General features: G+C 43.9%; 4 protein-coding genes across 7 annotated transcripts; 1 reads left to right on the top strand and 3 right to left on the bottom strand.

Annotated features, from left to right (window-relative positions):
• Positions 1-23,010: 23,010 nt before the first annotated feature.
• LOC112255329 (serine/threonine-protein kinase WNK2-like) lies at positions 23,011-82,416 on the bottom strand. 2 transcript variants are annotated; one of them, XM_042324681.1, is made up of 27 exons: positions 80,815-82,416; positions 58,383-58,555; positions 57,993-58,213; positions 57,519-57,676; positions 56,527-56,615; positions 55,795-56,014; positions 55,006-55,140; positions 54,778-54,886; positions 53,407-53,600; positions 50,843-51,016; positions 49,736-49,888; positions 46,441-46,758; positions 42,180-42,232; positions 40,180-40,342; positions 39,864-39,980; positions 35,302-35,472; positions 35,020-35,062; positions 34,258-34,719; positions 33,081-34,003; positions 32,723-32,780; positions 32,253-32,326; positions 31,454-32,043; positions 31,105-31,331; positions 30,531-30,749; positions 25,896-25,940; positions 25,324-25,652; positions 23,011-23,522 (listed from the first exon to the last, which is right to left on the bottom strand). In XM_042324681.1, exons 1-27 carry the CDS (start codon positions 81,490-81,492, stop codon positions 23,190-23,192), a joined length of 6,429 nt encoding a protein of 2,142 aa, XP_042180615.1. In that variant the 5' UTR covers positions 81,493-82,416; the 3' UTR covers positions 23,011-23,189. The 2 variants fall into 2 exon arrangements, with proteins under 2 accessions (XP_042180615.1, XP_042180616.1); XM_042324682.1 differs by having other exon boundaries at positions 23,362-23,522; positions 25,304-25,652.
• A 4,617-nt stretch (positions 82,417-87,033) lies between these two features.
• On the top strand, positions 87,034-98,434 carry LOC112254913 (ninjurin-1). The gene is made up of 4 exons (XM_024427874.1): positions 87,034-87,229; positions 92,989-93,232; positions 96,475-96,658; positions 98,065-98,434. The coding sequence occupies exons 1-3, from the start codon at positions 87,173-87,175 to the stop codon at positions 96,615-96,617; spliced, it is 444 nt and encodes a 147-aa protein (XP_024283642.1). The 5' UTR covers positions 87,034-87,172; the 3' UTR covers positions 96,618-96,658; positions 98,065-98,434.
• A 3,458-nt stretch (positions 98,435-101,892) lies between these two features.
• LOC112255328 (caspase recruitment domain-containing protein 19) lies at positions 101,893-107,137 on the bottom strand. 2 transcript variants are annotated; one of them, XM_024428335.2, is made up of 6 exons: positions 106,235-107,137; positions 105,216-105,355; positions 104,852-105,008; positions 104,317-104,382; positions 104,125-104,190; positions 101,893-103,658 (listed from the first exon to the last, which is right to left on the bottom strand). In XM_024428335.2, the coding sequence occupies exons 1-6, from the start codon at positions 106,281-106,283 to the stop codon at positions 103,549-103,551; spliced, it is 588 nt and encodes a 195-aa protein (XP_024284103.2). In that variant the 5' UTR covers positions 106,284-107,137; the 3' UTR covers positions 101,893-103,548. The 2 variants fall into 2 exon arrangements, with proteins under 2 accessions (XP_024284103.2, XP_042180614.1); XM_042324680.1 differs by having other exon boundaries at positions 106,231-107,123.
• Positions 107,138-108,300: 1,163 nt separating this feature from the next.
• On the bottom strand, positions 108,301-139,399 carry LOC112254912 (protein bicaudal D homolog 2). 2 transcript variants are annotated; one of them, XR_006083797.1, is made up of 9 exons: positions 138,883-139,399; positions 120,605-120,817; positions 118,587-118,739; positions 117,802-118,260; positions 116,107-117,129; positions 115,692-115,843; positions 113,923-114,172; positions 109,476-109,888; positions 108,301-109,439 (listed from the first exon to the last, which is right to left on the bottom strand). XR_006083797.1 is itself a non-coding variant. In XM_024427872.2 (8 exons), the coding sequence occupies exons 1-8, from the start codon at positions 139,120-139,122 to the stop codon at positions 109,886-109,888; spliced, it is 2,493 nt and encodes an 830-aa protein (XP_024283640.1). In that variant the 5' UTR covers positions 139,123-139,399; the 3' UTR covers positions 108,301-109,885. The 2 variants fall into 2 exon arrangements, 1 of the variants encoding a protein (XP_024283640.1); XM_024427872.2 differs by having other exon boundaries at positions 108,301-109,888.
• Positions 139,400-144,179: the final 4,780 nt, after the last annotated feature.

Here is a 144,179-nt window from a genome sequence, read left to right as displayed (position 1 = left end):
TCATTATGGGGTATTGTGTGTAGATTGATGAAGGAAAAAAAAGTTGTAATACATTTTAGAATACGGTTGTAATGTAACAACTGTGGAAAAGGTTGAGGGGTCTGAATACTTTCCAAATGCACTGTATCTTTCTAAGAAGTGGGAGGGAAGGGGTAATCAACTACAGTGGTTACTCCTTTAAAAGTTCCAACCTTTTTTTGTACCGTTTTTTTTACCAGGTAAGTTGACTGAGAACACATTCTCATTTACATCAACAACATGGGGAATAGTTACAGGGGAGAGGAGGAGGATGAATGAACCGCTGGACTTTGAGGTGTACAGCGTCACGGCTTCATTGCTCCAGACCACCACAAGGGGGAGTTAGAGCACTCATTATGCATTTGGGTCCCAAGGTTTTAATATGACCAATCATATTGATTGGTTCCAATTATGAATTTTGACGCAAACCACCCTTGCCTTGTGGCGTTCTTCAACAAAGATGGCTGACAAAACATTACGGTGGAACCAGATGTAAGTTTTTATAACGTCATAACGAGTCAAGCTAAAAATTTACAATTGAGAGGAATATGTTAGTCAATGTAGAGACAAACGTTTGTGCATATGTTTTTGTCATAAAGTTAATTTACAATAAGCACTATTTCCCAAGTTAAAACCTGTTATGGCAAGGAGTTCCCCTGAGGGAACTCCCCCCCGTTCAGCTGAAAGGTGGCACAGGGAATTCAAAAATATTCTTTAGAAATATTTAACTTTCACACATTAACAAGTCCAATACCTCAAATGAAAGATAAACATCTTGTTCATCTACCCATCATGTCAGATTTTTAAAATGTTTTACAGCGAAATCACAACATATATTTATGTTAGACCACCACCAAATCAAAGGAAAAACGCAGCCATTTTTTCCAGCCAAAGATAAAATAACAAAAGCAGGATTAGACATAAAATGAATCACTAACCTTTTGAAAATCTTCATCAGATGACAGTCATATGACATGTTACACAGTACATTTATGTTTTGTTCGATAATGTGCATTTTTATATCCACAAATCTTGGTTTACATTGACGCCATGTTCAGAAATTCCTCCAAAATATCCGGAGGAATTATAGAAAGCTATGCCAGATAACAGAAATACTCATCATAACCTTTGACTAAAGATACATGTTCTACGTATAATTAAAGATACACTAGTTCTTATTAATGCAACCGCTGTGTCAGATTTTTTAAAAACGTTACGGAAAAAGCCTAACATTGCAATAATCTGAGACGGCGCTCAGACGTAACAGTATTTCTCCGCCATGTTGGAGTCAACAGAAATACGAAATTACAACATAAATATTCCCTTACCTTTGATGATGATCAGGCTGTCGTCTTGTGAAACAGTGGATGTAAATAATCTAGCTAGCTAAAGCATTTACTGCAAATTGAATGTACAATTGTGTAGGCTTGCCTTGCTTTGCAGCTGAAGTAACATAGCTAACTATTTACTTGCTTATTGTGTAGTGGAGGATAAAAATATCTGTATGCCTATGGATGTGTAGCTAGCTACAGTATTTAGCCAATCTGTGTATGGACCCTAAAACGTTTGGTATGAATATTAGTTCAGAACCTATCTATGAACCTCAGCTATTATAGTTGTTGTATCAACTTCAAGTCTGAATAGCATTAATGAAGCCTATGGATAGAGTAGAATACAATAACTTTATTGTGCCAAGGATGCAAGTCCTATATACGCATGTACTGTAGAGATTCCCACATTGTAGCCTGTACATTGAATATATTCACTGATCATGTACTCTTCCTTGGCAAATAAAGGTGTGGTTCAGGTATGAATCTCTGAGACATTATTTTTCAGTCATATATCAAAGTCCATTATTTGAATGATGCTGTGTCTGCATGTATGTATTACAATTATACACTTCAGTGTTTACCACTCCTGCTCCTGGGACATCAATGATTACACATTGTAAATATGCAATAGACTAGAAACATGATTGATTTGTAATTCATACATACAGAAAAAAACTATGCATATCTATCTCCCTTCATCTGCGTTAATCTGAGGACACAGGATAGTATTACAATGAGATACTTAATTTCAACCAGTGGAGAATGTGAAACGCTTTATTGAAAGAAGTTCATTATCCAGGTGTTATAAATACATAAATGCATTATAATTATGATAATTGTAATATTATAAATACAAGTTCAATCTGTACTTCAATGCACATATGGTGTGCATTATAAAACAGGGAAGAAAGACGAGGTGGGGAGAGAGGTGTAGCAGACAGAAAGAGAAAGAGGTAAGAACAGCGGCAGACAGCATATGATTCAGGAATTACAGTGCTACTCTAATATTCTCTCAGTTCATCACAATTGTGGTGTTTCCTAACCAGCCTTGGGCCCCCAGTTGGCCTGAAGGTTATCTTAAGAGCAGGTGAGGTGGCGATGACGGGACTGGCTTCCTCTCTCACGTCAAATACCTGCAGACGAGAGAGCATGACTAGGCCTTGTTTTTCTATTCTAACACGGTCAGTCATCTTAAATCAGGAGGTGAGATGCAAAACTGACCTTGGATCATTAACTCTGGGACTACTACATCTCTGCCTGTATTTCAATGTAAAGCATCTCTTTAATAATACTTCCTGTTGACCTGACCAAGTGACATCTCACCTATGATCATGCTGTGCCCTCTGTGTCAGCCAGTTCAGATGCAGGAGGGGTTCACCAAAACAGCTTATATAACCTAGAGGATTTGTGGAGAAGGGGGAGAGGGATGAAGTGAAGAAGAGAGACTTATTTTGTGTGTGTGGTGTCCACACTAAGTGGCTACAGCGTACTTTATGCTGAAAAACAAACATGAGGACAAACAATAGAAGATAATGTCAATATAAGATATTGTATGTGACGCAGACACCTATCAGAGTGTACCTGAAACATTTAAAAATAGAGGGCTATGTGTCTCACCACTTGATTATTGCCAGGCTAACCCCCAGGGAAATCATGACTTGGCAGCAACAGATAGTCCAGTGAAAATGGGTGTGTTTATGTAGTGTAAATCTGAAAATTAGCAGCTGACATCTTAAGGGTTTTTAAATTAATGCATGTGAGAGGCTCCATGTACAACAATACAGGCAGAAATGGAGAAAAAGAACACAGAACAGTTTATCTCTGGTTATGGACACTTTTGCCAGCAATAAAGCTTCCACGGCATGTTCCTCAGACAGTGAACATCTGGCAATATCTACATTTTCAAACTTTTGGTCAGCTCGCTCTCTGAAAGTGAAGAAAACAGCTTATTTTTTGTGGATATTAAAACAATAACTGAGATATATGACCATTAAAAATAAAGCAGTAGATGTCATTTTTAGAATATGTCAATAAAGCCCACTGCTGCTCACCTGAGATGCCATCTTTGTAGGTGTCTGCTTTGACTTCCTTTGTGTCAGAAAAAAAGTTGCTTTCAGAACAATTATTTTTGATTGAAAATAAAAAAGGTTTTGCTCGACAAAAAGACACAAATGTACCTTCATAGCATATTAGCATATAACAATTTGCCTTTGAATAAGCACACCTTCATACAAACGTGCTACTCTATTCAGAATTCTTGACGCACAGCCGGAGATGCTGCCATATCCTGCCAGCACGCCCACAAGCGAGCCACTCAGGAGCAGAATGATGACACGTGGAAGAGGGAAAGGAATGAGATGGGAACAGCAATTTGTTGCACGTTGGGGAGGGCTAATAGCTGAACAATAGACTATTCAACCTTCACTAAAGAATAGTCTAATAGCCAAGCTAGGTGTGAAAAACCCTCCTATCACAGACCAGATTTGCCCTAATGACCAAGGGGTAGATTGCTACTCAATGTAATAAAATAATAACTTTTCAAATAAGTTACTTTCCACGTTATGTTGGCTGACAATTTGTTAGCTACACTCTCCTTGCGAACTACATAGCATATCATTACAGCAGTATGTACCGGAATGTTAGCTAGCTACCTAACGTTAGTAGTTATACATCTAACTACCCAACGTTTATGGTCTTGATTATTCTCGTCATTCTTAGCTAAATGGTATAGTCGTTGTGCTTTCTCAATGGACATTTGGGTGCTTTCGTAAATTCGTGGTATTGTAAACACATCGTGGCCGCTGTGTGTGCTTGTTTCTATACTATAATTGTTTTTACAGCTTTGGCAGTGCTACTGACTGACTGTAGTGGTGGCACTTGGCTTGCGGATGCAAATTCACACAACATTCTAGAATATAATTTTGTTATTAAAAAGGTTTTTTGATGCACACATTTTTTTAACCCAAATGGCGTTCCATAGAAAATTGAGGTGAGGAAACAACTGAAAGTAGGATTACTGATCACCAAATCACCAAGTCTTCAGGAACAGGCCCAGGTAGCCTACAAAACGAAGGTTAAAGAAGTGAAGGGAGACATCACAACACCTAAAGTTCTGACCGACCTCATTAAAAACATCTGGTAGAATGACACCATTGCTGATGACTAGTTGAAAGGCCTCAGTGAAAATTTCCCCAAAAAGGAGCTCTCAAGAACTGTGATAACTACCGAGGAATTAACATACTATTCATAGCAAGCATGCTTTTCCTCAATGCACTCAGGCAATAGCCGGAAGGATTCTAGAAAGGAAGAGGATGTATGGACCAGGTACTTGCACTGTGAAACATTATAGAACAATGGTTACAGTGGAACACACCCCTTTTTATCAATTTTGTTGACTTCAAGAAAGGCTTTTAAATGTGTACATAGAAACACCCTATGCAAAAAGGTGAGCTCCTATGGGCTTCCATCGAAGATCATTACGCTCTTAGAAAAAAAGGTTTCAAAAGAGTTATTCGGCTTTCCCTATAGGAGAACCCTCTATAGAAAATGTTCTACATGGAACCAAAAAGATTTCCAACGGGAACCAACAGGGTTCTACCTGGAACCAAAAAGGGTTCTTAAATGGGTTATCCTATGGAAACAGCTGAAGAACTGTCAAGAGAATTTTCAATCTCAATGATAATAACTAACAATCATTAAACTTTGACTAATCCCTGAGGTTTGTAAGACCATGGGTTTAATAATAATTAGGCAAAGACTCAGTTTATGCAAAAGGTTAGTACTGTTTATTCACGAGAACTTTCTAAAGTCAAAAATGCAAACACAGTCTTTATAACACACACAAACAAGTTCAAATCTTAAGCTACGCCTTGCTCAGACAGTCTGTGTTTTTCCACTACACAGATACATTGTTTCTTTAATCTGTTGTTTCATAATCTGTTGTTTCTTTAATCTAATGTTTCATAATCTTCTGCAAGCCTAACAGTTTCTCCCCTCCACGGGTGGAGACAGAATGTCCTGTAAGGAACACAGTAGTACAACTTGTCTGTCGATAGCTCCTCTTACCTGTTTCACACTTGCATCCTGCTTACATACTAAAAAGGAGCGAAAGGTCCTTGTTCTAATTCTGACTAAAACTATACACATCATCAGATTAAAGATTTATGATTCTTATAAATTTCATACAATTATATGGTTTCAGGGTGGAATATTTTAATCATTAACTTTAAGCATATAATTCCCTTATCAAGAACCCTCTTAGGTTCTAGATAGCATATTTCTTTCTAAGAGTTCAATCATAGGACAATTATATGAACACTTTGAATGCGGGGTCTTCATATGTAATACCATCTCTGCATTGAGACAAAAGGTGCATCATCTCTCCTATCCTCTTCCTCCTTACCACTGAATCATAACCCAAACCACATCCCATAAACCCAGAGGCATCCAGTGGGCCCTGTTCACCCAGCTGGAAGACTTGGACTTTGCAGATGACCTCGCTGTTCTCTCCACCAACCACTCCAACCTACAGGGAGAAAAAAACAACAGTCTTAACTTTGCTAGGCAGACTGGTCTTAACTCAGGTGATGTAGATCAACACCACCACCCCAGCACCAGTTGTTCACATTCACATTTAAAAATGTTTAATTTCGAAGACGCTCTTATCCAGAGTGACAGTTAGTACATTCACCTTAAGATAGCTAGGTAGGAAAACCACATGTCACAGGCATAGTAAGTACACTTTTCCTCAATAAAGTAGCTATCAGCAAAGTCCGCACTTCAAAGTGTGTGTGTTGTGGGGAGGGGGGCAGAGGGGTTTCAAGTGCAATTGTGTTTAAGGAAAATGTTGTTACTATTCATTTTTTTTAAGGGGGGTTGAGGTGGGGAGGGGGATTACTTGAGATATTCTCTTTGAAGAGGAAAGGTTTCAGATGCTTTCAGAAGATAGGCAGGGACTCTTACTGTATGTCCTAGCTTCAGGGGAAGTTGGTTCCACCATTGGGGTGCCAGGCCAGAGAAGACTGAGCGGGAGCTGCACTCCCATGGGGGTGATAGGGCCAAGAGACTAGAGGTGGCAGAATTAGTGCTTGGTTTGGGGTGTTGGGTTTGAGCAATTTAACCATGCGCAATACCCTAGATGCAGTTGCACCCCTAAAAACTAAAAAGATTTCTCATAAGAAACTAGCTCCCTGGAACACAGAAAATACCCGAGCTCTGAAGCAAGCTTCCAGAAAATTGGAACGGAAATGGCGCCACACCAAACTGGAAGTCTTCCGACTAGCTTGGAAAGACAGTACCGTGCAGTACCGAAGAGTTCTTACTGCTGCTCGATCATCCTATTTTTCTAACTTAATTGAGGAAAATAAGAACAATCCGAAATTCCTTTTCGATACTGTCGCAAAGCTAACTAAAAAGCAGCATTCCCCAAGAGAGGATGACTTTCACTTTAGCAGTGAAAAATTCATTAACTTCTTTGAGGAAAAGATTATGATTATTAGAAAGCAAATTACGGACTCCTCTTTAAATCTGCGTATTCCTTCAAAGCTCAGTTGTCCTGAGTCTGCACAACTCTGCCAGGACCTAGGATCAAGAGAGAAGCTCAAGTGTTTTAGTACTATATCTCTTGACACAATGATAAAAATAATCATGGCCTCTAAACCTTCAAGCTGCATACTGGACCCTATTCCAACTAAACTACTGAAAGAGCTGCTTCCTGTGCTTGGCCCTCCTATGTTGAACATAATAAACGGCTCTCTATCCACCGGATGTGTACCAAACTCACTAAAAGTGGCAGTAATAAAGCCTCTCTTGAAAAAGCCAAACCTTGACCCAGAAAATATAAAAAACCATCGGCCTATAACGAATCTTCCATTCCTCTCAAAATTTTAGAAAAGGCTGTTGTGCAGCAACTCACTGCCTTCCTGAAGACAAACAATGTAAACGAAATGCTTCAGTCTGGTTTTAGACCCCATCATAGCACTGAGACGGCACTTGTGATGGTGGTAAATGACATTTTAATGGCATCGGACCGAGGCTCTGCATCTGTCCTCGTGCTCCTAGACCTTAGTGCTGCTTTTGATACCATCGATCACCACATTCTTTTGGAGAGATTGGAAACCCAAATTGGTCTACACGGACAAGTTCTGACCTGGTTCAGATCTTATCTGTCGGAAAGATATCAGTTTGTCTCTGTGAATGGTTTGTCCTCTGACAAATCAACTGTAAATTTCGGTGTTCCTCAAGGTTCCGTTTTAGGACCACTATTGTTTTCACTATATATTTTACCTCTTGGGGATGTTATTCGAAAACATAATGTTAACTTTCACTGCTATGTGGATGACACACAGCTGTACATTTCAATGAAACATGGTGCAGCCCCAAAATTGCCCTTGCTAGAAGCATGTGTTTCAGACATAAGGAAGTGGATGGCTGCAAACTTTCTGCTTTTAAACTCGGACAAAACAGAGATGCTTGTTCTAGGTCCCAAGAAACAAAGAGATCTTCTGTTGAATCTGACAATTAATCTTAATGGTTGTACAGTCGTCTCAAATAAAACTGTGAAGGACCTCGGCGTTACTCTGGACCCTGATCTCTCTTTTGAAGAACATATCAAGACCATTTCAAGGACAGCTTTTTTCCATCTACGTAACATTGCAAAAATCAGAAACTTTCTGTCCAAAAATGATGCAGAAAAAATTAATCCATGCTTTTGTCACTTCTAGGTTAGACTACTGCAATGCTCTACTTTCCGGCTACCCGGATAAAGCACTAAATAAACTTCAGTTAGTGCTAAATACGGCTGCTAGAATCCTGACTAGAACCAAAAAATTTGATCATATTACTCCAGTGCTAGCCTATCTACACTGGCTTCCTGTCAAAGCAAGGGCTGATTTCAAGGTTTTACTGCTAACCTACAAAGCATTACATGGGCTTGCTCCTACCTATCTCTCTGATTTGGTCCTGCCGTACATACCTACACGTACGCTACGGTCACAAGACGCAGGCCTCCTAATTGTCCCTAGAATTTCTAAGCAAACAGCTGGAGGCAGGGCTTTCTCCTATAGAGCTCCATTTTTATGGAACGGTCTGCCTACCCATGTCAGAGACGCAAAATCGGTCTCAACCTTTAAGTCTTTACTGAAGACTCATCTCTTCAGTGGGTCATATGATTGAGTGTAGTCTGGCCCAGGAGTGGGAAGGTGAACGGAAATGCTCTGGAGCAACGAACCGCCCTTGCTGTCTCTGCCTGGCCGGTTCCCCTCTTTCCACTGGGATTCTCTGCCTCTAACCCTATTACAGGGGCTGAGTCACTGGCTTACTGGGGCTCTCTCATGCCGTCCCTGGAAGGGGTGCGTCACCTGAGTGGGTTGATTCACTGATGTGGTCATCCTGTCTGGGTTGGCGCCCCCCCTTGGGTTGGGCCATGGCAGAGATCTTTGTGGGCTATACTCAGCCTTGTCTCAGGATGGTAAGTTGGTGGTTGAAGATATCCCTCTAGTGGTGTGGGGGCTGTGCTTTGGCAAAGTGGGTGGGGTTATATCCTTGCTGTTTGGCCCTGTCCGGGAGTGTCCTCGGATGGGGCAACAGTGTCTCCTGACCCTTCCTGTCTCAGCCTCCAGTATTTATGCTGCAGTAGTTTATGTGTCGGGGGGCTGGGGTCAGTTTGTTATATCTGGAGTACTTCTCCTGTCCTATTCGGTGTCCTGTGTAAACCTAAGTATGCGTTCTCTAATTCTCTCCTTCTCCCTTTCTTTCTCTCTCTCAGAGGACCTGAGCCCTAGGACCATGCCCCAGGACTACCTGACATGATGACTCCTTGCTGTCCCCAGTCCACCTGGCCGTGCTGCTGCTCCAGTTTCAACTGTTCTGCCTTATTATTATTCGACCATGCTGGTCATATATGAACATTTGAACATCTTGGCCATGTTCTGTTATAATCTCCACCCGGCACAGCCAGAAGAGGACTGGCCACCCCACATATGCTCTCTCTAATTCTCTCTTTCTCTCTCTCGGAGGACGTGAGCCCTAGAACCATGCCCCAGGACTACCTGACATGATGACTCCTTGCTATCCCCAGTCCACCTGACCGTGCTGCTGCTCCAGTTTCAACTGTTCTGCCTTATTATTATTCGACCATTCTGGTCATTTATGAACATTTGAACATCTTGGCCATATTCTGTTATAATCTCCACCCGGCACAGCCAGGAGAGGACTGGCCACCCCACATAGCCTGGTTCCTTTCTAGGTTTCTTCCTAGGTTTTGGCCTTTCTAGGGAGTTTTTCCTAGCCACCGTGCTTCTACACCTGCATTGCTTGCTGTTTGGGGTTTTAGACTGGGTTTCTGTACAGCACTTTGAGATATCAGCTGATGTACGAAGGGCTATATAAATAAATTTGATTTGAATTGATTTGATTTTGAGCATACCCTGGAGGTAGTGAGGGGCAGTTCCTCTCACTGCTCCGTAGGCAAGCACCATGGTCTTGTAGTGGATGTGAAGTTTGACTGGAAGCCAGTGGAGTGTGCAGAGGAGTGAGGTGACAAAGGAGAACTTGGATAGGTTGAAAACCAGGCGGGATACAGATTTCTGGATAAGTTGCAGGGATTTCAGGGCACAAGCAGGGAACCCAGCCAACAGCGAATTGCAGTAGTCCAGACAGGATAGGACAAGTGCCTGGACTGGATTAGGACCAGCGCCACTTCCTGTGTGAGTTAGGGTCGTACTCTCCGGATGTTGTCGAGCATGAACCTACAGGAGCGAGTTACTGCTTTTGTTTGCAGAGAACAACAGGGTGTTGTCCAGGGTCACGCCAAGGTTCTTTGCACTCTGGGAGGGCGACACAGTGGAGTTGTCAACCTTGATGGAGTTGTCTTTGAGCAGAGAGGAAGAGCAGCTCTGTCTTGTTGAGGTTGAGGTGCTGGGCAGACATCCAAATGGAGATATCTGCTAGGCACGCAGAGATGCGTGTCACCACCTGGGTGACACGCATCTCTGCGACGCCCAGCCCTAAGGAGAGGAGGATCTGATGTCGAAAGCAGCAGATAGGTTTAGGAGGATGATAAAAGAGGGGAGAGAGTCAGCTTTGACAGTGACAGTCTCGGTTGAGTGAATTTAGATCCATTTGATTTTGTGGATGACTTCACATACCTGGGCAGCCTCATCAGCAAGTACAGCAGGGCTCAAAAAGAATCAAAGCAAGATTGGGAAAAGCTCAGAGTGCCTTCTCCCAACTCTGTACCATCTGCAAGTCCAAATAGTACAGCCTGGACAAAAGGTCCACCTTCTCAACAGCAATGTGACGTCCATCCTGTTGTATGGGTCTGAATGCTGGAATGTTGTCAAAGGTTCAGACATTCCATCATGGATGCCTTAGAATAATTTGCTGCATTTTCTGGCTACATAAAATCACCAAACACAAACTCTACAGGAAAGATGAGGTGCAGTATCGCATGCCAAAGATATCCCTAAGGTAGACTCCACCTGGGAAAGAAACCCTGGTAGGTCTAAAACTACCTGGTGCAGTACTGTGACGAATGAGCTGGCCAAGATGAACTTTTTTGGGGTGAGGCACAACACATGGCCTAGGACAAAGAGCAGTGGAAGGAGCTCATTGTAGCCTTATGTCCCATAGGGTATTAATATTAAATAAGTAAGATGGTAACAAGAGTTCAAACTTTTAGAAAACTGAGAAAAGATCAATAGTTTTAACCTGACTTTAGATGAGGGGATGGGTTTCCCGTAACCCTTCTCATTTATGGGGTTAGACAGGGGTAAGCCAGTCCACAGACTAAAGGTTGAGAAACTCCACTGTGAAACCTGCACACAACAGAACAACTCAGCATGTGTTGCTGGTAGAAGTCAATAAACACTGCAGAGATCGGTTACAATGTGTTCAGTGTGCATTGGTGCTGGAGATGTGGGGCCCGTCTCAAATGGCACCCTATTTTCTATATATTGCTTTTGGTAAGGTAATGCACTCCTTTAGGCAATAGGGTGCAAATTTGGGGTGTAAACTTGGATTAGATAAGCAATACAACAGAGGCAGAGAGAACATCCCACTGGTAAATCAATGCTGTTTCAAAATAATTTGGCAAAGTATTGTGACGTGGAATCTACATAGAAAATACATTGGATTTGAAAAAAAGTCTTCAACGTGAACTGTTGTTTTGAGGGTAAAATTTCAACCACCTGATTATCAAATCAAATCAAATGTATTTATATAGCCCTTCGTACATCAGCTGATATCTCAAAGTGCTGTACACAAACCCAGCCTAAAACCCCAAACAGCAAGCAATGCAGGTGTAGAAGCACGGTGGCTAGGAAAATCTCCCTAGAAAGACCAGAACCTAGGAAGAAACCTAGAGAGGAACCAGGCTATGAGGGGTGGCCAATCCTCTTCTGACTGCGCCGGGAAGAGGACTGGCCAACCAGGTGAGAGGATTTCGACACTAATTACTGACCTTAATTCGTCTATCAAGTACGAGGGTGGAGCGAAAACCCGCAGACTCAGCCCTTTGTGGAATGAGTTTGACACGTGATTTAAAGAATTGAAGAAAAACAATGTATCTGGTTGAAAACGGACTATGTGGCTTCGAGTCAGAAACATTGATTCTCGTGTCAAAACTGACTACAAAGTGTCAGTAGGATAATTGTGCTTATAAAGTCAGTCTTGTTTAAAACTGAGATTTGTGAGATGATTAGGAAAATAAATTACGTCACAAAATTAAGGGTATACCACAGTTTTCCTTTTCCTACCCACTTGCCCACACCTGGCATCACCCAAGTAATAATCAATTCCTGATTTTAATGCCAGTGGTACGTTTGATTTGACTTTGGATATCCCTATGGGGCTAGTTAGGGACCATCAGTAATTTACACAATGTTACATGGGATAATATTTTAAAATATCAATAGCTACAAATTTGAATTACTTGAAAACCTCAAACCAACTATAAATTGTAGAAATTCATATACAGTTTTTACAGCTGTTTGAAGCTGGTGGACAAAAACCGAGAGTAAAAGGCTCAAGCGCGAGTCTCTGCCATGTTACGAGGTAATGGTAAACGGGGGAGGTGGGAGATTTGTTTCAATGCAGCCTAATGCTGTTGCAATTCACCTAGCTTCCACATAGAGGAGAAATTCTATGTGTATCACCTTGAATTATTTGTCTTTGTTATTTCAATATCAAAATTAAATGCTTTATTGTTTTTAAAGGCATGAATGGCTCGTATGTTGTTGGATGACATTAATTAATGAGATGCATTGAACTAGGTCTGAGTGACTGCTATAACAGGACGTGCTCTCACAGCTCAATGGTGGATATATTATACAAGGCTACTAGCCTACTAAGTCTAATAATGATAATAGCAATACTTCTTATTATAATGAGAATAATAATAAGTGAAATAATAATAAGAATAACCACAACATAGTTGTTTTCATTACCAATAATAACTTTGGAAATGTGTGCATTTCTATCAAAGTAAGTGCCTTATTACGTTGTAATAGTTTCTGCATGTCGTGTTATGCCGTTTCTACTGTAGCATAATATTTTTGTGTATATTCCTTATAACCGCGGACACACGAGGCTACGTTACTCATTTCATAACCTTTATGGTGTTATGTTCAATGCTTAGGTAGCTAGCTATATTATTCTATTAGCTCTGTAAAACAATGCTAATTGCGTCAGAGAAGTATTGGCTTGTTGTATTTTGAAGCTACCCTGGAATTTAAAAATATACATTTTCTTATACCACTTGGATGTTTTCTGAGTACATTCCACAAAGTTGTTCATCATGTCCGCCTTATCCACTGCCCCCATTTTGAGGCTACAGTCAAGCACGCAGTCTGGCTTGCTTTTTCTCTCTCCCGTCCGGTGGTCCACCTTCCCTGTGGCCGAGATGGTTGATGTATGGACAGTGGAGAGGACATGGATGTCTCGTTTGTCATGTCAGTTTAACGGGTCATGTAGGATGGCAGTAGCATTGTTGATGAAATGCAGTCACAGCAGCAGAACTAGGAAGCGGTCTTGGGAAAAGAGGTTGGCAAAGAAGGGAGTTGCAAACATAGGATCTGTGCTCCAGTATTCTATTAGGGAGTTCTTTACTATCCCCATGAGAAGGACTGGCACCAGGAAGGTATACATTTCAATAATTGTGGTTGTCCCCCCCACTCCTGGCTCTCTCTTCTCCTGTAGCTCCAAAGCATAGCGATTGGTCTCTGCTATGTCTCCCTGCCTCAGATGAAATGGCAAGGGGTGTTGCACTCCAGACTGGGACTCATCAAAGCAAACAGCAGGGCCAGGAGGGGTGAAATGGCTGGCAACCTTCAAGCTACCACAGAACTCCTCCTGTTCATCCACTGTCAGTCTGCCTCCATCACCACCAGCATCTTCAAAGGGAACTGGGACTTTGTCAGTGGACAAAGGGGTCTTCAGATTCAGGGTTCTCAATGACTGGGGGGCAGCTCCTCACTGTCACTCAGAATCTGATTCCTGACTTTCAGACTCATTGTCAGAACTATTTTAAATCTCCAGAATTTCTGCATTTGTGAGTTGTCTCCTTTTGAAAGACATTGCTAATGCTACAGATTAGCTCACTAGCTACATACATAAACAACAACACTGAATGGCTCAGTGGGAGTGAGAGGTTACGTGAATGACTGCCTGCACGCGCCATTTGTATTAATAAATCACTATCAGAAATTTTTTGTGTGGTAATTATTTATATATTTACTGTTTTCTTCAAGTATCGGTGATAAATCATGCATTCCGATTCTTGCATAGATTGTAATGGGCACATAGTATGTGTGTAAAATACTTTTTTGAAGGTTGTACTGATTATGATGAGCTAAGCTTATTCCAGCTATGTGTGGAGCCATATTTGTTGACATATAATGCATTCTGGGTTTCACGTAATCGTCTGTCGGACCAAAGATGCTATAACAAAATTAGGTAAGTAAGGGTTCACTCATTTTTTGAGAACTTCAGGAAGTGAATGGCAGGATGTGAACGATGATAGACGACACACCCCTTCAACATGGAAACTACAAACAGACCAAATTCATCTTGTCTTCTCTTATTATCTTTGGTTTCTGTGAGGAGAAAAGCATGGCTGAGCACTGAAACTTATCATCTGTCGGATTACTTTCGATTTCTAGAAAGTGTTTTACTCAATTATTTCCATCAATGGTGAGCTCACCCATGATGTGATGAATTATAAAAATGTAATTGCTATTAGCTAATTCATATTGTTGTTTATGTCAGCAGAGAATTAGAAAATATGACCGCTTGTGTTGTGTCAATCTTTCCTCAGTTATCCACTGAGGGCTAGGACAAATGTAGCCTACATTTTCCAGTTTGGATGATTGTGTTATGCTTTCGGTACTTCAGTAAATATCTGAACATTGCATCCAAAAATAAACTGCTCACATTCCGGACATCACTTTATAAGGACTGTGTTTGTGTAAATAGTTTCCGAAAAAAGTGTGGCCAGCTCAAATGCTGATTGTTGGGTCATTCGAAACTGGCCATTCCAAACAAGCTTTCTAAATAAGCGTTCTAATCACACAGGTGTGATCATACGCTTCATGGACCACTGTAGAACGAACACACCCGTGTGATGGTAAGTGTTAAGTTAAGTTAAATCTTTACTTTTACTCAAGGATGACAATTGGGTACTTTTTCCACCACTGGTAAGCAGTATATAAGATAACTAACTGTACTGCCTCAGTGGAGCTCCCGACCGACATGTACTATGGTGCATTAAGTTTGTTGGAACCTCTCCAGATTGTCGATAATAAAGAATGACTCATTTAATATTGACTTCAGTCCCTGGTGTTCATTTCCACGTCAATTGTATGACACTTGTCTCAGTCTAACACAGTCTAGCTCAATCTAACCCATAAGATTTGAGGTGATCTTGAATATTTCTATTTTGTGCTCTCTGCGCACCCAAAACTGTGCTCAATAGACACACCTGAACTTATGTAACCACACAAAAACATACAGTCACAATCGCATTTAGACTGATCAACAAAACAAAATATCATCCCTGACGGAGTGCGCTCCCCCTGTGGCCTGTACATGATCCTACCTTACTGGTCAGTGCCGTGGGAACACAGGCCAGCAGCAGTCCAAGGAGGACGACTCGCGCTGCGACTCCCTCCATCATGGCCTCGGCAGAAATGAAGCCCCACAAAATGCACACAGCCTTTTAAAGAAGAACACTAAATGCTATTGGCCAGCACATAAAAAGTACACAACAGTCAATCAATCATCCACCAATTCCTGACTATGACAAGCTTACTGTATGTTTAAAACCAATGGGAGTGGAAATCTAATCCACTAAACATTACACCGCTAAACCAGACTCCATTTTCTTGCATTCTTTCTGGTGATCACATCACATATGGGCAACATTACAAAAAATGTTCTCTCTCCCCAGAATTGTTAGCTGGGACATCACTGAGAAATCGAATCCACTGAAGTATGCTGGCAACAAGAGGCCAAACTTTTAGAGAAGTGAGAATGGACCAATAGTGTTAACGTGACTGCACGTTAAGAGCGGGGTGAGCCAGTCTACGGCCAGAGGTTGAGAAACACCACTGTGAAACCTGCACACAACCGAACAACTCAGCATGTGATGCTGGTAGAAGTCAATAAACACTGTAGAGATTGGTTACAATGTGTTCAGTGTGCATTGGTGCTGGAGATGTGGGGCCCGTTCCAAATGGCACCCTATTCCCTGTAGTTGACTACTTTGGTCAAGGGAAAAGGGTGCCATTTGAGAAGCAATATGACAGAGGCAGAGAGGACATGCTGTCAAGAAAAATTTGTGTATTATTTATTTCAGTCTTCAAAAATGTACCATCTTTGTGAGCGAGAAGAGTGCTACTGACCAGTGATCAGGAAAGTGCAGGGAGAGTATGAGCTAGAGCAGGTAAAAGCAATCATACACAGAGCAGAGCAATCGTACACAGAGCAGAGCTTCTAGTGCCATCAAGGATCAGAGGTCAAAGAGAAAGCCTTGCTGTGAGGAGTGCATTATGAGCCCTATCAATAGCTGCATATGCCAAATGATGTTTACAGAGAACACAAGTCTCTTTCTACATGGGATGAAAGATTCGAGTCTGAGCAGAACATTATGCACCAGAGCCATATATACACAGGACCAGTCAAAAGTTTGAACACACCTACTCACTCATTCAAGGGTTTTCTTTATTGTTACTATTTTTTACATTGTAGAATAATAGTGAAGACAATAGTGTAGACCTTATAGTGAAATGCTTACTTACGAGCCCCTAACCAACAATGCAGCTTAAAAATAAAAATAATATGAGGAAGAACAGGAAATAAAAGTAACAAGTAATTAAAGAGCAGCAGTAAAATAGCAATAGCAAGACTATACACAGGGTGTACCGGTACAGAGTCAATGTGTGGGGGCACCGGTTAGATGAGGTAATATGTACATGTAGGTAGAGTTATTAAAGCGACCATGCATAGATGTTAACAACAGAGAGTAGCACTGGTGTAAAAGGGGGGGGGGGCAATGCAAATAGTCTGGGTATCCATTTGATTAGATGTTCAGGAGTCTTATGGATTGGGGGTAGAAGCTGTTTAGAAGCCTCTTGGACCTAGACTTGGCGCTCCGGTACCGCTTGCCGTGCAGTAGCAGAGAGAACAGTCTATGACTAGGGTGGCTGGAGTCTTTGACAATTTTTAGGGCCTTCCTCTGACACTGCCTGGTGTAGAGTTCCTGAATGGCAGGAAGCTTGGTCCCAGTGATGTACTGGGTCGTACGCACTACCCCCTGTAGTGCCTTGTGGTCGGAGGCCAAGCAGTTGCCATACCAGGTAGTGATGCAACCAGTCCTGGCACCACACGGCCAGGTCTCTGACCTCCTCCCTATAGGCTGTCTCATCGTTGTCTGTGATCAGGCCTACCACTGTTGTGTCATCGGCAAATTTAATGATGGTGTTGGAGTCGTGCCTGGCTGTGCAGTCATGAGTGAACAGGAAGTACAGGAGGGGACTGAGCACACACCCCTGAGGGTGGAATACTACAAGATTCCATATGTGTTATTTTATCGTTTTGAAGTCATCACTATTATTCTACAATGTAGAAAATAGTAAAAATAAAGAAAAACCCTATAATGAGTAGGTGTGTACAAACTTTTGAACGGTACTGTATATACAGTGCATTCGGAAGGTTTTCAGACCCCTTGACTTTTTCCACATTTTGGAATGTTACAACCTTATTCTAAAATGGATTGACATGTTTTTTCCCCTCATCAATCTACACACAGTACTCCATAATGACAAAGCAAAAACAGGTTCTTATACATTTTTATAAGTATTCAGACCCTTTGCTACGAGACTCAAAACTGAGTTCAGGTGCATCCTGTTTCCATTGATCATCCTTGAGATATTTCTACAACTTGATTATATGAATGACAAACATCACGTCTGGAGGAACCTGGCACCATCCCAATGGTGAAGCATGGTGGTGGCAGCATCATGCTATGGCGATGTTTTTCAGCGGGAGCCCAGTCAGGATTGAGGGTAAGTTGAACGGAGCGTTGTACAAAGAGATCCTTGAAGAAAACCAGCTTTAGGGTGCTCAGTACCACAGACTGGGGTGAAGGTTCACCTTCCAACAGGACAACAAACCTAAGCACACAGCCAAGACAACGCAATTGTCATGCCCTGGCCTTAGTTATCTTTGTTTTCTTTATTATTTTGGTTAGGCCAGGGTGTGACATGGGTGATTTATGTGTTTTGTCTTGTCTAGGGTTTTTTGTAGATTTATGGGGTTGTGTTCTTTTGGGTGTCTAGGTAAGTCTATGGTTGCCTGGATTGGTTCTCAATCAGAGGCAGGTGTTTATCGTTGTCTCTGATTGGGAGCCATAGTTAGGCAGCCATATTCTTTGGGTATTTTGTGGGTGATTGTTTCCTGTCTTTGTGTTTTATGCACCAGTTAGGACTGTTTCGGTTTTCACGTTAATTGTTTTGTAGTTTGTTCATGTTAAGTGTCTCTTATTAAAGAACCATGAACTTCAACCACGCTGCGTTTTGGTCCGTCTCTCCTTCCCAGGAAGAAAGCCGTGACCGCAATAGTGGCTTCGGGACAAGTCTCTGAATGTCGTTGTTTGGCCCAACCAGAGCCCAGACTTCAACCCAATCGAACATCTCTGGAGAGACCTGAAAATACCATCCAACCAGTCAGAGCTTGAGGGGATCTGCATAGAAGAATGGGAGAAATTCTTCAATTACAGATGTGCCAAGCTTGTGGCGTCATACCCAAGAAGACTTGAGGCTATAATCACTGCCAAAGGTGCTTCAACAAAGTACTTAGTCTTAATACATTTGCAAAAAAATCGAAAAACATATTTTTGCTTTATCATTACAGGGTATTGTGTATAGATTGATACAGGGGGGGGATTATTTGATCCATTTTAGAACATGGTTGTAACATCACAAAATGTGGAAAAAGAGTCTGAATGCACTGTATATATATATATATATATATATATATATATATATATATATATTTACAAAACGTATGTGGACACCCTTCAAATGGAAGCGTAGCATGTAAAAATCATCATGCAATACTCACTATTGAGTTCCAAACTGCCCCTGGAAGCAACGTCAGCACAATAACTGTAAATTGAGAGCTTCATGAAATGGGTTTCCATGACCGAGCAGCCGCACACAAGTCAAAGATCACCATACGCAATGCCAAGCGTTGGCTGGAGATGTATAAAGCTCGCCGCCTTTGGATTTTGATGTGATAAATTACTCTTCACCATCTGGCAGTCCAACGGACAAATCTGGGTTTGGTGGATGCCAGGAGAATGCTACCTGCCCCAAAGCATAGTGCCAACTGTAAAGTTTGGTGGAAGAGGAATAATGGTCTGAGGCTGTTTTTCATGGTTCGGGCTAGGCCCCTTAGTTCCAGTGAAGGGAAATCTTAATGCTACAGCATACAATGACATTCTAGACGATTCTTTGCTTCTAACTTTGTGGCAACAGTTTGAGGAAGGCCCTTTCCTATTTCAGCATCCCAAATGCCACCATGCATAAAGCGAGGTCTATACAGAAATGGTTTGTCAAGATTGGTGTGGAAGAACTTGACTGTCCTGCACAGAGCCCTGACCTCAACCCCGTCGACCACTTTTGGGATAAACTGGATCGCTGACTGTGAGCCAGGCCTAATCGCCCAACATCAGTGCCCGACCTCACTAATGCTCTTGTGTCTGAATAGAAGTATGTCCCCGCAGCAATGTTCCAACATCTCTTCCCAGAAGAGTGGAGGCTGTTATAGCAGCAAAGGGGGGACCAACTCCATATTAATGCCCATGATTTTGGAATGAGATGTTCGACGAGCAGATATACACACTACATTAAAAAAGTATGTGGATATCTAAATATGGATCTGTTCTGCAGTATTCGACTAAAAAGTTCTATTCAAACTGAATTGACTGAATGACTGTACAGTTACGAAAGAGTTTCAAACCATAACAAGCAAATCAGTAATATCTAAGAATTGCCAACTGGTTGGCAAAGAAAGCTATGAGGTATCGAAAGACACTGTTTATCTCATACACAACCACAGGCTTGACAGCCTTTGCTTGGATTGTTTAGGTAATGTGATTTCTGAACTATTTTGATAGATATGACTGTATTATTGTACAAGATGATGTATGTTGTATAGGATTTAAATTATTGTGTCATCCAACACAAAACCAAACTGAAAGAAGCATTGACTTTTACACACTAGGCTGGTCTTGTTATGAATCTCAGGACTACAGAAGAACAGTAGAAAAACTGTGCATTTAAAAGATGACTTCTCTGTAATCAACCCAGAGCACTACAGGAGTTATTGTGTCCTTACGATCCTTATGATACAGATTATCACTGATTTTATAACAATGAAGAAACTCATAACTCACTAATAATTGAACATTATTACTTTTTATAACCATACACAAACCCAAAAGATACAGTATGACATGTGTATCCCAATAGGTATTGCATTGTCTTTATAGTAGTCTACTTGCTTAGGTCCTGCAATAAATCACATATCATACCTGCCTCTAACATCCATATATGTCATACCTGTGTAAAGGGACCTGTGTACATCTAATGCATTAACCCACCAAAACCATACGGAGCTCTTTAAGGTAAATGACTCAAACCTACAGTGAGGCATACTGTAGGAGAAATCAGCTATAGCCTGCTTCAGTAAAGTATGAAACATCCACTGTTTATTGCACGGTGTTAATCAAATCAAATCAAATTGTCTTTGTCACATGCTTTGTAAACAACAGGCGTGGACTAACAATGAAATTATTACTCAGTTGATGACAGCCAAGTAACACTAGTTATCACCCAGAGAATGCTACGGTCTGACTCTCCACCTTTTATGCTGTGCAAGCTTCAGTGTGTATGTTCATGCAGGTTGTGGTAAGTGTTGACAAAAAAATGGTGTAGCTATTGCTTTGTACAAGCTTCTGGACAAAGGGACCAACATAGCTTCTGGACAAAGGGACCAACATAGCTTCAGGACAAAGGGACCGACATAGCTTCAGGACAAATGGACCAACATAGCTTCTGGACAAAGGGACCAACATAGCTTCTGGACAAAGGGACCAACATAGCTTCTGGACAAAGGGACCAACATAGCTTCTGGACTATGGGACCAACATAGCTTCTGGACACAGGGACCAACATAGCTTCTGGACTAAGGGACCAACATAGCTTCTGGACAAAGGGACCAACATAGCTTCTGGACAAAGGGACCAACATAGCTTCTGGACAAAGGGACCAACATAGCTTCTGGACTAAGGGACCAACATAGCTTCTGGACACAGGGACCAACATAGCTTCTGGACAAAGGGACCAACATAGCTTCTGGACAAAGGGACCAACATAGCTCCTGGACAAAGGGACCAACATAGCTTCTGGACAAAGGGACCAACATAGCTTCAGGACAAAGGGACCAACATAGCTTCAGTGCCCTGTGTGAATATTACAGTGCTAAAGGAGATACTTTACCATCTGTTATTAAAATATTCACAAAACAACCAATAACATGGTCGTGCTCCCAACATTCTGAATTGGCAACCTAAAACTAACCAACCAGTTTCTTTCCCTAAATACAACATTCATAAGTGAACCACAAAAATATATCTAGTACCTCTAAAGGCTAAACCATACACATAACATGACCACATTATCCTATCTTATCTCAAATGACCTCATGCTCGTCTCCAGAATTAATTGAAACTAATGTTCAAGGCACTTTAAGTTCAAGTTCTTCCTAATTTTTTCAGACTATTTCAAGCACTTGTGTTGTACACATTTCAATGAAGTTTGAGGAAGTTGAAATATATTACAACATAGATAGCAGAGTAATAAAGCAGAGGGTCATGGTAACCAGATAATCCAGGCTTGTAACCAGGGGTACAAGGCTTTTAACCAGGGGCTCAGGCTGGTAACCAGGGGTACAAGGCTTTTAACCAGGGGCTCAGGCTGGTAACCAGGGTGACACAGCTGGTAACCAGAGTGACCAGGCTGGTAACCAGGATGACATGGCTGGTTAACAGGGTGACAAGGCTGGTAACCAGGGTGACCAGGCTGGTAACCAGGGTGACACAGCTGGTAACCAGAGTGACAAGGCTGGTAACCAGGATGACACGGCTGGTTAACAGGGTGACAAGGCTGGTAACCAGGGTGACCAGACTGGTAACCAGGGTGACAAGGCTTCACAGTGATGGCAAGATGGTGAATGGCTCTCTGCTGAGTTAGGACAGAGCCCTGCAGCACCTAATGTACACATGCTCACACAAAAACACACAGGGGTTACTGTATATACATACACATACTGTACACACATATGGGTGATTTACACACAAACGTGAACAATTTATGTACAAAGACATACAGTATGAATGAATAATATACAAATAGATCATGTAAATACACAAAAGCTTTATACACAACCAAATGAATGGATGCACAATCACCTTATTTATATACACTACAGCACATTCACACAGGTGATAAGATAGACATATGTCCTTTATGTACATAAATATGAGGTATGTCAATTGAGGATGATAATGTCACACACATTGATAACAGCATACGCTGAGTGGACAATACATTAAGAACGTTCCATGTTCTTTCCATGACATAGACAGACTGACCAGGTGAATCCAGGTCAAAGTTATGATCCCTTATTGATGTCACTTGTTAAATCCACTTCAATCAGTGTAGATGAAGAGGAAGAGGTTAAAAAATATTGTTAAGCCTTGACACAATTGAGACAGGAATTGTGTATGTGTGCCATTCAGCGGGTGAATGGGCAAGACAAAATATTTAAGTGCCTTTGAATGGGATATGGTAGTATGTGCCAGGTGCACCGGTCTATGTCAAGAACTGCAACGCTACTGGGTTTTTCACGCTCAACAGTTTTCCGTGTTTATCAAGAATGGTCCACCACCCAAAGGACATCCAGCCAACTTGACACAACTGTGTCAACATGGGCCAGCATCCCTGTCAACATGGGTCAGCATCCCTGTGGAACACTTTTGACACTTTGTAGAGTCCATGCCCCAACGATTTGAGGCTGTTCTAAGGGCAAAAGGTGGGGGGCAATTCAATAGTAGGAAGGTGTTCTTAATGTTTTGTACACTCAGTGTGTATTCAAATACTTATTATATACATATATGCTGGTTAAATAGAAATAGTTTACATTGTGGTAAGGGAAGACTAGAGCTCTAACTACATATAACTCATTTTGGAAACATAGTTGGAAGACATGGTGCTGCAGGGGTTAGAGGTTCCTGGGTTTGGGGTCGGGTGGTTCGTAGGGTGGACCAGGGGTGGTGGTGCCACAGGTTGGGGGCACGGCAGGTAAAGCAAACACCCCTGAACCCAAGGGGGACAGCAGCTCAGGCCAAAGGCTTACACAGAGGGGCGAGAGAGGCGAGAGCAGCAGCCCCCCAAACAGGTCTGGGCCTGAATGGGCCAGCATGTAGCCAGGATGGAACTCTGCCTGTCTCGGAGAGCTGGTCTTCATCACTGAGCACAGGGCCTGATTGTCAATCATCGGCCATGACAGGGGTATCTGGGGGCCTTCAGAGCCAGGGGCTGTCCTGGCAGGTGCCTGAAGAGAAAGATATGGAGGTGAGCTTTCAGTCACCACAGACTTTCACCTTGACTGTACCAGACCTGACTTCAAATAGTATTTGTTTTCTTTTAAATACATTAAACATTTGATTAAGTCTGCCTGCCGTGCCAGCTGGCAGGATCTGCACTTTTAGGACTATTCCATCAGTTCTATTGTGCCAAACATGCTCGATCAAATGCAGTTAACTTCTTGGTGACAGGGGGGCAGTATTGAGTAGCTTGGATGAATAAGGTGCCCAGAGTAAACTGCCTGCTACTCTGTCCCGATGCTAATATATGCATATTAGTAGTAGTATTGGATAGAAAACACTCTGAAGTTTCTAAAACTGTTTGAATGATGTCTGTGAGTATAACAGAACTCGTATGGCAGGCGAAAACCTGAGAAAAATCCAACCCAGAAGTTTTTTAACTCAGCCCCTATTGTAGATACAGTGGGATATTGGTTATGTTGCACTTCCTAAGGCTTCCACTCGATGTCAACAGTCTTTAGAACTTTGTTTGAGGATTCTACTGTGAAGTGGGACCGAATGAGAGAGGAATGAGCCAGGTGTCTGGCAGATTGCCACAGGCTCTGAGGCGCGGTCACGAGAGAGTTAGCTCTCGTTCCATTGCTTTTCTACAGACATAGGAATTCTCCGGTTGGAACATTATTGAAGATTTATGAAAAAAACATCCTAAAGATTGATTCTATACTTAGTTTGACAAGTTTCTACCGGCTGTAATGGAACTTTTTGAATTTTTTGTCCAATGTTCGGCTGGACCTGAACGCGCATTTGGATTTGTTTTTCCAAATGCCCTAACAAAAGAAGCTATTTGGACATAAATGATGGACATTATCGAACAAAACAAACATTTATTGTGGAACTGTGATTCCTGGGAGTGCATTTTGATGAAAATCAAAGGTAAGTGAATATCTCTAATGCTATTTCTGACTAATGTCGACCACCCAATATGGCGGATATCTTTTTGGCTGCTTTGTTGTCTGAATGCTGTACTCAGATTATTGCATGGTACGTTTTTTCCGTAAAGTTTTTTTGAACTCTGACACAGCGGTTGCATTAAGGAGAAGTATATCTCTAATTCCATGTATAACACTTGTATTTTCATCAACATTTATAATGAGTATTTCTGTAAATAGATGTGGCTCTCTGCACAATCACTGCATGTTTTAGAACTACTGAACGTAACGCGCCAATGTAAAATGAGATTTCTTTATAGAAATATGCACTTTATCGAACAAAACATACATGCATTGTGTAACATGAAGTCCTATGAGTGTCATCCGATGAAGATCATCAAAGGTTAGTGATTAATTTTACCTCTATTTGTGCTTTTTGTGACTCCTCTCTTTGGCTGGAAAAATGGCTGTGTTTTTCAGTGAGTTGGTGGTGACCTAACATAATCGTTTGTGGTGCTTTCGCTGTAAAGCATTTTTGAAATCAGACACTGTGGCTGGATTAACAAGAATTTTATCTTTAAAATGGTTTAAAATACTTGTATGCTTGAGGAATTTTAATGATGACATTTTTGTTGTTTTGAATTTGGCGCCCTGCACTTTCACTGGCTGTTGGAGAGGTGGGACGCTACCGTCCCAAATATCCCAGAGAGGTTAAATCATTTCATAATTTGATAGAAAACAAACACAATTTGAACCCAGGCCTAAACTATACACACGCTACCCCCACAAACACAAAACATACATTACATTTAGCTACACCACCACTAAATAATGGATAATACATAAACTCACATACATACCGTATCGAACAACTACTCACATCTGGAGCACTGAACAGTCTGTCTCTTGTTCTGGGCCCCCCGGGGTCCTCGTTCCAAAGTGGTTGCCCTCTGAGGCTGAGGGAGCTGGTCCGTGGGCGCCGGGCGACACCCAGGGCCTCCATGGTCCAATCATCCACTATCCTGTGAAGGGAGTCTGTGAAGGACTCTGTGTAGGAGCCCATGTAGGTGCCGGTGTAGGTGCCTGTCTTGTTGTTGCTGTTGTTGGCCTGGGCTTGGGCCAGCCCTGCTACTGTCTGGTGGGGAGAAGTAGAGCTGGCTGTCTGTTGTTGGGGTGGCTGGGTGGATGCACCTGGGCCTGCTCCAGTCCCTGGGAGATGAACATACTGTTCACACCCGCCTCAAGTTCAAACTAGCTCTGTTGCTAAAGCATGTTATTTTAACTAAAGGTAGCTACCATTAACACTAGATGGCCAATCCTGTTTATAAAATGCATTATGAGAGCAACTTTGGGGAAGGAAAACAAGGTATAGGAGTAGCTACAATAAATACATAATACACATAGATTGGGGTTTTCTAAATGGCTAATGTCTTTGCTGCAAGTTACACTTACCCCTTCCACGCTCTTTTCCAAGGCAGAGTCGTTTCAGAGTTGACCCTAGGGGACAAACAGAGTTAGGAATCCATGCAGCATGAAGACAAAAACACGCAGTGTAAGTCTACAAACATACAGACACGCTGCTGCACAGAGCTGCTCAATGGCCATATGCAACATTATCACATATACAGTACATAACACTGTGGGAAAGCATGGTTCAGTCAACTATCTGAATACTGATGGACAAGGCCAATCATGCAGTCACTCCAGAAGTGAGCTACAGAACTGTAAGAGGTCTGAGAGAGAAAACGAGAGCGAAAGAGAGAGAGAGATCCTAACCAACGGGGCACAACATAACAGTGGCTGTGTGTAGCCATGCAGACGGGGTCCACTACGTAGGACTGCAGGGGCAGAGACTGGGATACATTGAGAGGATCTGTGCTGAGCAGACAGGCAGGAGAGGAGGGTAAGAGTGAGCTGAGCACACAGTGCTGCTGCAGTGCATCACTATACTGTACATGCACCACTCATCAGCCAAGCACAACAGACAGAGAGAAACATTTAACTAGACTAAATAACTTTTTTGCCCGCTTTGAGGACAATACAGTGCCACTGACACGGCCCGCAACCAAAACCTGCGGACTCTCCTTCACTGCAGCCGACGTGAGTAAAACATTTAAACGTGTTAACCCTCGCAAGGCTGCAGGCCCAGACAGCATCCCCAGCCGCGTCCTCAGAGCATGCGCAGGCCAGCTGGCTGGTGTGTTTACGGACATTTTCAATCAATCCTTATCCCAGTCTGCTGTTCCCACATGCTTCAAGAGGGCCACCATTGTCCCTGTTCCCAAGAAATCTAAGGTAACTGACCTAAACAACTACCGCCCAGTAGCACTTACTTCCGTCATCAAGAAGTGCTTTGAGAGACTAGTCAAGGACCACATCACCTCCACTCTACCTGACACTCCAATTTGCTTACCGCTCCAATAGGTCCACAGACGATGCAATCTCAACCACACTGCACACTGCCCTAACCCATCTGGACAAGAGGAATACCTATGTGAGAATGCTGTTCATCGACTACAGCTCAGCATTTAACACCATAGTACCCTCCAAGCTCATCACCCTGGGTCTCGACCCCGCCCTGTGCAACTGGGTACTGGACTTCCTGACGGGCCGACCCCAGGAGGTGAGGGTAGGTAACAACATCTCCACCCCGCTGATCCTCAACACTGGGGCCCCACAAGGGTGCGTTCTGAGCACTCTCCTGTACTCCCTGTTCACCCACGACTGCGTGGCCATGCACGCCTCCAACTCAATCATCAAGTTTGCGGACGACACTACAGTGGTAGGCTTGATTACCAGCAATGACGAGACGGCCTACAGGGAGGAGGTGAGGGCCCTCGGAGTGTGGTGTCAGGAAAATAACCTCACACTCAAAGTCAACAAAACAAAGGAGATGATTGTGGACTTCAGGATACAACAGAGGGATCACCCCCATATCCACATCGATGGGACAGTAGTGGAGAGGGTAGTAAGTTTTAAGTTCCTCGGCGTACACATCACGGACAAGCTGAATTGGTCCACCCACACAGACAGCGTCGTGAAGAAGGCGCAGCAGCGCCTCTTCAACCTCAGGAGGCTGAAGAAATTTGGCTTGTCACCAAAAGCCCTCACAAACTTCTACAGATGCACAATCGAGCGCATCCTGTCGGGCTGTGAGGTCTGCACAATGCATCACCGGGGGCAAATTACCTGCCCTCCAGGACACCTACAACACCCGATGTCACAGGAAGGCCATAAAGATCATCAAGGACAACAACCACCCGAGCCACTGCCTGTTCACCCCTCTATCATCCAGAAGGCGAGGTCAGTACAGGTGCATCAAAGCAGGGACCGAGAGACTGAAAAACAGCTTCTATCTCAAGGCCATCAGACTGTTAAACAGCCACCACTAACATTGAGTGGCTGTGGCCAACACACTGACTCAACTCCAGCCACTTTAGTAATGGGAATTGATGGAAATTGATGTAAAATATATCACTAGCCACTTTAAACAATGCTACTTAATATAATGTTTACATACCCTACATTACTCATCTCATATGTATATGTATATACTGTACTCTATATCATCTACTGCATCTTTATGTAATACATGTATCACTAGCCACTTTAAACTATGCCACTTTGTTTACATACCCTACATTACTCATCTCATATGTATATACTGTACTCGATACCATCTACTGCATCTTGCCTATGCCGTTCTGTACCATCACTCATTCATATATCTTTATGTACATATTCTTTATCCCTTTACACTTGTGTGTATAAGGTAGTAGTTTAGGAATTGTTAGGTTAGATTACTCATTGGTTATTACTGCATTGTCGGAACTAGAAGCACAAGCATTTCGCTACACTCGCATTAACATCTGCTAACCATGTGTATGTGACAAATAAATTTGATTTGATTTGATTTGAACTAGCTCAGAGAGACACAGAGGAGAAGGTGGGATGGGGGGAGAAGAGAAAAGCTAGAGGAAAAGAGATAAGCTAGAGGATGAGGAGATGAAGAGATGAGGGATAGGAGTGAGACAGTAAATAAAAGGAGATGAAGAGATGAGGGATAGGAGTGAGACAGTGAAGAGGAGGACATGAACAGATGATGGATAGGAGTGAGACAGTGAAGAGGAGGAGATGAAGAGATGAGGGATAGGAGTGAGACAGTGAAGAGGAGGACATGAACAGATGATGGATAGGAGTGAGACAGTGAAGAGGAGGAGATGAAGAGATGAGGGATAGGAGTGAGACAGTAAAGAGGAGGAGAACCAATGAAGATAAAAGAAGAGGACATGAGAAGAGGAGAAAAGAGGAGGAGAGGAAGGAGAGCATTGCAAGAGGAAAAGGAGCAGAGTGAGTGGTGGAGCGAGGGAGGAGAGGAGGAGGAGAGGAAGGAGAGAAGTGCAGGAAGACGAGGAGCAGAGTGAGTGGTGGAGCGAGGGAGGAGAGGAGGAGGAGAGGAAGGAGAGCATTGCAAGAGGAAAAGGAGCAGAGTGAGTGGTGGAGCGAGGGAGGAGAGGAGGAGGAGAGGAAGGAGAGAAGTGCAGGAAGACGAGGAGCAGAGTGAGTGGTGGAGCGAGGGAGGAGAGGAGGAGGAGAGGAAGGAGAGAAGTGCAGGAAGACGAGGAGCAGAGTGAGTGGTGGAGCGAGGGAGGAGAGGAGGAGGAGAGGAAGGAGAGAAGTGCAGGAAGACAAGGAGCAGAGTGAGTGGTGGAGCGAGGGAGGAGAGGAGGAGGAGAGGAAGGAGAGAAGTGCAGGAAGACGAGGAGCAGAGTGAGTGGTGGAGCGAGGGAGGAGAGGAGGAGGAGAGGAAGGAGAGAAGTGCAGGAAGACGAGGAGCAGAGTGAGTGGTGGAGCGAGGGAGGAGAGGAGGAGGAGAGGAAGGAGAGAAGTGCAGGAAGACGAGGAGCAGAGTGAGTGGTGGAGCGAGGGAGGAGAGGAGGAGGAGAGGAAGGAGAGAAGTGCAGGAAGACGAGGAGCAGAGTGAGTGGTGGAGCGAGGGAGGAGAGGAGGAGGAGAGGAAGGAGAGAAGTGCAGGAAGACAAGGAGCAGAGTGAGTGGTGGAGCGAGGGAGGAGAGGAGGAGGAGAGGAAGGAGAGAAGTGCAGGAAGACGAGGAGCAGAGTGAGTGGTGGAGCGAGGGAGGAGAGGAGGAGGAGAGGAAGGAGAGAAGTGCAGGAAGACAAGGAGCAGAGTGAGTGGTGGAGCGAGGGAGGAGAGGAGGAGGAGAGGAAGGAGAGAAGTGCAGGAAGACAAGGAGCAGAGTGAGTGGTGGAGCGAGGGAGGAGAGGAGGAGGAGAGGAAGGAGAGAAGTGCAGGAAGACGAGGAGCAGAGTGAGTGGTGGAGCGAGGGAGGAGAGGAGGAGGAGAGGAAGGAGAGAAGTGCAGGAAGACAAGGAGCAGAGTGAGTGGTGGAGCGAGGGAGGAGAGGAGGAGGAGAGGAAGGAGAGAAGTGCATTAAGACGAGGAGCAGAGTGAGTGGTGGAGTGCTTGGGGGAGAGGAGGAGGAGAGGAGAGGAGGAGATACAAACAGATAGACAGAGACACAGGCCCACTGAGGAATCTAGCGCGTGGTTTGCTACTGGATTTATAGGTCACTCTCTCTGGCGGTGGAGGGTAAGACGGCCAGCCTGTGGAGAGGAGGAGAAGAGGAGGAGAGGAGGAAGAGGAGAGGAGGAGGAGAGGAAACACAAGACACTAGGGTAAGAAGAGCACACAGCTCTGGACAGAACACACATTAGAGATGAGTTCAAACAATAACCCATGTCAGAACCATAAAGGTTAAAGGCTGCAGATGCCTGATTAAGGTCGATGTGACCGAAACGTTGCACCATCCTACTTCAGTTTTGATCCTTCTCTGTACCTGTGATAAGACTTTACATGTTCCATCATTTGCACCTTGTCCCAAAATTCCCAGGTTTTCCCGAAATCAAGGTTGGAATATTTACTCAGGACGGAATAAGCAGGAAATCTGGATTCCTCCGACCAGGAGTTTTAGAAAATATGGTAATTTTGAAAGATACCTGAATTTTGTAAACCTAGTGATAATGTTCTCCATTTGCATGGCTGGGGTGTGTAGATTGTAGGTCACCTTGGCCTGGTGAAGCTTGTGGTCCTGTCCTCTCTCCGTGTAGTCCAGCTCCAGCGTAGAAGTTGTCTGAAGAGAGGGAACCCTTGAGGGAGCAGGGCTGCTTGGTATGGACAGGTTCAGAGGTGGAGGTATCCAAGTGACTGGTACCTGAACGGGCTCTTCTGTCCGACTGTACTGGAGCTTTGGCTGGAGACCCGTTCAGACTGACTGTAGTCTCACCTGCACAGACAGACCAACTTAAATATTACACACAATAACCTGCACAGAGAGACATTATGTGCATCACAAATGGCACCCTATTCCCTATTAACTGGATTAATTTTGATCAGGGCTCATATGGGGCTCTGGTCAAAAGTAGTGCACAAAATAGGGAATATGTTGCCATTTGGACATAGACATAGAGACATTATTACAACTTAGCCCTGCTACTCCATTCAAATTATGACAGTTACCTTGCCTGACACAAGAGGACCTGTCTGCCTTAAATCATGCAGACAAGCCTGTTTCAGTCCCTTCCAGAAGGATCTTTCAGATCATCTTTCATAAATTACTGGTTTTGGTGCCTTGTACTCACTGGTTTTGCCAGAGTCGCTGGTTTTGGTGGTGACATGCCTAAGCTGTTGTACCAGAGGACTGAGGAGTTTTTCAGCCTTCAGTTTGTGCTTGTGCTTGCTCCTCCGCTTGGGGGGAACTGAGTGAGAGAGACCCAGGGGGGGTGAGGTGGCTTTACCCAGCCTGCGGTACAGCAGCTCTATCTCCCCTCTGTGGTGTGCCTGCAGCTCCGAGAGCTCCTTTAAATGTCTGGGTGGAGGAGATGGATGGAGGGGAGAGAAAGGTTTTAGATAAAGGGTAAGTTGACTTACTCAGATTATGCTCTTCTAGACTCAGACACACCCACACACACAAACACACAGCTGACTTACTTCTCCCTGAGTCTGGTCAGCTCTCTCTTTATATCCGAGTCCTCTAACTCAGAGTCATTATCACTGCTCACATACGCCGAGCCATGCACGCCCCCCTGCCGGCTCAGCGAATCAGAGCTCTGCACACTACTACTACGGCCTGAACGGCGCAGGAAAGCCACCGCTCTCTTCATGAGGTCACTTCCTCTACGCTCCCCTGAGCGACCGTGGCGAGAGGGCGTGGCCGGGGCCAGCTTGGCCGGACTACTCTCCGCCCCCGAGTCCGAGGACAGGAAGCGCGCGTGAGCGTAGACTGTAACATCAACAGAGGTGGATGTGGAGGCGTGTGTCAACGACCCCCGTTTGGCCATGGTGGGGGGTGTATCAAGGTAGAAGTCTGGCGGGGCGGAGTAGCGGCTGTCATAGCTCCTCAGGGTGACGTCGTCCTCGGTGCTGATCACTGAGAAACGTCCGATAATGGTGGAGGCGGCCTGGGCACTGCTGCGGTAGTCTGAGAGATGGCCAGCAGGGTGCGCCGGGGAGGCAGCGCTGCTCCAACTCCTCTGCTTCCGCTCTCCTTGCGTCACCACATCAGGAAGGCCTGTGATCATCTATAGATAATAAAGTTATTATTTAAAGAGCTCTGACATGTTTATACCTACTTTGCAGAAATGAAACAAACAGGGAATTATAATAGTAATCCACAATATCACAAACTCAAATTATAAGACATTAGTCAGGCATTGTAGGTAGATGGAGTCACTAAGAGGTAGTAGTAAATAGTGGCCTTGGGGAAGAAAAATGTAACACAGTAAAGTACCTTAAACTGGCCTCTGGATCCAGAGCCAGAGCAGGAGGTAGAGTGTGGTACGTTTTGTCTCCTAGACATGGGAGCTTCAGACAGAGAGAGAGAGACTGAATGCCCAGGTTCTCTAATGACTACAATAAGAGCTGTTCAATAGGTTAAAGGAAAATAACTGAAACCTCTGTGGATCTTGAAATTGATCACTGTCATAGACAGCTGTTTGAGGGATCACAATAATGTTGTAACCTTCATACCACACTATAGAATGTGCATACCACACTATAGAATGTACATACCACACTATAGAATGTACATACCACACTATATAATGTACATACCACACTATAGAATGTACATACCACACTATAGAATGTACTTACCACACTATATAATGTACATACCACACTATAGAATGTACATACCACACTATATAATGTACATACCACACTATATAATGTACATACCACACTATATAATGTACATACCACACACCGCAGAATCACTCAACGTGCTCAAACTGTCCATCCTCTCTGGAATCTGAGGCTGAAAGAAGGAGTGGGGAGGGAGGGAGGGAGGGATGAGAAAAGAGAGAAGTGAAACAGAGAAAGACAGTTGACAGGGAGAGAATAAAGAGCAGTGGGATAATGGTCAACATTTAAGGATGAATGGTGGACATAGATTACATGTACTTTACATGTAGTCTGGGGTGTGAATGAAGTTACTTTTAAGGACTAAACAAATCTCAGAACAGAAAGTATGGTTGCATCCCAAATGTATTGCACTATTTAGGGAATAATAGGGTGCCATTCTATGATTTATACGGAATAAAGGTTCTGTGTTTACCAGTTGTTCCCCTGTCCGGTAGTGCCCCTCCCCCATAGGTCGGGGAGTGCTGCTTCCTGAAGCCAAGGTGGAGCTGTCTGGGCCAGGAGGGGATTGGACGTACTCCGTCCCCGAGCCTGGCGTCTCCGCAGCACTGCCTGATGGATACATGGGGGCGTACTCCTGGTACAGCAGGGTCCTCAGCTTCTCGTCCAGAGTCTTGATGGTGCTGTCCACAAAGCCCCCTCGGCCACCCACCCCTCGCCCCTCCCCATCTGACTCACTGTGCCCCCCTGCCGTGTGCTGGTGGGGGGCAGGGCTCTGGGGTAGCGAGGGGGCCTTTGATCCACCCATGGAGAAGGGCTGCTGGAGCACCACAGGCGGCTGGGAGCGGTCAGGGCGGGCAACGGAGGGGTAGGAGAGTTGGAGGGACTCTCTGGCTGAGGAGGTAGAGGGGTCCTGGGAGGGCAGAAGGGTGAGAGGAGCTGATTTCCCCTGGGCTCCACCACTCACATCCAGGAACATTGGCATGGCCAGTGGGCAGCAGGGCACCTCCTCCACCATGGAGGCAGCACATGCCATCTCCGCCATCTTCTGGACGGCATGGATGGGGGAGATGGCACGAAGACGCCCTCCCCCCTGGTGCTCCTCTCCAGGCAGGGAGCTACGGAGACCTCCAGAGGGGGCCACTGGCAGAGCCAAGGCTGACTGGGTGTGATGCAGCCTGGGCAGGATAGAGCTGTGGGCCTGGCCCTCTGGAGGATGGCCTGGTTGGACAGATGGGGGGCCAGAGGGAGCTGAGACATGGGACATAGCCAGGAGGAGAGGGTCTGTGGAGGACAGGATGGGAGGGCTACAGAGGCCATAGCCCTCGTAGTTGAAGCCTCCACTCCACCCAGACACAGAGTTAGCTATGGAGGAGGACGCTGATACTGCAGGAAGAACTGAAAGAAGACACAATATAAGAGTAACATCCTATTTGTCTACAAATGTACAACAGGCCCACATCCAAAGACCTTAAACAGATAATATTTCAAACTAAAGCACATATATTGAGGATGTGGTTCATTCGTTTAGCACTAGAGGACAACATGGTACCGTTACTCCACCAGGATGACATAGTACTCAAATGGTCACATAGAAACAAAGTCACCTCTGTCTGAAGCAGTCCCTGCAGTGCCACAATCGGCAGACTTACCTGGCACAACACTTCCATCAGGCTGAACAGTCCCATCATGTTGAGTAGTTGCAGTCCCATCATGTTGAGTAGTTGCAGTCCCATCATGTTGAGTAGCTGTAGTCCCATCGTGTTGAGTAGTTGTAGTCCCATCATGTTGAGTAGTTGTAGTCCCATCATGTTGAGTAGTTGTAGTCCCATCATGTTGAGTAGTTGTAGGCCCATCGTGTTGAGTAGTTGTAGTCCCATCATGTTGAGTAGTTGTAGTCCCATCATGTTGAGTAGCTGTAGTCCCATCATGTTGAGTAGTTGTAGTCCCATCGTGTTGAGTAGTTGTAGTCCCATCGTGTTGAGTAGTTGTAGTCCCATCATGTTGAGTAGTTGTAGTCCCATCGGCAGACATGTTTGCAGTCCCATCCTGGTTGGAGGTGGGAGTCTCCTCCACTGGGCAGATGATGAACCATCGCTTCCCTGTGACGAGCACTGAGAGAGAAGAGAGATAGAGTGAGAGTGAGAGATAGAGAGAGAGAAAGCAATAGAGAGAAAAGGAGAGAGAGAGAGAGAGAGAGAGAGAGAGAGAGAGAGAGAAAGCAATAGATAGAAAAGTAGAGAGAGAGAGAGGAAAGTCATCAGCTATGGCAGCCAAAACATCACTAAGTCCTCAGTACAAGCTCCTTTCAAAACCTTCCTCCACAGACATCCCAATCACAAACAGAATAGATAGAGGATAAAGGAGAGGGAGACAAAAGAAGAGAGAGAAAGACTGAGAGAATGGAGAATTACCATTCTGCTGATAAACAGGCTGGGGTGCTCCCGGCTGCTGACTCTTTAGAGAGATAGAGAGACAGAAAACAGACATTTGAGTGTGTGTGTGTGTGTGTGTGTGTGTGTGTGTGTGTGTGTGTGTGTGTGTGTGTGTGTGTGTGTGTGTGTGTGAGAGAGAGTACATGTGTGTGCGTAAGTGTGTGAGAGAGTACGTGTGTGTGTGGTTTCTTTTAATGAACGTTCATGTGAGTAGACTAGTCTCTGTGTGTTAGTGGGTTGTGTTTGGGATGTCCCCGTCACCTCTCCCCCCGGCCCCCAAGAGGTGTGTCCCAGTTGGGGACTGCCCCCCAAAGCGGAGTCCGTCTCTCCCTCCATGTCCTCGCTCAGCATGTCCTCAGCCTTGTCCACGATGTCCTTCAACTGGTCAATGAACATCGCCTTCTCTATGGGTAGGATGAAGAAATTCTCTGCCTACACACACACACAAAAACACACACACACAAACGTGCACACACACACACACACACACACAAACATGCACACACACAAAAACACACACACACAAACGTGCACACACACACACGCACACACACACAAACGTGCACACACACAAAAACACACACACACAAACGTGCACACACACACACACACACAAACGTGCACACACACAAAAACACACACACACAAGCGTGCACACACACACACAGAGACATGGACACCACACACACACACACAGAAGATGTAACCACATGTAAATAATTATGAAGATATAACACTTCAGGAACAAATAACACTTCAGGAACAATCGTAACATACAGTAATTATACAATATCAGCCATATACAATATCAGGAAAAGTCAAATGACAAAAGGAAATACTATAGATAGAGAATGACCCAACAGTACAGGCTACATTAATTTCCCACATCTTCTGCTGTAGTGCATTGAGCTTGGTGACAGAGGAGGAACCGAAGGTCCATAGTCCTTTGAGCGATTGCTCTAGCTTGGTGACAGAGGAGGAACCGAAGGTCCATAGTCCTTTGAGCGATTGCTCTAGCTTGGTGACAGAGGAGGAACCGAAGGTCCATAGTCCTTTGAGCGATTGCTCTAGCTTGGTGACAGAGGAGGAACCGAAGGTCCATAGTCCTTTGAGCGTTTGCTCTAGCTTGGTGACAGAGGAGGAACCGAAAGTCCATAGTCCTTTGAGCGTTTGCTCTAGCTTGGTGACAGAGGAGGAACCGAAAGTCCATAGTTCTTTGAGCGTTTGCTCTAGCTTGGTGACAGAGGAGGAACCGAAAGTCCATAGTTCTTTGAGCGTTTGCTCTAGCTTGGTGACAGAGGAGGAACCGAAAGTCCATAGTTCTTTGAGCGTTTGCTCTAGCTTGGTGACAGAGGAGGAACCGAAAGTCCATAGTTCTTTGAGCGTTTGCTCTAGCTTGCCAGGAGTGGCAGACAATCTGCTTTGCAGTTTTGAGCATATTCTAACTGGTCCATTAATCCTTAAGAGTGTATTTATGCACCATTGCATTAAATCCCAATCAAAATCCCAATCAAAATCCATCTGTTTTTACATGTATGAATCTGTTATTCAATGCGTTTCATCAAATATGTTTTTCTACTTTTATACCTACAGGGGTCATAAAATTCCAAATCAAGTAGTAAAATGATCCATGGTACATAAAGGGAAAAAACTTCAAAACCTTATTCCTTGTGATTTATATTTTGACTGTCTTTTTTAGGAATGTGTTATTCAATGCAATACCAGTAAAGGCTAAATTCAATATTTTATTTAAAAAAAATATATACATACAGTTGAAGTCAGAAGTTTACATACACTCAATTTGGAGTCATTAAAACTTGTTTTTCAACCACTCCACAAATGTCTTGCTAACAAACTACAGTTTTGGCAAGTCGGTAAGGACGGTAAGGATGACACAAGTAATTTTTCCAACAATTGTTTACAGACAAATTATTTCACTTATAATTGATTGCATCACAATTCCAATTCAGGTACACTAAGACGACTGTGCCCAAAAGCTTGGAAAATTCCAGAAAATGATGTCATGGCTTTAGAAGCTTCTGAGGAGGCTTGCAACCCGAAGAACACCATCTCAACCGTGAAGCATAGAGGTGGCAGCATCATGTTGTGGGGGTACTTTGCTGCAGGCGGGACTGCTGCACTTCACAAAATAGATGGCCTCATGAGGCAGGAAAATGATGTGGATATATTGAATCAACATCTCAATTCATCGGTCAGGAAGTTAAAGTTTGGTCGCAAATGGGTCTTCCAAATGGACAATGACCCCAAGCATACTTCTAAAGGTGTGGCAAAAATGACAACAAAGTCAAGGTATTGGAGTGGCCATCACAAAGCCCTGACCTCAATCCCATAGAAAATTTGTGGGCAGAACTGAAAAAGAGTGTGCGAACAAGGAGGCCTACGAACCAAGCTCTGTCAGGAGGAATGGGCCAAAATTCACACAACTTATTGTGGAAAGCTTGTGGAAGGCTAACCGAAACATTTGACCCAAGTTAAACAATTTAAAGGCAATGTTACCAAATACTAATTGAGTGTATGTAAACTTCTGACACACTGAGAATGTGATGAAAGAAATCAAATCTGAAATAAATAGTTCTCTCTACTATTATTCCGACATTTTACATTATTAAAATAAAGTGGTGATCCTAACTGACCTAAGACAGCAATTTTTTACTAGGATTAAATGTCAGGAATTGTGAAAAACTGAGTTTAAATGTATGAGAGCATCAGCTGTTCCGGACAACTGTGTGATCACGCTTTCCGTAGCCGACGTGAGTAAGACCAGGTCAACATACACAAGGCTGATTACCAGGACGTGTGCTGACCAACTGGCAGGTGTCTTCACTGACATTTTCAACATGTCCCTGATTGAGTCTGTAGTACCTACATGTTTCAAGCAGACCACCATAGTCCCTGTGCCCAAGAACACAAAGGCAACCAGCCTAAATTACTACAGACCCGTAGCACTCACATCCGTAGCCATGAAGTGCTTTGAAAGGTTGGGAAGGGCTCACATCAACACCATTATCCCAGAAACCCTAGACCCAACATAATTGCATACCGCCCAAACAGATCCACGGATGATGCAATCTCTATTGCACTCCACACTGCCCTTTCCCACCTGGACAAAAGGAACACTCATGTAAGAATGCTATTCATTGACAACAGCTCAGGGTTCAACACCATAGTACCCTCAAAGCTCATAACTAAGCAAAGGATCCTGGGACTAAACACCTCCCTCTGCAACTGGATCCTGGACTTCCTGACAGGCTGGCCCCAGGTGGTGAGAGTAGGTAGCAACACATCTGCCACATTGATCCTCAACACTGGAGCTCTACAGGGGTGCGTGCTCAGTCCCCTCCTGTACTCCCTGTTCACCCACGACTGCATTGCCAGGCACGACTCCAACACCATCATTAAGTTTGCTGACGACACAACAGCGTCAACGATGAGACAACGACGAGACAGCCTATAGGGAGGAGGTCAGAGACCTGGCCGTGTGGTGCCAGAATAACAACCTCTCCCTCAACGTAGTCAAGACTAAGGAGATGATTATGGACTTCAGGAAAAGGAGGGCCGAGCACGACCCCATTCTCATCGACGGGGCTGTAGTGGAGCAGGTTGAGAGCTTCAAGTTCCTCGGTGTTCACATCAACAACAAACTAGAATGGTCCAAACACACCAAGACAGTCGTGAAGAGGGCATGACAAAGCCTATTCCCCCTTTGGAAACTAAAAAGATTTGGCATGGGTCCTGAGATCCTCAAAAGGTTCTACAGCTGCAACATCGAGAGCATCCTGACTGGTTGCATTACTGCCTGGTACGGCAATTGCTTGGCCTCTGACCGCAAGGCACTACAGAGGGTAGTGCGTACGGCCCAGTACATCACTGGGGCTATGCTGCCTGCCATCCAGGACCTCCACACCAGGCGGTGTCAGAGAAAGGCCCTACAAATTGTCAAAGACCCCAGCCACCCCAGTTATAGACTGTTCTCTCTACTACCGCATGACAAGCGGTACCGGAGTGCCAAGTCTAGGACCAAAAGGCTTCTCAACAGTTTTTACCCCCAAGCCATAAGACTCCTGAACAGGTAATCAAATGGCTACCTGGACTATTTGCATTGTGTGCTCCCACCCCAACCCCAACCCCCCCAAACCCTCTTTTTACGCTGCTGCTACTCTCTCTTTATCATATGTGCATAGTCACTTTAAATATACATTCATGTACATACTACCTCAATTGGGCTGACCAACCAGTGCTCCCCCACATTGGCTAAACGGGCTATCTGCATTGTGTCCTGCCACCCACCGCCCGCCAACCCCTCTTTAACGCTACTGCTACTCTCTGTTCATCATATATGCATTGTCACTTTAACCATATCTACATGTACATACTACCTCAATCAGCCTGACTAACCGGTGTCTGTATGTAGCCTCGCTACTTTTATAGCCTCGCTACTGTATATAGCCTGTCTTTTTATGGTTGTTTTGTTTCTTTACTTACCTATTGTTCACCTAACACCTTTTTTGCAATGTTGGTTAGAGCCTGTAAGTAAGCATTAGACTGTAAGGTCTACTACACCTGTTGTATTTGGCGCACGTGACAAATAAACTTTGATTTGATTTGGCTAAGGTGTATGTAAACTTCTGACTTCAACTGTATATGTTTTTTGATACCTAAAGGCCTAAAGGGGTCCTGCAATTCCAAATCAAATAGCTAAATGATTCATGATATGACCATCTTAAAACAATTCCATATGTTAGCGTAGTTGAACCAAACCCCCATTCGGGATGCAAACAGGTCTTCCAAGGTCATGACCTCACCATGTAAATAGCGATTTCTTCTGGAGCATCTCCGTCCAGGTCAAACTTGAAGGTTACCATTTTGTGGTTGTGGGTCTCCAGCTGGCACTCCACCATCTTATCGCCCTTGTTGCTCACCTGAGGGAGAAGGAGAAATCACTTTTAATGTGCAAGTACGGATATGCATATACTTTGAATATAGCAATATATGAATATACAGTATAAATGGTAATTTCTGTTTTAAACTTTATCCTTTGGACTTACTGAATAGCTTATGAATGGCAAAAACCTTGACCACTGGTCAGTTCGGAGAGGTGGGTAGTCAGGACGGACTTACATTGAGCATGCTCAGTTTGGGCTTGTTGGTCTTCTCTTGGCGTGAGCGTGTGCGGGTCGACTTGCGGTGGTGTTTCCGGGACTTCCCGTCTCCCTTCCCGCTGCTGGCCGAGCCATCGTAACCATCACTCATCTCCTTACCCGACGCCACATCTGAGTTGAAGCTAAAGGTAGGGATATGAAGGAGGTAAAGAACACTTTTAACCTCTACAGGATCGGTGTTCCGTCCCCCCACCTCCCCGTGGGACGGTTGAGCTAACATAGGCTAATGTGATTAGCATGAGGTGGTAGGAAACAAAAACAAATCCCAGGACATAGATGGGCAGAAAGCTTACATTCTTGTTTTTCTAACTGAACTGTCCAATTTACAGTAGCTATTATATTTACAGTAGCTATTACAGTAGCTATTATTATTTGAGGAGAGTGCACAATTACACACTTGAAAATGTATGAATAAACCAATTAGGCACATTTGGGCAGTCTAGATACAAAATTTTTAACATATATGCAATGGTTCATTGGATCAGTCTAAAACGTTGCACATACACTGGTGCCATCTAGTGGCCAAAGTCTAAATTGTGCATGGGCTGGGATAATATATCATGGTCTTTCTCTTGCATTTCAAAGATGATGGTACAAAAAAAATACATTTTTTTCTTTGTATTCTCTTTTATCAGATCTAGTGTGTTATATTCTCCTAAATTAATTTCAAATTTCCACAAACTTCAAAGTGTTTCCTTTCAAATGGTATCAAGAATAGGCATATCTTTGCTTCAGGTCCTGAGGTTCAGGAAGTTAGATTTGGGTATGTCATTTTAGGCGATAATTGAAAAAAAAGGGTTGGATTCTCTCTCTCTCTATATATATAATATATAATAATATATAATGAAGCAACATCTCAAGACATCAGTCAGGAAGTTAAAGCTTGGTTGCAAATGGGTCTTCCAAATGGACAATGACCCCAAGCATACTTCCAAAGGTGTGGCAAAATGGCTTAAGTACAACAAAGTCAAGGTATTGGAGTGGTCATTATTGCCACGTTCTGACCTTTTCCTTTGTTTTGTCTTTGCTTTAGTATGGTCAGGGCATGAGTTGGGGTGGGCAGTCTATGTTCTTTTTTCTATGATTGGGGATTTCTGTGTTTGGCCTGGTATGGTTCTCAATCAGAGGCAGCTGTCAATCGTTGTCCCTGATTGAGAACCATACTTAGGTAGCCTGGTTTCACCTTTGAGTTGTGGGTGATTATTTTCTGTTCTGTGTTTTGTGTATTCACCGTATAGGACTGTTTCGTTTCGTTCGTTGTCGCTTTATTGTTTTGTTCTTTAGTGTTCTGAGTCATAATAAATATCATGAACATTTACCACGCTGCGCATTGGTCCTCCGATCCTTCCTACTACTCCTCCTCCTCCTACATACACTAAATTAGTATTTGAGTGTATGTAAGCTTCTGACCAACTGGGAATGTGATGAAATAAATAAAAGCTGAAATAAATAATTCTCTCTACTATTATACTGACATTTCACATTCCATTCTTAAAATAAAGTGGTGATCCTAACTGACCTAAAACGGGGAATTTTTACTAGGATTAAATGTCAGGAATTGTGAAAAACTGAGCTTAAATATATTTGGCTAAGGTGTATGTAAACTTCAACGGTATATATATATATATATATATATATAGGTATGTATGTGTATGGATATATATATTTACCCAAACAATAGATGGGGGATTGGAAATGATGCAGACAATTACATTGATGGAAGCAACAATCTATATGCAATATTAATTCTGATCCACCCCTTAAAAATATATTATAATAATAAAAAATAAAACATTCAGGATTGACAGGGCAAGGTGTCCATTGTCACACAGTGTAGTGTTCTAGGTTTATTATTCACAGATAGTCAGGGTCACTCATTGTATCCACTAAAGCCCCTGTACTGTACATTGGGGAAAAACATCTTAACACTAGTCAAGTTCAGAAGGTATGGCCACACACCTGTCATAGCCTGCATAACTGTGAAACGCCATGGGTTTCTCTTGCACTGGCTCCTGGGGGAAAGACAATGGGGTTGTTGGATTCACAAAACATGTCATATGGGGTTGAGTATGCCTGTATCACAAATGGCACAATATTCCTTCCTATATAGTGCACTACTTTTGACCTGAACGGAACTATAGGGTAGGGAACTGTAGGGTACTGTAGTGTACAGTAGGGAACTGTAGGGTAGGGAACTGTCGGGTACAGTAGGGAACTGTAGGGTACTGTAGGTAACTTTGAGGTACTGTAGAGTACTGTAGGGAACTGTAGGGAACTATAAGGAACTATCGGGTAGGGAACTGTAGGGTACTGTAGGTAACTGTAGGGAACTGTAGGCTAGGGAATTGTAGGGTACTGTATGGAACTGTAGGGTACTATAGGTAACTGTAGGGAACTGTAGGGTAGGGAATTGTAGGGTACTGTATGGAACTGTAGGGTACTATAGGTAACTTTGGAGTACTGTAGAGTATTGTAGGGAACTGTAGGGAACTATAGGGTAGGGAACTGTAGGGTACTGTAGTGTACAGTAGGGAACTGTAGGGTAGGGAACTGTCGGGTACTGTAGGGAACTGTAGGGTACTGTAGGTAACTTTGAGGTACTGTAGAGTACTGTAGGGAACTGTAGGGAACTATAAGGAACTGTAGGGTAGGGAACTGTAGGGTACTATAGGGACCTGTAGGGTACTGTAGAGTACTGTAGGGAACTGTAGGGATCTATAGGGAACTGTAGGGTACTGTAGGGAACTGTAGGGAACTATAGGGAACTGTAGGGTACTGTAGGGAACTGTAGAGTAGGTTACTGTAGGGAACTCTAGGGAACTGTAGGGTACTGTAGGGTTTGGGAACTGTAGGGAACTCTAGGGAACTCTAGGGAACTGTAGGGTAGGGAACTCTAGGGAACTCTAGGGAACTGTAGGGTACTGTAGGGTTTGGGAACTGTAGGGAACTGTAGGGAACTCTAGGGAACTCTAGGGAACTGTAGGGAACTGTAGGGTAGGGAACTCTAGGGAACTGTAGGGAACTGTAGGGAACTGTAGGGTAGGAAACTGTAGGGAACTGTAGGGTAGGGAACTGTAGGGAACTGTAGGGTAGGGAACTCTAGGGAACTCTAGGGAACTCTAGGGTACTGTAGGGAACTGTAGGGTGCTGTAGGTGACTTTAGGGTACTGTAGAGTACTGTAGGGAACTGTAGGGTAGGGAACAGTAGGGTACTGTAGGGAACTCTAGGGAACTGCAGGGTAGAGACCTGTAGGGTACTGGAGGGAACTGGAGGAAACTCTAGGGAACTGTAGGGTAGGGAACTGTAGGGTACAGTAGGGAACTGTAGGGTAGGGACATGTAGGGTACTGTAGGGAACTGTAGTGTACTGTAGGTAACTTTAGAGTACTGTAGGGAACTATAGGGAACTGTATGGTACTGTAGGGAACTGTAGGGTGCTGTAGGTAACTTTATGGAACTGTAGACTAGGGAACTGTAGGGAAGTGTAGGGTAGGGAACTGTAGGGTACTGTAGGGAACTGTAGACTAGGGAACTGTAGGGTACTGTAGGGAACTGTAGACTAGGGAACTGTAGGGTACTGTAGGGAACTCTAGGGAACTGTAGGGTATGGAACTGGAGGGTACTGGAGGGAACTGTAGGGTACTGTAGGGGGCTTTGGGTACTGTAGGGAACTCTAGGGAACTGCAGGGTAGGGAACTGTAGAGAACTGAAGGAACTGTAGGGTACTGTAGGGAACTGTAGGGTAGGGAACTGTAGAGAACTGAAGGAACTGTAGGGTACTGTAGGGAACTGTAGGGAATGTAGGGAACTGTAGGGAACTGTAGGTAACTTTGAGGGTACTGTAGGAACTAGAGTAGAGAACTGAAGGGAACTATAGGGAACTGTAGGGTCAGGAACTGTAGGGTACTGTAGGGAACTGTAGGGTACTGTAGGAAACTTTAGGGTACTGCAGGGTAGAGAACTGTAGAGAAATGTAGGGAACTGTAGGGAACTGTAGGGAACTGTAGGGGACTGTAGGGTAGGGAACTGTAGAAAACTGAAGGGTAAATGAAGGGAACTGTAGGGAACTGTAGGGTAACTGTAGGGAACTGTAGACTAGGGAACTGTAGGGTACTATAGGGAACTGTGGGAACTGTAGACTAGGGAACTGTAGGGTACTGCAGAGAACTAGGGAACTGTAGGGAACTGGAGGGTATGGAACTGGAGGGTACTGGAGGTAACTTTAGGGTACTGTAGGGTACTGTAGGGAACTGTAGGGTACTGTAGGGTACTGTAGGGAACTGTAGGGTAGTGAACTGTAGGGTACTGTAGGGAACTGTAGGGTACTGTAGGTAACTTAGGATACTGTAGGTAACTTTAGGCTACTGTAGGGTACTGTAGGGAACTGTAGTGTAGGGAACTGTAGGGTACTGTAGGGGGCTTTGGGTACTGTAGGGAACTCTAGGGAACTGCAGGGTAGGGAACTGTAGAGAACTGAAGGGAACTGTAGGGTACTGTAGGGAACTGTAGGGTAGGGAACTGTAGAGAACTGAAGGGAACTGTAGGGTACTGTAGGGAACTGTAGGGGAATGTAGGGAACTGTAGGGAACTGTAGGTAACTTTGAGGGTACTGTAGGGAACTGTAGGGTCAGGAACTGTAGGGTACTGTAGGGAACTGTAGGGTACTGTAGGAAACTTTAGGGTACTGCAGGGTAGAGAACTGTAGAGAAATGTAGGGAACTGTAGAGTAGGGAACTGTAGGGGACTGTAGGGTCCTGTAGGGAACTGTAGGGTAGGGAACTGTAGAAAACTGAAGGGAAATGTAGGGTACTGTAGGGAACTGTAGGGTACTGCAGGTAACTGTAGACTAGGGAACTGTAGGGTACTATAGGGTACTGTAGGGAACTGTAGACTAGGGAACTGTAGGGTACTCTAGGGAACTCTAGGGAACTGGAGGGTATGGAACTGGAGGGTACTGGAGGGAACTGTAGGGTAGGACACTGTAGTGTACAGTAGGGAACTGTAGGGAACTGTAGGGTACTGTAGGTAACTTTAGAGTACTGTAGGGTAGAGAACTGAAGGGAACTATAGGGTACTGTAGGGAACTGTAGGGTACTGTAGGTAACTTTACAGTACTGTAGGGTAGAGAACTGTAGGGAACTGTAGGGTACTGTAGGGAACTGTAGGGTACTGTAGGGAACTCTAGGGAACTGTAGGGTAGAGAACTGAAGGGAACTGTAGGGTATTGTAGGGAACTGTAGGGTACTGTAGGGAACTGTAGGGTACTGTAGGGAACTCTATTGAACTGCAGGGTAGAGAACTGAAGGGAACTATAGGGTATTGTAGGGAACTGTAGGGTACTGTAGGGAACTCTAGGGAACTGCAGGGTAGAGAACTGAAGGGAACTGTAGGGTGCTGTAGGGAACTGTAGGGTACTGTAGGGAACTGTAGGGTACTGTAGGGAACTCTAGGGAACTGCAGGGTAGAGAACTGAAGGGAACTATAGGGTACTGTAAGGAACTGTACTGTACTGTAGCGAACTCTGGGGAACTGTAGGGTACTGTAGGGAACTGTAGGGTACTGTAAAGAACTGAAGGGAACTGTAGGGAATTGTAGGGTACAGTAGGGAACTGTAGGGTACTGTAGGTAACTTTAGGGTACTGTAGGGTACTGTAGGGAACTGTAGTGTAGGGAACTGTAGGGTACTGTAGGGAACTGTAGGGTACTGTAGGGGGCTTTAGGGTACTGTAGGGAACTCTAGGGAACTGCAGGGTAGGGAACTGTAGAGAACTGAAGGGAACTGTAGGGTACTGTAGGGAACTGTAGGGTAGGGAACTGTAGAGTACTGTAGGGAACTTTGATGGTACTGTAGGGAACTGTAGGGTCAGGAACTGTAGGGTACTGTAGGGAAATGTAGGGTACTGTAGGAAACTTTAGGGTACTGCAGGGTAGAGAACTGTAGAGAAATGTAGGGAACTGTAGGGGACTGTAGGGTCCTGTAGGGAACTGTAGGGAACTGTAGGGTAGGGAACTGTAGAAAACTGAAGGGAACTGTAGGGTACTGTAGACTAGGGAACTGTAGGGTACTGTAGGGTACTGTAGGGAACTGTAGACTAGGGAACTGTAGGGTACTGTAGGGAACTGTAGGGTAGGGTACTTTAGTGAACTGTAGGGTAGGGTAGGGTACTTTAGTGAACTGTAGGGAGCTGTAGGGTCGGGATCTGTCTGTGTAGCTACCTACCTCTTGGCTAGCCTCAGGTTGGGAAACGGTATATATGGACTCAGTTTCCAGGTTCTGCTGAGTCGTGGGCAGGCTGGTACCTTTCTGGGTGCCAGCCTGCTGCAAGGCTGCAGCCAGAGCCGAGGCCGGAGCCAGGGGTGGGGCCGGGGCTGGACTCTCAGGGAGTGTCTGATCAGACCCGGCTGCAGCAGCAGGGTCGGGGTCAACCATATGCCCCCTCCGGGGAGGGGACAGGATGGCAGGCTGGACGGGGTGGAGCGGGGCCTGTGGTGACACCGGAGCCTCTCCTTGGGAGTCCTGAGGGGCACCAGTCTGGATCTGGAGGGAGGAATAACTTAGTTATTACAGTACCCTTTTTGCCACTGCTGCTAACATTGTACAACCCATAGAAATAAACAGCCAGGTCACCTGTCATATAAGTCTGTTTTCGGAACCGGCCACTAGAGGCAACAGTAAGCGCTAGGGTTTTACTAGGGTGTTGTGGAAAGGGATGGTGGATAGGCGTATGCATCTCCCTCTGATTCCAAAGGTTGCAAGTTCGAATCCAGCGATAGAAAGTAGTTTTAAGACTTTGGTTTTAAGCCTATCCCAAACCCTAAACCTTACCATAACCATTCAGAGTTAATGTCTAACCTTAAGATTTCGGAGTTTATGCCTAAACTTCACCTTAAACACAAATTCTAAATTTGACATTTGAGAAATATTGATGAACGTTTAATTCAGACATGAGACTGTGAGTGCTAGTTGGAAATAGAAGGAATGGAACGGGCGTCCCCATTCAAGTCAATGATGGCATAATAGGTGGACTGGAGGCCACCGGGAGCATACCCATAGGAGGGAAGCAGGAATTAAAAGCAGAAAGTAAAAGCAGGAAGTCTACCCATAAATCTTTGAGATTTCCAGTCAAATTGCCAGGGTTAGATGTTCCAATTCTATTTCTATGGTACAACCTACTAGTTCATCGAAATGTGTGTTCTGAACTGTGCTACTGTCCATGTCTTACTGTCCACATTTCAACTTAAAGTAAAAATGCAAAGCCAACATATTTGGATGGTCTTGTAAATCCAGTATACGTAATGTATTTGGGAGGTTTGCTGTGTTTCAGGCATCATAGTAAGCTACGGTTGTAAATTCCTGTACCTTTCCACAGATTACCAGAAACCCTGGTTAGAGGACTGTGAATGTCCTTACTCCTTCTCACCTAATTTCAGGAATCTTCCAAATGGGATTTCAGGAAAACTAGGTAATTTGGGGGAAATTACTAGAATTTTACAACCCTACAGTGAGCATTAATTAGAATATTCACATGGAGAGGTTGCTCTGCCACGTGTTTCTCAGGGAGGTGGGCAAGGGGGGCGGTAGGGTGTACATCGGAGAGGGGCAGGTGGTAAGAAGGTTGGAGAAGGGGGAGGTCTTGCTGAGGGGTGGCAGGATAGACCGACTGATGCCATGGCTGCTGTCAGGGCATCCTAGGGGGCAAGGTCATGGCAAGCAGGGGGATGGGTACTGCCATGCCTAACGTCTGCTGGGGTTGTTGGGCCAGGGACACTGAGGTCTGGGGGGTGCCAACGGTGGTTAGGGAGGGCACAGTACAGTAACAGGGGCTGGGTGGACCAGGTACAGGGAGGGAAATCCTTGGGGGGTAGACAGGGCACAGAGGAGCCGGGGAGTAGGGGACAACTCGCATCCGCCTGGTGTCCCCACCATGGCAGGGTAAGGCAAGGAGGGAAACTATGGAATAAAAAAAGTGAAGTAAACATAATGAAAACGTAATAAACACAAAGCTTTAATCTCTCTGTTTTCCACAGGCATCAGTTTAGATTAGGGGTGAAACAAGTATTTGGTAGCATTGCCTTTAAATTGTTGAACTTGGGTCAAATGTTTCTGGTAGCCTTCCACAAGCTTCCCACAATAAGTTGGTTGAATTTTGTCCCATTCCTTCTGACAGAGCTGGTGTAACTGAGTAAGGTTTGTAGGCCTCCTTGCTCACACACACTTTTTCAGTTTTGCCCACAAATTGTCTATAGAATTGAGGTCAGGGCTTTGTGATGGCAACTCCAATACCTTTACATTGTTGTCCTTAAGCCATTTTGCCACACCTTTGCAAGTATGCTTGGGGTCATCGTCCATTTGGAAGACCCGTTTGCAACCAAGCTTTAACTTAACTTTTAACTGATGTCTTGAGATGTTGCTTCAAAATATCCACGGAATTTTCCTCCTCATGATGCCATCTATTTTGTGAGGTGCACCAGTCCCTCCTGCAGCAAAACACACCCACAACATAATGCTGCAGCCCCCGTGCTTCACGGTTGGGATGGTGTTCTTCGGCTTGTAAGCCTCCCCCTTTTTCCTCCAAACATAACAATGGTCATTATGGCCAAACAGTTCTAATTTTATTTCATCAGACCAGAGGACATTTCTCAAAAAAGTATGATCTTTGTCCCCATGTGCAGTTGCAAACAGAGTGTGGCTTTTTATGGCAGTTTTGGAGCAGTGCCTTCTTCCTTGCTGAGCGGCCTTTCAGGTTATGTCGATATAGGACTCGTTTTACTGTGAATATAGATACTTTTGTACCTGTTTCCTCCAGCATCTTCACAAGGTCCTTTGCTGTTGTTTTGGGATAGATTTGCACTTTTCGCACCACATTATGTTCATCTCTAGGAGACAGAACGCGTCTCCTTCCTGAGCGGTATGACGGCTACATAGTCCCATGGTGTTCATACTTGCATACTATTGTTTGTACAAATGAACGTGGTACCTTCAGGCGTTTGGAAATTGCTTCCAAGGATGAACCAGACTTGTGGAGGTATACAATTTGTTTATGAGGTCTTGACTGATTTCTTTAGATTTTCCCATGATGTCAAGCAAAGAGGCACTTTGAAGGTAGGCCTTGAAATACATCCACAAGTACACCTCCAATTGACTCAAATGATGTCAATTAGCCTATCAGAAGCTTCTAGAGCCATGATATCATTTTATGGCATTTTTCAAGCTGTTTAAAGGCACAGTCAACTTAGTGTATGTAAACTTCTGACCCACTGGAATTGTGACACAATTCATTATAAGTGACATAATCTGTCTGTAAACAATTGTTGGAAAAATTACTTGTGTCATGCACAAAGTAGATGTCCTAACTGACTTGCCAAAACTGTAGTTTGTTAACAAGAAATTTGTGGAGTGGTTGAAAAACAAATTTTAATGACTCCAACCTAAGTGTATGTAAACTTCCGATTTCAACTCGATCTGTGTTGCTTGAGCGTCATGAGTCTGTCAAGCGAGACTATCTACTTCCCACCTCTGTCTTGATCTGTAGTGGCTCAAAAGGGTGTGTGGCCTGGACAGGCTGCTGTAGAGGGGGAAGAGCACTGCTGGCCAGGAAGGCAGCTGATTGGACAAGACTGGTGGTGATGTCAGAGCACTGCTCAGGTAGAGGCTGACTGGTAGACAACTGTAGTAGGAGAGAGAGATAGAGAGAGAACGAGAGAGAACGAGAGAGAGAAAGAGAGAGGGGGGGGGGATGGGGAGGGGGAGAGATGGGGAGAGAGGATAGAGGCGAGGGGAGAGAGACAGACAGGCAGGGTGAGTAAACGTCATGACAAAGTTAATTGAACATCTATATCTGTCCTGTTCCACAAACATAATCTATTGCCTCAAACACTCTGCCTGTCCTGTCACCAAGTCTGGTTGGCAAACAGCCATATCTGTCTGTTTTTTCTGTCTGACAGGTACACGTACCACACATAAACACATGTCACCGGGTCTGGTTGGCCACAAACACATATGCACACACACACCCAGAAACACACACCCACCCACCCACACACAAACACACACACACTGACCCACACACAAACACACACCCACACCCACACACAAACACACACACACCCATACACAAAGACACACCCACCCACACAAACACACAAACACACACCCACCCACCCACACACAAACACCCACCCACCCAACCACACACAAACAAACACACACCCACCCACCCACACACAAACACCCACCCACACACAACACACACACACACCCACCCACAAACACACAAACACACACACACACACCCACACAAACACACACACACACACCCACAAACAGACACCCACACAGAAACACAAGGCTCCGGGCTTACACATACACACCACAGGGCTTGTCTATGTGTGAATATACTGTACTCACAGCTGAGAACAACAAACATCACAGCCACCTTCATCTCTGCTCATTGAACAGAAGCCTGGGGACAGACAGCATCTGACTGGACAGTCAATATTTTGTTATTGAGAGTCCCACAAACTATCACTTCTCATAGCTACACACTCACAGGTACACACACACATGCACATACACAAACACACATTCACACCCAAGTGTTGGATTCAGAACAGACCCTTACCTCCTGGTTGGGCTGGACAGGAGCAGTAAGCTGTGCCTGTGCCTGTCCAGTGGGGACATGGGCAGCAGCTGGGAAGCTCTGTATTGCAGCTGGTCTGCTCTTATGTACTGTAGGCCCTGGTGTGGCTGTAGCAGAGGTATGCTGAGCCTGGGGCTGGGTCAATCCTGTACTGGGCTGGAACAAACAGGGGAAAGGCAGGCTTTCAGCTCATGGCTAAGAGGATCTATAACACATCATATAGAACAATCATCTGGAGAAGAAAATTAACATTGAGACGAACACAAAAAAAATCATCAGCATCTTCAACTGAGAAATGTTCCTTCACAGGAGCAACACAGGAGTGAATCATTGTGAGCAGGGTTGATATTGCTGCTGGAAACTGCAGGATAAAGGGGAGAGGCTGCAGTAGTAAGGGGATCTACACAGGTGATCCATCATATCATAGAATAAATAGTAATCCAAGACATTCTCTGTCTGCTGAGGAGGGAACAGAAACAGCTAGAACTGAGGCTAGGGGGAAGTGTTGCAACATTTCAGTAACTTTTCCAAATTACCCAGGTTTTTCAGAAATCACAAGAGGAAGATTTCCAGAATCAGGTGGGAATAAACAGGAAATCTACAATCCTCCGATCAGGATTTCTGGAAGACCTGGGAAATTTGGGAAAGTTATCGGAACTTTGTAATCCTATTAGGGGTGGATTTTGGATTGGGAAGTAATGTTGCATCATGGTCATCATGGTCATCATGGGAGGGACAGAGGAAGCTGAGCAAAGCAGGAAGAAGAACCAGCCCCATGCCCCTGCTGCAGCTAGGTCGGGTGTCGCTATGGCAACTGATGGGCATGGTCAAAGTTCAATCAAGCCTGTCGTATCCCTGACCTACCATTGTGCCACCTGGACCACCTGGTCTGCCTTCGCTGTCATGTGGCGATAGAAGCAGAGCCTTTTCCAAACTCAGGCCCAAGCCCAAGCCCTGGTCTTGATTAGAATGCTCAGGCACAGGAGAGGTGGGCTGGCTTTGGCCAGGCCAGTAGGCCCCAGTGTCTGGTGGTATAGGGGAGCTGGTCCTGCGAAGCCCAGCCTTTCCATAGCTTTGGCTGGGCCAGTAGGCCCCAGTGTCTGGTGGTATAGGGGAGCTGGTCCTGCGAAGCCCAGCCTTTCCATAGCTTTGGCTGGGCCAGTACAGGGTGTCTATTGGTGTTGGGGAGCTGCTCCTGCGACTGACGATGTGTCTTAGACAGTGGTTGAGCAGGGACAGACCTCCACTAGAGGAGCGGACCAATAGGTAAGGAGGTGGGGCAAGATGTGAGGGTGTGGTCCAGAAGGGAGATGGAGGAGCAGACAGGGAGGAGGTGATTGGAGGGAGATTGAGCAGTGAGAGGAGGTGGGGGAGATTGATGGGGGGGTGGACTGGTGAGCACTGGGGAGAGGGAGGGAGGGGGGCATTTGGGGGTAGCCTAGAGACTCCCCGGTCTCCATCCTGGTCCTCAGTAGAAGGTCAAAGCTCGCACAGGCTCTGCAGGAGTGGGAGTGGGAGTGGGGCAGGGGCAGGTCAGAGGGGCATTGTATGGGCTTTGTAACCAGGATGGCAGGATGGGGGTGATTGACTGATTGACTGATTGAGTCATGGTAGGAACACTGATGATGCTGGGACAGTGGAGGGGACAGGACAGGATCCTGAGTGGGAGGGGGGAGGGAGGCTGCTGCGCACTCCTCTGAAATTTCGTCCCCTTCTCGGCTCCCACGTAGGGTATTATCTCGTTTGGGACAGAGGTGGCAGTGAGAACGACTCAGTGGCTTAGGGAGAGAGTGGGCCCTGCACATGTCAATCAAGGAGGTGCTTCCACGCCTAGTGCACTGATTGCTCCCACCACAACTCACTGTCCTCTCATTGGTCCCACAACCAGCAAACCAATATTCTGCCCTCTCAGGGGAGAGAAGAGGATTCTGAGATGCAGAGGGCTCACTGAAGTAGTGCTGCTCAGGTTGATCGGACAAAAGAAAACATATTTTAGTTCAGTTTGTCTTTACAAAGACAGAAACTACCCAAAACACAACATAAACAAGGAGCTAGAGACAAAGGGTATGTCTGACACTTGCAGTGAGAATATGTTTTGAAATACAATGAGGGAAAAAGTATTTGATCCCCTGCTGATTTTGTACGTTTGCCCACTGACAAAGAAATGATCAGTCTATAATTTTAATGGTAGGTTTATTTGAACAGTGAGAGACAGAATAACAACAACAAAAATCCGGAAAAACGCATGTCAAAAATGTTATAAATTTATTTGCATTTTAATGAGGGAAATAAGTATTTGACCCCTCTGCAAAACATGACTTAGTACTTGGTGGCAAAACCCTTGTTGGCAACTGACATGCGTTTTTCAGGATTTTTTTTGTTTGTTATTCTGTCTCTCACTGTTCAAATAAACCTACCATTAAAATTATAGACTGATTATTTCTTTGTCAGTGGGCAAACGTACAAAATCAGCAGGGGATCAAATACTTTTTCCCCCTCACTGTATGAGTTTGAGACAATGGGGCATTTTGTGTGAGAGAACTTACAGGTGGAGACTGGTAGGCCCCCTGATGAAACTGTGTGGTACTAGCATGGGAGTAGGCCACCTGCGGAGGCTGTGCAGTGGGCTGCTGGTAGGCCGCCTGGTGCAGCTGGGCCTGGGACTGCACAGGTGGGCTGTAGACCTGGGCTGTAGATATGGGCTCTGGGAGGGACTGGTAGGGGGCACTGTGCTGACTGTCTAGAATAATAGGGAACAGTGTGTGGAGAAAACATTACGCCAACCTCAGACAAGAGAGAGAGGGGGGGGTTGCCACAGAGATGCACTTTCTCCTTTACTGTGAGACAGATTCCTCTACAAGTGATTCATTATTCACAGAAATGACTACATTTATTCCAAATTTTAACTTATTAAACCCAGAGGAAAAACTAAAAAGACTCATGGGCGAAGTAGCAATGGCTCCTCTTGCAGCCAAATATGTATTTGCCTGCCATTGACTGAGGGACACTGAATAATAACATCTGCATAGTGAATAGTAACTTACTTATTATTACTATTATTGTTATTACTATTATTGTTATTTCTATTATTATTGTTGTTTATCATTCCAAATAGTAGTGGTATGGGTAGTAGGGTGATGAGAATGATAGCAGTTTAATGATGGTGGTGGTAGTAGGAGTAGTAGTAATGATGATGGTAGTTGTAGTACTGATGTAATGGTGAAGATGACAGTTATCTGGTTATAAGTTAGTTATAGTTTCATTTTCCATGTTTAGCTTGTAATATTTATTACATTTCTACTATATTGTTGTTATTTTTGTATTTACTTTTGTATTATTATTTACTACCATTTTATATTATTATTTGTTATTGTTACTTACTTTTATTACTTTTATTACAATATATATTGTATACATTGTTGCTTTGGCAATATTGACACAATGTTTTCCATGCCAATAAAGCAGCTTGAATTTGAATTTGAATGAAAGAGATAGCGAAAGAGCTAGATCGTAAGAAAGAAACAGAGGGACAAAGAGATTAAGCGTCATTATAATTCAAAAGCTGGGAGATGACTCAGAGCTGAGTCACTGGTGCTATTCACACCCTGCAGCAGTCTCTTTCTCTCTCGCTCTCGCTCTCTCACATACACACACTGATCTGCCTTTATGTCCCTCTATCTCTACCTGTCCTCTATAAGCCCTGTAGATATTCATCCGGATTACTTTGAACAGATCGGCCCTGCCTCAAGAGAAGGTGACCAGTGTATATATATATGTGTGTGTGTTTCAGTTACTTTAAGTATTGGTCCGTTTTCTTGTATGCACATTAGTCTATGTGTTTGTTTCTTTATTTGTTTGTTGTTTTCCTGTGTCTCTGTCTTTGCTATTAGTTCAGAGGCTGCAGAGCAGGTTCTTACATGGGGCCGGCAGGCTGCAGAGCAGGGTAAGGGGCTGGTCACCCTCTTCCTCCTCAGACTCTGCTGGGGCCAGTGGCGCCCCCTGTGGTGGTAACCCCATGCTGGGCAACTGCAGCAGAGTTGTTTATTGTAAACATTTGGTTAATAATAATATGATAACATTGATTCAGACAGACAAATAAAGGAACAAATTAAAAACCAACATCAACAACGACAAAATGCACAAACCTGTAGCAGGTTCTGGGTCTGGGTGTCGACTGCAGGGACGGTCCGATCCCTCCTCCATTTGATGAGAGCCACTCGGTCCTTGATGGACTTTCCTACTATCTTCACATCGCTGTCCAGGAAGAAGCCCGACTCCACCTACAACAGAGAGGTTATTACTAAACTAAGCACTAAAGGGAGTGCAATGTGACGCAGCATGGCAACGTAAATGTGATTGGTCAAGAATCCCCATGCTCCAAATGTTACACATTTCTCCATTCATCTTCTCTACTGTTTAGGGTCTTTCACTAAATTGTCTTTGCTATCACTAAACCAGGAAGAACCCAGAGTCCACCTACAGAGGACAGAACAGGATACAGAATAGTACAGGACTGGACAGTACACAGAATAGTACAGGACTGGACAGGGCAGGGAAGGATGTGGCAGGGCAATGCAGACAGGACAGGGAAGGATATGGCAGGGCAATGCAGATAGGACAGGACATGACTTGGGAGATATAGTCTGCACAGAACAGACGAAACCAAGATCACCATAGCACAGAGAGTGACAGACACTACACTCTAGAGGACACCCCAAGTGTTGTTTTTTAAACACTTCCCTTATCATAGAACAAAAATATATATTTTGACTCAACAAATAAAGTGTATCTATAGTTCTGTTTTTCAGTCTACATCATATATCCATATCATACTCTGCAACTGGCACTGCAAATACACCAACCGTTTCTGAACCATGATAACGTGAGCCCTACCAGAGTTATATACAATCTCTACACATGGCTCGGCAACTCACCATCTCCTGGGCCACACCCTCTGGGGTCTCTTTCTCCAGGTCAAAGGTGAACTCGATGGCCCCGCTGTCCTTGTACTTCCCCTTCAGCTTCTTAGGGTCCTCCACCCACACCTTGAGGGCAATGGAATTCTTTTTCCCATCATCCTCCTCGGCCAGCTCCACTCTTACGCCTGTGTCCTCCGCAAAGAAGGCATGGTTCAAGAGGTCCTTTATGGTGTACCTGAGAACAACCCACATTCAGTACAGTATACACACACACACGCACGTTCACACACACACATAACACTGCTGCTGTGCAAAGGTTATAGTATCCATCGGATCCAGAGATGTGAAATGTCAGTACACATAAAAACATCAACAGTAGCAGACCCAAATACTGGCACCAACTTCATACCTCAGGACAGAAACAGTGTGTGTGTGTGCGTGTGTGTGTGTGTGTGTGTGTGTGTGTGTGTGTGTGTGTGTGTGTGTGTGTGTGTGTGTGTGTGTGTGTGTGTGTGTGTGTGTTTATTGGTCACGTACACAGCAGGTATAAAAGGTGCAGTGAAATGCTTATGCAAAGTTGGCTAGGAGATAGCGAAAGGGCGACCGTGTCTGTGTGTGTATGTTGTCATTTTGGTATGTGTCTGTGTCGCGTATGTGTGTTGTGCGTATGTGTTGGTTTTTACCATTTAATGCTTTCTATCTGCTCAGTTCTTTACTTTAAAGGTGGACTTGACTCTATCCACTTACCTCTCTTCCCTCCGATGGCAGATACACTCCCCGATGATCTCCTTAATCTCTGGGTCACTGATCTTATCATAACTGGCAGGTTTCACCCCCTGGAGATGCCAGCCACAAATAACAACTATCTTCAGGATGACAAGTACGAAGAATATCATATGATATCTCAAACGTTCTCACACTGACACTCACATTCACATTCAGACGCAAAAACAAGAACAATCTTCATGATCACAAACATGAAGAACATTTGTTTATTTTTTGGATCCCCAGTTGCGACAGTTACTCTTCCTGGAGTCCACAAATATCGGGTGATGTCTCCCAGAGTCCCAAAAACAACAACACACACAGCGTTCAACCTGCATTCTTTGTGACAGGAGTAAGATGGCTGACAAATGTCATACCCCATTAAGAACAGATTCCCCACGGTGCAGTGACATGGTCAGGAAGCTCCCTCTGGAAAAACATATGGGCACATGTTCCAAATATGGGTTCCAAATAGCACCCTATTCCCTATGTACTTCACTGCATAGGGAAAAGTCCATCAAAAGTAGTGCACTATGTAAGGAATAAAATACCATTTGAGACACAGACATGTTCTCCTTAAGTCTCCTTAAGTCATTTCCATGTGTTTGATATCATTCCATTCACTACAATCCAGCCATTATTATGAGCCGTCCTCCCTCACCAGCCTCCTGTGCACTCCATTCATACTGGCATCTCTATAGTAACATTAGTGCTACTTTGATATTTCTGAGTGACTCTGTAGAAGCCTGTATCTGTGATCTTATGTAGGTTTGTTTTGTTAGTACTAACAGCTTGCATCACCATGGTAGACTTTTGAACTATTCACTGTAGATCTGTATGGCTTTGCTGTTGGTGCTAGTAAGTAAACATTGGCAATAGTAATGGGGTGGGTGGGTTGGTGCTAGTAAGAAAACATTGGTGCTAGCAATGGTGTGGGTGATAGATAGGATGGAAGATGGACTCGCTGGACTCACGCCGGTGACTTTGCGGTAGATCTGAGCAGCGTTCTGGCACTCGGAGTAGGGGTATTCTGAGGTGGCCATCTCCAACATACACATCCCGAAGGCATAGACGTCCACCGCCTCATCATAGTGCTCCTCATACATCTCAGGGGCCATGAACTCTGGGGTGCCTGGGACGACAGGGGTCAGAGAAGAGGGCAAACGTCAAAGGTCACAAGAGTTACAGGGCTCCTTCAGAAAGAAACAGAAGGTTTTTCCTTACACACTGGAACACACTCATGCTAAAATGATAAACATGCTAAGCTAATTCACATATACTGTACCTATCCAAAAGAAGCTCATTGAATTCACGAGCAGGTCTCAACAGAATTACTGTCATAATCCATGAAATGCATAGTTACAGTATAGATTCCATACTCTTTTACAGGTGATGTATTTACTACCATTCCAAGCAGAGCATGAAAGAGCATGATTCCTCATCCTCACCAATGACACTCTTGGCGAAGGAGGTCCTCTTCAGCGTAGCTAATCCCAGGTCTCCTATCTTGACGGAACCGGTGGGGCCGGTGATGAAGATGTTGTCACACTTCAGGTCCCTGTGGATGATGGGAGGGGTCCTGGTGTGGAGGAAGTGGAGGCCCTTCAGGATCTGTCGACACCAGCTCCTCAGAACCTTGGGCTTCATCACCTTGAAACGCTTGAGATACCTGGAAGATAAAGGGCAGACCATCATCATCAAGATTTTCATCATCAAGACCACTAACGTTACAATCCATCTGATAATGAACAACTATCATTCAACTATGAATCAAAATGTGGAGGAACTATTTCATTCCATGAGGGGGGGGGGCATGCTGTTGGTTGTGTGTGTCTCACGTTTTTAGTGTCCCTGAGGTCATGAGCTCTGTCACAAGAACGATGCACTTCCTCCCTTTGACCGGTGACTCCCAGAAGTCATAGAAACGCACAATGTTGGGGTGCTGGAGACCCTTCAACATCTCTGCCTCCTCCTTAAACCTCTGACGCTCCGCTTTAGTCAGTTTACGGTCCTGAGAGAAGAAAGAAGAGAGGGGGAGGTAAAGACAGAAAATAACAAGGGACACAGTTCCTTAAATTCTCTGGCATAACATCATCTCTATAATATATCCATGCTTGTGATTTTGAATATAAAGTATCAATAGAAATATTTACAAATATTGTCACTAATGATTTTATGGGGATTTGACCATGCTGCATTCAAGTTGAAAACATCCATTAGTCACTATTCCATTGTCTCAGCAGTTATGTGATTGGACTACAAACCCATGAATGTAGGCTATATTTGGAGTTAACTTCTTTGCGACAGGGGGGCAGTATTGAGTAGCTTGGATGAATAAGGTTCCCAGAGTAAACTGCCTGCTACTCTGTCCCAGATGCTAATATATGCATATTAGTATTGGATAGATAACACTCTGAAGGTTCTAAAATGGTTTGAATGATGTCTGTGAGTATAACAGAACTCATATGGCAGGCAAAAACCTGAGAAAAAATCCAAACAGGAAGTGGGAAATCTGAGGCTTGTAGTTTTTTTATCTCAGCCCCTATTGGAGATACAGTGGGATATTGGTTACGTAGTTCCTAAGGCTTCCACTAGATGTCAACCGTCTTTAGAAACTGGTTTGAGGCTTCTACTGTGAAGTGGGCCTGAACGAGAGCTGAATGAGTCAGGTGTCTGGTAGAGTGCCACAGGCTGGTCACGCGCATTTCACATGAGAGCGACCTGCGTTCCATTGCTTTTCTACAGACAATGGAATTCTCCGGTTGGAACGTTATTGAAGATTGATTAATTCTATACTTAGTTTGAAATGTTTCTACGACCTGTAATATAACTTTTTGAACTTTTCGTCCGACGTTCGGCTGGACCTGAACGCACGTTTGGATTTGTGTAATAAACGCCCTAAAGAAAGAAGCAATTTGGACATAAATGATGGACATTATCAAACAAATCAAACATTTATGGTGGAACTGGGATTCCTGGGAGTGCATTCTGATGAAGATCATCAAAGGTAAGGGAATATTTCTAACGCTATTTCTGACTAATGTTGACTACCCAAAATGGCAGATATCTTTTTGGCTGCTTTGTTGTCTGAACGCTGTACTCAGATTATTGCATGGTTTGCTTTTTCCGTAAAGTTTTTTTGAAATCTGACACAGCGGTTGCATTAAGGAGAAGTATATCTCTAATTCCATGTGTAACACTTGTATTTTCATCAACATTTATGATGAGTATTTCTGTAAATTCATGTGGCTCTATAAAAATCACTGCATGTTTTAGAACTACTGAACGTAACGCGCCAATGTAAAATTCGATTTTTTAATATAAATATGCACTTTAGCGAACAAAACATACATGTATTGTGTAACATGAAGTCCTATGAGTGTCATCTGATGAAGATCATCAAAGGTTAGTGATTAATTTTATCTCTATTTGTGCTTTTTGTGACTCCTCTGTTTGGCTGGGAAAATGGCTGTGTTTTTCTGTGACTTTTGGTGACCTAACATAGTTGTTTGTGGTGCTTCGCTGTAAAGCCTTTTTGAATTCAGACACTGTGGCTGGATTAACGAGAATTTTATCTTTAAAATTATGTAAAATACTTGTATGCTTCAGGAATTGTAATTATGAGATTGTACTTGTTTTGATTTTGGCGCCCTGCACTTTAACTGGCTGTTGGCAAGGTGGGACGCATCTCACATTTCCCAGAGAGGTTAACGCAAGTGTGATATTTTGAGTAAGGGAAGCATAGGGTTGTGAATCTCTCTTCTCGTAACAGCCATGTATACAACACACATCTGTGATCTGGATGTGATGTCAGAATCACATCAGATGTGACATCATTATTTTTAAAGCATAATGTACAGCAAAGATATATATTTGTATGATATGTGGTGATGTCAGAAGTGGGATCAGAGTCTTGCTTTGTTAAACAGGTGTTGTGAATCAGATAAAGACTTCACAAAAAAAAGCAGATATTTAATTTACCTTTGAGCATGGTGAAGTTATTAATTACCCTATGGATGGTGTATCAATACACCCAGACACCACAAAAATACAGGCATCGTCCCTAACTCAGTTGCCCGGAGAGGAAGAAAACCACTCAGGCATTTCACAATGAGGCCAATGGTGACTTTAAAACAGTTACAGAGTGTAATGTCTGTGATAGGAGAAAACTGAGGATGGATGAACAACATTGTAGTTACTCCACAATACTAACCTAAATGACAAAGTGAAAAGAAGGAAGCCTGTACAGAATACAAATATTCTAAAACATAAATCCTGTTGGGAAAAGGTTCTAAAGTAATACTGCAAAAAATGTGGCAAAGCAATGAACTTTTTGTCCTGACTACAAAGTGTTAAGTTTGGGGCAAATCCAATACAACACATTACTGAGTTCCACTCTCCATACTTTCAAGCATAGTGGTGGCTGCATCATGTTATGCAGTCATCTTTAAGGACTGGGGAGTTTTTCAGGATAAAAAATTAATGGAATAGAGCTAAGCACAGACAAAATCCTAGAGGAAAACCTAGTTCAGTCTGCTTTCCACCAGACACTGGGAGATGAATTCACCTTTAGGCAGGACAATAACCTAAAGCACAAATCTACAATTGGAGTTCCTTGCCAAAAAGACAGCGAATGTTCCTGAGTGGCTGAGTTACAGTGTTGACTTAAATCTACTTGAAAATCTATGGCGTTACCTGAAAATGGTTGTCTAGCAATGATCAACAACCAATTTCACAGAGCTTAATGAATTTTGAAAAGAATAATGGAAAATGTTGCACAATCCAGGTGTGGAAAGCTCTTAGAAACTTACCCAGAAAGACTTACAGCTGTAAGTAGTGCGAAAGTTGCTTCTAAAAAGTATTGACTCAGGGGTGTGAATACTTATGTAAATAAGATATTTCTGTAATTCATTTTCATTAAATATGACAGAATTTCTCAAAACATATTTTTACTTAGTCATTATGGGGCATTGTGTGTAGATTGGTGAGAAAAAAATATTGAATCCAGGGTGTAACACAACAAAATGTGGAATAAGTCAAGGGGTATGAATACTTTCTAAAGGCACTATAAACACACAGACACATACAAACAAACACACATACATTTTTTTTCAGGGAACCGTGTGCATAGAGTGTTACAGAGTTCCCGATTGCAGAAATAAATCATGTCCATTCACAAGCATGGATTATTGGAGGAAGGTGCCGCGTCGAATTTCACCTAAAGCCCATAACCATCTAAGCTGTCGTATATCCTAACAACTAACATATTAGTAAGCAGATGCTAGCCTATTACAGATGTAGGATCTTCATTTGATCACTCCTTTGTTGCTGAGAACTTACCAGCACCATAGGAAATGCAGATGAGCTTCATGATTTACATAAATTCACTGAAAACACGCAATAACACACGGTTATATTAACAGCATTGCACTTCTCATGTAGTCTAATTTTGGCCACTTAATAGTCTAACCACCGATCAAGCAAAATTATGGATTAAACGTTCAAATCCTGTTTCTGCAGGATTATTTTGCTGCGACAATACTGGTCAAATTAAGATCGTACATCTGTAAACCTATCCTTAATTGCCAATACTGTATTTCCTATTCGGGATCCTATTCTGGAAGGAGGTGAATGATGGTAAGGGAGTTGCTCAGGGCTATATAAGGATCATGTGACTGTCTATGGATTTTCTCCAAGGCAGGGTGTTGCACTAACAGCATCTGCTTGCCTTACTGAGCTTTGTCAATGTGATAGAAAACAGAGAAGCTAGCAGCACTAGAGTCCTGCTCTAACAGAATGGGTGAGACCCAGAATGAATGCAATTAGCTACGATTAAATACTTATGGGTTTATTGTCTCCGATACACAGCAGCCAGAGCCGATCGCTGTGTATCTTCAAATGACTTGCACAGGTGCACACTCCCCCTTTTTCCCTCTTCTCTCTCTCTGCAGTGGGGAGCGCTTGTGTGTGTGTGTGTGTGTGTGTGTGTGTGTGTGTGTGTGTGTGTGTGTGTGTGTGTATATATATATATATATATATATATATATATATATATATATAGTGGGGAGAACAAGTATTTGGTACACTGTCGATTTTGCAGGTTTTCCTACTTACAAAGCATGTAGAGGTCTGTCATTTTTATCATAGGTACACTTCAACTGTGAGAGACGGAATCTAAAACAAAATCCAGAAAATCACATTGTATGATTTTTAAGTAATTAATTAGCATTTTATTGCATGACATAAGTATTTGATCACCTACCAACCAGTAAGAATTCCGGCTCTCACAGACCTGTAAGTTTTTCTTTAAGAAGCCCTCCTGTTCTCCACTCATTACCTGTATTAACTGCACCTGTTTGAACTCGTTACCTGTATAAAAGACACCTGTCCACACACTCAATCAAACAGACTCCAACCTCTCCACAATGGCCAAGACCAGAGAGCTGTGTAAGGACATCGGGGATAAAATTGTAGACCTGCACAAGGCTGGGATGGGCTACAAGACAATAGGCAAGCAGCTTGGTGAGAAGGCAACAACTGTTGGCGCAATTATTAGAAAATAGAAGAAGTTCAAGATGGCGGTCAATCACCCTCGGTCTGGGGCTCCATGCAAGATTTCACCTCGTGGGGCATCAATGATCATGAGGAAGGTGAGGGATCAGCCCAGAACTACACGGCAGGACCTGGTCAATGACCTGAAGAGAGCTGGGACCACAGTCTCAAAGAAAACCATTAGTAACACACTACGCCATCATTGATTAAAATCCTGCAGCGCACGCAAGGTCCCCCTGCTCAAGCCAGCGCATGTCCAGGCCCGTCTGAAGTTTGCCAATGGCCATCTGGATGATCCAGAGGAGGAATGGGAGAAGGTCATGTGGTCTAATGAGACAAAAATATAGCTTTTTGGTCTAAACTCCACTCGCCGTGTTTGGAGGAAGAAGAAGGATGAGTACAACACCAAGAACATCATCCCAACCATGAAGCATGGAGGTGGAAACATCATTCTTTGGGGATTCTTTTCTGCAAAGGGGATAGGACGACTGAAGGATCTGGAGAAGGTCTGTATGGAGGAGTGGGCCAAAATCCCTGCTGCAGTGTGTTCAAACCTGGTCAAGAACTACAGGAAACGTATGATCTCTGTAATTGCAAACAAAGGTTTCTGTACCAAATATTCAGTTCTGCTTTTCTGATGTATCAAAAACTTATGTCATGCAATAAAATGCTAATTAATTACTTAAAAATCATACAATGTGATTTTCTGGATTTTGTTTTAGATTCCGTCTCTCACAGTTGAAGTGTACCTATGATGAAAAGTACATGCTTTGTAAGGTCGAAAACTTGCAAAATCGTCAGTGTATCAAATACTTGTTCTCCCCACTGTATATATATATATATATATATATATAACTGTATCCTCAGCTGATCAGACACACTGGCAGCTGGCAGTATTTTATTCCCTGAATCATGTTGCATCATCCACTGATCCGAGACAATCAGGACCTGGTAAATCAGTCTGGTCCAGAGATAGGGACCGTGAGAGAGGAAACACATCCATATGATCAGTTGATTTACTAAATAAGTATTAGTACATTTATAAAGTATTTCTGCAGAAGATGTCTTAGACAATCTCGGCTGTATCCCCTTTTTTCTTTTCACTCAATTATCTCTCTCTTTTGCTATCTCTTTCATTTCCCTAATATTTCTTTATATATTTCTCTCTGTCTCTCTCTCACGCACACACACTTTTGATGTCCTGAGGCCCTGTATCACTGTAGCACAGGAGCACTGAAGGGCGAGGTATTATCTCCATGGAGAGTATAATTGCTGAATTATCACTCTGCGTCCCCCCCCCTACACACACACACTCTTTCAGTTTATTAGAGGGAATATCTGCTCTCACAGCCTGCCTAGTTTCTGCCCTACTCCAATCACAGACGTATGCACCTTTAATCTTTCCTCTCTCGTCTCATCTCTCCTCTCTATTTTCTCCTCTCTCATCTCTCCTTTCTCCTCTCCCCTCATCTTTCCTCTCCCCTCTCTCATCTCCTCTCCCCTCTCCTCTCCCATCTCTCCTTTCTCCTCTCCCCTCTCTCATCTCTCCTCTCCCCTCTCTCATCTCCTCTCCCCTCTCCTCTCCCATCTCTCCGCACTCCACTCATCTCTCCTCTCTCATCTTCTCTCCTCTCTCATCTCCTCTCCTCTCTCATCTCTCCTCTCATATCATCTCTCCTCTCTCATCTCCTCTCCTCTCTCATCTCTCCTCTCATATCATCTCTCGTCTCATATCATCCCTCCTCTCTCATTTGCCAGCAGCATACCACCCTGCATCCCACTGCTGGCTTACATCTGAAACTAAGCAGGGTTGGTCCTGGTCAGTCCGTTGTCTTCCGGCTGGGATGTTAAACCCATGGCACTTATCGTAAGAGTAGGGGTGTTAACCCTGGTGTCCTGGTTAAATTCCCAACCTGACCCTCATACCATCATGGTCACCTAATCATCCCCAGCTTGCAGTTAGCTCATTCCTCTCCCCAGGTCATTTCTGTAAATGAGAATGTGTTCTCAGTCAACTTACCTGGTAAAATAAATAAAATCTCTCCTCTCCCAGCATAGAGGACCTGACAGGCTGCAGAGGAGACTAAGGCTGTGTCCCAAATGACACCCTATTCCCTTTATAGTTCACTACTTTTAGTGCGCTGTATAGGGAATAGGGTGGCATTTGAGATGCACTTTGACTCCCCCTGGGGAACCTAAACAACAAGGGGGCTCCAGGCTAAAATTGTTCCTAAAAAAATAACCTCTCCAACCCTGGGTCTAACACTGAAAATGCTGCATCAGCTCCATAGCAAAAACACACTTACTTACTGACTGACTGACTGACTGGCTTGCTTGCTTGCTTACTTACTTACTTACTTACTTTATTGTCCCCATGGTGACATTTTGTTGCAGTGTCATGTACACATTTAAAGTGGCGTCTAAATACAAAACCAAATTGACAATACAACTTTCATAACAGTTACGCACCAATAAAAATAATAATAGTAAGAAATAAGAAGTAAAACATTAAATAAAAAAGAAGAAAAGACTGGCCTGCTGGCCTTACGGAGTCAATGGGAACAGTCGCCTGCTGGCCTTACGGTGTCAATGGGAACAGTCGCCTGCTGGCCTTACGGAGTCAATGGGAACAGTCGCCTGCTGGTCTTACGGAGTCAATGGGAAGAGTCGCCTGCTGGCCTTACGGAGTCAATGGGAACAGTCGCCTGCTGGCCTTACGGAGTCAATGGGAACAGTCGCCTGCTGGCCTTACGGTGTCAATGGGAACAGTCGCCTGGTGGCCTTACGGAGTCAATGGGAACAGTCGCCTGCTGGCCTTACGGAGTCAATGGGAACAGTCGCCTGCTGGCCTTACGGTGTCAATGGGAACAGTCGCCTGCTGGCCTTACGGAGTCAATGGGAACAGTCGCCTGCTGGCCTTACGGAGTCAATGGGAACAGTCAACGGAGTCAATGGGAACAGTCGCCTGCTGGCCTTACGGAGTCAATGGGAACAGTCGCCTGCTGGCCTTACGGAGTCAATGGGAACAGTCGCCTGCTGGCCTTACGGAGTCAATGGGAACAGTCGCCTGCTGGCCTTACGGAGTCAATGGGAACAGTCGCCTGTTGGCCTTACGGAGTCAATGGGAACAGTCGCCTGCTGGCCTTACGGAGTCAATGGGAACAGTCGCCTGCTGGCCTTACGGTGTCAATGGGAACAGTCGCCTGCTGGCCTTACGGAGTCAATGGGAACAGTCGCCTGCTGGCCTTACGGAGTCAATGGGAACAGTCGCCTGCTGGCCTTACGGTGTCAATGGGAACAGTCGCCTGCTGGCCTTACGGAGTCAATGGGAACAGTCGCCTGCTGGCCTTAACGGAGTCAATGGGAACAGTCGCCTGCTGGCCTTACGGAGTCAATGGGAACAGTCGCCTGCTGGCCTTACGGAGTCAATGGGAACAGTCGCCTGCTGGCCTTACGGAGTCAATGGGAACAGTCGCCTGCTGGCCTTACGGAGTCAATGGGAACAGTCGCCTGCTGGCCTTACGGAGTCAATGGGAACAGTCGCCTGCTGGCCTTACGGTGTCAATGGGAACAGTCGCCTGCTGGCCTTACGGAGTCAATGGGAACAGTTGCCTGGGCCTTACGGAGTCAATGGGAACAGTCGCCTGCTGGCCTTACGGAGTCAATGGGAACAGTCGCCTGTTGGCCTTACGGAGTCAATGGGAACAGTCGCCTGCTGGCCTTACGGAGTCAATGGGAACAGTCGCCTGCTGGCCTTACGGAGTCAATGGGAACAGTCCCTGCTGGCCTTACGGAGTCAATGGGAACAGTCGCCTGCTGGCCTTACGGAGTCAATGGGAACAGTCGCCTGCTGGCCTTACGGAGTCAATGGGAACAGTCGCCTGCTGGCCTTACGGTGTCAATGGGAACAGTCGCCTGCTGGCCTTACGGAGTCAATGGGAACAGTCGCCTGCTGGCCTTACGGTGTCAATGGGAACAGTCGCCTGCTGGCCTTACGGAGTCAATGGGAACAGTCGCCTGCTGGCCTTACGGAGTCAATGGGAACAGTCGCCTGCTGGCCTTACGGAGTCAATGGGAACAGTCGCCTGCTGGCCTTACGGTGTCAATGGGAACAGTCGCCTGCTGGCCTTACGGAGTCAATGGGAACAGTCGCCTGCTGGCCTTACGGAGTCAATGGGAACAGTCGCCTGCTGGCCTTACGGAGTCAATGGGAACAGTCGCCTGCTGGCCTTACGGAGTCAATGGGAACAGTCGCCTGCTGGCCTTACGGAGTCAATGGGAACAGTCGCCTGCTGGCCTTACGGTGTCAATGGGAACAGTCGCCTGCTGGCCTTACGGAGTCAATGGGAACAGTCGCCTGCTGGCCTTACGGAGTCAATGGGAACAGTCGCCTGCTGGCCTTACGGAGTCAATGGGAACAGTCGCCTGCTGGCCTTACGGAGTCAATGGGAACAGTCGCCTGCTGGCCTTACGGAGTCAATGGGAACAGTCGCCTGCTGGCCTTACGGAGTCAATGGGAACAGTCGCCTGCTGGCCTTACGGAGTCAATGGGAACAGTCGCCTGCTGGCCTTACGGAGTCAATGGGAACAGTCGCCTGCTGGCCTTACAATGGGAACAGTGCCTCAATGGGAACAGTCGCCTGCTGGCCTTACGGAGTCAATGGGAACAGTCGCCTGCTGGCCTTACGGAGTCAATGGGAACAGTCGCCTGCTGGCCTTACGGAGTCAATGGGAACAGTCGCCTGCTGGCCTTACGGAGTCAATGGGAACAGTCGCCTGCTGGCCTTACGGAGTCAATGGGAACAGTCGCCTGCTGGCCTTACGGAGTCAATGGGAACAGTCGCCTGTTGGCCTTACGGAGTCAATGGGAACAGTCGCCTGCTGGCCTTACGGAGTCAATGGGAACAGTCGCCTGCTGGCCTTACGGTGTCAATGGGAACAGTCGCCTGCTGGCCTTACGGAGTCAATGGGAACAGTCGCCTGCTGGCCTTACGGAGTCAATGGGAACAGTCGCCTGCTGGCCTTACGGTGTCAATGGGAACAGTCGCCTGCTGGCCTTACGGAGTCAATGGGAACAGTCGCCTGCTGGCCTAACGGAGTCAATGGGAACAGTCGCCTGCTGGCCTTACGGAGTCAATGGGAACAGTCGCCTGCTGGCCTTACGGAGTCAATGGGAACAGTCGCCTGCTGGCCTTACGGAGTCAATGGGAACAGTCGCCTGCTGGCCTTACGGAGTCAATGGGAACAGTCGCCTGCTGGCCTTACGGAGTCAATGGGAACAGTCGCCTGCTGGCCTTACGGTGTCAATGGGAACAGTCGCCTGCTGGCCTTACGGAGTCAATGGGAACAGTTGCCTGCTGGCCTTACGGAGTCAATGGGAACAGTCGCCTGCTGGCCTTACGGAGTCAATGGGAACAGTCGCCTGCTGGCCTTACGGAGTCAATGGGAACAGTCGCCTGCTGGCCTTACGGAGTCAATGGGAACAGTCGCCTGCTGGCCTTACGGAGTCAATGGGAACAGTCCCCTGCTGGCCTTACGGAGTCAATGGGAACAGTCGCCTGCTGGCCTTACGGAGTCAATGGGAACAGTCGCCTGCTGGCCTTACGGAGTCAATGGGAACAGTCGCCTGCTGGCCTTACGGTGTCAATGGGAACAGTCGCCTGCTGGCCTTACGGAGTCAATGGGAACAGTCGCCTGCTGGCCTTACGGTGTCAATGGGAACAGTCGCCTGCTGGCCTTACGGAGTCAATGGGAACAGTCGCCTGCTGGCCTTACGGAGTCAATGGGAACAGTCGCCTGCTGGCCTTACGGAGTCAATGAGAACAGTCGCCTGCTGGCCTTACGGTGTCAATGGGAACAGTCGCCTGCTGGCCTTACGGAGTCAATGGGAACAGTCGCCTGCTGGCCTTACGGAGTCAATGGGAACAGTCGCCTGCTGGCCTTCTGAAAGTCAATGGGAACAGTCGCCTGCTGGCCTTACGGAGTCAATGGGAACAGTCGCCTGCTGGCCTTACGGAGTCAATGGGAACAGTCGCCTGCTGGCTGGTGTCAATGGGAACAGTCGCCTGCTGGCCTTACGGAGTCAATGGGAACAGTCGCCTGCTGGCCTTACGGAGTCAATGGGAACAGTCGCCTGCTGGCCTTACGGAGTCAATGGGAACAGTCACCTGCTGGCCTTACGGAGTCAATGGGAACAGTCGCCTGCTGGCCTTACGGAGTCAATGGGAACAGTCGCCTGCTGGCCTTACGGAGTCAATGGGAACAGTCGCCTGCTGGCCTTACGGAGTCAATGGGAACAGTCGCCTGCTGGCCTTACGGAGTCAATGGGAACAGTCGCCTGCTGGCCTTGCGGAGTCAATGGGAACAGTCGCCTGCTGGCCTTACGGTGTCAATGGGAACAGTCGCCTGCTGGCCTTACGGTGTCAATGGGAACATTTGCCCGAGCTATTTAGGAGGGATATCACATCTGGCACAAATGATTGTCTCGTTCTATTTTTCCTGCTGAGGGGTGCCCTATACCTGCGCCCAGAGGGGAGTAATTCAAATTCCAGGTACAGGACCCCTCTGTGTCTGAAACTACTGAATATCTCCCTCTCCCTTGGCTGAGTTCTGGAACCACAACACATATTCTGACTCACCTGCCTGTGCACTGAAACAGTGTATTTACATGCATAGCCGAAGGGTGCATATGGTAGGCTGTGTATACTGCAAGAATTGTTAAATTATGACGTCACATCCAAACACAGATTTGTGAAATGTATCAGATGCTGTTCTAAACAAATGCCAGTGAACTAGTCTCTTCCTCTCTCAGCTGACTCTGCTCTGACACTAAACTCCTCTCTCAGCTGACTCTGCTCCGACACTAAACTCCTCTCTCAGCTGTCTCTGCTCTGACACTAAACTCCTCTCTCACTGGTCTCTGCTCTGACACAAAACTCCTCTCTCAGCTGTCTCTGCTCTGACACTAAACTCCTCTCTCAGCTGTCTCTGCTCTGACACTAAACTCCTCTCTCACTGGTCTCTGCTCTGACACAAAACTCCTCTCTCACCGGTTTCTGCTCTGACACTAAACTCCTCTCTCAGCTGTCTCTGCTCTGACACAAAACTCCTCTCTCACCGGTTTCTGCTCTGACACTAAACTCCTCTCTCAGCTGTCTCTGCTCTGACACTAAACTCCTCTCTCAGCTGTCTCTGCTCTGACACTAAACTCCTCTCTCAGCTGTCTCTGCTCTGACACTAAACTCCTCTCTCAGTTGTCTCTGCTCTGACACTAAACTCCTCTCTCAGTTGTCTCTGCTCTGACACTAAACTCCTCTCTCAGTTGTCTCTGCTCTGACACTAAACTCCTCTCTCAGCTGTCTCTGCTCTGACACTAAACTCCTCTCTCAGCTGTCTCTGCTCTGACACTAAACTCCTCTCTCAGCTGTCTCTGCTCTGACACTAAACTCCTCTCTCAGCTGTCACTGCTCTGACACTAAACTCCTCTCTCAGCTGTCTCTGCTCTGACACTAAACTCCTCTCTCAGTTGTCTCTGCTCTGACACTAATCTCCTCTCTCAGCTGTCTCTGCTCTGACACTAAACTCCTCTCTCAGTTGTCTCTGCTCTGACACTAAACTCCTCTCTCAGCTGTCTCTGCTCTGACACTAAACTCCTCTCTCAGCTGTCTCTGCTCTGACACTAAACTCCTCTCTCAGCTGTCTCTGCTCTGACACTAAACTCCTCTCTCAGTTGTCTCTGCTCTGACACTAAACTCCTCTCTCAGCTGTCTCTGCTCTGACACTAAACTCCTCTCTCAGCTGTCTCTGCTCTGACACTAAACTCCTCTCTCAGCTGTCTCTGCTCTGACACTAAACTCCTCTCTCAGCTGTCTCTGCTCTGACACTAATCTCCTCTCTCAGCTGTCTCTGCTCTGACACTAAACTCCTCTCTCAGCTGTCTCTGCTCTGACACTAAACTCCTCTCTCAGCTGTCTCTGCTCTGACACTAAACTCCTCTCTCAGTTGTCTCTGCTCTGACACTAAACTCCTCTCTCAGTTGTCTCTGCTCTGACACTAAACTCCTCTCTCAGCTGTCTCTGCTCTGACACTAAACTCCTCTCTCAGCTGTCTCTGCTCTTACACTAAACTCCTCTCTCAGTTGTCTCTGCTCTGACACTAAACTCCTCTCTCAGTTGTCTCTGCTCTGACACTAAACTCCTCTCTCAGCTGTCTCTGCTCTGACACTAAACTCCTCTCTCAGCTGTCTCTGCTCTGACACTAAACTCCTCTCTCAGCTGTCTCTGCTCTGACACTAAACTCCTCTCTCAGCTGTCTCTGCTCTGACACTAAACTCCTCTCTCAGCTGTCTCTGCTCTGACACTAAACTCCTCTCTCAGCTGTCTCTGCTCTGACACTAAACTCCTCTCTCAGCTGTCTCTGCTCTGACACTAAACTCCTCTCTCAGTTGTCTCTGCTCTGACACTAAACTCCTCTCTCAGTTGTCTCTGCTCTGACACTAAACTCCTCTCTCAGCTGTCTCTGCTCTGACACTAAACTCCTCTCTCAGCTGTCTCTGCTCTTACACTAAACTCCTCTCTCAGTTGTCTCTGCTCTGACACTAAACTCCTCTCTCAGTTGTCTCTGCTCTGACACTAAACTCCTCTCTCAGCTGTCTCTGCTCTGACACTAAACTCCTCTCTCAGCTGTCTCTGCTCTGACACTAAACTCCTCTCTCAGCTGTCTCTGCTCTGACACTAAACTCCTCTCTCAGCTGTCTCTGCTCTGACACTAAACTCCTCTCTCAGCTGTCTCTGCTCTGACACTAAACTCCTCTCTCAGCTGTCTCTGCTCTGACACTAATCTCCTCTCTCAGCTGTCTCTGCTCTGACACTAAACTCCTCTCTCAGCTGTCTCTGCTCTGACACTAAACTCCTCTCTCAGCTGTCTCTGCTCTGACACTAAACTCCTCTCTCAGCTGTCTCTGCTCTGACACTAAACTCCTCTCTCAGCTGTCTCTGCTCTGACACTAAACTCCTCTCTCAGCTGTCTCTGCTCTGACACTAAACTCCTCTCTCAGCTGTCTCTGCTCTGACACTAAACTCCTCTCTCAGTTGTCTCTGCTCTGACACTAAACTCCTCTCTCAGCTGTCTCTGCTCTGACACTAAACTCCTCTCTCAGTTGTCTCTGCTCTGACACTAAACTCCTCTCTCAGTTGTCTCTGCTCTGACACTAAACTCCTCTCTCAGCTGTCTCTGCTCTGACACTAAACTCCTCTCTCAGCTGTCTCTGCTCTGACACTAAACTCCTCTCACAGCTCCTCTTGTGACACCCTAAAACGTTCTTTGCAGCAGTACAGAAAATTGACCGCAAATGGACCAAACCCAGATCTGACCTACAGAAACGTGGGGGGTCTTTTTTCAGTCCGCTGAAAACGTAGAGAATAGAGTTGTATTAAACACAATGGTGCCAAAGACACATCAATAGGCACAATGTCACTATCATTAATGCATGGCTTTGATTTTAGAGTAATTTGCGTTAAGGGGGCTGAATAGCTGAGAGCTGAGTTTTTGTTAATACACAGCCGGACATGTCAAAGCAACTGTGAAAGTAACTGTAGCTATACCCAACTATACACAGAGTCACCCAGTTACCTGCATGGAGTCTGCATGAAGACTTTGCTTGGACTGTCCAAACGAAACCCATGATGGTAGTGATTATGACTCTACCTTGTTTGGTAAAGTAGGACACACACACAGATAGCCCTGGATAAACAGTCCCTTCCTCCTCTCTTTTATGCAGTCCCTATCCCCCACCCACTCTCCAACTGAAGATAAGACAAACAGTGGTGGCCCAAGACACGCCCTGGCCCCTGGCCATTCAGCAGCACCAGACCAGAGCACAGTGAACTGTAACTCTCCATCCATTCCCTCATCTGTCTCCCCAGTCCTCTCAGTAAAGGGTACGGACATCCCTCAATGTGCCAGTTATTATATACACCATGCATCAGACCACAGCAGCAACAGGCAACAAAGACATCCAGGGGCCTGGATTATATCACTGTTCTGAAGCAGAATTATTCAATAAAAGATTGTGAAGCTCCACAAAAGCATTTTATTATTGTACTTGCTCTGTGCTGTGGGGATTTTGTTTATTCTATGGCAACAGGCTGTCAGGGAAAGAGAGAGGAGGGAAGGAGAGAGAGAGTAGGGAGGGAGAGAGAGTAGAGAGTAGGGAAGGAGAGAGAGAGAGTAGGGAGGGAGAGAGAGAGTAGGGAGGGAGAGAGAGTAGAGAGTAGGGAAGGAGAGAGAGAGAGTAGGGAGGGAGAGAGAGAGAGATAGTAGGGAGGGAGAGAGAGTAGAGAGTAGGGAAGGAGAGAGAGAGAGTAGGGAGGGAGAGAGAGAGAGATAGTAGGGATGGAGGGAGAGAGATTAGAGAGGGAGGGAGAGAGAGTAGGGAGGGAGGGAGAGAGAGAGATAGTAGGGATGGAGGGAGAGAGTAGGGAGGGAGGGAGAGGAAGTAGGGAGGGAGAGAGAGTATGGAGGAAAGGGAGAGATAGTAGGGAGGGAGGTAGAGAGAGTAGGGAGGGAGGGAAATAGAGTAGAGAGGGAGAGATGGGAGAGCAGGGAAGGAGGGAGAATTTGACATACATGTCACCCAAGATACTCTAAAGGAATTGCATCAAAACAATGGATCTGTATTGGTTTGTGACTACATACTCTGCAAGAACAGACCTCAATTAGTCCTGGTAGGCTGGCATACTGACTGTCCAGAGCAAGGTTATTATAGTTTTGTGATTTAATATTATTTTTTATAACTATTCGTTTTTAGATTTTTATTATAAATTCAGTTTGTTTCAGTTTGTTTTCAGACGTGATTTACTCGTTTTTATTTAGCTTCAGTTTGATAAAAAAAAACACATTTATGTTTTGTTTTTTAATTATTTATAGTAGTTTTAGTTTTAGGGACTATGCGTGGGAGGCTAGGAGCCATTTACAGCGCCTTCAGAAAGTATTCACACACCTTGACTTTTCCACATTTGGTTGTTGGTACAGCCTGAATTTAAAATGGATCAAACTGAGATTTTGTGTCACTGCCCTACACACAATACCCCATAATGTCAAAGTGGAATTATGTTTTTAGAAAAATTTGTAATTAAAAATGAAGCTGAAATGTCTTGAGTCAATAATTATTCAGCCCCTTTGTTATGGCAAGCCTAAAAAAGTTCTGGAGTAAAAATGTGATTAACAAGTCACATAATAAGTTGCATGGAGTCACTCTCTGTGCAATAATAGTGTTTAACATGATTTTTGAATGACTTCCTCATCTCTGTACCCCACACATACAATTATCTGTAAAATCCCTCAGTCGAGCAATGAATTTAAACCACAGATTCAACCACAAAAGAAGGAAGCCTGTACACAATACAAATATTCCAAAACATGCATCCTGTTTGCACTAAAGTAAAACCACAACAACAAAAACATTTTTAAATGACCTGAATAATGAGCGTTATGTTTGGGGCAAATCCAACACAACACATCACTGAGTACTACTCTTCATATTTTCAAGCATGTTGGTGGCTGCATCATATTATGGGTATGTTTGTCATTGGCAAGGACAAGGGAGTTTTTTGGGGGGGATAAAAATAAACGTAATTGAGTTAAGCACAGGCAAAATCCGAGAGGAATGTCTGGTTCAGTCTGCTTTCCAACAGACACTCGGAGACAAATGCACTTTTTAGCAGGAAAATAATCTAAAACACAAGGCCAAATATACAGTTGCTTAACAAGACAACATGGAATGTTCCTGAGCTGTCTAGTTACAGTTTTGACTTAAATCGGCTTGAAAATCTATGGCAAGACTTGAACATGGCTTTCTAGCAATGATCAACAACCAACTTGATAAGAGCTTAAAGAATTTTTAAAAAGTATAATGTGCAAACACTGTACACAGCTGTAAACACTGTCAAAGGTATCCATAGACTTGGATAGGCATAACATCTCTGTATCTGTGTCATGATGGTATCAGTGACAGGATGGGCAGCGCCATTGAGGCCATCTCCATCTTGACACAGTCAATTTTCTTCTTCAAAAGTAAAATTCATTTGCTGATCCCTCCTGATGACCCAGCTGTCCTGACTCTAACCTGGGTCATCAGGAGTTGTTGTTGGAAGTCCTGCCCAGCTGACTAAATCAAAATGGCAAAAGTCCTCAATGGCCCTGCTCATGCTAACAAAGGATTATTGCCACTAGAGGACTCCATACAACTCCACAGTCAGGACATAGGTTTGTTTAGGTTACAATTATGAATCAATCCTAATGTGACTTGGATTTAAAGGATAAATCCCTAGACTGGTGCAATAAATATAGTGGAAGGAAACTCCCAGGTTTACACCAATCCAATGCTTTATTTTACTTTAGTAGATGTACCTTTACCTTTATCTGACAGAAAGAGAGGGGGGAAAAGACAAATTAAGTCATGGCACATTGAATATGTTATGTTTATGTCATTGTAAACATGTATGTCTATCCAGAGAGACATCAGGGATTGTAACATACTCTGTTTCACGGAAACATGGCTCTCCCGTTATATACTGTCGGAGTCGGTCCAGCCATCTGGATTCTCAGTCCATCGTGCCGACAGGAATAAACATCTCTCCGGGAAGAAGAAGGGTTAATCATGAATGTTACATGATTAACGACTCATAGTGTAATTGTAATAACATACAGGGCCTCAAGTCCTTTAGTTCACCCGAACTAGAATACCTCACAATTGAATGCCAACCGTATTATCTCCCAAGAGAATTCTCTTCAGTTATTGTCACAGCCGTGTAAATCAAGCCGATACCACGATGGCCCTCAAGGAACTTCACTGGACTTCGTGCAAACTGGAAACCATGAGGCTGCATTTATTAAAGCTGGGGATTTTAACGAAGCAAATTTGAGGAAAAGGCTTCCTAAATTCTGTCAGCATATCGACTGTAGCACTCACACTGGGAAAACACTCGACCATTGCTACTCCAACTTCCGGGATGCATACAAGGCCCTCCCCCGCCATACGTTCGGAAAATCTGACCACAACTCCATTTCGCTCCTCCCTTCCAATAGGCAGAAACTCAAACAGGAACTACCCGTGCTAAGGACTATTCAACGCTGGTCTGACCATTCGGAATCCACGCTTCAAGATTGTTTTGATTATGCGGACTGAGATATGTTCCGAATACCTTCGGGGGAATAATATTGACGTGTACACCGAGACGGTTACTGAGTATATTAATAAGTGTATAGGAGATGTGGTACCCACTGTGACTATTAAAACCTACCCTAATCAGAAACCGTGGATAAATGGCAGCATTCGCACTTAACTGTTAGCGCAAAGCACCGTATTTAACCATGGTAAGGTGACTGGGAATATGGCAGAATAATAACAGAGTGGTCATTCCCTCCGTAAGGCAATCAAACAGAGTCGCAATTCAACAGCTCAGACATAAGATGTATGTGGCAGGGTCTACAGTCAATCACAGACTACAAAAAGAAAACCAGCTATGCCACAGACACTGACGCCTTTCTCCCAGACAAGCTAAACACTTCATCGACCGCTTTGAGGATAACACAGTGCCACTGACGCGGCCAGCTACCAAGAACAGTGGGCTCTCCTTCTCCGTGGTTGACGTGAGTAAGACATTTAAACGTGTTAACCCTCGCAAGGCTGCCGGCCCAGACGGCATCCCTAGCCACGTCCTCAGAGCATGCGCAGACCAGCTGGCTGGTGTATTTCCGGACATATTAAATCATTCCCTATCCCAGACTGCTGTCTCCACATGCCTCAAGATGGCCACCAATGTCCCTGTTACCAAGAATGCAAAAGTAACTGAACTAAATTACTATCGCCGAAGGATCAAATCACCTTCAAGGATCAAATCACCTCTACCTTACCTGCCACCCTAGACCCACTTCAATTTGCTTACCGCCCCAATGGGTCCACAGACGATGCAATCGCCGTCACACTGCACACTGCCCTTCCCATCTGGACAAGAGGAATACCTATGTAAGAATGCTGTTCATTGACTATAGCTCAGCATTCAACATCATAGTACCCTCCAAGGTCAACATTAAGTTCAAGGCCATGGATCTGAACCCTGTCCTGTGCAATTGGGTCCTGGACTTCCTGATGGGCCGCCCCCAGGTGGTGGTAGGAAACAACACCTACACTTCACTGATCCTCAACACTGGGGCCCCACAAGGGTGCGTGCTCAGCCCCCTCCTGTATTCCCTGTTCGCCCATGACTGCATGGCCATGCACGCCTCCAACTCAATCATCAAGTTTGCAGATGACACAACAGTGGCAGGCTTGATTAACAACAACGATGAGACAACCTACAGGGAGGATGTGAGGGCTCTGGGAGTGTGGTGTCAGGAAAATAACCTCTCACTCAACGACCACGAAACAAAGGAGATGATCCTGGACTTCAGGAAACAGCAGAGGGATCACCCCCTGATCCACTTCGACTGGACACCAGTGGAGAAGGTGGAAAGTTATTCGGTGTACACATCACAACAAACTGAAATGATCCACCCACACAGACAGTGTGGTGAAGGAGGCGCAACAGAGTTTGGCTTGTCACCTAAAACCCTCACAAACTTTTATACATGCACAATTGAGAGCATCCTGTTGGGCTGTTGTGGCAACTGCACCGCCCACAACTGCAAAGGCTCTCCAGAGGCTGGTGCGGTCTGCACAACGCATCACTGGGGGCAATCTACCTGCCCTCCAGGATACCTACAGCACCCGATGTCACAGGAAGGCCAAAAAGATCATCAAGTACAACAACCACCCAAGCCACTGCCTGTTCACCCCGCTATCATCCAGAAGGCGAAGTCTGTACAGGTGCATCAAAGCTGGGACCGAGAGACTGAAAAACAGCTTCTATCTCAAGGCCATAAGACTGTTAAATAGTCAACACTAGCACAGAGGCTGCAGCCTACATACACAGACTTCACATCATTGGCCACTTTAATAAATGGAACACTTGTCACTTTAAATAATGTCACTTTAATAATGTTTACATATCTTGCATTGTTCATCTCATATATATATACTGTATTATATACTATACTCAGTCTATGCCGCTCTGACATTTCTGGTCCATATATTTATATATTCCTAATTCCATTCCCTTACTTAGATTTGTGTGTATTAGGTATTTGTTGGGAAATTGTTAGATATTACTTGTTAGATATTGCTGCACTGTCGAAACTAGAAGCACAAGCATTTCGCTACACCCGCAATAACATCTGCTAAACACATGTACTGTATGTATGTGACAAATAACATGTTATTTTATTTGAGTATGTGTGTACACATACCCCCTTTTACCTCTTCCAGGTATTTCCGCAATCCACATGGGGCACTTAGTGCTCTGCCAGGTTGACCCTTCGGCTGGACAGTGACCCCAGACACAATCTTCGAAGCAAATAAGCAATATTTCTGAAGTACTGTGGTCAAGACCCTTGCTGGATTCATCTGTCTGGCATCTTCCTGGTGTCCTGCTGCTCCATGGCTGTACTCTCTGATTTGCTCATGTTAAAAAATACTCTGCTTCCCTCTAGGGCCGGGACGATACCAGCATCGCGGTACTTGTTAGTAAAGTGGCAACCAGATTTAAAAAATATATATAATGTTGTAAACAAACAAAATGATGTTGTCATCCAGTCACATTTATTCATTTTCCAAGCTATAGTACACAATATTTTACTTTAATATTTTGCAAATCAAATCAGTTTTCCACGTTGATTTGTTTTGAGGAAATGAAGTGGAAACAATGTTGATTCAATGTAATTTCAACAACATCTATGTGACAACGTTGAAAACGGATTGGATTTGCAAAAAGTTATCAAGATTGTTTTTTTGCCAACTTTTAACCTAAACCCAATGACATGGTGAAATGTTTTGTTGACTTGAAGTAGAATTCACGTTAGTTGACAACTCAACCAAAAGCAGCAGCTACTCTTCCTGGGGTCCACACAAAACATAAAACATGACATAATACAGAACATCAAAAGACAACAGCTCAAGGACAGAACTACATAATTTTTCAAAATGGCAAAAGGCACACGTAGCCTACATATCAATACATACATACAAACTATGTAGGTCAAATAGGGGAGAGGCGTTGTGAGGTGTTACTTTATCTCATTTTTGAAACCCGGGTTTGCTGTTCACTTGAGCAATATGAGATGGAACAGAGTTCCATGCAATAATGTCTCTATATAATACTGTATGCTTTCTTGAATTTGTTCTGGATTTGATGATTGTGAAAAGACCCCTGGTGGCATGTCAAAAAATTACGTAGAAACAACGTTGATTCAACCAGTGTGTCCAGTTGGTTCCTGTTCTATTGGTTTTCTTTCAACTTTTTTTTATTGTCTTGCAGCAAAGGCATTATCATAGTCATATTAGCAACCCATGATAGTTGTTGCATCTTTAGATCTTCTCTCTTTCTAAATTCATAATTATTTCCATCTTTTGTCCAAGAAACTACTGCTGCGGCATTTTAGAACAAATTTTACCAAATTTTACCGCAAATTGCTTTATGGAACACTGACGCGTAGCCCTAGCGCCTTGTTCACATTGCTGCACCAAATTGTGAAGAAATAATAGTTTATCAACATTTTAAGCAAAACATTTTTATCTGTTCCATCAGCTTAATTAATTGGTACATCATATACCTCCATTACACTACTTTGATATGCATTGTGGAGATTAAGAAGTGAGTATATGCAATGTACACTATAAAATAAGTGGGTATACGGTGTATCCTTGCGTTTACCCTCATATTACCACCAGTCACTCTGTCAGTGACAGTCTGTACACTGACTAAAATCCCCGTACAGGAAGAGAGGAAATTGTAATCCCTGACATGCAGATTAAAAATGCATGCAACTGGAATAGCACTGGTTCAAGTGGTGGCACCGACAATAATGTCAGTGTGTCTGTGCAGTGGTAGGCCTTTCATAGAAGTCTAGGACTTCAATTAAATGCGATATGACCAATAACCAAAGTGTGGCAGGAACTCAACTCATCCTTGTGTGCTGACAACTATTAATAAAGGCCAAATACAGTGCAAAAATGTATGTCAGACATAAAATAAGGTGTTATTACCTCTTTATAAAATAGCTATAGTGTTATACATGTTGCAGTGAGGCTATCATCTGGATATACAGTGGGGTCCAATAATTATTTACAACTTTGATATTGATGAGCAAAAATAAATAATACAAATACTGAGCTATATTATATGTTATAAAAAATGGATGTTATACTAATACAATTTCTCAGAGAAAGATATTCAGTTTAACAAGTAATAAAACAAAATCTAAAAAAGATATGGGTCAAAATTATTGTCACCCGTTTTCAGTACTTGAGGCCAGCACCCACACTTGCGAGGATAACGACAGACACTGAGCCTTTTTCCAAAATGTTTTATGAGATTGGAGAACACACTGGGAGGGATCTTAAACCATTCCTCCATACAGAATATTTCCAGATTATTGATATCTTTGTCTGAGTTTATGTACTGCCCTCATCGATTCAAACCATAGGTTTTCAATAGGGTTCAAGTCCGGAGACTGAGATGGCCATTGCGAAATATTGATTTTGTGGTCAATTAACAATTTCAAACACATGACAATGATAAACTGAATACATTTTATTCAAATTGTAAAACAAGGTTATATTACCTGAAGTTCACACCAAGCGACTTCTACCCAGGTGTCTGTGTCCAGACCTTTGTAAACAGTCTTGAAAGACCCTCTCCCGAGCTCAGTATCGAACTTGAGAAACCGGCCCCCGGGTGAGGTGGACACGGCTTTCATCTCGTTCTCATCCTCGTTTTCATCACTCCCAGCTTTCCCAGTGGTATCAGGCGACGGTTCAGCTGCATCATCTGGTTTGGGCTCGGCCACGCTCCTCTCCTTCTCCTCATCCGCGCTCACGCTTTCAGTTGCTCTGTCCTTCTGCCCCACTTGGCTCTCGGTGCTCGAGCTCTCCTGGACCTGGAAAGCCACGCGTGGTCCAATCGCGAGGGTTCGGGTTCGGTCCACGATGGTGCGCAGGTGGACGCTGAGCACTGGAGTGCTGTTACCGCATTCTGGCGCGTCCAACGCTTGGTCGTCCGCGTCCGAAAACCACAAACTTCTGCGAATGAACCTCTGGCGGACGAGTCCCCGGTAGTCCGATAAGGGAAACGCGCTCTGGTCGCTTGCCCCACGCAGCACTGCCGTTTCTATGTTGACTTTCCGCTGTCCACCGTTCTCATAGATAGGCCTATTGTCATTGATGTCAGAGTCTAAATTGGGCACCGAGGAGAATGTGGATCCAAGTGGCGGGTCCGAGCCCGAATCGTCTCCGGAATCCATCCCCGGGAAATGTTTAGACACTTACCGGTGACATTCAGAGGCGACTACTATTATTGTCCTTCCCCAGCGGTGAGGGAGTGCATACCTTCAACGTTCGCCTGCACTGACGCAGTTAGGAAGCTATACTATCCCTAAAATAATCATCTCACTTGAGATATCTGGCATATTTATAAAATACCAATTGATGACAAACTCTTATAACAGGTGCAATGGTGCCACTGCTTGATTTAATGCGGCTCAGCTTATCACAAATCCAGCCAGCCAGCCAATTGAAATGTTGCATTAATAAATTACAATATAATTAATTCCTATTTTATGCAGTTTATTGCAACATTGCTTTCTTATCTGATCAAATTGGTTACAGTTTAGAAGCAGAACTCGTGGTAGGTAGAACTGCTACAATAAACACTCACGGACAGTTGTCGTGCCAGGATAGTTCCGTCTCTCTCTAATCCCTCAAAAGAACCATGTGTCAGGTGCGCAGCTGTGACCGCTATAATCTTAGGCTAGCCGATCCCGTAGCTGGTTATTGAGTATTCATTACAGTTTTTTCTTGGTTTAAAAGCAGAATGAAGTCAGGGACGGCATCGTCCCCATCGCATCACTCTGTTAACTATTCGCCTCCGCTGGGGAGAAGTTCTGTTCAGCGGTGTCCGGGAGCGGAATAGAAGCGATCAGATTGTTTGCTCACTGCGGCACGGTATTCTCCCAGTGTGGATGACGTGCTCAGAGCATCTCACCGTTCGTTCGGGCTGTATTTGTGCGGTGCCTCTCTCAAATTACACTTTCCATTGCAAGGAGACAATTCAATTTTAAAGACACACATCCACGCCCTTAGCAACAACACATATCCGATAAATGCACACGTTTTTATGCGGTAGCTTTCAGCCTCGGTGACAGGGGTTGTTATGGACCGACCACCACTCTCTGTATCCTCCCATCCTATGCATGATGCTTCCGCAGCGTATAGGGGGTTGACTTCCCCTATTCCCGGCAGAAACCTGCAAATTATAGCCAATATGTGATCATTATAGAATAATTGCCTATTATTTTATATTCTACTGAATTTAACTCAACTAGAATATAATCGAAAGTAATATAATTAAAAATTATGCAAATGACCACCGATTAGAAATAGCTGTCACGCCCTGGCCTTAGTTATCTTTGTTTCTTTATTATTTTGGTTAGGCCAGGGTGTGACATGGGTGATTCATGTGTTTTGTCTTGTCTAGGGGTTTTTGTAGATTTATGGGGTTGTGTTCTTTTAGGTGTCTAGGTAAGTCTATGGTTGCCTGGATTGGTTCTCAATCAGAGGCAGGTGTTTATCGTTGTCTCTGATTGGGAGCCATAGTTAGGCAGCCATATTCTTTGGGTATTTTGTGGGTGATTGTTTCCTGTCTTTGTGTTTTCTGTACCAGTTAGGACTGTTTCGGTTTTCACGTTAATTGTTTTGTAGTTAGTTCATGTTAAGTGTCTCTTATTAAAGAACCATGAACTATAACCACGCTGCGTTTTGGTCCGCCTCTCACTCCCAGGAAGAAAGCCGTGACAGAATCACCCACCACAACAGGACCAAGCGGCGTGGTGACAGGCTGCGGCAGGAGGAGCAGCGATGTCAGGATTATTGGACTTGGGAGCAAAATCTGGACTATACGACTTGGGAAGAGATAGATAGGTGGGCGGTCGACGGAGGGAGAGTGCCGAAGCCCGCCTGGGATTCGCTGGAGCAGTGCGAGGAGGGTTACAGGAGAATGGAGTTGGAGAAACGAGCACGGCGGCGTGGTAGGAAGCCCGAGAGTCAGCCCCTAAAATGTATTGGGGGGTGGCACACAGGAAGTATGGCGAAGCCAGGTAGGAGACCTGCGCCAACTTCCTGTGCTTACCGGAGAGCGAGAGAGACCGGGCAGGCACCGTGTTATGCTGTGGAGCGCACGGTGTCTCCAGTGCGGGTGCATAGCCCGGTGCGGTACATTCCAGCTCCTCGGATCGGCCGGGCTAGAGTGGGCATTGAGCCAAGTGCCATGAAGCCGTCTCTACGCATCTGGTCTCCAGTGCGTCTCCTTGGGCCGGCGTACATGGCACCAGCCTTACGCATGGTGTCCCCGGTTCGCCTGCACAGCCCAGTGCGGGATATTCCACCTCGCCGCACTGGCAGGGTGACCGGGAGCATTCAACCAGGTAAGGTTGGGCAGGCTCGGTGCTCAGTGCGCCTGCATGGTCCGGTCTATCCAGTGCCACCTACATGCACCAGCCCTCCGGTGGCAGCCCCCCGCACCAGGCTTCCTGTGCGTGTCCAGAGCCCAGTACTCCCTGTTCCTCCTCCCCCTACTCGCCCTGAGGTGCGTGTCCTCGGCCCAGTACCACCAGCGCTGGCACCACGCACCAGGCCTACAGTGCGCCTCATCTGTCCAGAGCTGCTAGAGTCTCCCGTCTGTCCAGAGCCGCTAGAGTCTCCCGTCTGTCCAGAGCCGCTAGATTCTCCCATCTGTCCAGAGCCGCCAGAGTCTCCCGTCTGTCATGAGCCGCCAGAGTCTCCCGTCTGTCATGAGCCGCCAGAGTCTCCCGTCTGTCATGAGCCGCCAGAGTCTCCCGTCTGTCATGAGCCGCCAGTCAGCCAGGATCTTCCAGAGCCGCCAGTCAGCCAGGATCTTCCAGAGCCGCCATTCAGCCAGGATCTGCCAGAACCGCCATTCAGCCACCAGCTTCCAGAGCCGTTAACCAGCCTGAGCCTACCTCTCAGTCCTGAGCTACCTCAGTCCGGAGCTGCCCCTCAGTCCAGTGGGGCCATTTAGTAGGGTTGCCAATCCTAGGTCGGCGGCGAGGGTCGCCGTTCCTAGGATGCTACAAAAACGGACTGAGACTATAGTGGGGTCCACGTCCCGCGCCAGAGCCGCAACCGTGGACAGACGCCCACCCAGACCCTCCCCTATGGGTTTAGGTGTGCGGCCGGGAGTCCACACCTTTGGGGGGGGGGGGGATTTATGGGCGTGTGTTCTTTCAGGTGTCTAGGTAAGTCTATGGTTGCCTGGATTGGTTCTCAATCAGAGGCAGGTGTTTATCGTTGTCTCTGATTGGGAGCCATATTTAGGCAGCCATATTCTTTGGGTATTTTGTGGGTGATTGTTTCCTGTCTTTGTGTTTTCTGCACCAGTTAGGACTGTTTCGGTTGTCACGTTTATTGTTTTGTAGTTAGTTCATGTTAAGTGTCTCTTATTAAAGAACCATGAACTATAACCATGCTGCGTTTTGGTCCGCCTCTACTTCCCAGGAAGAAAGCCGTCACAATAGCTTGTTCTTGATGGGCGAACATATATATTGTATTCATTTTAGATAAATTCAACAGAATACAATATAATATAACAACATAGAATAGATTGGATGAAATAGAATAGTCTGCAAATTATAGCCTTAAAGTGTTCAGTGATGAGTAATTCCCAATGGGCAAACACCGGTCATTTCAATGAAATTACATTGAACCAACGTGGAATAGACATTGAAACGACGTCTGTGCCCAGTGGGATGTATGTTCTTGATAGGCTATAATATATATTTCATTCAGTTCAGTACAGTTATTCCGTTATTATTTCTTATTGGCACCAATCTGTTGGATTTAAACATGACGAGTGCTATTTTTGCCCGTGCAGAGTGTTCCACGTGTATGGAGAGTTACAGTGCATTTGGAAAGTGTTCAGACCCCTTCACCTTTTCCTCATTTTGTTACGTTACAACTGTATTCTAAAATTGATTAAATGATTCGTTTTTCTCATGAATCTACACACAATACCTGATAATGACAAAGAAAAACTTCTTTAAAAAAATGGTTGCAAATCTATTAAAATTAAGACAGAAACACTTATTTATTATACTTATTTACACAAGTATTCACACCCTTTGCTATTAGACTCGAAATTGAGCTGGGGTGCATCCTGTTTCCATTGATCATCCTTGAGATGTTTCTACAATTGGAGTCCACCTGTGGTAAATTCAATTGATTTGACATGATTTGGAAAGGCACACACCTGTCTATATAAGGTGCCACAGTTGACAGTGCATGTCAGCAAAAATCAAGGCATGAGGTCAAAGGAATTGTCTGTAGAGCTCCGACAGAGGATTGTGTCGAGGCACAGATCTGGGGAAGGGAATCAAAACATTTCTGCAGCATTGAAGGTCCCCAAGGACACAGTGCCCTCCATCATTCTTAAATGGAAGAAGTTTGGAACCACCAAGACTCTTCCTAGAGCTGGCCGCCCAGCCAAACTGAGCAATAGGGGGAGAAGGGCCTTGGTCAGGGAGGCGACCAAGAACCTGATGGTCACTCTGACAGAGCTCCAGAGTTCCTCTGTGGATATGGGAGAACTTTCCAGAAGGACAACCATCTCTGTAGCATTCCACCGATCAGGCCTTTATGGTAGAGTGGCCAGACGGAAGCCACTTGACAGCCCATTTGGAGTTTGCCAAAAGGCACCTAAATGATTCTCAGAACATGAGAAACAAGATTCTCTTGTCTGATGAAACCTGAATGCCAGCGGAAACCTGGCACCATCGTTACGGTATAGCATGGTGGTTGCAGCGTCATGCTGTTGGGATGTTTTTCAGCGGCAGGGACTGGGAGACTAGTCAGGGTCAAGGGAATGATGAACGGAGCAAAGTATAGAGATATCCTTGATGAAAACCTGCTTCAGCATGCTCAGGACCTCAGACTGGGTCGAAGGTTCACCTTCCCACAGGACAACGACCCTAAGCAAAGACAACACAGAAGTGACTTCAGGACAAGTCTCTGATTTTCCTTGAGTGACCCAGCCAGAGCCCGGACTTGAACCCGATCTAACATCTCTGGAGAGACCAGAAAATACTGTGCAGCAACACTCCCCTTCCAACCTGAGGAAGCTTGAGAGGATCTGCAGAGAAGAATTTGAGAAACTCCCCAAATTGAGGTGTGCCAAGCTTGTAGCCAAAGGTGCTTCAACAAAGTACTGAGTAAAGGGTCTGAATAGATATGTATATTTAATTTTAACGTTTTTATTTTTAATACATTTGCTAAAATGTCTTGCTTTGTCATTATGGGGTATTGTGTGTAGATTGATGAAAGAAAAAACCATTGAACCATTTTTAGAATAAGGCTGTAACATAACAAAATATGTAAAAAGTGAAGCGGTCTGAATACTTTCCAAATGCACTGTATACTGCTGCTAGTAGTGTGCCTAGTGTGGAATATTATTCTGACGCATTCTGCAACTGTTACGTTATTCAAATGATGTTGAAATGGTGTTTGGGAATATTTTTCACCAAAGGCTATACATTCCAGGCTTAACCCAAGGTTTGAATCAGAGACCCTTTAAATGATCAGATCAACGGTATTTACAATATTCATGAAAACCCTATATAGTATTTTAGATTTTGTGAAACTCTGTAGAATCCCTTGTTTCGCCCAAATGAAAGGGGCATTCCTTAATTATCAAAACATGCAAATTCAGAGGCAACTTTCAGTTTCTCTAGACCCCAGTGTAGAAACGCCCCCTAGTGAAGCCCTGTAGTCAGTCCTCCACTTCTTCCCGTTTAGGCGTTTTTCACACAGGGACCGACCCGGCGGCCACTGGCAGAGACACAACGACACGGACTCCCACAACACATTTAGGATTTTAACCCGCTTTAGTTTAAATTCAATATTTAAGAGGCAAATATGGCAACTGAAAACATGGAAATGAACGGAGATGCAGTCGGAGAGAACGGAGGAGAGGTAAGATAGGCTACGATGCAAGAAGCTGTGAGTCCGCAGTCTGCAACAGAGACCAGCCCCAATCTACGTAAAAATGTTTGGTTTTTTTTCTCAGAAAAACGGCCATAACCTATGCCGAGAGCTTACTGCATCTTGGTTACATTGTAACCTAACAGTTATGGCTTACCATATAGGATACAATGTAACTATTTCTCGCTACGCGGATGTTAATCGGTAGTTCATTTATTAACATCTCACATTCTGTGCTGAAACTTTTCTTTGTGGGGCTTCAACAGGACTATACTAAATTAAGCACCAGTCTCGTCTGAATGATTGCAAACCCAATACAATAGACTTACTCGTAGTCTATAAAGGTCATATTAGCATAGTTTTTTAGTATAGTTTGCGCGTAATGATTACGCAGTATGCTCGTGAAAATTAAAATCCGCAGAAATACAACACGTGCCTGTTGTCATGGGGATTATGCTCCGAACAGTGGATATTTTATGAGATTGGGAGCGTAGCCAATGGGCCTGTTGGTGGCCATCAGCATCGACCAAAGGCACATAGATGTATTTTGGAACGTAAAGAAAAGGTCTATACGGATAATTAAATGCCACACATTAAATGTTAAATACAGACTGAACCATATCATTTAGAATTGTGTGTATTTTATGGGAGGGTGCTTTAACCCTTTTGACTATATAGCATACACAACCCTTGATCACGTTTTAGGCCTTTTTCAAAGACCATTGTCACTAACCTTTGAACTAGTTCAGGTTTTCTATTACAGCTAATTAAGTAATCAGTTATAGTCCAAAACCCACCTGTTGAGGATTAAGTGTGAGATCATAGCCATGCTCCTGATTTAGACTACCTACACGAGGAGAATACCTTTATCGACTATCCTTCAAATATTATGTTGATGTGTTTGAAAACCCAAATCATGAAAAGTATCAGATAACTTTATCTACCAAACGATTGATCCAACAATGTTTGGTAGCTAGAAGATGGCAAGAATGTTGTTGTTTATAATCAACCAAACTCTGTTGCATTAAAAATATATTACACAATGAGAAAGTAGGGGGAAGTGGTGAATTCCCACATTCATAGCAGGTTATCCAGGGGCCATGCTTGTGAATAGGTGACATATATTAAGGGGAAAGCCACATAATTTTGTTACTAACCTAGAGTAAACACCTGTTACACCACAACAATAGGTTATAACAATGTCAAAGGCCAAAGGAAAGCAAGTAGAATTCCCCACAAGTCCCCATTGATGTATGTTGAGGTGACAGCTCTGAGTGTTCAGTGCTATGTGGTTGTTAGTATTTGGTGTAATATGGCACAGAAAACAAACATTCCTTTGGGCAAAGGTAAACGTCCTTCCCTACCAAGCAGTTTAAGTTTAGGCCTACTCAATGTCTGCGTCCGAAATGGCCCCCTGGCCTATTCTCTATAGCTACCAGAGACCTGGTCAAAAGTAGTGCACTATATAGGAAATAGGGTGCCATTTCAGACCCATTTAGTGTTTACATAATTATGCAGGACACTTTCAAATCACTCAGTATTGATTTGTCTTGTTGGTGGTCTGCCGAAAACTAAATATTTTACGCAGCCTCAGAGACCATGTATGCTTAGCGGTCCAATTATCTGTTTGGTTGGCAGACCAGAGTTGTCTGCAACTCTGTCATTCTCCTCAGTGGTTTATTCAAGGTTGTCTGTTGTGCGTGTTGTAGAAAACGCTGCAGTTCTTTAATAAAAAATTAAAAAACCTAACCAAAACATATTTTGAAAGTCCAACATCCCAAGTGAATCACAATGCATTGAGCAATATAAAGGAGGTGTCCAGTCTTCACCTGCTCTGCTCTGTGAGCAAAGTGGCATAATGGCCTGGGATTCCGAAAATGATTGACATTTACAGTACCAGTCAAAAGTTTGGACACACCTACTCATTCAAGACTTTTTCTTTATTTTTACTATTTTCTACATTGTAGAATAATAGTGAAGACATCAAAACTATCTTCACTATTATTGTACAATGTAGAAAATAGTAAAAACAAAGAAAAACCCTGGAATTAGTAGGTGTGTCCAAACATTTGACCAGTACTGTAGGTAATGGGCTAGGAAACACTGTTACCACCGATAAATCCACTATAATTGAGAATTTCAATAAGCATTTCTCTACGGCTGGCCATGCTTTCCACCTGGCTACCCCTACCCCGGTCAACTGCCCGGCACCCTCCAGCAACCCGCCAAAGCCCCCAGCATTTCTCCTTCACCAAAATCCAGATAGCTGATGTTCTGAAGGAGCTGCAAAATCTGGACCCCTACAAATCAGCTGGGCTAGACAATCTGGACCCTCTCTTTCTAAAAATTATCTGCCGAAATTGTTGCAACCCCTATTACTAGCCTGTTCAACCTCTCTTTCATATCGTCTGAGATTCCCAAAGATTGGAAAGCTGACGCGGTCATCCCCCTCTTCAAAGGGGGTGACACTCTAGACCCAAACTGCTACAGACCTATATCTATCCTACCCTGTCTTTCTAAGGTCTTCGAAAGCCAAGTTAACAAACAGATTACCGACCATATCGAATCCCACCATACCTTCTCCGCTATGCAATCTGGTTTCAGAGCTGGTCATGGGTGCACCTCAGCCATGCTCAAGGTCCTAAACGACATCATAACCGCCATCAATAAGACACATTACTGTGCAGCCGAATTCATCGACCTGACCAAAGCTTTTGACTCTGTCAATCACCACATTCTTATTGGCAGACTCAACAGCCTTAGTTTCTCAAATGATTGCCTCGACCTGGTTTACCAACTACTTCTCTGATAGAGTTCAGTGTGTAAAATCGGAGGGCCTGTTGTCCGGACATCTGGCAGTCTCTATGGGGGTGCCACAGGGTTCAATTCTCGGGCCGACTCTCTTCTCTGTATACATCAATGATGTTGCTCTTTCTGCTGGTGATTCTCTGATCCACCTCTACATAGACGACACCATTCTGTATACTTCTGGCCTCTCTTTGGACACTGTGTTAACTAACCTCCAGACGAGCTTCAATGCCATACAACTCTCCTTCCGTGGCCTCCAACTGCTCTTAAATGCAAGTAAAACTAAATGCATGCTATTCAATCGATCACTGCCCGCACCTGCCCGCCCGTCCAGCATCACTACTCTGGACGGCTCTGACTTAGAATACGTGGACTACAAATACCTAGGTGTCTGGTTAGACTGTAAACTCTCCTTCCAGACTCACATTAAGCATCTCCAATCCAAAATTAAATCTAGAATTGGTTTCCTATATCGCAACAAAGCATCCTTCACTCATGCTGCCAAACATACCCTCGTAAAACTGACCATCCTACCGATCCATCGACTTCGGCGATGTCATCTATAAAATAGCCTCCAACACTCTACTCAGCAAATTGGATGCAGTCTATTACAGTGCCATCCGTTTTGTCACCAACGCCCCATACACTACAAACCACTGCGACCTATACGCTCTCGTTGGTTGGCCCTCGCTTCATACTCGTCGCCAAACCCACTGGCTACAGGTTATCTACAAGTCTCTGCTAGGTAAAGCCCTGTCTTATCTCAGCTCACTGGTCACCATAGCAGCACCCACTCGTAGCACACAGGTATATCTCACTGGTCACCCCCAAAGCCAATTCCTACTTTGGTCGCCTTTCCTTCCAGTTCTCTGCTGCCAATGACTGGAACGAACTGCAAAAATCACTGAAGCTGGAGACTCATATCTCCCTCACTAGCATTAAGCAACAGCTGACAGAGCAGCGCACAGATCACTGCACCTGATCCCCATACTGTATTTATTTATTTATCTTGCTCCTTTGCACCCCAGTATCTCTACTTGCACATTCATCTCCTGCACATCTACCATTCCAGTGTTTAATTGCTATATTGTAATTACTTCGCCACCATGGCCTATTTATTGCCTTAACTCCCTTATCTTACTTCATTTGCACTCACTTTATATAGACTTTTTTTCCTACTGTATTATTGACTGTATGTTTTGTTTATTCCATGTGTAACTCTGTGTTGTCGTATGTGTTGAATTGCTATGCTTTATCTTGGCCAGGTCGCAGTTGCAAATGAGAACTTGTTCTCAACTAGTCTACCTGGCTAAATAAAGGTGAAATAAAAAAATAAAAAATGATGACTATGTTACTTAGAAAAGTCCTGATCAAACTCAATGGAAAACAACTGTGCAATCATTAAGCTCTGTTAGAGTTTCTTGTTTTTACCCATCAGTGTTGAAGAGCCCACATATGAATCTCACAGTAAAACAACAACAGTTGTTCAGTTGATGTACTACCAGTGTATGAACAAGGAAGGCAGAGGATGGGAAGGAAAAAGGAGAGCTGAGAAGGGCTCCCATCTCTTACATGAGCAACAACATTGACTGGTCAGCAGTGTCTGTTCAGACCCACAATGATCTGTTTGTTACTCAACAATCATGCTTAAGAAAAGTGTCTGGCATCACCAGAATACGTAATACAGTACACGTACTGTATCTCAGCCTGTTATAACACTCTGGACATAAGCAGCAGAGGTAAGTCCCTCCTTGGCCCAAGAGAGGGAGAGGGACAGATAACCAGATACTGAGAACAAGGCCATGAGAAGGTTCCCTCATTAAGTATTTCTAGAACATTGTTACATTTTGAATACAGCAGTGTAGGAATCTAGCCCATTTGAAGGACAGAGAGATGGGCAACAGGATTGAGTGAGAAAATGTCACCCAAAAACTGGGCCAGAGAAAGGGAGTGAAAGTCAGAGAATGGAATGAATGAAATACAAAGAAAGATCAGTGCAGGAATTTGAGGGTTATAAGTCAGTGAAGGAAAGCAGGCTGCTTCTCAGAGAGAAGTAACTGTCCAACCATTGCTAGCCTCGGTCACAAGGACAACTTTTTCCTCTGTGGGCTGTGAGTGTTTTTAGAGGTGGTGAGAGGCATGTGGGCTTCTCTGTTTTACACTGCCAACCTGGGCACAAGGCTCTCCTTGTTTTTTGGATGGTCAGGCTGGGCGGTTCCACCCAAAATAAACACTCTGTCCTCAACCCACAAAGACACCTGGGTAATGTTTGGTTTAGGAATCCCACTTTTTCAATGATGTAACAATTTAACTTCATATTTTCCAACCCGCTCTACTGCAGGGTGGTAAAGTAGGGAAGAGACCTTCCTCCACAGGGTGAACTGCTTTCTCCTGGTTTACAGTTTCAGTATCTACACCCTGGTTGGAAAGAAACTGAAGAGAAGACATAGCACATGATCTCTTGACCTCTCTTCCTTTCTATCAGTTCTCTGTGCACGGTGCGCAGTCACCATGGACCGAGGGCATGGTCACACTTCCTGTTAAAATAGTCCCACAACACTTTCATTTCCCACAAATCCACAGCAGAGTCACTGTAGGAATCCCCAAAATGTCCACATACTTCCATTAAAACTTTATCCTAAATAAGCTGAAGGTCAGTATGACATAGTCAAAAGTTCAGTGAGGACATTAACTCATCATAGTGTTCATATAATGTAGCAATGCACCAGCCTCTTATATAATAATAATAATATAACTAACAGTGTGCTCTCCTACAGGTTCACTTACAACTGTAACCAGACAGTGATGTACCTGAGTTAAGTCCATAGACATATGGATAGATAGACATATGGCTAGATATATGTTATGTTTATACTGAACATAATTTATGTCTTTGTCTAGTCTATGTTGTACTAATGTTAGTCTCTCTGTATTCATGTTAGCTTCCACACCTTAGGGGCAGGAATCACAGGGCGACGAGGGGTGCTCTGAACATGAACCACTACGCCAATAAGAAGAGTGCAGCAGAGAGCATGCTGGACGTGGCATTACTCATGGCCAACGCCTCCCAGCTGAAGGCTGTCCTGGAGCAGGGCCCAGGTTTCACCTTCTACAAACCTCTCATCACCCTCATCTCCATCTCCCTCATCCTGCAGGTCACAGTGGGCATCCTGCTCATCTTCATTGGTGGGTCTCAATTCTATTCTATTCAACTTTATTAATCCCCCCCAGGGGTAAATGAAGAAAGTAATCGACACTCTGTCTGGCTCTGGTGCTAACCAGCAACTGGTTGCTTCCCAATAATATTGCCTTTCTACTGAAGAGTGAAGTCATTCAATACTTCCCAGCATTCAATTGGTGGAGGCATGAGCTAAGAGTTTCCACTATATTTCTTATCCCAGCCATTCCATTTTTTCTTTCAAATCAGTGAAGGGCAGTGCACACTTTGGGAGGGAGGAGAGATATTTGGGACGTAGCCATAGATTGATGAGGCGTGGGGCCAGGAGCGTAGAAATATAATGAATAGAACGGGTTTGGAACCTCTTATCCTGACAATTGTACTGGTAAACTCCTGGGTACACTGGTTGCCTGGTATTGTGATGCAATCATTTCCATGGTAATATAGCATGTTAATTCAAATTATGATGTGGCTCATGCAATGGAATGTATTTTTGTAATGTCAGTTGAGTTGATTCAACAAATCACAGCACTGATTGATGGGTACACTTCCTGCTTTGCTCTTATTGGTACACTCAAAATGGCTGCAGGTCCACCCATTATGCCATCATTGACTTGAATGGGGACACCCATTCTATTCATTTTATTTCTGTGGCCAAGAGTTTATCCTGACCATGTAACCCGACCCCCATATGACATGGTCAGGGAAAACTCCTGACATTAATGATGAGACATGAAAACTTGGATTGTGGTGCTATTGTTCCTCCTCAGCTCCAGGAACAGATCAACTCCCTGACCCTACTTTATGATTGAATCCCAACAAATATTATGGGCTCTATTTTAACAAACCTAATGCAATGGTAGATCTATACGCTGGCAGTAGCGCTGTATGTCCAGGGGTGTGTCAGAAATACTTTAGCTATTATTCCAGACGGAATTATGAGCTCAATAGCTGGTGGTGGCACGAAAGAGCTGAGTTTTGATGAATAAAGAAGTTATAGGTGTGACGAGGGCTTGGCCACTCACTGGCCAATCAACGTGTTCCATGGCTTAATACAGCGTGCGTTTGTCCCAAGTTTTGTAGGTTATTGGCGGTCTTTGTGTTGTCATCAACTCCAGTTCGGCTGTGGGCACGGAATATTCACTTCCTGGTCCAATGTGGATTGATACAACAGTTTATTAATAGCATAGGCTACAATATCGAGTAATACAACAGTAAAAAAAACAAAACAGTGTTAAGAGAGGTGCGGGGGGCTACCTTAATCGACATCATCTGCGCCAGGGTAGGAGTTGTTGCCGGGGGCTAACTGCCTTGCTCAAGGAGCAAACAGCAGATTGTTCCACCTTGCCAGCTCAGGGATTCAAACCAGCAACCTTTCGGTTACTGGCCCAATGCTCTTAACCGCTAGGCTACATGCCTGGATACTTGAACAAGCAAAATTAAGTATGCAAGCAGGCATATGTGCAATGTTTTAGGATGTGCAGTAAATTTTAAATTCAAGGCTCTCTGACTAACAGACCATTTAAACACCTTTTATGGATAGGCTACTGTGAAAGGCCAGGATAAAAAAGGCACAACACTTTGCTGTTGAACCAGTCTTAGTAGCTTAGGCCTAGGGTAAGGGTAGCCTATGGAGAGCTCGGTATGAAACAGAAAACAAAACAGTTTGTTTTTTAAAACAACAACAATATTTCTAAATAGGATGGGGTCAGAAGCATAACATCATAAAATGCTTCTCTAGTTCCATGGCACTGTGTGCACATGTAGGCCTAAATGTCTTTAGGTATAACATTTGCACGTCTATACAAGATACTAGGCTCCTGTCAATTGTTTTGTTGCCTATGTGCGAGGCATTTAATCGGACAAGAGGCGGTCTTTGTAAATAGGGATGGACAGCCTACTTGAACAAGCAAAATGAAGTATGCAGGTATGTGAATTGTGAATAATGAAAAAGCATGAGGGAAAATAACAAAATATTTCAAAGCACTCTCGGTAGACCATTTAAAACCCTGTTATTCATACGCTACTTGGCTAATGACCAGGATAAAAAGACCCATCTATGCGATGCTGCTAAACGAGCCTTGATTAAGGGGAGGGCAGGCTATGCATGGTTTTTAATCAAATTAAATAGGGGAAACCAATCTTTTTTTAAATGTTTCTAAGTATGAGATTCACCTGCACAAAAGGCCCTCTCTCTTCTGTGGGCATTGTGTGTCATGGCTGAGCTTCCACTCCCAAAATCCATGCTATCATCAACTGTGTTACCATTAAGACCTGCGTTTTGTGGGTCTTTAACTTCCCACTAGCGCTGCATGAAATTGTCACTTTTGCACTTGTTTTTAAGGACACAACTCAAATATTGCCACCCCTCGCACTTCAGCGCAAACGGGCTGATGTTAGACAGGTAAGTTGCCGAACCTAGAACCTAGAAAATGCCAGTGTGCCAGTTTTTACATGACGAAATTGCAAACTAACATGCTTTTTGACCTAGTGCCTCAACGCCAGACAAAAATAGAGCCATATGTGTGTCTGTCGGCCTGAGATTGGCTCTCTCAGCAAACACAATATTATCTGTGTACTGAGTGAAGCCTGGTCCCTCACACCCCTGGCCATAATATCCTTATGTTCCCCTGCCAGGGGCTCCCATTGTGTGTGTGGGAGAGTTCAGGAATGAGACCATTGGGTGTTGTGTTTCTCCTCTGAGCTGGTTCAAATTAGGATTACTCAGCTTAATGTCCTGAGGGGGAATTGTTAATGTTACAGGAGTTGTGTGTCTGCACTGAGAGCATTTGAAAAATGCTAAACTAAACTGGGCCCTAACTAACTCTCACCTCAATCTCCACAACATATTAGCCATCTCCAGTGAGGAATATAATGAATGTCCTAGATAATAATTCACCTGAGGGTAGGAAATGTCAGAGGCTGTATCTTCATATCAGATGGTTCAATAATGATTAGTAAGACAATGCTGAATAAGTGATGGTTAAAAAGCCAGGCGGGCCACCATGTGGTAGAGCTGAGTTCACTTGTCCAATCTTGTCTACTTGTCCAATTTTGTCTACGCACTCAGTGATTAATTCAAAGGGAGAGGGGAAGAATGCACTTTTAAGGAATTCAAACAGTGCCCCCAGTCTTAGAAGCAACACTTGAAAGCACTGGCATAGCTCCCTCTGTTGGTTGGATTGAGGACATGCTTGGAGACAGTAAATTAATCCTCAACATATTTTGGTGTCTCTCCCTTGTTCTGTAGTAAAGTGGAACGTGAACGATGAGAGCATGCACTTCAAGCTGAACATTATGGAGAATGTCACCACAGCACTCGTCTTCATCATTGTTGTAGTCAATGTCTTCATCACAGCATTTGGCGTCCAGAAGCCCAACACCAACTCCTAACTGCCTTCACTCCTTACCCATGGTCATCAGCTAGTACACAGGTAAAGGCATTATACTAGTGTTATATATACAATACGCACATACTTTGGTAGTGTTTGGTAATCATACATGTATGAGAGTTGCATGTCAAATTCAGGTTACATGAGCTTTATAAATACACTACATGACCAAAAGTATGTGGACAGCGGCTAGTCGAACATCTCATTGGCATTAAAATGGAGTTGGTCCCCCTTTACTGCTATAACAGCTTCCACTCTTCTGGGAAGGCTTTCCACTAGATGAGGGAACTTTGCAGTGGGACTTGCTTCCATTTAGCCACAAGAGCATTAGTGAGGTTGGGCAGTTAGGCCTGGCATGCAGTCGGCATTCCAATTCATCCCAAATGTGTTCGATGGAGTTGAGGTCAGGGCTCTGTGCAGGGCAGTTAGGTTCTTCCACACAGATCTCAACAAACCATTTCTGTATGGATGTCACTTTGTGCCGTGGGGCATATTGTCATGCTGAAACAGGAAAGAGGCTTCATCAAACTGTTGCCACAAAGTTGGAAGCACAGAATCGTCTAGAATGTCATTTTATGCTGTAGCATTAAGATTTCCCTTCACTGGAACTAAGGAGCCCGAACCATGAAAAACAGCCACAGACCATTATTATTCATCCACCCAACTTTACAGTTGGCACTATGCATTGGGGCAGGAAGCATTCTCCTGGCATCCACTAAACCCAGACTCGTCCGCTGGACTGCCAGATGGTGAAGCGTGATTCATCACTCCAAAGAACGCATTTCCACTGCTCCAGAGTCTAATGGCGACGAGCTTAACACCACTCCAGCCGACGCTTGGCATTACACATGGTGATCTTAGGCTTGTGTGCGGCTGCTCGGCCATAGAAACCCATTTCATGAAGCTCCCGACAAACAGTTATTTTGCTGATGTTGCTAACAGAGGCAATTTGGAACTCAGTAGTGAGTGTTGCAACCGAGGACAGACGATTTTTACACTCAACGCGTAAGTGGCCTACCACTTCGCAACTGAGCCGTTGTTACTCCTAAACGTTTCCACTTCACAATAACAGCACTTACAGTTGACCGGGGCAGCTATAGCAGGGTAGAAATTTTATAAACTGACTTGTTGGAAAGGTGGCATCTTATGAAGGTGCTACATTGAAAATCACTGAGCTCTTCAGTAAGGCCATTCTACTGCCAGTGTTTGTCTATGGAGATTGCATGACTGTGTGCTCGACATTTTACAACTGTCAGCAATGTGTGGCTGAAATAGCCGAATCCACTAATTTGAAGCAGTGTCCACATACTTTTGTAGATATGTAGGTAGGCCTACTGTTACAGTTACAGTACTGTCACACATAGGTGAATCTTATATTAAATGTTTGATATTGGAATTACCTACCATAGCTGCAAAGCTGTACTAACCCAATTACTGCTACTTTACAGGCCAGAGAATTTCAGGGATCCAGTCTTCCATAGGCCTCAAGCCATCAGGTTCTCTGTTACGTCAAAGACAATGGATAGATCAACTCTACAGGACTCACACTGGCCTTTCATATCCACAGCCAGTCAACATTTCAGAGGCAATTACAAACTCAGAGTTGACCATCTTTGTCTTTGGCTTTCCATATTCATTTCTCAGGATCTCAATCAGATTCTCAGTTGCATTATCAAGATCAGAATTTGTCAACTTTGTCTTCCCCTGGTCATTTACCCTACTTCATGATGTTACGTCACACACTTCATCAGTTGCTATTTACATGCTGTGAGAACATTACATTGTTCAAATGCCTTTTCAAATATCAAATCAAATTTATTTATATATCCCTTCGTACATCAGCTGATATCTCAGTGCTGTACAGAAACCCAGCCTAAAACCCCAAACAGCAAGCAATGCAGGTGTTGAAGCACGTTGGCTAGGAAAAACTCCATAGAAAGGCCAAAACCTAGGAAGAAACCTAGAGAGGAACCAGGCTATGAGGGGTGGCCAGTCCTCTTCTGGCTGTGCCGGGTGGACATTATAACAGAACATGGCCAAGATGTTCAAATGTTCATAAATGACCAGCATGGTCAAATAATAGGTCTGGGACAGGTAGCACGTCCGGTGAACAGGTCAGGATTCCACAGCCGCAGGCAGAACAGTTGAAACTGGAGCAGCAGCACGGCCAGGTGGACTGGGGACAGCAAGTAGTCATCATTCCAGGTAGTCCTGAGGCATGGTCCTAGGGCTCAGGTCCTCCGAGAGAGAGAAAGAAAGAATTAGAGAGAGCACACTTAAATTCATACAGGACACCGGATAAGATAGGAGAAGTACTCCAGATATAACAAACTGACCCTAGCCCCCCGACACATAAACTACTGCAGCATAAATACTGGAGGCTGAGACAGGAGGGGTCAGGAGACACCGTGGCCCCATCTGATGATACCCCCGGACAGGGCCAAACAGGAAGGATATAACCCCACCCACTTTGCCAAAGCACAACCCCCACACCACTAGAGGGATATCTTCAACCACCAACTGAGACAAGGCCGAGTATAAGCCACAAAGATCTCCGCAAACGGCACAACCCAAGGGGGGGGGGGCGCCAACCCAGACAGGAAGATCACATCAGTGACTCAACACACTCAAGTGACGCACCCCTCCTAGGGACGGCATGAAAGAGCACCAGTAAGCCAGTGACTCAGCCCCTGTAATAGGGTTAGAGGCAAAGAATCCCAGTGGAAAGAGGGGAACCGGCTAGGCAGAGACAGCAAGGGCGGTTCGTTGCTCCAGAGCCTTTCCTTTCACCCTCACACTCCTGGGCCAGACTACACTCAATGATATGACCCACTGAAGAGATGAGTCTTCAGTAAAGACTTAAAGGTTGAGACCGAGTTTGCTTCTCTCACATGGGTAGGCAGACTATTCCATAAAAATGGAGCTCTATAGGAGAAAGCCCTACCTCCAGCTGTTTGCTTAGAAATTCTCGGGACAATTAGGAGGCTTGTGTCTTTTGACCGTAGCGTACGTGTAGGTATGTACGGCAGGATCAAATCAGAGAGATAGGTATGAGTAAGCCCATGTAATGCTTTGTAGGTTAGCAGTAAAACCTTGAAATCAGCCCTTGCCATGACAGGAAGCCACTGTAGGGAGGCTAGCACTGGAGTAATATGATCAATTTGTTTTGGTTCTAGTCAGGATTCTAGCAGCCGTATATAGCACTAACTGAAGTGTATTTAGTGCTTTATCCGGGTAGCCGGAAAGTAAAGCATTGCAGTAGTCTAACCTAGAAGTAACAAAAGCATGGATTAATTTTTCTGCATCATTTTTGGACAGAAAGTTTCTGATTTTTGCAATGTTATGTAGATGGAAAAAAGCTGTCCTTGAAACAGTCTCGATATGTTCGTCAAAAGAGAGATCAGGGTCCAGAGTAACGCGAGGTCCTTCACAGTTTTATTTGAGACGACTGTACAACCATTAAGATGAATTGTCAGATTTAACAGAAGATCTCTTTGTTTCTTGGGACCTAGAACAAGCATCTCTGTTTTGTCCGAGTTTAAAAGTAGAAAGTTTGCAGCCATCCACTTCCTTATGTCTGAAACACAGGCTTCTAGCGAGGGCAATTTTGGGGCTTAACCATGTTTCATTGAAATGTACAGCTGTGTGTCATCCTGTGTGTCAACAAGTATTTCTATATTTTTACCACCCTAGCTAAAACCCAAAGCACAGCTGTCTTAACTGCTATCGTTAATGCAGTAGAGGTGTTTTTGGACTTCAGCTTATCTGGGTGTGCTGTAAACGCAGTGGTGAAAAGTACTTACTAAAAAAAATACTTTAAAGTAATACTTAAATCGTTTTTTGGGGTATCTGTACATTACTATTTATATTTTTGACAACTTTTACTTCACTACAATCCTAAAGAAAATGATGTACTTTTTACTCCATACATTTTCCCTGAAATCCAAAAGTACTCATTATATTTTGAATGCTTAGTAGGACAGAAAACGATCAAATTCACACACTTATCAAAAGAACAACCCTAATCATCCCTACTGCCTCTGATCTGGCGGAGTCACTAAACACAAATACTTAATTTGTAAAATGATGTCCGAGTGTTGGTGTGCCCCTGGCTATCCGTGAATTAAAAACAGAAAATTGTGCTGTCTGGTTTTCTTAATATAAGGAATTTTAAATTGGACTTTGAATATATTTTAGCAATTACATTTACTGTTGATATATTTAAAACCAAATACTTTTACTCAAGTAGTATTTTGCTGGGTGACTTTCACTTTTACTTCAGTCATTTTCTATCATTTCTTTTACTCAAGTATGACAATTGGGTCCTTTTTCCACCACTGTATGCTTTGACCACAGCCCCATGCTAAACATGTGTACATCATTGTACAGCAGAGAGGAGCGGATATAATCAGAGTCCTGTATGAGCCTGGGCCTACATATCGTATATATATATATATATATATATATATATATATATATATATATTCAGGCAGTACTGTACAGTTTACAGTCATTAAGGGTTAAAAATTTCAAATAACTATCCCAAAATAACCAGGTTTAAGTTACCAGATTTTTGCAACCTAACAGTCAACAATACCTCAACTTGGTATCAGAGGGGACTGTGCATGCTGCCTTATATATGTAATCTCAGATCTGTCAGATACAGTATGTATAGTTAGAATTTAAATGTACATGTCTATACACCACAGGATGCTGCTGAGGGGAGGACAGCTCATAATAATGGCCGGAATGGAGTAAATGAAATCAAACATATTTGACACCATTCCAGTCATTCTGCTCCAGCCATTACCACAAGCCCCTCCTCCCCAATTAAGGTGCCACCAATCTCCTGTCATATACGGTACAAAATATTAAAGGACACCTTCCTAATATTTATGGAGTTATCCCCCCCACTCATTGAATGGTACACATACATGTCTCAATTGTCTCAAGACTTTAAAATTATTCTTTAACCTGTCTCCTCCCTTCATCTACACTGATTGAAGTGACATCAATAGGGGATCATAGCTTTCACCTGGTCAGTCTGTCATAGAAAGAGCAGATGTTCATAATCTTTTGTACACTCAGTGTATATATGTGTTGGAAGTGTGTATGTCATGCCTCGTTTAGCCTTGACAGTATAATAGTTTTTCTATTTTTGTAAATGAAGGACCAAATCATTTAACCCCACTTAATATACGATGTTTTATGCACTATATGCAGTAGAACACTTTACTACTCTGAAATGAAGTTTGTGAATAAAATACAACAATTTGTTCAGATATTGTTTTTTTATTGTCCATGCATGGAAAGGCTAATGAAGGCACTTGAGAGACTAAGACAGCTAGAGTCTGTGGGGAGACTCCTAACTTCCACTTTTAGACATAAAAAGAGTAGATATTACTGGTGTATCACAGCTCTATGTCTACACATGGATTATATCTGGTAGGTTACATGTGTATTTAACATGATGTTCCCTACTATAAAACAGTATAAGCCTTATAATCTACTTCCCCCATTAACAATATTGACCTTAACAAACTAAACATAATTACAGCAAGTTAGTGAACAAAGGCTTCATGCATGTGTAAGACAAAACATAAGACATGTTGTTTAGAGAAGGCTTTGAAAATTCTTAACATTTGAGAAAAGTGAGAGAGAAATAGACTCCGAGGTGAAACAACACAGTTGAGACCTGAAATGTATTAATTTGTATTGTTTTTTTAGTGGGCATAATAAAAAAAGAACACTTTCAAAAACAGTGACTTAGTACTATTTTCACTCAAAAAATATTTAAAGATGGAATCCGCAGTAGGGGAAACAGCGCTACTGTCCGCCACACTGCCATTGTTTTGTTGGCGAACCGGAGGTAAGGAGCCTCACACCAAAATAAAAATGCAGAAGATATTCTGCTGTTCTATTACACGTCCAATGATGTCAGAGAGTAAAAACTGTGTTTGTTGTTTACAGTAACCTCTTTGTTGTGGCAAACTGACATAGCAGTTTCACCATGAAGGATTCCAGCTTTAAACATCGGGAGATAAGTCAATCACTATAACGTGATAGTTCTAGTGAACATATTGCAATCTCTCTGATATCGCTAGGTCACACATTCATTAAACTGTGCCTAGATATACAAACATAGTGGACCTGGATTCATCTAATGTAAAGACATTATGTGGTGGACATTTAGCCCAAGCCAAACACTGGGCACATATTATAACATTGTTATTACATTTGTGTTTCTCATAATCTCCCTGACAACAGAGACATTATCACAAAACAAATAGCAATACATTTAGTGCTTGGTTGTTTTTTTCTTGAACAAATTAAACATATCATCTTATAAATACACCAAATAAATGGATGTTTTCTAATGTCAATCCCCTGAGTATACTGAGCAGTACAACACATACCCTGGAAAAGGTTCCTATTTAAAGTGAGCCTGGTCTCTGGGTATTCTGTACAAACCCCTACATGTCTACTGTGTCCACGACACACAAATTAAGATGAATGCAGACAGAATCTCTGATGCTATTCAGTAACAGAGGCTTACATTTAGTGTTGCTTTCACCAGAGAAGAGGCATGTCTATAACTAACCATTATTAGGACAATGAAAGTCCATAAAAACAGAGCTGTATGAAAAATTGTCAGCGAAAGTAAGACCCTTAAACCCAAAAGATAAGATATATATATATATAGTATTTACAGAGTTGTAAAAAAACAATGACTTTGAGCTTAGAGCTTTAAGGCCCTACTGAGACGAATCGAATAGAGCCCAACCAAGCTGTACTAACCGTAGTTGCTGTAACTAGCAGAGTTTGGTTCAGGCTGGCACGGTAGTGTGAAAAGGGTGTAGTGTAGTGTGGATGTCCGGAAGCACCTCTGGAGTGTGTGTTCTGATGTGCTGGTGGTGTTGGAGACACCCCCACTACTTCCTGATGGGGTCTTCAGTGTACCATATGAGAACCTCTCGGGCTCGTCGACCCAATCCAAGAGCAGCCATGCCAAGAGCCCTGCTGCCCCTTGTTACTTTGGCCTCTGCAGGACAACACATGGACGGTTCAACTTTGCTTTATTTCCCAACAAATAATCATGATAGCATTGACAACTTCAACCTAATGAAAACTGAATAGGTGAAAAAGCCCAAAACCAATGAAAAAGCTTGCCCTGTCAGGTATGAGATGCAAACACTAGAGCGTTTTAAATTACATAAAAAGACACTTTTTTAAAATCGGTGATGTTATTGTTTTAGACATCCTTTGTGTTTTATGTTATTTTTCTCATTCTTTTCACTGCTTCTTCCTTGTTTGTTTCATTGTAAAGTGTCATCCGATTGCACTTTAAATAAAGTTTGATTTGTCATAACATGAAGATGCAATGTTATGCTTGATTTTTCTTTTTTTAAAGTCTACAGGAATACAGACGAGCTGTAAAAATGTATGATTTCTGGTGTTCCTACTGGTCTGTTTTCTTTGGGAAAGAAAAAAAAACTAATTTTACTCACCGCCATAGTAATGTAGTAGAGCCACCCCAACTGCAACACTGAAACAACTCAGGAAGAACATATGGCCTGGAGAGGGAAGAGAGCAGAAGACAGTATGTGAGAATGAGAGGTATGTACCGTAAAGGGCATGTGTGTTTACAGTACATGTGTTGGTAAGTGACAGAGTGTGCACTTTCTGTGAGTATAGCTTACCTCTGTCGTTTAGCACATATCTCTGCTGAGTGGGTGAGGCTGCAGTCGTGAACGGGTCTATAGAATCTGGGAAAGAGATTGCAAAATGTCAGCGATAACATCATCCTCACTCAATCAAATCACATTTTATTCGTCACGTTTTTTAAAATTGTACCTTTATTTAACTAGGCAAGTCAGTTAAGAACAATTTCTTATTTTCAATGACGGCCTAGGAACAGTGGGTTAACTGCCTGTTCAGGGGCAGAACGACAGATTTGTACCTTGTCAGCTCAGGGGTTTGAACTTGCAACCTTCCGGTTACTAGTCCAACGCTCTAACCACTAGGCTACCCTGCCGCCGAATACAACACTTGTAGACTTTACAGTGAAATGCTTACTTACAAGCCTTTAACCAACAATGCACAGTTAATAAAAATAATTGTTAAGAAAGTATTTACTGAAATAAACTGGAGTAAAAAAAAAGGTTTTTTGGTGTGAATAATAATGAGAGCAAATGTCACATCTCCAGTGACTGATTGACAGTCGGAGAGACTAACCTCTGAGGCGGAGACGCGTGGGTAGGCTGAAGTACACCTCTTCCACATGCAGGTGAAGTGCCCGGTAGAACTCCCGGCAGGCCTCTTCACCTTTCCCCTGCAGGTGAGCCAGGAGCTCGGCCAGTCGGACGCAGGTGGGCACATCAAGGTCCCTAAACTGGATCATCAAATCATATTCAGCATTCCAGGAATTCAGAAAAACATTTTCTATGAACGCTAGCCTATTACTCAATTTTAACATTGTGTTACAGTCTGTCTGGCGCTGGTCTGACAATGAAACAAGTAGTCATTCTCGGACTCTTAGTACCAGTGGAAGTTACCACTACCCTGGGTCAAAATAATTTTACTGGGGAGCAAGACTCACTTTGGTGGCCTCCTTGTCTGTGAGGATCTGCGGGTAGATCCTGTTGAGCTGCAGGATGAGCTTATCCACTAGTTCTGTGTCCAGGCGACGGTCTGCCCTAAGGAACCGACTGTCCTCCAGCAGCTGGTCATGGAAGCTGTCTGACAGTCACATTGGAATGAATCACAACATGAAAATTATAATAATAAAATGGGAAGACATGAGGATCACACAGTTCATATTTGGGCAAGGATATGGAATGATTGACTCCCTAAATGAGGATATGGGATATACAGTATAAACAAACTAGGACAGTGAAATCTCAAAATATGCTACTAGAGTCAAAGTTTGAAGAGGCATTTACAGCAGAATTAAATCTAGTTACATTTTTTACATTTGGAACGTTTTGACAGAATAGGTAGGCTATGCCAGGTCGACATTGATTGTCTGGACATGGCTTGTCCTAAAATAGCCAAGTACACGTAGTGACTCTAGGGTGAAATGTAAGTTAAATGCCTTGTGCCTCGCTGGCTGCTCTCGGGCACATGATTTTCTTCGGTAGCCTATACTTGCCTCTTAAGAAAATGTGTGTGTCTAATGCTAGTAATGTACAGTATCCTTTTGTGTTAGAATGTGTCAACGGGTAGGGTAAAGCAACTTGTGATATCATGTTACATTAGTTCAAAGGCAGGCGCGAAGTGTAGCCTACACCAGAAACAATGTTGCTTAGAAATAGACGTATCTGCCGGGAACACTACACGTTGCAAAGGGTTAGGCTACCAAGTGTTAGCACGATAGCAAACATTACATTAGAAGTTGGAAGTGCCATGTCATTGCCATTCAAAACTCTCGAAAAGACAAGGAAGAAGCTGTCCACTTGTTGACAACCATGCTCTCCCGCCCAGACTGGTTACGTTACGTTCAAGCACAATATAATGTGGGTAAGTGTAAATGATACAATTAATTTTAAAAACATATCCATGGCATAAAAACAGAAAATACACTAGTACTATATTATAAGAAGTCTCCACCAAACCTCCCATTGTGGAGTCGCTTCTGTTCTTTGTTAGGACCCTCCCTCGAGATCATCAACCCGGTGTTCACTAGTTACCACAGCCACGAAGCCAAAATTATGGCTAAACCCGCGTATTTCTACAAATGATCTTCTTAAAATCTAGTTTTAAAACTAAACCTTAAACACACTGCTAACATTATATCCAACCCTAAGCTTAAATAAGGGCGAATTTTCCCCCCATACATTTTACGATGACCTTCATTAGCCAACTTTGTGGCTGGGGTAACTATTGACAACCCATCAATCCAACACAACTGCAGGGAGTGGCTATAACTTCCCCGGAAATGCCCAATACCACGTATCCATGACTAAATGTATCAAAGGTACACATTGAATATAAAGTAGCCTAACTTTCGGTTATTTCAGTGAGATTTAACATCCATAATGTGGGATATGTCAAAAAGTTGTAAATGCTATGAAAATGTGTTATGATTTGATCTCGTTTGATTTACAGTAAGGCCCAAGCATTTTAGGATTAAGCTATTACGGCTATATTTGTATTGACTAATGCATGTTGGAAAACTTCCTAAATTAATACACAGGTAATTTTAGAGGGACACATTGAATGACTGAAGCATAAATATGATTAGATAGTGAAGATATGTAGAATAGATCAATAAATACACACACACATTCACATTTGTTGTTGTTGTTTTGGCTCTGTACTCCAACACTTTGGATTTGAAAATATACAATGACTATGAGGTTAAAGTGCTTTCATTTGAGGGAATTTTCACCCATACTTTGAGGGATCAAAAGTATTGGGACAAATTCACTTTTGTGTGTATAAAATTAGTAAAAAGTTAAGTATTTTGTCCCATATTCATAACGCACAATGATTACACCAAGCTTGTGACTGGTGTATGCATTTGCTGTTTGTTTTGGTTGTGTTTCAGATCATTTGGTGCAGAAATGAATGGTAAATAATGTCTTGTAATTTTGGAGTCACTTATATTGTAAATAAGAATATAATATGTTTCTAAACACTCCTACATGAATATGGATGATTCCATAATTACAGATAATCCTGAAAAAATGGTGAATAATGATGAATGAGAAAGTTACAAAGGCATAAATATCATACCCCCTCAAAATTCTAACCTCACACTATTGTAATGGTGAGAGGTTAGCATGTCTTGGGGGTTTGATATTTATGTGCCTGTAACTTTCTCACTCATCATTATTCACAATTCACTCAGGATTATCTGAGCTATGAATATGGGACCAAATACTTAACTTTTTACTATTATACACATACTGTATAAGTGAATTGGTACCCTAAAATGAGAGGACTATGTACAAAAAGTACTCTAATTTCTAAACGGTTCACTCGATATGATTGAAAATACCCTCGAATTAAAGATGACAGTCTGCACTTTAACCTCATAGGATAACCTCATTGTATCCTTTAACATCCAACGTGCTGGAGTACAGAGCCAAAACAACAAAACATTTGTAACTGTCCTAATACTTTTGCAGCTCACACTATATAAAATATAATCCCAACACCACATTAAGACTAAAGTGAAGTTGATTTGGCATACCTTTAGGCAAAATAAAGACTAAAGTGAAGTTTATTTGGCATACCTTTAGGCAGAATAAAGACTAAAGTGAAGTTTATTTGGCATACCTGTAGGCAGAATAAAGGTAACTATGAAACATGCACCTTGCCAGTGCAACATCATCATCATACAGGTAGGCTGTTGACTTCTATTGAGCACACATCTCACCTACCATCTCCATCCAGAGTCTCTTGAAGACAACATGAAAAAAGGCATCGATATGGTATCAATATGGCAATAATCATAATCCACATTATCGACAATGCCAACATACATGACATTGTTTAAAAATAAATACAAACAAGTGAAGTTATTTAGTACAAAGATATACAACTCAATTGGGATCAAGATTGTGAGTATGAAGTAGTAGTAAAATGTAACAATAGCATCAGCAGACAAACAGACAGAGAATGTTTATACTGTGTTTCTATATCGATTGCGTTCAAATTGCACTTGTAAAAAAAGAGAATCCCAAATGTAACTTTTATTGCATCAACAATAAATTAAATGGCACTGCAGATGTGTTCATGACTTAACTTAGTCTGTTTGTTGAAATCACAACAACACTTTTAGAGGATGTAAAAAGGGCTCATAAAATTGCATTAAAACAGACAATACAAAAAGTCTCCACCATAGTCGCCTGAACTTTGCCATACAAAGGTAGAGTATAAATAAGTATTTGCATTAGTAATCTCTCCCTCAGCCATCATCGAAAATGCTCTGAACCACTATTAACTAGGCAGCCAAAGTTAACAGCTGTGGTATCATTACTCTTAAAATAAGGTTTACCGATTAATAATAATCATAATAATAGCCCCTAAATGTGCAACTCTGCATGCTTGCAGGATCGCAGAATCACTTCACACAATTCACGACAGTTCCTATTATTTTCCTCAATCTGTTATTGACTGGGGTCATAACCTCTCACCACAATTCTCAAAGACATAGAAAACATTCAAATCTAAATGTAGCTTCTCTTTTGTGAACAGAACAAACCACTAGTCAAAATTAAATCCAGATTCTCTTTTGTGGACAGAACAAACTACTGGTCTAAACTAAGGCCAGAAAGTACCCACTGGGCACACTGGTTGAATGTCCTGCTGGAACATCCTGCTCTCACTGGTTAACTTTTTTAAGCACATTATCAATATGTGACAAGATTTGAAAAAAAGAGAGAAAAAACAAATTCCAATTTAAGATGTTCATCTATGTGCTTGTAGAGAATGTTAGCTGTTAGCTTGTGAGTCCTATTGAATATTGACCCCAGAGAAAACTGGAGCAAGTTAGTTCCTATGACTTTGCTGGTTTGCTCTCCATGGAAATGTTATCAATCTGACAGTTATATAATGACAAAAGCTCAATATTTAAATGACTAATTAATGCTCCAATGACCAAACATGTAACAATTCTTAAAAGCGTATGAACACCTCACACATTCACTGAGGTGTGAATTACAAGCAAAAAAAGAGAAATAAAAAGACATGAAAAGTGTGCAGTCATCAGGGGAAACATACACAGAATAATACCAGTATAGTGGTGGACAATGTGGGATGAGTGACTGAATCACAATGGGGGGTCAAACTGTTGGTCATACCCACAGAAATAGACCTAGATATCTCTATGGTCATTCCCACAGAAATATACCTAGATATCTCTATGGTCATGCCCACAGAAATAGACCTAGATATCTCTATGGTTATGCCCACAGAAATAGACCTAGATATCTCTATGGTCATTCCCACAGAAATAGACCTAGATATCTCTATGGTCATGCCCATAGAAATAGACCTAGATATCTCTATGGTCATCATACCCATGAGTCTTTGTTGTTTCCTGCAGCCACACCAAGATACCAAACCCCTGGGGATTTCACGCGTCTGTAAAGGTCAAGAGTGTGTGTGTGTTGTGTGTGTGTGTATGTGTGTGTGCACAGAAACAAAGTCCTCACACTACAGCAGTACGTGTCTCTGACATTTGTCTCAGGCCAGGAGGGGACACTGAAGTAATCATCGGCAAGGTGACTGTCAACCTTTGAAGGACACGGCTTGATTAAATTACTGTAAAATAGAGAGATAAGAAAATGATATTAAAATCTGAGGGTTAGATAATCATCTGGCCAGTCTTCATTTGATAAATCTTGTTTGATTAAACGGTTACCTATGTTAGTGGCAGTGGGGAGTCAATGGGGTCAAGAGGATGGTTAGTCATGTACAGTGCAGGCCTGCTGGCTGCAGGAAGCAGAGGACTCAGGTATTGTATTGTATTCACATGCAGGTTAGAGGATTGATAATGATTTAGGAGATGAGTTTTCAGATGACAGGTTAGAGAAGATGATGAGGAGGGTGGGTTGACAATTGGGTGATAGCGTTATAAGAGAACAGCAGGAGGTATATTATACAGTCCTCAGTAGAGTACATAGTCCTCATTAGAGTAGAGTATATAGTCCTCAGTAGAGTAGAGTATATAGTCCTTAGTAGAGTATAGTCCTCATTAGATTAGAGTATTCAGTCCTCATTAGAGTAGAGTATATAGTCCTCAGAGTATTTAGTCCTCAGTAGAGTATATAGTCCTCATTAGAGTAGAGTATATAGTCCTCATTAGAGTATATAGCCCTCAGTAGAGTAGAGTATATAGTCCTTAGTAGAGTGTAGTCCTCATTAGATTTGAGTATATAGTCCTCAGTAGAGTAGAGTATATAGTCCTTAGTAGAGTATAGTCCTCATTAGATTAGAGTATATAGTCCGCAGTAGAGTATATAGTCCTCAGTAGACTATATAGTCCTCAGTAGAGTACAGCATATTTCTCATTAGAGTAGAGTATATAGTCCTCAGTAGAGTAGAGTATATAGTCCTCATTAGAGAAGAGTATATAGTCAGTGGAGTAGAGTATATAGTCCTCATTAGAGTAGAGTATATAGTCCTCAGTAGAGTATATAGTCCTCATTAGAGTAGAGTATATAGTCCTCAGTAGAGTATATAGTCCTCATTAGAGTAGAGTATATAGTCCTCATGAGAGTATATAGTCCTCAGTAGAGTAGAGTATATTGTCCTCAGTAGAGTATATAGTCCTCAGTAGAGTAGAGTATATAGTCCTCAGTAGAGTATATAGTCCTCAGTAGAGTAGAGTATATTGTCCTCAGTAGAGTGTACAGTCCGTAGTAGAGTAGAGTATATAGTTCTCATTAGAGTAGAGTATATAGTCCTCAGTAGAGTATATAGTCCTCAGTAGAGTATAGTCCTCATTAGATTGGAGTATATAGTCCTCAGTAGAGTATATAGTCCTCATTAGAGTATATAGTCTTTCATTAGAGTAGAGTATATAGTTAGTGGAGTAGAGTATATAGTCCTCAGTAAAGTATACAGCCCTCAGTAGAGTAGAGTATATAGTCCTTAGTAGAGTATAGTCCTCATTAGATTAGAGTATATAGTCCTCATTAGAGTAGAGTATATAGGCCTCATTAGAGTATATAGTCCTCAGTAGAGTATATAGTCCTCATTAGAGTAGAGTATACAGTCCTCAGTAGAGTATATAGTTCTCATTAGAGTAGAGTATATAGTCCTCAGTAGAGTATACAGTCCTCAGTAGAGTAGAGTATATAGTTCTCATTAGAGTAGAGTATATAGTCCTCATAAGAGTATATAGTCCTCAGTAGAGTAGAGTATATAGTCCTCATTAGAGTATATAGTCCTCAGTAGAGTATATTGTCCTCAGTAGAGTAGAGTATATATTCCTCAGTAGTGTATATAGTCCTCATTTGAGTAGAGTATATAGTCCTCATTTGAGTAGAGTATATAGTCCTCATTAGAGTAGAGTATATAGTCCTCATTCGAGTAGAGTATATAGTCCTCATTAGAGTAGAGTATATAGTCCTCATTAGAGTATATAGTCCTCAGTAGAGTAGAGTATATTGTCCTCAGTAGAGTATATAGTTTTCATTAGAGTAGAGTATATAGTCCTCATTAGAGTATACAGTTCTCATTAGAGTAGAGTATATAGTCCTCAGTAGAGTATACAGTCCTCAGTAGAGTAGAGTATATAGTTCTCATTAGAGTAGAGTATATAGTCCTCAGTATAGTATACCGTCCTCAGTAGAGTAGAGTACATAGTCCTTAGTAGAGTATAGTCCTCATTAGATTAGAGTATTTAGTCCTCAGTAGAGTATATAGTCCTCATTAGAGTAGAGTATATAGTCCTCAGTAGAATATATAGTCCTCATTAGAGTAGAGTATACAGTCCTCAGTAGAGTATATAGTTATCATTAGAGTAGAGTATATAGTCCTCAGTAGAGTATACAGTCCTCAGTAGAGTAGAGTATATAGTCCTCAGTAGAGTAGAGTATATAGTCCTCAGTATAGTATACCGTCCTCAGTAGAGTAGCGTATATAGTCCTTAGTAGAGTATAGTCCTCATTAGATTAGAGTATTTAGTCCTCATTAGAGTAGAGTATATAGTCCTCATTAGAGTATTTAGTCCTCAGTAGAGTATATAGTCCTCATTAGAGTAGAGTATATAGTCCTCATTAGAGTATATAGTCCTCATTTGAGTAGAGTATATAGTCCTCATTAGAGTATATAGTCCTCAGTAGAGTAGAGTATATAGTCCTCATTAGAGTATATAGTCCTCAGTAGAGTAGAGTATATTGTCCTCAGTAGAGTAGAGTATATATTCATCAGTAGTGTATATAGTCCTCATTTGAGTAGAGTATATAGTCCTCATTAGAGTAGAGTATATAGTCCTCATTCGAGTAGAGTATATAGTCCTCATTAGAGTAGAGTATATAGTCCTCATTAGAGTATATAGTCCTCATTAGAGTAGAGTATATAGTCCTCATTAGAGTATATAGTCCTCATTCGAGTAGAGTATATAGTCCTCATTAGAGTAGAGTATATAGTCCTCATTAGAGTATATAGTCCTCATTAGAGTAGAGTATATAGTCCTCATTAGAGTATATAGTCCTCATTAGAGTAGAGTATATAGTCCTCCGTAGAGTATATAGTCCTCATTAGAGTATATAGTCCTCAGTAGAGTAGAGTATATTGTCCTCAGTAGAGTATACAGTCCTCAGTAGAGTAGAGTATGTAGTTCTCATTAGAGTAGAGTATATTATCCTCAGTAGAGTAGAGTATACAGTCCTCAGTAGAGTAGAGTATATAGTTTTCATTAAGGTAGAGTATATAGTCCTCAGTAGAGTATACAGTCCTCAGTAGAGTAGAGTATATAGTTCTCAGTAGAGTATATAGTCATCAGTAGAGTAGAGTATATGGAGTTTCTAATCCTAGTAATGTTGTCCTGAAAACCCTCAATAAACATTTCACAACCAACCTACGCTGATAACCATTTCTTGGTTTAATTTATACAAAACCGGACCCATGTTTAAATGCTTATTCCTAACTTTGACTAAGCCTAATGTATCAATGCTCTGGTATTTCTCTTCAGAACAAACCTTGTTCGACAATCTCCATTACATAAAGTGCCACGAAAACAAACCACATCACACATTATCACTTTATGATATCAAAGCAAAACACTAAAGTGCCTAAACTCACAGTCCATTTTTATTTAGTAGCTACAGTACATGTAATTGCACTTCTTTAGTCATCCCTGAGTGGTTTTGGACCAGACAGAAGCAGCAGGGTAGAAGCTTCTGGCAGTGAAAGGGCCTTAAGTCTGTCTGCCTGTCTGTCTTTGTCTGCCTGTCTGCAGCCGACACTGCCGCCTGTCTGACTGACGGTTATACTCTCTTACACTTTCCTCAAAACCTCTCGTCATAAGAGCTACATAACACTGTCATAATCATGGCATAACATAGTCATACAGATTATGCCATGTACACTCCTGCTCTAAAGTCATGTAATTACGCACACATGCTACACCGTTAGCCACCATTGTCATGGTTACAGCAACATCCTTGACAGAACCATGCCGGTGAAGCTCAGCAGTGCAAAGCGTGATGAGAGGTTAGAGGTTATGATGGAGGTTATAGAGTTCAAAGGTCACAGTAGATATTGTAGTCCTCTCTGCAGAGGACTATGGGGCCTCCCAGGATGCCGTGGGGCTCGGGGAGGACCCAGCAGGAGCATTTCTGACTTACGTGATGATTGGCCGAGGCCCCTTTGCCCCGTGCCGACGAGGAGGTCTTGCCCCGACTGCTCGTCGTTGCTCCTGTAACCCCGCCACGGCGCGCCTGCTCATGATCAAACTCCAGGTCCTCCAGACGCTGGGTCAGGGCCAGCTTCTGCTGGATGGCCATGCGGAGCAGGGAGTTCAGGGTCTTCTTCTCGTCCTCCGCCGCAACCAGCTGTCTCTGCATCTCGTCCAGCTGAGTTACGTACTCATCACACCTGAGAGACGGAGAGAGAGGGAGGGGGGACAGAGGGAGTGAGAGAGAAAGAAGGGGGAAGAGAGAAAGAGGGGGCAGATGGAGAGAGGGGGGAGAGAGAGAGAAAGAAAGCAAGAGATAAGAGAGAGAGTAGCATGAGTCCAACATTGAGTGCGGTTACATGCACACAATAATGTGATTATTTTGGATAGATAATAGTTAGAGTAAACCGTTTACATGCTTTGCAAGAAAAACGATTTGCCTAATAATCCTGTTCACATGGACACATCTGAAATCAGGCTACTGATGGCACTCTGATAAACACAGAGAATCAGCAATACAAATAAACGTTCTCCCACAGCGAACACTATTTTCGAGAAGCATATTTGATTTTGAGTTTGGAAACTACTTCTAAGATGCATACATTCAGTTGATTCAAACACACTTTCCTCACGCTAAAGAGGGAGGCTTGCTTGGCTGGTGCTAGCACATGCGCATCTTCACATGTCCTAATAATTCAAAATATCAGAAAACCAGGTATTTTAATCGGCGTATGCTTACTTTTATTTTGACCTCACGCCGATTTAAGATAAGCAGAGTAAGGTGTTTACATGACTATTGCATAATCTGCCTACTGCCATAATCAGTTAAATATCGAATTATTAGTGTGCATGTAAATGTACTCAATAACACAAAAGATCAATGTATAACTTTCTCCACCAGGTGGCACAAATCTTCTTTTACTGCTGCTGCCAGTCGGTGCATGTTTTCTCCATTTAGACTCACAGAGCCGCATTTTCCAGATGCTGTCAGGAGGAGCCTGCCAGCGAACTCTGAGTCACTTCAGTATTACATCAGACAGTTCCCACAATGCCCTGTTTCTCCTACACACACATATGCAGACTCTGGCAGAAAAACAGCTCCTCAACTACCTAAAAGCTCACTGGTCTCTCACTTATAGCTAAAAGGGACCAATCTGTTCTGTTCTTATTCCCTTAAGATTTTCTAAATAGTTCAAGAGGGAGGAGATGGATAATATGGGGGAAAAAGCCCACTATAATATATTTAAAAAAATATAATATAGGGTTTAATTTGTGTTTTAATGATTTTAACCTTAGTATAACATGAACAATTCATATTTCAACTATTTATATGTACTGAATTCCAATAAACCTTTGAAGACCTACCCCTTGTTTGGATATGATGGGTGTGGACAACATTTACACTCTTAGATAAATGGGTTCAAAAAGGGTTATTCGGCTGTCCCCATAGGATGACTCTTTTGGGTTCCATGTAGAACCCTCTGTGTAAAGGGTTCTACACAAAACTCAAAAAAGTGCTACCTAGACCCAAAAAGGGTTATTTAAAGTATTCTCTTATGGGGACAGCCGAATAACCCTTTTAGGGTCTAGATGGCACCTTTTTTTCTAAGAGTGTATAGATTAATAATGTGCCAAAGGTGCCTTATTTCTTGGTGTATTAAAAGCAGACTGAGTAGGCCTACTGATAACTGCTCTTAGCGTGTATCGACTAAGCCTTGCCTTGTTGCGAACATGGCCCGTAGTGAGGAGAAGGTGGCAGCGTCTTCTTTCAGAGCCTTCAGCTCGTTGCGGAGCTTCAACATGGTATCCCTCACCATGGTCTTCTCGTTGTCGTATTTACTCTTCAGGTTGGCCAGCGCCACCTCAGCCGTCTACAGAGTAGAATAGAGCAGAGTAGAATATAATAAATACATTATTGTCAAGTTTATTATAATGGAGGGCTGGGGTCACAGGTTACAGGGTTATCTTTACCTTTTGCTAATTTTAACTCTGTCTGAACTCCTACACACAAAGTAAATACTCTCAACTACTGTGAATTTCATACAGTATCACCTTCACTTTTAAACAGTATCAACTGCTCATGCACACACCGACACACACTCAAGCATGCATACAATCACAAACTCCTGCTCACATGTTTGTTGGCTTTGAGCACGGTCCTCAGGGTGGCGATCTGCTCCCTCTTGGTGCTGAGGAGGGACTTGAGTTTGAGGATCTCCCCCATGCAGGCCTCGCTGTCCTTATCAGCCACGGTGCTCAGCTCCATGGTGGCCATCCTCTGGCGGGACAGCTCTGTGGTGCGGTCCACCGCCTGCTGCAGGTGACGGATCTGGTCCCTGATGATGGCCACCAGGTTATAGATGTTCATAGGCTCTGGGCGGGATTCTGGGGCTGAGACTGGGGCTGGGGCGGCTGGGTCATTGGCTTCAGGTTTACTGGGGTCAGTATCAGGGACCAGCCCGTTGGAGAGCAGAACGTGGGACAGACGTCGTCCTTTCCCCTCCCGGCCGCCCCCGCCCCCTACGCTGGCCTTGCCCTCCTTGTAGTAGTCAAGCATGACCCGGTTGGGCGTCTCGTTGTTGCACATGCACACGTGGTTGTAGAGGTTGGCCAGCTCCTCACTGAACACCACCAGTTCGTCCTGTGCCACGTTCAGACTTCCCTGCGACTCGCCTGCCGACTCGCTCACCCGCCGCAGGTCCTTCTCCAGGCGCTCCATCTCCTCGTGCTCCATCCGGCTGCTCTTCTCCAGGGAAGCTAGCTTCTCACTCAGCCCTGCCACGTCGCTCTCCAGGTGGGCTCGTTCCTCCTCGTACTGGCTCCGGCATGACTGGTACTCTGCTTTAAGAGTCTTAAGCTCCTGTCTGAGCTCCCCGGCCTCGGACACAGCCACTGTGTACTTACACTGCAGGATCTCAGGCCCGTTGATGTCCAGCTCGTAGTAGTCCCCGTCACCATCGTCACGGCTGTCACGCTCCTTCTCGCTGTCCAGGGCCGAGTGGCGCTCCTTGCTGGCCTGGAGTTTCCTCATGGCGCTGAGGTTCTCGGTGAGACGTCCTACTATCTCCTGCTGCTCAGACAGAGTCCCGTGGGCCACCTCTAGCTGCTTCTGGGCCTCCTGCAGGGAGGAAAGTAGTGCTACCTTCTCCCGCTCAACCTGGACAACACAGACATTGGACACAGTTACACAACAGCAATGAGAAATGTCTGCATCACAGTCCTATTTCAGCTTGGAGTTCATTAGTATGGATTTAGAAATTATTAGGCAATTACTGTGTATTTACCATTTTACTATACAATTTCTATGTAAATACCAGGTAAATAGCTGGCACTAGAATGAAGTGTAACCCAAAATGCCATACGAATTTAGGTTTTCACACTGTAGTGTGAGACACTGTCACTCAAGAATTTCACACCATATTTATTCACCTTGATAAGAGAAGTATTCTAATCAGTCCATGTAGCCCATCAAGTCCCACATAGGGTTCCATTGATGTGTCTTTGACTCTGCCGCTCAGGTCAGTATAAGTAATCAATGTCCCTAAATGGATGACCACTGTGCTCCTCAAAGCTTAATGGACTTTCCAACCATAAGGCAAAGGACTGTTTACAGCTGGAGGGATGTAAGCCTATCTATTTTCCATGCATCACACACAAAGCTTGATAAGCTCGATAACGCTAAGAATTACTTTATTTCTTTACCAGGGAAGTTGACAACTTGACAGTTGACTGTGAATAAAGCAAACAGGCTAACCATTTTTAAAGTCCTTGCCTGCTGCTACTATGTGGTCATCTGAAATGTGTCATCTGTAAACAGAGTTATCCATACCTGCATGAGCTGCTGCTTAAGTTTCTGGATCTCTGAGATGTTGAGTTCACTCAGCAGGTCATCCACTAGGCTGGGGGCGGGCCGGAGCTTGGCTCTGTTATCCTCGTTGCAGTCTGCAGCCATCTTAGCCAGGCCGTTCTCATAGCCATGGAACGAGTCATCATTGTTGGGTTCGTTGGTGGCAGCAGTGGGATCCTCGCTGAACTTGAAGCCGTCCAGGGAGATGTTCAGGGGGCTGTGGTGGTACGGTAACAGGTTGTCCCCAATGGTCATGTAGTGGGACAGTTCTTTACGCAGGGCGGCCTTCTGCTCGCGCTCAGTCTTAATGGTCTCCAGAGCCTCGGTCAGCTGGTGCTCGGCGATCTCCCGCAGGCGCATGGCCTCCTCCAACTGGCTGTGGAGGCACTGGGAGTCCTCCTCCAGACGACAGATCTCATGCTTCAGACCCTCAAACTCCACCTAAGAGAGTCCACAGCACATCAGAGGAATCACTAAGTAAATACGGAGAATCCCTTCCATTCCTCATTACAAAAGCATTGTTTTGTCTCATCCCCACCAGTTGGTTCTTGTATCAATGGCCTAATTCGTTGGTCCTGTCACTTTACCACCCAAAGTGTATTGGCCACTCTACAACCTTTACCTCTACCCATTACCCATAAAAGCCCTCATCCTGCCCTCATCTCCATACCCAACAGTGCCCATTTATTTTCCTGCCTCAGTGGAAGCCTCCTCCCTCCCCCTTCCCCTTTCCTGCCCCAGTCCTGGTCCCTTGCCCTTCCTCTCACCTGGCTCTGTCGGAGCAGGGACACCTGTTTCTGCAGGGAGATGTTCTCGTCCTCCAGCTCACTATAGTCCTGCAGCAGGCGTGCCTCTCGCACCTTATACTCTCTGATGTCATCACGCAGTTGGCTGCGCTGCAGCTCCACCAGCTCAGAACTCTACACAGCACAACAGAGGAAAAAATATCAGAAAGTAGGCTGCTACTTTAAGGAAGTGTGCATATCATCAAGAAAGTTTGTTCATAAGCAAGTTTGTCTTGAATGGATATGGTACTTTCAACAGACAAGGGAAGAGAGGGGAAGAAAAGGGCGAGAGAAGAAGTAAAAGAGGAAAACATCATGTCAGAGAGTGCAATACAAGGACATGTGGATTTGATCCAGAATGCACCCAATGGTTGTACAGTAATGTCAAAGCAGCATCTTATGTGTTGGGATGAGATCTTGGCACCTTGGCAACTTTAACCAGGGGGGAACAAAATCCAGTTACCAAACCAGGCCATGGAGTGAGAGAGCCTAATAGTGTGTCTCTCACTGACGACTATTACATCATCAATGTGACTGGTGCCAGCTGACCAATCAACCACCCTTACAGACTCCATACCAGTTTAAACCTCTCCCAGTCCCACTTAGCTATGACTCGCTTTCTCTCTGTCCCACTATCCCATTAGCTCTGACTCGCTCTCGCTCTGTCCCACTATCCCATTAGCTCTGACTCGCTCTGTCCCACTATCCCATTAGCTCTAACACGTTCTCTCTGTCCCACTATCCCATTAGCTCTGACTCTCTCTCGCTCTGTCCCACTATCCCATTAGCTCTGACTCGCTCTCGCTCTGTCCCACTATCCCATTAGCTCTGACTCGCTCTCGCTCTATCCCACTATCCCATTAGCTCTGACTCGCTCTGTCCCACTATCCCATTAGCTCTAACACGTTCTCTCTGTCCCACTATCCCATTAGCTCTGACTCTCTCTCGCTCTGTCCCACTATCCCATTAGCTCTGACTCGCTCTCGCTCTGTCCCACTATCCCATTAGCTCTAACACGTTCTCTCTGTCCCACTATCCCATTAGCTCTGACTCGCTCTCGCTCTGTCCCACTATCCCATTATCTCTGACTCGCTCTCGCTCTGTCCCACTATCCCATTCTCTGACTCGCTCTCGCTCTGTCCCACTATCCCATTAGCTCTGACTCGCTCTCGCTCTGTCCCACTATCCCATTAGCTCTAACACGTTCTCTCTGTCCCTCTATCCCATTAGCTCTGACTCGCTCTCGCTCTGTCCCACTATCCCATTAGCTCTGACTCGCTCTCGCTCTGTCCCACTATCCCATTAACTCTAACACGTTCTCTCTGTCCCACTATCCCATTAGCTCTGACTCGCTCTCTGTCCCACTATCCCATTAGCTCTGACATGCTCTCGCTCTGTCCCACTATCCCATTAGCTCTGACACGCTCTCGCTCTGTCCCACTATCCCATTAGCTCTGACTCGCTCTGTCCCACTATCCCATTAGCTCTGACATGCTCTCGCTCTGTCCCACTATCCCATTAGCTCTGACTCGCTCTCGCTCTGTCCCACTATCCCATTAGCTCTGACATGCTCTCGCTCTGTCCCACTATCCCATTAGCTCTGACTCGCTCTCGCTCTGTCCCACTATCCCATTAGCTCTGCTCTGACATGCTCTCGCTCTGTCCCACTATCCCATTAGCTCTGACACGCTCTCGCTCTGTCCCACTATCCCATTAGCTCTGACTCGCTCTGTCCCACTATCCCATTAGCTCTGACATGCTCTCGCTCTGTCCCACTATCCCATTAGCTCTGACTCGCTCTCGCTCTGTCCCACTATCCCATTAGCTCTGACACGCTCTCTCTGTCCCATTGTCCCTGTTTTACTTCATCATTACAGACTGAGCGGTTTAGGTCCTCTTCGTCAGATTGGTGAGATACACAAGTCTTTGCACATTGAGATTTGACCTCTCCACATTGACCATGTTTGTGTTTTGGGCAGGTCCTCCACCCTCCAGCTCACCTCTCTCATCTCCAGGGCAACGGAGGCCAGGCGCTCATTCTCTGATTGGTTGCTGGTGAGGGCAGTCCTGGCCAACCGCAGCTCGTTCTGCAGCTCCAGGACCATCTGCTGGTATTGGGCCTCCTTACTGGCTGACTCCAGCATTAGTGACTCCTCCCTGCTCTCCCCATCTGCAGCCACCTTCCTATGGGTGGAGTAGGCCTGGCCGAATGCCTGGGGAGAGGAAGGGAGACACATACATTAGTACCAGGACTGAACACCTTCCCATGTGGGGAGTAGGCCTGGCTGGACGCCTGGGGAGAAGAGAGGAGAAGCATACCCAGACATGGATTAATACCAGGATTGAACAGTGATATGAGTACATCATTGGAGGAGAAGGACTTGTGAGCATGAACAGTTGTGAGCATCATGACAAGTTGAGAGTCATAATACCATAATAGACAGTATAGTCATAATAATAAATAATACATATGATACATGTAGGATTAAGACAGACATTTAGTATGATAAACCAGATAACATTAACCAGTAAGGGTAAACAAAACAACAGTTTAAATGGCTTGAACAGATCAATGTGAGATTCCCACAGACAGTTGACCCCTAGGCTTATAAAACATTCACTCTGCATCACAGGGTCTTTGTCCCAAATGGCACCCTATTCCCTATAAAACAAACTACTTTTGATCAGGGCCCATAGGGCTCTATATAGGGAAAAGGGTGCCATTTGGGACATAGCCAGGGACACTCTGTGCCAACTGATGATGTAACAGGATTCTAGAGCAGAACAGTCCAAAACCCAGGGTTCTTCTCCTGCCTCGCTTGTGTCCATCTAACCTTTAATTCTCTGCACCCTGTAATAAACCGGCATGTCAGTGTGGCTGACGCAATGACAAAATGTTGCTAGTTGGAGCACTGAGGCATTGTTACATTCTGACAAGGCAAATGTTCCATTACTAATAGAGGCCTGGGTGGGCAGATTGACAGCCATATCCAGCACTGCCTGTCACAAGAGAGCACCCACCAAAATGTTTCTCTCTCTCCTCCCTTGAAGGGAAATATTTTGGTGGGTGCTCTGTTTCGACTGACGCAGCCAGATCTCTCTCTGACACGGTGACATGTATTATTACATTTTTTATACATCACTGCTACATCACCGTTCTGTGTGCATATTCAATTCCCAACAAGAAGGAGCCCACTCAGAACCTGAGAGATCTGGACAGAGTCATAATTACAGAATGATTCACTTAGAGCAGGGCTGTCCAAAAGACTGCTACCTGACAGCTGCTTCATAAGCTGAGCAGAATCTGTAGTGGCCAACTTGTCTGACCTAGAGTACAGTACACAGCAGCAGCAGGGCTGAATGACTGGGTGGTGATTCAAGAGACTAGAGTCCAGTTGCTGCTTTGCTTTTCTGGCAGCTGCCCATCTGGGTCATCTAATTAGCCACTGCACCCATAGTGACCCTGGGTCTAATATAGCACATATCAGTGGCTCTCTTGTCAGCGGCCACACAGTACAGTACAGCACAGCACTACCTTCCCTCTCTGTCTGGCCAGCTGACGATAATGTTCACAGGACTGGAGAACATTACTAAAGCAATCCCTCCTTATCCATCAATTGTACCCAGTGGTGTAAAGTACTTTATTACAAATACTTTTGGGGGTATCTGTACTTTACTATTTATATTTTTGACAACTTTTAATATACTTTCAACTCCATACATTTTCCCTGACACCCAAAAGTACTCGTTACATTTTTAATGCTCAGCAGGAAAGGACAATGGTCCAATTCACACACTTATCAAGAGAACATACCTGGTCATCCCAACTGCCTTGGTCTGGCGGACTTACTAAATACATATGCCTTGTTTGTAAATTATGTCTGTGTTGGGTTGTGCCCCTGGCTATCTGTAAAAAAATTAATTTAAAAAATTGTGCTGTCAGGTTTGGTTAATATAATATAAGGAATATTACATTATTTATACTTCTATTTTTGATACATACCTATGTATAGCTTAGTAATTACATTTACTTTAGATAGTTAAGTATATTTAAAACCAAATACTTTGACTTTTACTCACATTTTATTTTACTGGGGTACTTTCACTTTTACTTGAGTAATTCTCTATTACGGTAAATTATCTTTACTTTTACTCAGGTATGACAATTGGGTACTTTTCCCACCACTGATTGTACCATAATGTGGATGCAGTGCTTGCAATCAATAACAGCTATCTATCGAACTTCTTGATAGATAGCATGTCATTAACACCAAAAGCTCTGCCTTCACAATCTGGAGGTGACAATGCTAGTTAGCTGAAATAGTAATTCTAGCGCAATTGTTTTAGAAAACATCTTCAAAATTGAAACTAATTATGTTAGCAAATGATAGGTTGAAAGGTGAACTGCTTAGCTAGTTGTACGTCTTATTTTTCATCCTTGAACGTATGGCTAGATGCATTTAAATGAATCTATTTAGAGATTCAAATTTGCTTCCTGTTTTTGGCAGTTTTAATATGTTATGACACGGTCATAACTATGTCATAATATGTCATAACAGCTGAGATAACTTGCCATGACACTGTCATGACTAGGGCTGTGACGGTCACGAAATTTGATTGTCAAGCAAATAACTGTCGGTCTCACGGTAATTGACCGTTAATTAACATAACACATTTTGCATCTCCTGGCTTCCTACAAGCCACTGAGGCAGACCTTTGGAACATCTACATTTTAAAAAGTCTAATAATTCCATGTAATATAGCCTCCACCTTCACAATAAATCCATTATTTATTTTAGACAGGTCTAAAGAAGCATGATATGAAGAAAATGTAGTCTATTTCTTAAGAAAATAATAGCATACTCTGATTTGTCCTTATGTTAGGTCCTGATGTGGCTACGTAAAATGGCTACACTAGTTTATTTAGCAGACAGGATTTGCTAAGAATTCTGTGGCATTATTTAATAGTATAAAGTATAAAGAATACAAACGATTTGAGGGAGTGCGCACATGCGGCTCTTCTGTGTTGAGCAGTTAACAAAGAAATAGGTATTCCTATATGCTTAATTTAGAGTTATTAATGTAACTTTAGTTGTTTTACAAACATTGGGCTATATGTTTTGAATTTTAATACACTCTAAGGCAGCATGATGAGACCATAATGATAATTTGAAAAAAGTTGCTTAAAAGGCATGATCTCTGATTGTTTGTTTTTTTGCGCAGGCTATAAACACTTCAATAGTTTCTCCTTCCCAATTTGACAATCACTTGATAATGCCTCGAATTTCACAGCGGCATCCCCTTTGTGGCCGTAATGCACCCTAAAATAATCAATGCCTTTTGCGGCCTGGAGTGCTGCGTTGTGCCCTTCTCCCTGAGTGCTGCGCAATCCGATACGCCTCTCACTCACATGGCTCTTGTTCACGTGATTGGGTCTTTCTCACAGGCTACAAGTGAAGACAGTCACAGAGGACGCAACTGCGCGTAGTCTTAGCCAATTCCGAGGTGCATATTGAAAATATTGGAAGAACTGTCCATAATTACTTTTCGTCAGCCAACAAGGTGTGTAGGCCTAATGAACAGCAAAAGCACTTGCCTATGTCAATTTACTATCCCCCATAGTACAAAAGTTGACCTATTCTGTGCAAGAAATAAATAAAATAAAACATTTTACACAATATGGCTGACGCAACAGATCAGAACATTTAGCTTAAAATGTTGATAAATAATTAGGCCTTTTCTTCACATTATAAACGCAGCAATGCACACATGGCAGTAGGCTATAAGCACGAATGTTCCATTAGCAGGAAAAGTGACCACAATTGTGCATACGCATGTAATTTTATGGTGAAAATGATCTTCCTCAAACTTGAAACTCACGTGCTGCTAACAGTGCCTTCGGAAAGTATTCAGAAACCCTTGACTTTTTCCACATTTTGTTATGTTACATCCTTATTCTAAAATAGATTTTCAAAATAAATACATCTCATCATTCTACACACAATACCCCATAATGACAAAGCGAAAACAGGTTTATGGTAGAGTGGCAAGACGGAAGCCACTCCTCAGTAAAAGGCACATAACAGCCCGCTTGAAGTTTGCCAAAAGGCACTTTAAAGACTCTCAGACCGTGAGAAACAAGATTATTTGTTCTGATGAAACCAAGATTGAACTCTTTGGCCTGAATGTCAATCATCACATCTGGAGGAAACCTGACACCATCCCTACAGTGAAGCATGGTGGTGGCAGCAGTTGAATTCGGAAGCTTACATACACCTTAGCCAAATACCTCTAAACTCAGTTTTTCACAATTCATGACACTTAATCTTATTAAAAAGTTCCTGTCTTAGGTCAGTTAGGATCACCACTTTATTTTAAGAATGTGAAATGTCAAAATAATAGTAGAGAGAATGATTTACTTCAGCTTTTATTTCTTTCATCACATTCTCAGTGGGTCAGAAGTTTACATACACTCAATAAGTATTTGGTAGCATTCCCTTTAAATTGTTTAACTTGGGTCAAATGTTTCTGGTAGCCTTCCACAAGCTTCCCACAATAAGTTGGTTGAATTTTGGCCCATTCCTTCGGACAGAGCTGGTGTAACTGAGTAAGGTTTGTAGGCCTCCTTGCTCACACACGCTTTTTCAGTTCTGCCCACAAACTGTCTATAGGATTGAGGTCAGGGCTTTGTGATCGCCACTCCAATACCTTGACTTTGTTGTCCTTAAGCCATTTTGCCACAACTTTGGAAGTATGCTTGGGGTCATTGTCCATTTGGAAGACCAATTTACAACCAAGCTTCAACATCCTGAATGATGTCTTGAGATGTTGCTTCAATATATCCACATAATTTTCCTGCCTCATGACGCCATCTATTTTGTGAAGTGCATCAGTCCCTCCTGCAGCAAAGCACCCCCACAACATGATGCTGCCACCCCCGTACTTCACGGTTGGAATGGTGTTCTTCTGCTTTCAAGCCTCCCACTTTTTCCTCCAAACATAACTATGGTCATTATGGCCAAACAGTTCTATTTTTGTTTCATCAGACCAGAGGACATTTCTCCAAAAAGTACGATCTTTGTCCCCATGTGCAGTTGCAAACAGTAGTGTGGCTTTTTTATGGCAGTTTTGGAGCAGTGCCTTCTTCCTTACTGAGCGGCCTTTCAGGTTATGTCGATATAGGACTCGTTTTACTGTGGATATAGATACTTTTGTACCTGTTTCCTCCAGCATCTTCACAAGGTCCTTTACTGTTGTTCTGGGATTGATATGCACTTTTTGCACCAAAGTACGTTCATCTCTAGAAGACAGAACGCGTCTAATTCCTGAGCGGTATGACCGGTGCGTGGTCCCATGGTGTTTATACTTGCGTACTATTGTTTGTACAGATGAACGTGGTACGTTCAGGCATTTGGAAATTGCTCCCAAGGATGAACCAGAGGTCTAAAAAATTTAATCTGAGGGTTTGACTGATTTCTTTTGATTCTCCCATGATGTCAAGCAACTAGTTTGAAGGTAGGCCTTGAAATAAATCCACAGGTACACCTCCAGTTGACTCAAATTATGTCAATTAGCCTATCAGAAGCTTCTAAAGCCATGACACCATTTTCTGGAATTTTCCAAGCTGTTTAAAGGCACAGTCAGCTTAGTGTATGTAAATTGGAACTGGAATTATGATACAGTGAATTATAAGTGAAATAATCTGTCTGTAAACAATTGTTGGAAAATGACTTGTGTCATGCACAAAGTAGATCTACTTACCGACTTGCCAGTTTGTTAACAAGAAATTTGTGGAGTGGTTGAAAAACAAGTTTTAATGACTCCAACCTAAATGTATGTAAACTTCCGACTTCAACTGAACAGAAGTTTCCTTTTGTTTGAAAATTGGTTTCTTAAGTCCTTTGTTGTTGTTGTAATTCATTCTTCACAGTCATGTTTTTCCCCATCTTATTTTAAATAAAGGAAAATACACTTTATGACACTGTCACTGTCATGAAGCATTATGACCACCCTGTGTCACTTTACTTGGACTAAGAAAATACACTTTGACACTCATGAAGCATTATGACCACCCTGTGTCACTTTACTTGGACTAAGAAAATACAATTTGACACTGTCATGAAGCATTATGACCACCCTGTGTCACTTTACTTGGACTAAGAAAATACACTTTGACACTGTCATGAAGCATTATGACCACCCTGTGTCACTTTACTTGGACTAAGAAAATACAATTTGACTGACACTGTCATGAAGCATTATGACCACCCTGTGTCACTTTACTTGGACTAAGAAAATACACTTTGACACTGTCAAGAAGCATTATGACCATCATATTCATATAAGCCAGATAGGCCTATCATGTACTGTATATGCCTTTATGTCAATCATCAGTCAAAAAGAGGGTTCTTGTCCTGCTCCTGAAATCTGCTCTTGCATTCATCCTAGTCAAGTGCATTGGGGTAGCTGCATGTCTGATATAACTTTGTGTGCAATTACAATGATAATTTAATATGGTCAGTTTCAGAAAATATAACAAACTTACTGTTAACAAGTAGGCTATGGTGTCATGGAATGTTCTGCCTTGTGTGGTAGGTTTTGTGGTTTTGTCACTCTTATGTTGGTGTCATAAACAGCCATGAAATAATGCATTATATGTCACAACAGGTCTAAATATATGTGCCATGACAGTGTTTTGACCATATTATTACAGGTTTTGACAAGTTATGTCAGCCGTTATGACATATTATGACATATTATGACATGGTTATGACGTGGTTATGACATATTATGACATGGATATGACATATTATGACGTGGATATGACATATTATGACGTGGTTATGACATGGTTATGACATATTATGACATGGTTATGACATATTATGACATGGTTATGACATATTATGACATGATTATGACATGTTCTGACATGATTATGACATGTTCTGACATGATTATGACATGGTTATGACATGGTTATGACATGTTATGACATGGTTATGACATGTTATGACATGGTTATGACATGTTATGACATGGTTATGACATGTTATGACATATGACATGGTTATGACAGTGTCATACCTTGTTATGACGCTGGCTGTCAAGTAAAGTGTTACCAAAGTTTCCTATATTCAACTTCTAAAATACATCAAATTGAGTTCTTTCAATTTAGATTCAAAACCAGAGACAACATCCTGGTCCTTTTCCTGACAGGAAAGGTATAGGAGAACAGATAGAATCAAACGTTCACTGTGGTAAACAGAAAGTTCTGAAGCCAGCAGGTTTCTGAAGCCAATATTGCATGTTGAATTTATTTTCTTCCTATGAATTTGGCTCTAGCAATTGAACCGTTTTGGCTATGAGCTACTCTCTGGAGGATGGACGTGCCTTCTGTTCCCGTCTATGATGATCACAGGCTGCATTAGAAGGGAATGTCACAAAAACAGAAAAATGCCATTTGCATTAATTTCCTTTTCAAATAATGACACAAGTTCAAATGATGAATTAAATGATTCCATTTGTGCATTAAACATAAACAAATATTACATTCTAATTCAATATCCTAATACAAATTAAAATTGTTCCTAAGGGGAAGGGTACCACAAAATGTACAGATCAACAGAAGAGGCCTTACTGAACAAACAGTGCTACTTTATACAGCCCCCTCTCCCTGAGGAACTGTGACAACACTGTTGTTAAACTGTAGTGAACTATAAGTCATAATTACAATACAGACTTTCACATAATTATAGGCCACATGCCTTCAGTGGACAAAATACAGACAGTAATTTTCATACAATCGCCTGCTCTTGAGAACATATCTACAGCAAGGTCACTCCTGTGTTGCTTTATACTTTGGACACTCTCTGACATGTCATGTGATGGACTCCAGATCAGATATGTGATCATTGATTAAAGAATAGGGCCTAATGGAAATACATATAAACATTAATGGATTGTCATTGATTAGAGGACTGTTGTTGCACTGTCCCATAGTTTCTGGTAGGGTTGCAAAAGTAACTTTCCCAAAACTCCCAGGTTTTCCAGAAATTCTGGTTGGACGAACCCTAGGCCTGTTTTTGCACTGTCTAATAGTTCCTGAAGTGTGTTTTGCGCAGTAGAGTTGAAGCGAGGCGGGAGACCCGTCGGAGACATGAGGAGCTTAGTGTTAACTACCTCCACCTGTGTCTAAGCCTCTGTCTGACCTCATATCCACGTACATAACAAGCGCTCAGTGTGTGTGTGTGCATGTGTCTGCGTGCGTGTGACGTCGGCTTCACAGGAACAGACAATCCCACACGGATGTACTGTAAGCGGTTCACGTAAAGGTCAGCAAATAAACATGTAATTACTGTGTTAACTAAGCTAAGGTTTTGCTGACCTGGGCATTCCATGAATAAGAGGGTGTTAGTGTGAGAATGTGTATAACAGGAATGTGGTGAGCCTACTAGCTTGCCTTGGTTATACCTATCCCATCTGATGCCTCTCTCTCTATCTCTTTCTCAAACTCCTATGTCTGTTTTTACAAACACCAAAAGTAGGGCTATCTGAATAAATACATATATTTTCATTCTGATGTAGTTGAATCAGTAGAGATATGAGTTTAATGGTGGCCCAATACTCTCTGATGCTGGTCCTAGCTACTGAGGAGAAAAATATATCCTTTCTCAATGATACTACTTGTCCCCCAAGTCTTAGTCCCCCCATGCTCTGAGCATATGCAGTGTTCACATGCTAGTGGGAACTAGGAAACTCTGAAATGTCCGACTTGGAAACTAGTTGAGCTCTGAGTTTTTCACTTGAATTACTAGAATGAACCTATAGGGAGCTCTACGCAAATAACTCAACTTCCGGGTTTCCGAACACGCAATACTCCTAGGTCCAGTCCATAAACCTTCCTCAGAGAGAGATAGGGGTGAACCATCTTAGAACCCAGCGGGAGATTTAGACCTTTCTTAGGACTGTTTACAAAATATTATCAATTAAATCAAATTTTATTTGTCACATACCCGTGCTCAGCAGATGTTATTGCGGGTGTAGCAAAATGCTTGTGTTTCTAGCTCCAACAGTGCAGTAATATCTACAAAGTAATATCAAAGAATTTGACAACAATACACACAATACACACAAATCTAAAGTAAAGGAATGGAATTAAGAACGTAGAAATATTTGGACAAGCAATGTCAGAGCGATACAGTAGAATAGGTTAGAATACAGTTCTACATATGAGATGAGTAATGCAAAATATGTAAACCATATTAAAGTGACTAGGGTTCCATTTTTAAAGTGGCCAGTGATTTCAAGTCTATGTATATAGGGCAGCAACCTCTAATGTGCTAGTGATGGATATTTAACAGTCTGATGGCCTTGAGATAAACAGCTTCTTTCAGTCTCTCGGTCCCAGCTTTGATGCACATGTACTGACCTCGCCTTCTGGATGATGGCGGGGTGAACAGGCAGTGGATCACGTGGTTGTTGTCCTTGATGATATTTTTGGCCTTCCTATGACATCGGGTGCTGTAGGTGTCCTGGAGGGCAGTTAGTTTGCCCCCAGTGATGCGTTGAGCAGACCGCACCACCCTCTGGAGAGCCATGCGGTTGCAGACGGTGTATTTGCCGTACCAGGCAACTGCATCGACAGTCAGCCTGACAGGATGCTATCAGTTGTGCACCTGTAAAAGTTTGTGAGGGTTTTAGGTGCCAAGACAAATTTCTTCAGCCTCCTGAGGTTGAAGAGGCATTGTTGCACCTTCTTCACCACACTGTCTGTGTGAGTGGACCATTTCAGATCATCAGTGATGAGTACGCCGAGGAACTTGTAGCTTTTCACCTAGTCCACTGTGGTCCAGTAGATTCGAAATAGAAGAGTGCTCCCTCTGCTGTTACCTGAAGCTCCTTAGTTTTTTGACAATGGGTGAGAGGTTATTTTCCAGCCACCACACTCCCAGGCCCCTCACCTCCTCCCTGTAGGCTGTCTCGTCATTGTTGGTAATCAGGCCTACTACTGTTGTGTTTCCTGCAAACTTGATGATTGAGTTGGAAGCGTGCATGGCCACGCAGTCATGGGTGAACATGGAGTACAGGAGGGGGCTGAGCACGCATCCTCGTGGGGCCCCAGTGTTTTGAGGATCAGCGAAATGGAGGTTTTGTTTCCTACCTTCACCACCTGGGGGCGGCACGTCAGGAAATCCAGGAACCAGATTGACGGGGCAGGGTTCATACCCATGGCCTCAAACTTAATGATAAGCTTGGAGGGTACTATGTTGTTGAATGCTGAGCTATAGTCAATGAACAGCATTCTTACATAGGTATTCCTCTTGTCCAGATGGGATAGAGCCGTGTGCAGTGCGATCTATTGGGGCGGTAAGCAAATTGAAGTGGGTCTAGGGTGGCAGGTAAGGTAGAGGTGATCCTTGAATAGTCTCTCAAAGCACTTCATGATGACAGAAGTGAGTGCTACGGGGCGATAGTCATTTCATTCAGTTACCTTTGCTTTCTTGGGTACGGGAACAATGGTGGACATCTTGAAGCATGTTGGGACAGTAGCCTGGGATAGGGAGAGGAGAGATTGAAAATATCTGTAAACACTCCGGCCAGCTGGTCTGCACATGCTCTGAGGACGCTGCCAGGGATGCCATCTGGGCCAGCAGCTTTGTGAGGGTTAAAATTCAATTCAATTCATGCTTAAATTTCTTATTCACATTGGCCATGGAGAAGGAGAGCCCATAGGCCTTGGTAGCGGCCGTGTCGGTGGCACTGTGTTATACTCAAAGCAGTCGAAGAAGGTGTTTAGCTTGTCCCGGAAACAAGACGCTGGTATCCGTGACATGTCTGGTTTTCCCTTTGTAGTCCGTGATTGTCTGTTAACCCTGCCACATACGTCTCGTGTCTGAGCTGTTGAATTGCGACTCCACTTTGTCTCTATACTGACGTTTTGCCTGTTCGATTGCCTTGCGGAGGGAATAACTACACTGTTTGTATTTGGCCATATTCCCAGTCACCTTGCCATGGTTAAATATGATGGTTCGTGCTTTCAGTTTTGAGCGTTCCTGTATGTTATCACCATCACACCATGAGTAGTTAATCATGAAACATACTCCCCCGCCCTTCTTCTTCTCGGAGAGGTATTTATTCCTGTCTGCGCAATGAATTGAGAACCCAACTGGCTGTACGGACTCAGACAGTATATCCCGAGAGAACCACGTTTCCGTGAAACAGAGTAAGATACAATCCCTCATGTCTGTCTGGTAGGAAATCCTCGCCCTGAACTCATCAACTTTATTATCCAGAGACTGAACTTTTGCAAGTAATATATTCGGAAGCGGTGGGTGGTGTGCGCGCCTCCTGAGTCGGACTAGAAGACCACTCCGAGTACCTCTTTTCACCGGTGGTGTTTTGGCTCAGCCTCTGGAATCAGTTCAATTGCCCTGGGGGGTACAAACAAAGGATCCAATTTGGGAAAGTTATTTTCCTGGTTGTAATGCTGGTAATGCTGGCGAGTTACCGCAGCTCTGATATCCAAAAGTTCTCTAGGGCTGTATGTAATAACAACAAATATTTTCTGGGATAATAATGTAAAAAATAACACGTAAAAAAACAAACTACCGCAAAGTTTCCTAAGAGCTAGAAGCACGGCAGCCCTATCCGTCGGTGCCATACAGTTGAATGGATTACCCAAACAATAACTGAACCAAATAATGACTGATCCAAACAATGACTGACCCAATCAATTAAGTGTCTCTATGAGAAATAACATAGGTGTCCTGTGGCTGTGTGTGGCTGTGTGTGGCTGTGTATGGCTGTGTGTGGCTCTGTGTTTCAAATTTCAATATCACATGCACATGAAATGCCTTTCTTGCCTGAACTAAACCCAACAATACAGTAATCAATATCAATGTAGTACTAAAAATAACATAAGGTAGAACAAAAACACACAAGAAATAAAAATAAGAACACGAGAGCTATATTCAGGGTCAGTTCCAACACCACATTTACAACGAGCAGGGATACTGGAGTGATATAGGTTGTGTGTGTGTGTGTGTGTGTGTGTGTGTGTGTGTATGTGTGTGTGTGTGTGTGTGTGCGTGTAAAAGGATACAATACAGTGCCTTCAGAAAGTATTCACACCCATTTACTTTTTCCACAGTTTATTGTGTTACAGCCTTAGATTTTTTTTTATCACTGACCTACACACAATACCCCATAATGTCAAAGTGGAATTATGTTTTAGAAATGTTTATAAGTTAATACAATATGAAAAGCTGAAATGTCTTGAGTCAATAATTAAGTATTCAACTCCTAAGTATTCACCCCCACAGACTCACTCTGTGTGCAATAATTGTGTTTAACATGATTTGTGAATGACTACCTTATCTCTGTACCTCACACTGTAAAGCCATTTCGAGCAAAGAATTTCAAAAACGGATTCAACCAAAAAGAGCAGGGATGTTTTCAAATGCCTCGCAAAGAAGGGCTCAAAATGCCTCGCAAAGAAGGGATTGGTAGATGGGTAAAAAAAAAAATGGACAGTAAATATTACTTTGAGCATCGTGAAGTTATCAATTACACTTTGGATGGTACATCAATACACCCGGTCACTACAAAGATACAAGCATCCTTCCTAACTCCGTTGCTGGAGATTAAGGAAAGCACTCAGGGATTTCACCATGAGGCCAATGGTGACTTTAAAACCTTTAAAGAGGTTAATGGATGAACAACATTGTAGTCACTCCAGAATATTAACCTAATTGACAGAGTGAAAAGATGCACCCTGTTTTCAACAAGGCACTAAAGTAATACTGCAAAAAAATGTGACCGTCACGACTTCTGCCAAAGTCGGGTCCTCTCCTTGTTCAGGCGGCGCCCGGCGGTCGGCGTCGCCGGTCTTCTAGCCATCATTGATCCACTTTTCATTTTCCATGTGTTTTGTCTTGTTTTTCCGCACATCTGGTTTCAATTCCCTCAATCATTTGTTGTGTATTTAACCCGCTATTCCCCCCATGTCTTTGTATGGGATTGTTTTTTTTTCCTACTTCCGGCGCCGACAGAGATGGCCGCCTCGCTTCGCGTTCCTAGGAAACTATGCAGTTTTTTGTTTTTTTTACGTGTTATTTCTTACATTAGTAAGAAGGGTAGCATTCCAGAGGGACATCAGAGAGAGACTGTAACGTTCTTTGCTTCACGGAAACATGGCTCACTGGAGAGACGCTATCCGAGGCGGTGCAGCCAGCGGGTTTCTCCACGCATCGCGCCGACAGAAACAAACATCTTTCTGGTAAGAAGAGGGGCGGGGGCGTATGCCTTATGACTAACGTGACATGGTGTGATGAAAGAAACATACAGGAACTCAAATCCTTCTGTTCACCTGATTTAGAATTCCTCACAATCAAATGTAGACCGCATTATCTACCAAGAGAATTCTATTCGATTATAATCACAGCCGTATATATCCCCCCCCAAGCAGACACATCGATGGCTCTGAACGAACTTTATTTGACTCTTTGCAAACTGGAAACGATTTATCCGGAGGCTGCATTCATTGTAGCTGGGGATTTTAACAAGGCTAATCTGAAAACAAGACTCCCTCAATTTTATCAGCATATCGATTGCGCAACCAGGGGTGGAAAAACCTTGGATCATTGTTACTCTAACTTCCGCAACGCATATAAGGCCCTGCCCCGCCCCCCTTTCGGAAAAGCTGACCACGACTCCATTTTGTTGATCCCTGCCTACAGACAGAAACTAAAACAAGAGGCTCCCACGCTGAGGTCTGTTCAACGCTGGTCTGACCAAGCTGACTCCACACTCCAAGACTGCTTCCATCACGTGGACTGGGAGATGTTTCGTATTGCGTCAGATAACAACATTGACGAATACGCTGATTCGGTGTGCGAGTTCATTAGAACGTGCGTTGAAGATGTCGTTCCCATAGCAACGATTAAAACATTTCCTAACCAGAAACCGTGGATTGATGGCAGCATTCGTGTGAAACTGAAAGTGCGAACCACTGCTTTTAATCAGGGCAAGGTGTCTGGTAACATGACTGAATACAAACAGTGCAGCTATTCCCTCCGCAAGGCTATTAAACAAGCTAAGCGCCAGTACAGAGACAAAGTAGAATCTCAATTCAACGGCTCAGACACAAGAGGCATGTGGCAGGGTCTACAGTCAATCACGGACTACAGGAAGAAATCCAGCCCAGTCACGGACCAGGATGTCTTGCTCCCAGGCAGACTAAATAACATTTTTGCCCGCTTTGAGGACAATACAGTGCCACTGACACGGCCTGCAATGAAAACATGCGGTCTCTCCTTCACTGCAGCCGAGGTGAGTAAGACATTTAAACGTGTTAACCCTCGCAAGGCTGCAGGCCCAGACGGCATCCCCAGCCGCGCCCTCAGAGCATGCGCAGACCAGCTGGCCGGTGTGTTTACGGACATATTCAATCAATCCCTATACCAGTCTGCTGTTCCCACATGCTTCAAGAGGGCCACCATTGTTCCTGTTCCCAAGAAAGCTAAGGTAACTGAGCTAAACGACTACCGCCCCGTAGCACTCACATCCGTCATCATGAAGTGCTTTGAGAGACTAGTCAAGGACCATATCACCTCCACCCTACCTGACACCCTAGACCCACTCCAATTTGCTTACCGCCCAAATAGGTCCACAGACGATGCAATCTCAACCACACTGCACACTGCCCTAACCCATCTGGACAAGAGGAATACCTATGTGACAATGCTGTTCATCGACTACAGCTCGGCATTCAACACCATAGTACCCTCCAAGCTCGTCATCAAGCTCGAGACCCTGGGTCTCGACCCCACCCTGTGCAACTGGGTACTGGACTTCCTGACGGGCCGCCCCCAGGTGGTGAGGGTAGGCAACAACATCTCCTCCCCGCTGATCCTCAACACTGGGGCCCCACAAGGGTGCGTTCTGAGCCCTCTCCTGTACTCCCTGTTCACCCACGACTGCGTGGCCACGCACGCCTCCAACTCAATCATCAAGTTTGTGGACGACACAACAGTGGTAGGCTTGATTACCAACAACGACGAGACGGCCTACAGGGAGGAGGTGAGGGCCCTCGGAGTGTGGTGTCAGGAAAATAACCTTACACTCAACGTCAACAAAACTAAGGAGATGATTGTGGACTTCAGGAAACAGCAGAGGGAACACCCCCATCCACATCGATGGAACAGTAGTGGAGAGGGTAGCAAGTTTTAAGTTCCTCGGCATACACATCACAGACAAACTGAATTGGTCCACTCACACAGACAGCATCGTGAAGAAGGCGCAGCAGCGCCTCTTCAACCTCAGGAGGCTGAAGAAATTCGGCTTGTCACCAAAAGCACTCACAACCTTCTACAGATGCACAATCGAGAGCATCCTGGCGGGCTGTATCACCGCCTGGTATGGCAACTGCACCGCCCTCAACCGTAAGGCTCTCCAGAGGGTAGTGAGGTCTGCACAACGCATCACCGGGGGCAAACTACCTGCCCTCCAGGACACCTACACCACCCGATGTTACAGGAAGGCCATAAAGATCATCAAGGACATCAACCACCCGAGCCACTGCCTGTTCATCCCGCTGTCATCCAGAAGGCGAGGTCAGTACAGGTGCATCAAAGCTGGGACCGAGAGACTGAAAAACAGCTTCTATCTCAAGGCCATCAGACTGTTAAACAGCCACCACTAACATTGAGTGGCTGCTGCCAACACACTGTCAATGACACTGACTCAACTCCAGCCACTTTAATAATGGGAATTGATGGGAAATGATGTAAATATATCACTAGCCACTTTAAACAATGCTACCTTATATAATGTTACTTACCCTACATTATTCATCTCATATGCATACGTATATACTGTACTCTATATCATCGACTGCATCCTTATGTAATACATGTATCACTAGCCACTTTAACTATGCCACTTGGTTTACATACTCATCTCATATGTATATACTGTACTCGATATCATCTACTGTATCTTGCCTATGCTGCTCTGTACCATCACTCATTCATATATCCTTATGTACATATTCTTTATCCCCTTACACTGTGTATAAGACAGTAGTTTTTCTGGAATTGTTAGTTAGATTACTTGTTCGTTATTACTGCATTGTCGGAACTAGAAGCACAAGCATTTCGCTACACTCGCATTAACATCTGCTAACCATGTGTATGTGACAAATAAAATTTGATTTGATTTGGAACTCTCCATATTTTCAAGCATAGTGGTGGCTGAATCGTGTTTTATTTTGTGTTTTTATTTAACTTTTATTTAACTAGGCAAGTCAGTAAAGAACAAATTCTTATTTACAATGGCCTAGGAACAGTGGGTTAACTGCCTTGTTCAGGGGCAGAACGATCTAGCAACCTTTCGGTTACTGGACCAACGCTCTAACCACTAGGCATGTTATGGGTATGCTTGTAATCTTTAAGAACTGGGGAGTTTGTTTATGAAAAAAAATTATGGAATGGAGCTAAGCACAGGCAAAATCCTAGAGGAAACTCTGGTTCAGTCTGCTTTCCAACAGACATTGGGAGAAAAATTAATCTTTCAACAAGACAATAACCTAAACACAAGGCCGAACCTAAACTGGAGGTGCTTACCAAGAAGACAGTGAATGTTCCTGAGTTGCTGAGTTACAGTTTTTACTTAAATCTACTTGAAAATCCATGGCCAGACCTGAACATGTTACTGAGCTTGAAGACTCACAGCTGTAATCACTGCCAAAGGTGCTTCTACAAGACTCAGGGGTATTTACAGTATGTGAATGAGATATTTCTGTATTTAATTTTCAGTATATTAGCAAAAAATTCCAACAACATATTTTCACTTTGTCATTATGGGGTATTGTGTGTAGATGGGTGAGAAAAGAATATATTTAATCAATTTTGAATTCAAGTGGTATGAATACTTTCTGAAGGCACCGTACAAGGGACACATATGCTTGATGCTTGGCCTGGAAACTCATGTCCTTTCATTCCCCCTCTTTGTCTCTCACACAATGAAGTTCAAAAGTGAGGCTGAGCTCAGTGGAGTGGATTTACCATCAATATGCTTGAAATGAATGACAACAGAAACTAGCTATTCTTGATAGAGACAGAAATAATCAGGTAAACATAAACAATGCTAGTGAAGTTAGCATGATAGCCAGTTGTGTTGTGTGGCTGAACTTGCTGTCATTCTGCTAGAGCACCATAGTCAGAATTCGACGAGAATGTTCTTTCTTAGATATAAGACATAGTCTAACTGTTTACTTCAGTATACTGCAAGCGATTGAGAGGGATTCACATGCTTCAGGGTAACTAAAATCCCCTTAAACGTTGTAAGGATATGGGCTGGACCTAGAAAGGCCTCTGGACTCACAAGAGACATAATGACTCAATTTAGTTATTGAGGCAATTGAGTACAGCCCTGTTTAACAATGGGTATTAGCTCCTATGAAGCAGGGAGCAACTGCAACAGGATTCTTCTGTAACACATATGTCCACAAGATAGAGGCCATTGTCTCTCTGAAAAAAGGCTACTGCATAAGGGCAGAGCTGATCAAAAACAGCCAAACAACCTGGTTGCTGTTCTCTCCCATTTGAGAAGCCAGAGGGAGAGAAACCCTTATCTAGCAGAGACAGAGCCAGCATGGGCCTGACTAGCTTAAATATAGTACTTACTGCTTTCACCAGAACAATTTCCACTGTCACACCAACAGCATGTTGGGACTTGTGAAGGCTGCTGCTGATAAATGTCAAGCAGAGATGATAACTTTAACAAAGATATTCAAATAGCACCCATATTTTCACACATAACATTTTGACACACATTTCACATGTATGTTTGTATACATCCGAAAACATCTGCCCTCTTGCCTAAAGTTAGTGTTCTGTCTTTTTGAACGTTGTCTTTTATCACACTAGGCCAACTTTAATGTTGTTAAAAGTAGGCTAAGAAACTTCTAATACAACTTTGTGGTGTTTGTTAACCACTTGAGCCAACAAGCAAACGTATTCAATCGTTCAGAGAGCATTCTGGGTGGGCTATAAAGTGTTTGGGATTAGGTTATAACAACACCACAGCTGAATTTAATTAAAAACTGTCGAAACAAAGCAACATAGCACTGCCTGAATCGAATGAGAAACGAAAGCTACGTGCCTAATTTGCTCTTTGTTAGAAACAATGTATCCGTTAACGGTTACAATACATGCGCACTTTGACAGTAAATTGGACACATTTGCAGCAATGGAATGTTGTGACCTCACTCTACCTCCTTCAGTTGGTCGAGTTCATGCCGAACAGTCTCGAACTCGGTCTCCAACTCGTCATAACGCTGTTTGAGCTGTTGCTTCTCTTCGAGCACCGCCAGCCCGTATTCCGCCGCCTGGATCTTCTCATGAGTCGTCTCGCTCAGCTCCCGGGATAGGCGCTCTAATTCCGCCCGAAACCACTGCGGCCCGGCCTCTGCCACCAGAGTCGCCTCGGGATATTCCTGTTCTTCCACAGACATCTTGGCCAGCCGGTTCCGCCAACAACAGCGATAACGGACCCAGCCCTTGAAGGAGCACAGAAAAATATCCTATAAAAATAAATCAGTGCCTTCTGTATTTGAACTGCATGTCTGTGTTTTTGTCTGTCTCGTCGGGTCCTCCACTTTTTTTGATGTGAACAAAGAGTTCAGCTATCTATCAGCCGGTACCGTTATAAGGTTGCATCTTCAGCTCGTTCCATAGTCGATCCCTATCTTCCTCCCCCACCTACGTCATGCCACTAGAGGAAATGAATTTAACGGAGATCGTCGATTTGGAATACGGTGCGTTTCAGGTCTACAATTGTGTGCCATGGGAGATGTAGTTTTTTCTCCATTATGATTGGATGAAAGACTACGCCCACTGTTTAGCATATGGACTTCAACTACCATGGTCATTCGGGAGTTGATGCGCCGTAAGCGCTTAAACTCGGTCTATGGAAGAAACATATGGTAAAACCCTACTGTCAATGGTAACCCCTACAGGCCCACAGTCCCATGAAACACGGATTCTTTAACAAGACTGCCATCTAGGGATTTAAAAACGATACTGCAGTACAGTTATGATCCGAGTTATTACAAGTGCAATGTGGTTCATCTGTGTGAAGGCCCATCTGTGCGTGACTGAAGACTCACACTAAATTATTCTGCTGCTACAGTACTTACTAGAGAATTACTTCTCCGTATTGTTATATCATCATAAGAACATCATAGCATTAAAGAGCTCAGTGCAAAAAAGTAAGCATGAGTAATTTCCCACATGACTATACTCATTTGAAATCAGGACATAGGGCAAGATTATGATTTTGAGATGGTTTATATACTAATTAAAAATAATGATTGAGTTTGTTGTTGTGGTCGGTTACAGGGGTTCAGTATGTGGTGGTGTTCAAAAGAGTGGTGGAGTTCTGTCTGCGGTCAGTTACGGGAGTTCAGGTGACTGTAGAATGGCACTAGACAGACAGGGCCAATGAAACATAACAGCGCTAGGGTGTGTCCCGTCAGGAGTTCCATGTAGATAGACATAGACCATGGGCTCTCCTTTTGAAGGCTGCCTGAAGAGGTTGCTCTGGAACGTACAGTTATGAACATAACTACTGTTCCATGAAGGAGGAAACAAGGTATAACATACTATGGGGAGTCCATAACCAATCTTTTTCAGCTGAAGCAAACTGCAACGATGCACATTGTCCCAATGGATACAGAGCCCGCCTTCGGAAGCCCCGCCTTCCTGGTTATAATACCAGGACTAGCATCCATTCCTCAATTCAGTACCACTCTTCAGCAAGCCCAAACCCCCTGTCCGTGTGAGGCAAAAATATGTTATACTTCGTTCCCTCCTTCAGGGAACAGCAGTTATATTCATAACTGTACATTCCCTTTCAGTCGGTCACTCGGTATAACATACTATGGTGACATACAATCACGCCCCAAGCCAGCTCAGAGGGTACCAAACTAGGATGCCCACGGCAGCCCATGCACACATAGGTTCCACCGGCTCCTAAAAGGGTTTACAGAAGCCAACTGTCAGAGCCTCATAGGGTCTGAGCCCCAAATAGGGAACCAGAACCTGCTACAACTTGGCTAATTTCAGCTTGCTCCTTTAACCTGACACCACTGACACGATACCACTGTAGCCCAAGTCTCTAGACCCCACGGTTCCAAGAACAACGCTTACCTTGAGATACTGAAATGTCAGATCTAGTACAAGGAACCTCAAGTCCAAAACAACAGAACACAACCCGAGGCTCAAACACACAGGAAATCTGCAGTAACCTGGAAAATGTGTACTTGCGGGATGCCACGGCAGCCCAAGGCTCACCTCAAGCCCACAGAAAACTGTTAACCAGCACAAAAATGCTACCTAACATCGACCCAAGTCCATAGAACCCTATCGGATCCAAAAAGGCTCACACTAAGACCTGAGGAGTTTGGAATGACAGAACTCACACAAGGAACCCACAGGGGAACTGTGTTAACCCAGATAAATGTGCAACCTGTATGCGATGCCTAACACCCACTTTCAGACCCAGCCATAAGAACACTATGAGCCACACTGGGAGCAGTTACGTCCAAGCGATAAAACCCTGCAAAGGCTTGTGGAGAACCCCAACTCGCTGCAGCACAGATATCACCAATTGTTATGCCCTTGAACAATGCCCAAGAAGCTGCCACACCCCTAGTGGACTGAGTACACACAGCGCTAGGCAACTCTTGTCCTTTGCTGTCAGATGCTGACACATGCCTCCACAATCCAATGAAAAAGACCCTACTTAGAAAGCACACTACCCTCAGATAGATTAGCAAAACAGAGCAAAAAAATATGGTGACTAAAATGGATATCCTTGGTCCTATCCAAATACGTGCGTAAATACCTGTAGTCCACAATCATCTCCTTTGTCTTGATCACATTGAGGGAGAGGTTGTGTTCCTGGCACCACACGGCCAGGTCTCTAACCTCCTCCCTATAGGCTGTCCATCTGGCCATTTGCCCTTGTGAATGTTGACCTGTTAAAAGGTCTTACTTACATCATGTGCAGACAGCGTGATCACACAGTCTTACTGAACAGCTGGTGCTCTCATGCATGTTCCAGTGTTATTTTCCTCGAAGCGAGCATAGAAGTAGTTTAGCTCGTCTGGTAGGCTCGTGTCACTGGGAAGCGCTCGGCTGCGCTTCCCTTTGTAGTCTGTAATGGTTTGTAAGCCCTGCCACATCCGACGAGCATCAGAGCCAGTGTAGTACGATTCGATCTTAGTCTTGTATTGATGCTTTGCCTTTTTTATGGTTCGTTGGAGGGCATAGCAGGATTTCTTATAAGCTTCCAGGTTAGAGTCCCTCTCCTTGAAAGCGGCAGCTCTAGCTCAATGCGGATTTTGCCTGTAATCCATGGCTTCTGGTTGAGGTATGTACATACGGTCACTGTGGGACAATGTCATCGATGCACTTATTGATGAAGCTGGTGACTGATGTGGTGTACTCCTCAATGCCATTGGAGGAGACCCGGAACATATTCCAGTCTGTGCTAACAAAACAGTCCTGTAGCTTAGCATCTGCTTCATCTGACCACTTTTTTGTTGATCGAGTAACTAGTGCTTCCTGCTTTAATTTTTGCTTGTAAGCAGGAATCAGGAGGATAGAATTATGGTCAGATTTGCCAAATGGAGGGCGAGGGAGAGTTTTGTATAAGTCTCTGTGTGTGGAGTAAAGGTGGTCCAGAGTTTTATTTCCTCTGGTTGCACATTTAACATGCTGATAAAAATTTGTTTCAATGGATTTAAGTTTCCCTGCATTAAAGTCCCTGGTTTCTAGGAGCGCCACCTCTGGGTGAGATGCTATCTTAGTGCCAGCCTCTGACTGTGGTGGTATGTAAAACAGCTACAAAAAAATACAGGTGAAAACTCTCTAGGTAAATAGTGTGGTCTACAGCTTATCATGAGATACTCTACCTCAGATGAGCAATAGCTCAAGACCTCCTTAGATAGTGTAAGAGCTGTTATTTATAAAAAATACATAGTCCGCCGCCCCTTTTCTTAAAAGACACCACTGTTCTATCCTGCCAATACAGCATATAACAAGCCAGCTGTATATTGATAGTGTCGTCGATCAGCCACGACTCCGTGAAGCATGACATATTACAGTTTTGAATATCCCGTAGGTAGTTTAATCTTGCGCATAGGTCATCGATTTTATTCTCCAAAGATTGCATGCTTGCTAGCAGAATGGAAGGAAGTGGGGGTTTATTCGATCGCCTATGAATTCTCAGAAGGCAGCCTGCCCCTTTGACCATTTTTCTCCGCCTCCTCTTCATGCAAATCCCGGGGATCTGGGCCTGTTCCCGAGAAAGCAGTATATCGTTCACATCGGGCTCGTCAGACTCATTAAAGGGAAAAAAGGATTCTGCCAGTATGTGGTGAGTAATCGCAGTCCTGTTATTTTCGGGCATAAGAGATGGTAGCGTCAGCATTATGTACAAAACCGCAAAGAAACAAACAAAAAAAACACAATCAGTTGGAGACAGGTAAAACGTCTGCTTTCTTCTCTTGCGCCATTTTATAAAGAGTGCACATTGAAGGGTAAACCCCTAGCCATCAAATTCAACCTTTCAGGGGCCAAACCCACACATCCCATATCTGAGGTCATAGGTGACAAATTCTCCCATAACGCCTGCGACAATAAATCCCGACAACACGGAACCCCCCACGGGTCCCTGGCCAACAGTCGGATGACCTCTGGGAACCAAGGTTGTCTAGACCGACGGGTAGCCACCAAAATCAACAAAAGACCATCCTGACAGACCCTCTCCAGGGGCCTGAAATAGGTCCCCTGGAGGATCACATAGTGCAGGGTCTGAGGCCACTGATACGCCAATGCATCCTTTCCCAACAGATCCCTTATTGAGAAGAACAGATAGCAAAACAATTTTTTTTGCGATATGTAAGAGCTACATCGGCCCTGCCGAACCAGTCCCATATGTGGGCCACCAACGAGGGGTGCAGTCTCCAATCCTTACAGATAGGACCCCCCCTCCAACATCCTTACCCACTGAGCACCGACATCAGATGTCAATGGACGTTGTAAAGTAGTTTAAATTTGGTCAGTCCTCACTGGCCTTGATTTCAAAGTCCACAGACAACGTTTTTTTTTGTTATGATCCGGAGCAGCTTTAATTTCAATGTACATAGATTTTTTTGCAGGGGGTACCGGCCTTGATTTGGCCCAAACATAAACGTCCATGATTGGTTCAGATTTGGTCCAGTCCGGACCGGACCAAATCTGAACCAATCATAGATGTCTATGTTTCACAAGTTTGGAAAGAACAGTACAGTACAGTGAAGCACAGCAGAGTACAGTAGAGTACAGTACAATAAAGTCAAGAAAACTTGAGTACAGTAAAGTACAGTAGGAAATAGATCAGTTCAGTACAGCAGAGCACACTAGACTTGAGTACAGTATAATGTACTGTAATCTACTGAACTATATTCTACTTTACTGTACTCTACTGTACTGTACTCTACTCAACTGTTCTGTGCAGTGCTGT

This window comes from Oncorhynchus tshawytscha, linkage group LG07, assembly GCF_018296145.1.
Source record: "Oncorhynchus tshawytscha isolate Ot180627B linkage group LG07, Otsh_v2.0, whole genome shotgun sequence".
Taxonomy (NCBI): Eukaryota; Metazoa; Chordata; class Actinopteri; order Salmoniformes; family Salmonidae; genus Oncorhynchus; species Oncorhynchus tshawytscha.
Note: the sequence above shows the minus strand (reverse complement) of the source record. Positions and strands in the feature narration are given on the sequence as shown.

What these genes read in the sequence shown, in the direction of transcription:
- LOC112254913 (XM_024427874.1), top strand. Translation starts at nt 87,173, where the DNA reads ATGGCAACTGAAAACATGGAAATGAACGGAGATGCAGTCGGAGAGAAC. An exon ending in TCGGAGAGAACGGAGGAGAG is followed by an intron (nt 87,230 to 92,988) that starts GTAAGATAGGCT and finishes TATTCATGTTAG; the next exon opens with CTTCCACACCTTAGGGGCAG. An exon ending in CATCCTGCTCATCTTCATTG is followed by an intron (nt 93,233 to 96,474) that starts GTGGGTCTCAAT and finishes CTTGTTCTGTAG; the next exon opens with TAAAGTGGAACGTGAACGAT.
- LOC112254912 (XM_024427872.2), bottom strand. Translation starts at nt 139,122, where the DNA reads ATGTCTGTGGAAGAACAGGAATATCCCGAGGCGACTCTGGTGGCAGAG. An exon ending in TTAAGCAGCAGCTCATGCAG is followed by an intron (nt 117,130 to 117,801) that starts GTATGGATAACT and finishes TGTGTTGTCCAG; the next exon opens with GTTGAGCGGGAGAAGGTAGC. An exon ending in CGGGCCATGTTCGCAACAAG is followed by an intron (nt 114,173 to 115,691) that starts GCAAGGCTTAGT and finishes TCCGTCTCTCAG; the next exon opens with GTGTGATGAGTACGTAACTC.
- LOC112255328 (XM_024428335.2), bottom strand. Translation starts at nt 106,283, where the DNA reads ATGATCTCGAGGGAGGGTCCTAACAAAGAACAGAAGCGACTCCACAAT. An exon ending in ACAGAAGCGACTCCACAATG is followed by an intron (nt 105,356 to 106,234) that starts GGAGGTTTGGTG and finishes TGTGACTGTCAG; the next exon opens with ACAGCTTCCATGACCAGCTG. An exon ending in CACGCGTCTCCGCCTCAGAG is followed by an intron (nt 104,383 to 104,851) that starts GTTAGTCTCTCC and finishes TCTCTTTCCCAG; the next exon opens with ATTCTATAGACCCGTTCACG.
- LOC112255329 (XM_042324681.1), bottom strand. Translation starts at nt 81,492, where the DNA reads ATGGATTCCGGAGACGATTCGGGCTCGGACCCGCCACTTGGATCCACA. An exon ending in TCTACCGCAAAGTCACCGGC is followed by an intron (nt 56,616 to 57,518) that starts GTGAGTCCAGCG and finishes TGGCATCTCCAG; the next exon opens with GGGGTGAAACCTGCCAGTTA. An exon ending in CACTACAGATCAAGACAGAG is followed by an intron (nt 46,759 to 49,735) that starts GTGGGAAGTAGA and finishes TCCTCCCTCCAG; the next exon opens with ATCCAGACTGGTGCCCCTCA.